Genomic DNA, 144,179 nt, shown 5'->3' on the forward strand with positions numbered 1-144,179 from the left:
ACTGGGGACATAGTCTATAGAACCACTCCACTCAACCCTCGGCAACCCTGGCATTGCCAATCTCACGGTCTGAGCGTGACAATCTAGAATAACATGACATGGAGAAAACCAATCCATACCCAATATCACATCAAAATCGACCATATTGAGCAGCAAAAGATCCATTCTGGTCTCCAGACCCCCAATGGTCACCACACATGACCGATATACGCGGTCTACAATAATAGTATCACCCACAGAAGTAGATACATGAACATATAAAACTAAATACTCACGGGGCATATCTAAAAAATGAGCAAAATACGAGGAAACATATGAATAAGTGGAACCAGGGTCAAATAATACCGAGGCATATCGGTGGCAAACCGAAACAATACATGTAATCACACCATCTGAAGCAATAACATCTGGTCTGGCTGGGAGGGCATAGAAATGGGCCTGGCCGCCCCCTGATCGGCCTCTCCCTCTCAGACGGCCCCTAGCTGACTGAGCTCCACCCCTAGCTGGCTGGGCGGGTGGTGGAGGAACTGGTGCTGAAGTCAAGGCTAACTCCTCTGCTGAGATGAACCTCCCGTCAGGCAGGGACAAAACCTCTTGATATGACCCAAATCCCCACACTCAAAGCAACCTCTACCGGCCACTAGGGACTGAAGGGAACCCCGAACACTGGAATAACCGCTAGAAGGTCCTGACACAGATGAACCCTGAGCTGATGGTGCATGCGAAAAAATCTGAGCTGGTAGCGCACCGAATGATGTCTGGCCCTGCTGATAACCATGGGGCCCATGACCGGATAATGCACCTCGGTGCACTGGGCGAGCCGTCTGAGCATGCCTGAAAGGACGACCTCTATCGTGCTGTAACTGACCCCCAGAAGGAGCACCACTAAATTCTCCCTGTCAACGAGGCCTCTTGACCTCCCTCTCAACCTTCTCCTGACTGCGAACCATCTCAATCTGACGAGCATTGTCGACAAGCTCATCAAAAGTAGCACCAGACACTCTCTCTCTGGTCATAAGCAATCACAGCTGATAAGTGAGGCCATCTATAAACCTCCTGATCCCCTCCCTGTCTATGGGAACCAACCAGATAGCATGACGGGCCAACTCCGAGAATCGCATCTCATATTGCGTCGCAGACACATCACCTTGACAAAGTTGCTCAAACTGTCTGCGCAACTCTTTTCTGCGGGACTGAGGCACGAACTTCTCTAGAAAGATAACGAAGAACTGCTGCCAGGTAAGGGGCGCTGCGCCGATCGGCCTACGCCTCTCGTAAGCCTCCCACCAACTGAATGCAGCCCCAGAGAACTGAAAGGTAGTGAACGAGACCCCACCGGTCTCCAGAATACCTACTGTACGGAGTATCCTCTGGCACCTGTCCAAGAAACCCTGTGCATCATCTCCCTCTGCACCACTGAAAGATGGAGGCTGGAGTCTCCCAAACCTCTTCAATCTACGCTACTTATCCTCATGCATAGCAGGAACCACATAGTCCTGAGCAGCTGCAACCAGCTGGGCTGGTGGTGCCCCCGATATTTGGAATCCCTGTACCACCTGCTCTGGTGTGCGGGCAGCGGGAGTCTGAGCACCTTCCCCGGCCTGAGAAGTGGCTGCTGCGGCCGGAATAGAGACCGCCTGAGCAAGACTGGTACACGCGGTCAGAATCTGAGCTAAGGCCTCCTGAAGGCCTGGAATCACAATAGGCACAGGTGGTGCCTGAGCTGGTGCATCAACAACTAGAATCTAGTCCTGATCTGGGGCAACTGGTGGATCTGCAGGTACTGCCCCAGCTGCTGTGCGGGCGGTACCTCTGCCCCTACCACAGCCTCTACCGCGCCCTCGGCCTCTCGCGGCCCTGGCTGGTGGTACTGGTGGCTGTCCATCCTGCCCGGTAGTACGAGTCCTCACAATCTGTGAGAGAATGAAGCAACATATGTTTAGTTACTAGAATCAACAGAGTCGCACGACAAGAATTCAAGAATGTGGAGTTTCCTAAGGATTCTGCAGCCTCTCGAAGATAAGTACAGACGTCTCCGTACCGATCCGCAAGACTCTACTAAACCCGCTCATGACTCGTGAGGCCTATGTAACCTAGGCTCTGATACCAACTTGTCACGACCCAAAATCAACCGTCGTGATGGCGCCTATCGTGCAACTAGGCCAGCCTCAACTCAACAACCCAGCACCAACAACAATAAGTTTGAAAACGTTAACGGAAGCATTTAACATTTAAGAAAAACTGTTTAAAATATATAAAAATCCCAAAGTGATACAATCCAGCCCAAAACCAGGGTGTCACTGAGTACATGAGCGTCTAGATCAGAAATACAGTCTACTACAGTGTCTAGAGATATAAACTGAAAGTACGACAAAGATAAAGAAGGAGAGTCAAGGCCCGCGAACGCAGTGCAACTACCTTGATAGTCTCCAAAACTCTAGGATCCTCAATCAGCAACCGCCGCTACGACCGGTATCGCCTGGATCTGCACACAAGGTGCAGGGAGTAACGTGAGTACACCAACCCAATAAGTAACAAGTCCAAACTTTGGACTGAAAGGTAGTGATGAATTCAACCTCAACAGGTATAACAGAAATAAATGTGCAAAAACGTAGGCATGCTTTCAAGTCAAATATACAGCTCAAACGGTAAAGGAAATACAGATCTGAACAGTGTAAGGTATACAACTCAGCTATCTCTACATGCCAATGCACAGACTGTATGAAATGCACCATTTGCTCAACTCTCAAGTATTCAACCACTCGGTACTGTATATGGCCATCCGGCCTAGGAAAATCCATCCCAGAACATATACAACACTGACTATAAGTCACCAGTACCGAGGAAAAAGGGCAATCCAACCCTGTGGAGAAATCCATCTCCATGTATAAAGTACTTCGGACAAATCCATGTCCAGGGAAATCCATCCCTCAATAATATCATCCGCGCTCACTGGGGGTGTGTTACAGACTCCGGAGGGGCTCCTACAACACAAACACTATCATAATCATCAATATAACCACTGCGGCGTACAGCCCGATCCCATAACTGTCACTCATAACCAGACACTCGGCCTCACCCAGTCATCAACCTCTCCAGTCTCACCAAGGGCTCACAATATCATAAAAACAACCCGGAACAATGATATGATGAATCAATAAATAATTGAGACCGAGATATGAAATAAAAATGCATGATCATGACTGAGTATGTAATAGTAAATGAAACTAGTGAGATGACAGCAAGAAACGACCGCTAAGGGTCCAACCAATACCGGCACAAAGCCAAACACATGATATCTAGCACGATCTACAACTCAACTACTTTATCACCTGATGAAAACATGGATATCAACAGGATAGAGTCACTAAACGGTGCCATGGAATCACCCAGGTCACAATTCTCACGGTGCACACCCGTCACTTGGCATGTGCGTCACCTCAATATCAATCACATAACATATAATTTGGGGTCTCGAACCCTCAGAACCAAGTTTGAAAATGTTACTTACCTCAAACCAAGCAAAGTCCTACTCCGGAATGCCTTTGCCTCTCAATTCGGCCTCCGAACATCCTGAATCTAGCCACAAGTAATACAATACGATCAATATAGGCTAAAGGAATCAATTCCACAAGAAAAATACCAAATTATAGCCAAAATCCGAAATCAACTCAAACCCGGCCCCCGGGCCCACGTCTCGGAATCCAACAAAAATTATAAAACCCGAAAGCCCATTCACTCACGAGTCTAGTCATACCAAATTTACCAAAATTCGACCTCAATTTCCCCTCCAAAACCCCAAAGTTCACTCTCCAATTACCAAGCCCTAAATCCCCAAATTTTCAATTCCAATCCCTAATTAAATAATGAACAAGGTCATAGATTCAAGGAAATTTGACCAATACGGGTTAGAATCACTTACCCCAACGTCCTCCTTGAAAACCTTCGAAAAAATTGCCTCTCTCCCGAGCTCCCCAAGTCCAAAATTGAAAATGGAAAACAAAGCCTCGAGCTGGGGTTTTCTACCCAGTGAAAACTGCACCTGCGGTCCTAGTTCCGCACCTGCGGAACCGCATTTGCGAACCGGGCTCCGCTTCTGTAGAAATTTATTAAAAGCCTGACTCCGCTCCTGCGATCACTTGACCGCATCTGCGGTCATCGCAGATGCGGGACCCAAGCCGTACCTGCGATCCATTTGCGCATCTGCGCTTCCCAAACCGCTTCTGCGACCACCGCCGATGCGGGATTTTCATCGCACCTGCGGTCTGAGCCCAGGTCTCCCTTAGCCGCACATGTGGCTCTTCCTTCGCTCCTGCGGCCTCGCACCTGCGGTTCCCACTCCGCAGGTGCGGAAAGCACCAGTAGCAGCAGCTTCAACTGCACTTCTCGAACTCCAAACCTTCCGTTAACCACCCGGAATCACCCCGAGGCTCTCGGGACCACAACCAAACATACCAACATATCCCATAACCTCATACAAACTTAGTCGAACCTTCGGATCACTCAAATCAACATCGAAACACCAAATTACCCCCAAATTCAAGCTTAAGAACTTCTAAACTTTCGAATTTCACAAACGATGCCGAAACCTACCAAACCATGTCCGGATGACCTCAAAATTTGCACACAAGTTAGAAATGATACCACGAACCTACTCCAACTTCCAGAAATTCTATCCGACCCCGATATCAAAATTTTCACTGACGGCCAAAATCGCCAAAATTTTAATTTTTGCCAATTCAAGCTTAATTTTACCACGGACCTCCAATTCACATTCCGAACATGCTCCTAAGTCCACAACTACCTAACGGAGCTAACAGAACCATTAAAATTCAAATCCGAGATCGTTTACACATAAGTCAACATCCGGTTGACTTTTCCAACTTAAGCTTCTAATAAATAGACTAAGTGTTTCAATTCACTCCGAAACTACTCCGGACCCGAACTAACTAACCCTGTATATCACAATATAGCTGAAGAACACAAAAAGAAGCAGAAATAGGGAAAACGGGGCTATAACTCTCGAAACGACTGGCCGGGTCGTTACACTCATCCAGTATAAAGTACTGGACAACAAAGCCTACATATGGCAGTCTTCCAGTATAATATACTAGGTCAAAGTAATTAGAAGCAATGAAACTCCAGAAACAAATACTGGGCTATAAAGAAGAAACATAATTAAAGAACATAATAAAAAAGAAAAAGAAAAATAATCATTCAGAAAAAGTAATCACAAATAAAATAAAACTCTAGTCTAAACAGAACTCATCCAGTATAACATACTGGACAATAAGCTTACAGACGACAGACTTACCGTAAAATATACTGGAATCAAACAAAACTTAAGTATATTATAATAATCATCCAGTATAACATACTGGAGGACAAATATTCAGATGACAGACTTCCTGTATAATATACTGGACAAAATTTATTACAAAACTTCATAAACAAAAAACATAATAAAAAACCATCTAGTATAAAATACTGGGCAACAAGCCTTCAGAAGACAAATTTTCCGTATAATATACTACACCAAATTTATTACAAAAATAAAACTCCATAAATAAATACTGGTCTAGAATTTAAAAAACACAATATACTGGAACTAAATTTATTACAAAAAACTCAAAATTTTAAATATGAAGTCTAGCACATTGTTCTGGATTTCAAGTTTTAACAAGAACTCGAGAAATCTATAATGCAATTGAAGCAAAAAAAATACTTGAAAATTAACCCTAATATACAGAGACTAGAAAAATATTTGAACAACTTATCAAAATAAATTACGCAACGATTACAGCATTACAACATAAAACTAATAACAGAGTGACAAAATTATTAGAAATAAGACGAACTACTGAACAGAGAAAAAATCGTAAATGTTAAAATATCACAAATATTTAAACGCTAACAGTACGTAAATCAAACTTAAAACTAACGAAACAACAATAACAACGAAAATTCAAACACATTATTGTAAAACAACACTCACCCAGACAATTTTGAAGAAAATTGGACCTAACCCAGACTAAATTCGAAGAAAGTGCTATCACGAAAGCGAAATCCGTACACTGCTATAAAAAGAAAGAGAAGAGCGATAAAAAATAAAAAATAACTAAATAGGATGTTAAAAAGTTCAAGGGCAATTATGTCATTTACTAATATATTTTAAGTTAAAATGGCTAGAAATCGATTATATTAGCGATGGTGGCTATTTTTGGATAGCCAACCGTAAAAATGGCTACGCCATGCCATTTTAACATATTATTATTTGCTTTGTCTAGTGACATATTGAAAAATTAATGGAAAAGGGCCAAAAATGCCCCTAAGGTATTGAAAATGGTTCAATTTTGCCCTCCTTCCACCTATTGGGTCATAAATGCCCTTAACGTTAGTTTTTGGGCTCAACCTTACCCCTATATCTAACAGAAGGGCCAACAATATCCCTAACGTATTGAAAATGGCTCAGAAATACCATCCGTTAACCTTTTGGTCCGCAAATGCCCCTAACATTTATTTTTGGGCTCAAACTTACCCCTATATATAACAGAACTAACCTGATCAATTTTTTGACTTTAACTTCACCATGTGACATTTTTTTAATTCGCCACGTGTATTATTTGGACGGACGGCTAAAAATAATTACATTCGCTAGTTAAATATATAAAAATAATTACATTCGCTAGTTACTGTATAATTTTTCCTAAAAATAATATCATGTAAAATATATATTAAAATATTAATGTATAATATACATATTTTTATATATAATCAATGTATATTTTTTTATATATATTTAACTAGCGAATGTAATTATTTTTAGCTGACCGTCCAAATATATAGTAGCGAGCCTAGGTCGTTGGATATTTTAAAAGATACATGTGAGTTTATTTAATACAAATAATACACGTGGCGGATTAAGAAAATGTCACATGACGAAATTAAAGTAAAAAATTGACCAAGTTAGTTCTGTTATATATAGGGGTAAGTTTAAGCCCAAAACAAACGTTAGGAGCATTTGCGGACCAAAAGGTTAACAAAGGGTATTTCTGAGCCATTTTCAATACGTTAGGGGTATTGTTGGCTCTTCTGTTAGATATAAGGGTAGGTTTGAGCCCAAATCTCACGATAAGGGCATTTATGGTCCAATAAATAAAAAGAGGGTAAAATTAAATTATTTTCAATACTTAGGGGTATTTTTGGTCCTTGACCTAATAGTCGACCCAAAACAATAGCTAGGCCAACCAATTTTCTAACTAAGCTAAACAAAAAGCTCGTCACAGGACAAATACTGATTTCGCGATTGGCGCGTCCTTGCCTTTCCTATTCCTTAATCCTTATAATAAAATCCATTACCAACCAATTAGGCCGGCGGCAACCGCCCGGCGATCGATCTGAAGTCTGAATTAGGAAAAAGGAGAGAAGTGAAGGCAAAACAGGAAGATGGAGAATGAGAATGCACTGGGATTGGGGAAAAGTAAAAAGCAGAAGAGCAATGGAAACGAGATTAAGAGTATGTTAGCGTTGAAATCCATATTCTTTTTCAGCGGAAAAATGCGTAACGGTGACACTGAAGGTGTTGATGATGTAGCCACCACTCCGCCTTATCAGCCTTTACCTTTTCTCTCTCCACTCGCAAACTCTGTTGTCTCTCGTTGTTGCAAGTAAACTCCTTTTCTTTCCATGTAGAAGCATACAAATGTATTAGTAGCTTATTGTCGCTGAAATGCGATTGAACATAAGGCACGAGGCTGCTACTACCAGTGTGCCCATGCTGAAGTTTAAATAATGCCTGTTGGGGTAGACGGTTTCAATAATCTACTTAATATTTATGTTAGCATGCTATTACAATGAGAATCAGCTCATTTTCAGAGGCGGATTGACACTAAACTTACCACTAGTCAAGGAGATTGAGTTAGGGGGTAAATTTGGTTGGTTTTCTTCGTCTAGAATTAATTCCATTCGGTTCGATCCATTTTGAATTAATTCGGTCACTTTACAAGATATTTGGTGCATAAATAATTACGTGATAAGTAAACTGAAAATGTTGGATCCTTTATTCGACATCAAGGAAAAGTTGACATTAAATAGATAAAAGAAAAAAATGAGTTAAATCAAATTCAAACAAAAATTCGAGATCTAGAAAAAGAATACAGAAGCAAATATGATTTTATAATTTAAATAAATAATAAAAATGGTATTGTACAAAGAGAAAGAAGAAAAGAAAATGGAGAAAGGAATAAGCAAGGCCAAGAGTAAAAGTAACATTAGCTTGCTAATGAGTAAAGCAAGTATCTATCTTGGGCATTGCACTTGGAAAAGTGGTACCTTGACCAAGGGACCTTGGGTCACTTTGTGACTTCGGTTGCCACTCTTCAAATATAGACGATCTCTTGGCGTGAAATTCTAGTGCATACATCAAAGTCTACCCAATCGACCGGATGGCATACCACCCCCATCCTCTCCATAGATCCGCCCCTGCTCATTTTACATCTGTATCATGGGCATTAGCAGGTATCGCATGAGAGAGAGAGAGAGCAGTGTAGTCAAAGGCTCATTTAAGGCCGCTAAAGCCCTGAAGCTTAGAAAAGCTCAAGGAGGGCGCTTCACGTCGCTTAAGTTGCGCTTCAGTGTAAGACAAGGCACTAAGGCTTGTGCCTCATTGACCATGAGTTCTCTCTTGAATCAAGCGGCACTAAACAACAAATATAATCGGAAATAAGTATATGAGCTTCTAAGGGAAACATTTTGAATGAGTTTGTTACTTTGTTCTTGAATTACATATAAATTTTTAATTTTTTCCTTGCGCCTTTTTTAACTAAAACCCACACTTTAAATGCGCTTTGCGCTAAAAGCCCAAATAGACCTAGAGCGCTTTTTAGAGCTTTTTGTCTTTGACAACACTGTGAGAGAGAGATGAGGGAGGGAGGAAACATTTTGGCTCCTCCAAAATGTCATAAGAAGTTGCGTTAGTATTTTGGGTACTACCTTGTGCATCAATGAACACAGTGAGAAAGCATGAAATTTGCATCTGCTTGTTGTACAGGCATTAGGCAAGTGTTCCTGTTATACCTTAGTCTTTCTACAGCCACCATGTATTGGTAGAAATTGTTGTTGATGAAAGAAAGCATACATGCCAGAAATGTCTCTTTGCATTTTGTCTTCTGTTTACGTTTAAAGACTGTTTGGAGTCTGTATGGAGGGATTTGACCCTAATCATTTGCACCTAGTTGGATATACCAAAGAGAGTTAGGATTCAACGTGCTTTGGATTAGTCATGCAAACTCAAATCACATTCAATATCAACCTTTATTTTGGGTTCGTTTCAACGACACTTGAATACATGTTATTTCCAATTTATTTGAGGTGAGCTGACACAGGATTGCAGTGCTTAAGTGCAAACAATTGGGATAGCTAAACTCAATATTTTAGGAAAACGAATGATAGATGATGTAACATATAGAATCAAAATATGATGATTGAACTAGACGAGTGCTATGAGAGTATTTTATGATACCATGATAGCCACCAAAGTGAAAGGCAAGTTGTATAGAATAATTATCCGACTAACCATATTATACGGGAGTGTTTGTTGAGCTTCTAAGGCCCAACATATCGACAAGATTAGTTCCATAGAAATACAAATATTATGATGGATGATTGACCTGTGGTTATACGAGGTTAGATAACATTAGAACTGATCAAATTTTACAGAAGGTGCGAGTAGCACACATTGAGGACAAAATGAAAGAAGATACTTGAGATAGTTTCATCATGTCTTACGTTTGTTGAAGATGTTAAATGAGACGAGCTAGATCTGTTTTTTTTTTGACTGGTAAGGTAGACATAAAATCACACGAAAGGAAGTTATCTTGAAGGACCTAAAATCTCTTGAGATGCATGCACACTTATGGAGAACCTCTCGTGTTAGAGATCACAAAATTACTGAGTAAATATATGAAATGGATCCAATAGGAAAATGGATTGTGAGAATTCATAAGCTGTCCCCAAAACCAAGTAGCTTGAATTGAGGTGTAGTCTTTTTTCCCCATTTCTAACATCTAAATGATGTACACAAATTCTCTGCTTCTTGATTGAGCTAGTTGTGCTTTTTGGTTGAAATGATCAACCATATTACAAGGACATCGATCACTAATGATGTTTGTTTGTAACAAGATTTCATTGTTATTTAAATTTGAAATCATCCTTAGTCTATATGATGCTAAAGAACAATGGGGCTCTTGCATTTCTCTCTTGATTGGTTAGAGTTTAGTGATTGTTCTTGGTTTCATGTCCTCTATGTAACTTTCTAGGGTCCTGATGTCCTTGAATAGTATCAACTCTACTGGAGAGCCGAGTTAAATGTTATGCATCAATACTTTTATCTATTTCTTTATCTCGAGAATTGATGTGGTAATATACTTTCTTCTTTAGTAGTAGGAAGTTCTTTTGATAAATCTTACAATTTAAATTAGTATTGTTTTAGACATTTACCATTTTATCCTTTCGTGAATATACAAATGTCATTTATCTTATTGTGAATTTACATATTATTTCTGCCAAGAAGTTGGGTGACAGTAGATCTTTAACATCAACACTCAACTCTAAACTGGAATGAAATTTTTTTCGAACAGCCAAGCGGTGGGAGAGAGATTCCGCTAGGAAATAGGAATCTTACTTCATTAAAAGCAAAACAAAGTCCGTCTTTTTCCTTTTCTTGGAGCTTAGGTTTTAATATAAAAGAGTCAAGCACACAAAGAATAGAGAATTTAAGCTGTAGCATTGCCTCCTTTTCTTAAAAGGGTTTTGGTTAAAAGATATAGAATTCATGTTAACTAATTTCAACGGAATTGTTCAATCATGATGAAGGTAAAGCTGGTCCATCTAACGTAAAAGCTCTAGCTCCTCTTTTGTTTTTCACTTTTTTTGGGAGAAAGCATGCTTAGTGCATGTTTTCTGTGGCACTCTTCTTATATCTGTGGCTGTCACTTTAAGTTTTAATAAAGGCAGAGATGTCTAGGATTTTTTTTCTTTTTAATCAGTTAGGAGAATAAATTTTCTACTAAACCATTGGTGTCACAAGATTTTATCTGATAAATCATTTGGTACAGAGCGACGTCATAATTCAATCAAGATGTGTGTCTATTCTTCTTGATTTTGTTCTGATAATTATTATATTGATAAATAGTTTTATTACTATACCAGCACTAAGCTAAGGCTTGCATAATTGCACCAGAGTCTAGACTGAAACCTTATACAATTGCAAGATAAGTCAATCATGTTCAATATATCATCTAACATGTTAACAGGATTCAACTAGCACCAAATAGAGATTTTGAAGACATTTCTATACAAGATATATGATCCTCTATTCCATCAAAACCTCTACTGTTCCTATCTATTTACACTGTCCACTAAATGCAAAGGGAAATTTCATAAAAAGAAAAAAAGAAAATGCAAAAGGAAATTTTTCTTCAAACTGGTCTCTGTATCTTCGTTATCCTCTGACCCTGCTGCATAATGCTTCTCTTGAGCTTCCTACCATAATACACTGCACGGCCAAACAAGTTCAGAAACATACTCTTATTATGCCAGGTCAGATAGCAATGTAGAAAAAGATGGTCCACATATTCTATGTAAGTGCACCTATTATATAAACTGAACCTCTTCTTTGTAAATTACCTTGCGTAGGCACGGATTCTATAATGCTGCCCATCCAAAGAATGCCGCTTTTGGTGGGGTTCTTGTTTTCTGTAGCATTTTCCAAGGCCGTTAGGCATCTTTCATAGAATTCAGATTTGTCAGCAACTTGTGACAAGATTTTACAGGGAACCTCCCATCTGTCTTGGCTGTCCATAGCAAAATATCGGTCCTGTCATCTTGGATACCACGATCCCCAGCTTCTCAGACAATAGATTAACTCTATCAATTTCCCAATAAAAAGTATCCTTCAGAATTTTCCTGACAATTATTATTTCTGGTTACTGCACGTTCTTTTATTCTGTTCATAATCCACAGACATACTAGACCACATTCTAAACGCATCCTTAAAGCCTTTCCGAGAAAGAAATCTGTGATAGAATTTTTTCCCTTTTCACTTTTTTCTGTAGAAATCGAACAAGAAGGTGACTTGGTGAAAATCTTGCCTCAGTGCCACTAGAGTTTTAAACTTTCCTGTAAGCTAAGATATTTGCTTATGAGATGTCTTAACTTATTGTCTATTCTGCCTCAACTGCAGGATTTTGCAGTTACATATTGAAGAGTTGCAACATCAGTTTGATTCAGATCTTCCTGATGATGTTAAACAACCCTTAGTGATATATGCAAGGAACTTTCTGGAATTTTGCTCCTTCCAAGCTCTTCAAGTGGCAACCACCCAGCCTAATTATCTGAGCGATAAGGACTTCCGTCGCTTGATGTTCGACATGATGCTAGCATGGGAGGCTCCTGGTGTTGGAAATCAAGTACTAAACTACATGAGATATCATTTAGTAGCTCTTTTTCAAGATTTCTTTCTTTTCTTAATTTTTAAATTCCAGTTGCTATGCTATAGGTTTGGCTGTCCATTTGTAAGTCTAATTGTCTGACGATACTGTCATGGGTTTGTCTTCACAGGAAACTGCTGCTTCTGATGACAGGGAGGTGGAGGATGAAGATAGCTGGTCATTGTTTTATTCGGATTCCACAAATATGGCTGTTCAGGTTGTAATTGACTTAACATTTTCCTTCATTTAGTATCTATTTTTGGAGTGGAAATTTGTAGGTTACTACTTTTATCTGTGACAGAAAATTGTATACCTCCACTATAGAAGGTTCTATACTGTTTGAAGGCATTAGAAATAAAAATTCGTTTATATCTAAAGAAAGAAAAGTATGTTCTTTCTTGGGGTTGCATTAACTGCAAATAATTTTCTCAGAATGGCATCATGTTTTTTCTTGAAGTTTCTGCTGCCATTTGTTTATCCATTTTATTTCTCGTCTCTTGCCAGGTTGATGATAAAAAGACGGTTGGTGCAGAGTCATTTTCACGAATAGCTCCTGCTTGTGCTATTGTTGCAGACATTATAACAGTTCACAATCTTTTCGATGTCCTAGCAAGTTCTTCAGGTCATCGGCTTCATTTCCTTATATACGACAAGTACCTTCGGAGTCTTGAAAAGTATGCTCCATTACTGAGCATTAGCTGTTGGACCCCACTTTACCTTTTTGTTCTTCGGGTACTTTACTTTCTCACAAAAATTGAAATCAAGCTGGTCACATATCTTTTGAGATTAGTTGGTTTCAAGTCCTCAACTAAGGACAATTTTCACTGAAGACTTAGAACTTTCATTACAAGATGGAGTTTACCTGATGCTCGAAGGATGGTAAAGCATTATTTAGATATAACTTGGAAAGCCGCTTAAAGATATTGTTAAATATGAAAATAATTCATACGCAGTGATACTGCATAAAGATGAGCTAGAAATCTCGGGTATGTCATTTCGAATTTCTTAAAAATTTTGTTGTTCAATCTGCTCGGGGACTATTATCATGCTTCTCCTAGCTTCATTTATTGAAACTATTTGCACATATCTCCCTAAGTCGTTGGTGTTTTGGAAGACATATTCATGCACTTGCTCCCACTTCTCCATCTCCTGCAAAGTTTGCCTGTTCATTTTGATGTTTGCTGTAGGACTAGACAAACATGGTTAAGCAGTGGGGAGTTTATTAGAATTCGACTGACAAAGTTGATCTTTCTTTTGACCCACTTGTACCAGCAATCTGTCTCAAATTTTGCATTCTGTGATCTCAGATGTCTTGTTTCCAGCAACAACAATTGGGGAGAAGGGGGAGTTTCTCACTCTAGCAAAGTATTGTTGAATTTTCTATTCTGAATTTGGTCCAAATTTTATAATTGTATTCTTTAAGGTAGAATACAATAGAGAGGGAATTATTACTCCCTTTGTTTAGTTATCTGATAGCTTATAAATATGTTAACAAAAGCATCAGATGTGAATTTTTCTGATTTTGGCCTTCTAATTTATGTTTTTTTTGTGGATAAAAGTAATAAATTTCATTTAAAAAGGGGCAAAAAACATACCCGTTTTGATGTACAAGGAGTATACCAAGAAATAGATAATCTCACAACAGTTCTAATTTATGTTCAGTGAGGGGACGCATGAGGCAGAAGTGGACGTGAAGCTTGATACACAAGTCATTCCCAAGAGAGAGAGTTTTAAGTACCTTGGGTCTGTTATCCAAGGTAACAAGGAGATTGACGAGGATGTTACACATCGTATTGGAGCGGGGTGGATGAAATGGAGGCTCGCATTTGGTATTTTGTGTGATAAGAATGTGCCACCAAGACTTAAGGGCAAGTTCTACAGAGCGGTAGTTAGACCGACTATGTTGTATGGTGCCGAGTGTTGGCCAGTCAAGAAATCCCATGTCCAGAAGATGAGAGTAGCCGAAATGAGGATGTTGAGGTGGATGTGTGGGCATATCAGGAAAGATAAGATTAGGAATGAAGTTATTAGGGATAAGGTGGGAGTGGCCCCTGTGGAAGACAAATTGCGGGCTGAGATGGTTCGGACACGTAATGAGGAGAGACATCGGTGCCCCAGTTAAGAGGTGTGAGAGGTTGACCATGGCGGGTCTGAGGAAGGGTAGAAGTAGGCCAAAGAAGTATTGGGGAGAGGTGATTAGGCAGGACATGTCATTGCTTCATCTTACCGAGGACATGACCCTCGATAGGAAGGTGTGGAGGTCGAAAATTAGGATTGTAGGTTGATAGGTAGTTGAGAGTTTCTCATACTCGTACCAATAGTATTAGTATTATTCTTACATTTTTGTGTTCCTTGACCTTTGTTATTCCATATTGTGTCATTCGTACCAGTATTGTTAGTAGTATTCTTGTATTTCTTATTTTTAGATCTTTGGTACACATAGTGTCTTTGTTTTTTTTCTTGTGTTGTTACTGTTGGTCGCTTCTTGTTTAGTGTTTCTTTAGCCGAGGGTCTATCGGAAACAACCTCTCTACCTTCACAAGGTAGGGGTAACGTCTACATACACACTACCCTCCCTGGACCCCACTTGTGGGATTACACTGGGTTTGTTGTTGTTGTTGTTGTAATATATGATTTAAGTTTTCCATCAGCAGGAAAACATCATAGATCTGTCTCTAGTTGAGTCTCTCTCTCTCTCTCTCTCTCTCTCTCTCTCTCTGTCTCTCCCCTGTGTTGATGACTCAGGCTTTGACATATTTTAGCAGAACCGTCATGGTAATATTTTGTTTTAGGAACTTTACGAATTGGATGCACTTGTAGACTTGCTTTGATATGAAGTCTTGGTATATCCAGACTAAGATCTGGCGCTTAGATGAATGATTACTTATCAGTTGTTTCCTCATTTCCTACTGCAGGGTGATAAAGGCAGTTCAGAATCTCAGTGGACCTCAAATGATGTCCAACCTTTCTCTTGCAGAGGAAGAGATAATTCTAGAGGTAGATGGTACGGTACCCACACAACCAGTTTTGAAACATATGGGAATATCTGCATGGCCTGGTAAGTCATAGTCTTTTTTCTCAAAAGATGATTCCAGGTTTGATGCGTGGAGTTCCATAACTCTACTAAAATCATCTAAAGATAATTTCACTCCTTTTTTGAAATATTAAACAAAAGAAGGTTCTGAAATGGTAGTTTTACACTTTCATTTTTTTGGAATGAAGGCTTTGCAAATTTTAGTTTTGGAGGTTTAAGGCAGTGACAAGTGGTTGCAAGGCTGACGGCATGTTAACTTTGTGTTTCTTCAAAATTCTATAAGAAGCACCAAATTTTACCATATTATACAATAAAAAGAATAAGTATCTGTTTCTGTCTGAAATATTTAATGTTATATATTCATGTAGATCTACGTCGCATTAAACAAGATGAGTCAAGAAGTACCTAATCCCCCCCCCCAAAAAAAAAGAGTAACGGAGTAAAGACAAGTGAAGGTTGAAACATCCTTTTTTTTTTTGGTTTTGATAAGGAAACTAAATATCCAGGTTGAGGTTCGACCCCCAACCTCAATGATGGACATGCTTGACCAGTGAACCAGGAAGCCCTCTTTTAAAGAGAAGTGAAACATCTGTAGGTGTAAGAAATGAAAAAAATTTGCACAAAGTTTCCCAGAATATGTTTAGTTTTCCTTGGGTCGCTTGGTTGAGACGACGAACACATTGCATTTTAGGCTCTGGATGTGATCAAGTACTCTGCAAAAATGGGGAAAAAGGTAATAACAAAAAAATAATTTGCAGGGTGTGCTCAAGCAAATCAGGCATCTGGTTTGCGCTATGAGGAAGAAAGAGGTTGAAAGAGAAAAAATGATGCAAAAGAGAAAAGTTCAAATGTCTATTTAAATATTCTTGCCAATGTTTACCTATTAACTAATTCATCAAATCTGGAAGATTAAGATAAGCCAAATAAACTTTGAAGTAAAAAAGAAGGGTGTGTTCGCTAGCAAATTCAGTTGGATAATGATGCATCTGTGTTTGGTAAGACTGGACTACTGAGTGTATGTCCCATCATTAATATAGTAGCATCTGGTTTACCAAGGATAACCTCTTATGAGGAATACCCATTATACAAAACATAGATGGCATTTCAATTAGAAAATACTCTGTTTTTTTTTCTCCAGGAGAATTGATTCTGTTTCTGTTTATCTGAAAACAATTGAGTGTTTGGACTGACTTTTGTGAAAGAGGTTTTGGAATTGTTTTAGATTTTCTGGGTTTGATTTTTAGAAAACATCACCTAAAGCCCTAAAACATACTTTTGAGATTTTATTATGGATGAAATTAATAGAATAAAATTCGATTGAACATCATTGAATGCTACTAAACATATTCAAATAAAAGAAATCTGTTGACGAAAAGAAAACTTACAAAGAAGACAAAAGAATTGGTGTACAAAATGCTAAAAAGAAAGTCGGATAAGTCTCCTTCCACCCGTGGGGTTCAACTTGTCACTAACAGCTTGTTTGGATGGTTGTTACCTATTGTATTGTATCGTATTGTTACTTTAAATACAATGTTTGTTTTGATTGTTACTTTAATTTTATTGTATCGTATCGTTAAATCTATCGTTATTAGGAGTGGCAAAAGTAGCCCAAGCCCATGTAACCCGCCCAACCCGCCCAACATTTAATGGGTTGGGCATGAAACATTTTTTCTGATGGGCTGGTTTGGGCATAACCCATCTAGACCCATGAAAAAAGCTAGCCCAAACTCAACCCATGAAGAAGCCCAAAGTTAACCCGCCACTGCCCAAACACGCAGGGACAATAATTTGAATACGAAATGAAGATTTTAATGGGATTAGTGTTTCTGTTACAAGGTAACTTTTTGGCCAATCAACAATATTTCTAATACCTCATGTAACTTGGAATTTTCTTAAATTAGTCATTTCTTTCGGTGGTTGAAACTTGAACCAATTAAGACAAAAAAAAGTTTTAAATGTATTATAGACAACAAATGATTCAATAAGAATCAATCATTAGAAAAGTTGTACCATCGAAAACTATATCTTAAAATATTATAGCAGTTACAAAATTCATAATTTTCACATTTTTCAGTAATATTTTAATTCTTCTTTAGTGTTTGTAACTAGATTTTTGTTAATCATTTTCGTGATTGGCATGGATTCAAGAATTGTGGCAATAGAAAAAGTTTGTGATGAAATAATGACATGAATCAGTAATATGCAAAGATAGATATTATATTTAATTTGCTAAAAATTAGTATTTCAAAAATTTGTTACTGTAATAAACTTACAACTTTTTGTTATATGTACTAATATTTATGAAGACTTGTTTATAGATATTTGGTTGAGAATGTTTATTGATTTCTTCAAAAGGAAAGAAAAAAAGTAGCGTCAAGTTGGACGGGTTGGGCTATGACCCATTATTTATCCCATCTTAACCCAACTCATCTTGAATCAAGTGAACTTTGGGCTGGGTTGGGCATTGATCCATTTATTAGTTCATCCCATCTTAACCAGCCCAAACTCAGCCCAAATAGCCCATTTGCCACCCCTAATCGTTATGTAACGACGAAAATTGCCACTTTATGAAACGACGGATTTGGTGTGGTGGCGTTGTTTCTTTGCTTTTTTTCATTCATCTTGCCCTTCTTTATTACTCCCTCCGTTTCAAATTAGATGAGGTACTTTCCTTTTTAGCGTGTTCCAAAATAAATGACACATTTTTAAATTTGGAAATAATTCAACTTTAAACTCTTCATTTTACCCATTTTACCCTTAATGAGAAGCTTTTATAACCACACAAATGTCATGGCCCCACAAAGCTTTTACCCCTCAAGCTTTAAAGACCACAAGTTTCAAAAGTCTTTTTTTTTCTTGAACTCCGTGCCGAGTCAAACTACCTCATCTAAATTGAAACGGAGGGAGTATTAAATAATCATATTTTATTCTTTATCCTACTTTTTTATATAATAATTCTACTCCGTATCCTATTTTTTCTTAGTAATGTTGCAAGTTTATCCTTCATATTGTTAGTGCGTGACATCATGAAACGACGGCAAACGATACAATCTATCCAAACATTGTATTCATCAAACAATACAATACAATACAATACAGTACAATACAATACGATACATTATGAAACGACATATAACAACAATCCAAACAAGCTGTAAAGTTTTTTAACAGAAGAAAAGGTTCTCTTTGTTTCGTGACACCTAGGCAATAAAATATTTCTCTATTCCAATTTATGTGACACCATCTAATTAGGCAGGAGGTTTAAGAAATTAATTTGATATTTTTATACGAGTAGTGGTGGAGGAAAAAAAATGTTCTCTTATTACTTATAAAAACAACAACAAACCCAATATAGTCCCACAAGTGGAGTTTGAGGAGGGTAGTGTATACGCATACCTTACCCATACCTTGAAGGTTGTGAGACTATTTTTGATAGACCCTCGGCTATTACTTATAAAATAGTATAAAAATAATTATTGAAAAGTTTGTTTGGTATAGTAAACATCACATCAGGTAGTATACATATGCTTCACAACGAAAAGTCATATAAATTAGGACCGATGTATGAACATGATTTCCAGCTTGATATCGGATCTCTAGATGTATCTCCACTATCATTCTAATGCTTATTATCCATAAACTTCAGCCAAGCACCATAACCCCAAAAAAAAGAAAAAAGAAAGAAAGAAAAGAAAAGAAGTGAAGCAACATCGCTAGACTAATTACAACAATTGCAACCCAAGGATATGGCCTACCGGTAAATAAAGTGAGATAAAAACCATGAGAGACCAGGGTTCAAATCTCAGTTTAGTCAAAAACACAAAAATGAATTCTCTCATCTGCCTAAGCCTTGGCAAGTAGAGTTACTCAGTACTTTTTTTTTGATTTGCTAAAAGTGGTCTATTGAAGATTAGCAGCAAGAAGATGCTGTCAAAAATATACATGATAGCTACCTCACAAATTGTGCAATGAGCCTAGGAAGTGAATGGCATCTATATCATTTGCAATCGCCATGTTGCACCAAAAAACAATTGACGATTGACATATGTACTTAATACTAATTACAGATTCCTTTTTGCTATAAAAGATTCTTGCATTCCTCTCCTTCCAGATAGTCCACCAGTCCACCATATTGCTGAGGGCAAAGACTTCCAGATCTTTAGTTTTGCCTTTCCAAATCCTTTGAAGTGCCAGCTTTGTATCATGTCCATTGTTGTCCTTGGCATTGCCCGTGTACTCCCGGAATGTTACAAATGAAGCTCCATATCTGTAATGTGGACGAACAGTGGAGGAAGAGGTGGCTGGCATCTTCGTTATGGTTTTCACAAAGCGGGCACCTGCTGCAAATGTTAATTCCCCTTTTCTGTAGGTTGTTGTGCGCGAGATATGCTTCCCCTACAGTGAAGCATTCCACCTTCAAAGTCTTTTTCCAAATACATTCCGAGGCCAGTAGTCCATGTTGGAGGGGTTTTAGTTTCTGGTACCATGACTTAACAGAGAACTTCCTTTTGGCATCCCATTTCCAGGATAGAGAACCAGGTCTTGGCATTAAGGATGGGGAGTTATGAAGTTGCATAGAAGTGAGCATAGATTGTCCATTTCCCAATCATGTATATTCCGTCAAAATATGATATTCCAACCCTGTTTTGATCTGTAACATGAAACTGAGGCTTCATAGTCTTGCCCCACAGTTCCTTCTCAAAACAATAGTCTTGCCCCACAGTGAAAAGTGTTGGATATTGATCGTTTAGAGGTGATTGGCCTAGCCATGGGTCTACCCAAATCTCGCTTTCATACCATTTCCAATTTCCACAGAAGTGTTGAGTTGAAAGAAACTCCATTGCACTATCACATGTTTCCAGATACCACAAAAGCTAGGGAGTCATTAATTGGTTATTCCGGGTTAAGAAGACCATTCTATGAACAACAACATTCCTCCACAAAGCCCCAACTTCCATGTTGAATCTCCAAAGCATTTGTTTTGCAAACTTAAAGATTGAGTCCTCAAGTCCTTGACTCCTATTCCCTCTGGCCCGTTTGTATGTAGTAAACACTCCCCCATTAACCAAGTTGAAGGTCATGTTCTCCTTGTTTCCTTCCACAGGAAATCCCTTCGCATTTTTTCAAATTTGTGAGCCACTGAAGCAGGCAGAGGGAATAAGGAGATGGTATGAGTAGGCAGCAAGCTTAACACACTGTAAATTAACCCTTCCACCAAGAGAGATACTTCCTTTTCCAGCATGACAACTCTTTTTCACATTTTGCCAAGATGTTATCCCAGATTGCAGTAGCTTTAGATTTAGCTCCCGACTGAAGGCCAAGATACTTGGTAGAAAACCCTATCTTGCATCCCAAAATTTCAGCAATCTATTGTTGGGTACCTCACCTCATTCATAGGATATAGAACACTCTGTGTAGTTTATGTGGAGGCCGGACACAGCTTCAAAGAATAAGAGAATCATTCAGAGATAAAGTATTTGGTCTCTATCAGATCGCAAAAAATAAGAGAATCATCCTCATAGAGAAGTCCCTTGATTTCTCAAAATAGCATTAAGACCTTTAATCCAGACGTGAACATCTGTTGTTGTCATCGTTATACTGAAGCCCTCCACAACCAGTGTAAAAAGAGAAGCAGAGTGGTTTCCTGCCTTAAACCCTTTTGTGTTTCAAAGATACCTTTCAGGGAACCATTTATAATAACTGATAACTTCATTGTTGAGAAGCAAAAATGGATTCACTTTATCCATTTATCGCTAAAGCCCATGAATTTCAATATATCAATCAGGAATGTCCAGGAGAGGAGAAGCAAAAATGGATTCACTTTATCCATTTATCGCCAAAGCCCATGAATTTCAACATATCAATAAGGAATGTCCAGGAGAGGAGCTATATGCTGACAACGCAAAAGGAGGCTTGGCCAAGAGATGAAATCAAGATAATCGATGATAAACATTTTGGGCTGTAAAGTAGAAAATTTTCCCACTGTTTATTTGGGATTGCCTTTGGGTGCAAAAAGGAAAAAAAAAAAAGCATTTGGCAAGGGGTCATTGATAGGTGCAACGGTAAGCTGACTCCATGGAAAAAGCAATACTTGTCAATGGGGGGCAAGTTGACTTTAATAAATAGTGTTTTGGATGGGATACCTACTTACACTATGTCCTTGTTCAGGATGCCTGCATCAATTGAGAAGAAATTAGATTCCATAAGAAAGCAGTTTTTATGGGATGGGAACTCAGACAAAAAGAAGATACATTTGGTCAAGTGGCAAGTAGTCATTGAAGACAAAAAAAAAGGAGGATTGGGAGTGAGAAATTTGAAATTGCATAATAGAAGTTTTCTTTTTAAATGGCTATGGAGATACACTTCAGGAAAATTTGGCAGAGAATTATAGATGCTATTTATGGAGATAAGATGGGATGGAAACAAAATTCTTCCCAGTTGAAAAATTGTGGGAGAATCTAGAAAGAAATAAGTGATTGGTGGGATGAATTTTTGCAGTATACCAGATTGGAGGTAGGAAATGGTGGTAGAATTAAATTTTGGCTGGACACATGGTGTGGAGATGAGAGTTTTAAAAGCAGGTATTCAGAGTTATTTAACTGTGCTTTAAATAAAGAAGGTTATATTGCTGATTTCAATTCAAATTCTGGATGGAATATTACTTTCAGAAGAAACCTAAACGATTGGGAATTGGATAGCTTTTGTCAACTACTTCAGCAATTAAATACTTGCTCAGTAGATCAGAACAATGCTGATAGGCTGATTTGGATCAATAGCAAGGATAAGTTATTTTCAGCGAATAATTGCTACAAGATGTTGCTGCAGAAAAATAGTCAAGGAATCTCTAATTGGCATTGGGAAGTGATCTGGAAAACAAAAGCACCGGTGAAAGCAACCTGTTTTGGATGGATAGCAGCTAGGGGTGCTTGTCTAACTCAGAATAAGTTGCAGAGAAGAGGCTTTTCATTATGCAGCAGATGTTACTTCTGTAATTCAGAGTAGGAAACTGTTGAGCATTTGTTCTTGCACTGTAGATTCTCAAGGCAATGTTGGGAATTGTTTCTTAACATCATTGGCATAACCCTGGTGTTACCACATAAGATCAGTGACATGTTGATAATGTGGCAGTCTCAAAGAGTCAAAAGGAATTTACAGCAAATCTGGAAAACCATCCCTAATTGCATTCTATGGACTTTATGGCTAGATAGAAACAAGGCATGCTTCGAAGGGAAGAGATTGCTAATATCTAGAGTAGAAAACAAATGTATTAAGAACTTTTATTTGTGCTGTTATAGTAATATCCTAGATAGAAGGGATCAATATCTGGATTTTTTGTACTTACTAGGGGGGAATATGTAACTATGTTGGTGAAAAAGTTATACTGATGCCTTGTACTTTGTTTTCTGTACCAGCTTGGTACTAGTTGAATAATAAAACCTTTGCCCCCAAGTTCCTCGTAAATCCGCACATCGTCAAAAACCTTCTCTATATCTAATTTGCACATGATTCCGGCTTTCCTTTGTCTTAGTCGGGAGTCAAGACACTCATTTGCAATGATTGATGTGCGTAATCTGTCTTCCACTTACAAAAGTCATCTATGGGGATGAAACCAACTGTCCCATTAGTCTTGAGCCTATTTGCAAGAAGTTAGGACAGTACCTTGAAAGGCTTCCCATTAAACTAATCAGCCTATAAATCCTTCAACTCTTTCGTGCCTTTTTTTTGTTGGAATAAGAGCAATATATGACGCATTTAGACTTCGCACAAAACTGTCATCAGACTGGAAGTGGTTTGTTGCATTGGAAAGGTCCTTCTTGATGGTGCCCCAACATCTTTTGTAGAATTCCATGGTAATCCATCTGGGCGGGGTGCTTTATCCACATTGCATTCCTTGATTACACCTAAAATTTCCTCATGTTTGAATGGTCTTTGCATCCACTGTTTTCCTCATCCAAAATTGAAGGCAGATTTTTGACGTTCCAAGGTCTTCACTGTTCACGCGCAAAGGTCATAATCATATCAACCAAAAAGACCACAGAATGGTCATAATCATATCAACCGGATGGACCACATAAGGGCCGTAATCACATAAACTGTACGGAATGTCCCATCGTGCCATAATCAGCTCAACCACGGGGAATATCCTATCGTGCCATAACCTCAGTCCATATAAGAGAACCATATGCAGAGATGTATGCATATGTACAAGAGATAAGTATATATGATGCATATGGACAAGAGAGAGAAACGTGTGGAATGTACGCGCGTGTATAATGTAGGATTATGGCTAAAGAGGCAGTTCTGACTCTGGATAATTTGATCAAGAGAGGATATCAGTTATGCTCTAGACGTTACCTCTGTGGAGAGGAGGCAGAGACAATCAATCATCTCTTTTTGCATTTTAGGTTGACCGTGCAATTATGGAGGATCTTCATGAGCTTAAGGGGAATTTTGTGGGTTAATGCCGAGAAGAGTACCTGAAGTTCTAGCATGCTGGAACAAAGAAGGCAATCTTTCTAGTTAAGAGAGACGAAGGATTGTCCCAGCTTGCATCTGGTGGACAATTTGGGAAGAGAGGAATCTGAGATGCTTTGAAGAAAAATACAGTAATATCCAAAAGTTGAAGATGAAGTGTCTAGTTCTTTTCTATTTTTGGTGTAAAGGACAGTATTTAGAAGTTCATGAATCTATTTTTGATGTTTTAGGCTCCTTGTAGATGACAAAGGAGTAGGAATGTTTTTTTGTCACATTTCTCCTTGTAATTAGAGGGGGACTCCACAACTTTTGTGCAGTCTATATATAAATATACATTATATTACCTTCTCAAAAAAATAATAGTGTATGATTACGACTATAATATGTAATCCAATATACAAATAGCCCATCATTATCCAAATAAGCTATCAAGAGCCTAGACATGATCTCTAACGTGAATAAGAAAGCTCAAGTAGTCAGACAAATAAGCATATCACCAGGAGAACATGTATCAAAACAAAGCATTAAAAGGTCTAAATTCTACCCAAGCATGGAAAGCCTTGGTATACGCATTTATGCTCGTCAACTGGTGTATACGTCACCCCAAAACACATTACACATAACATATAGCACAAAAGTCCATTTAGGCAAAATTTCCTAAGTCGAGATTAGGCGGGACACTTACCTTCTCCAAAATAAGCTTCAACCTTCAAGAATACCTTTTCCTTTTTCTATAGCCTCCAAAAGTCTACAATCTAGTCAAATAATACTCAACAAGGTCAAATAATGCTATTGGAATCAATCCCACGTGAAAAAGATTCATTCTTTACCAAAATCTCAAAAGTCAACAAAAAGTCAACTCGGACCCACATGGTCAAAACTCGATACATAGATCAAATCCCGGTGGCCCATAACCTGCCGAGTCCAAATATGTAATTTGTTTTCAAATTCGAGTCCAAATTGGTATTCAAAACCTCAAATTTTACTTTCTTAAGTTTTAATTCAAAATCCCTTTTTCCCTCTTTAAAATCCTTGATTCTAAGGCAAAATCGAAGATAGATTCATGTAATAATCACAGATTCAAGTTAGAATTACCTACCCAATATAGTATATGAAAATCCCCCAAAAACTCCCCTTAATCCGAGCTTCCTAGCTCCTAAAATGGTGAAATGAACTCAAAGTTTGAAATCATGCTATTTATGCAAGTGCTGAAAAGTGGCTGAAATTGCAGAAAATGATTGGCATGGCTGCTGCTGCAATTTTATTACTGATTTTGTTGGTTTTTGCCTTAAAAACCTTCCCCGAACACCTCGAAACTCACCCGAGCCACCCGTGGCCCCTCCAAACCATCCCAACAACATACACTATATGGATTTATCCAAAGGCTCAGAACACAAAGGGAAACGCTACAACTCGAAATCAAGGTCCAAGTCAAGCTTATGAACTCTTAAGTTTCTAACTTCCATGCAATAGCGCTGAATCGCACCCGAGCCACTTGGGTCCTAATTCGAACATATGTACAAGTTAAATATCATCATCCGAACCTTATTGGTACCTTCAAAGCATGAATCTAAGCTCGTTTACTCATATTGTTGACTTTGGTTAACTCTATGCTCTTTAAGATTTCTAGTTAACAAGTAGGCATACCAATACGCTCTCGGGCTCTTTAGGACCCGAACCACCCGTACCCGCAAGACACGATCACCAAATGAACCTGTGTGAAGTAGGAAGTCTCATAAGGGAAAGATATGCTAGAACTCAAAACGATCGGTTGGATAGTTACACACTTTTCCATCCCGAATGATGACCACCCCTACCTAAGTCCATTAGCTTCTAGAGCAGCATTAGCAACCCTTTGTCCCAAACTTGCCTTATTGTTGATAATCTCCAGAAAAAAAGGTTGTCTTTATGTAGCAGGTGCTACTTATATGGCAGTCAAACAGAAACCTCAATCACTTTTTTTGCACTGTTTTATTACTGATTAGCTATTCTTGACTTCGTCGGAATCAAATGGTCCATGCCTGGGAATACACATGATCTTTTGTATTGCTAGTATAGGTGGCAGGGGCTGGACAAAGCAAGAAATAGCAGGCGGAGTACTATTCCAGCCTGAATTTGGGGGTGATTTGGAGAGAAAGAAACACAAAATATTTTAGAGAGAAGCACAAAACAGTCTGGTGGATTAAGTTAGATTCTATCATGTTATTTCATTTTTGGTGTAAAACGGAATACGTAAATGAGGCATAAACTCTACTAGAACCCATAGAGGCCCTCTAGGATTACATGAGGGCCATACTTTTGGTGTTTTGCACTGTACAGAAACTCTAGGACTAACTTTGTGTTGTTTACAAATACAACTAGTTAAATTGGCCACGCTTTGCGCGGTTGTTTCCTAAAAAAATACCAATTTATGAAATAGCTTTTATCGGTTAAATTTTATCGAGATAGAAGAAGAACCATGAGAAATAGTTAATTGCATTCTCATCTATAAAAATCATGTCTATGGATATCATACTAACAATAATTTAGGCAAGTAAAGCACTACAAAACAAAAAAACCAAAAAGTTTATTGCCTACATTCGTTTTTGTATGAGCACTTAAATATTCAAATAAAACTCAGTTGCTTGTACAATATGTGTTGATGCATTGACACTTCTAAATTCTATCAAATGCTCTTGGGAGAGATTTGGTGAGTCCTAACACACATTTTCCTGAATAGATGGAAAAATAATGAAAATAGAAGAAAAGATATGTAACAAATAAACCACTGAAACCTCTAGTCCTAACTCCTAACTTCTTACAAGCCTCTATCTATTTACTGTACGCACCTAAGTTTCATTCTCTCATATAATAATCATTTCTAACTAAATATTTTTGTGTGGGTAAAGAAGAGTTAGATCTCATTTTTGCTATTCTATTAATAGTTTATTTTAGTTTCTTCTCGTTCAAGGAAAAGATAAGTTACAAAGAAAATTATTTTCTACTAATTTTAGAACTCCACTAAATGCTTTTAGAAACTTTAGACTTGATAATTTTTTTCCTATTATTCTACACATATTTTGTTATATTTCTCAAAGAGTACTTTCATTTTCTACAATTCTGTAAGTGTTTGAGTTAATGATATTTGGTGTGTATTTTGTATTTATTTAGTTTATTTTTTATAAGGTCAAATCAAGCAATATAAGATGTGTTTTTTGTATTTTATTCATTTATTATTGGGTTAGAACGTTATTTTCCAAAGTTTCCTTCTTTGTTTCCTTTCTCTTCCCCCTTCCCTTACATGATTCTTTTTTTTCCTTTTCCCTCTTCTTTTCCTTTTCATGTCTTCCGTTTCTTTGATTCTCTCCTCTCTTTTCTTCCAACCCATAGTTGTTATTTCACTTCAAATATTTAGAATTTGTTATCCCTTGTAAAATAATCAAATTTATTCTTCTTTTCCCTCCCACTAATTTTTCGTAAAATTTGAAAAATATATTTTTTCATCAAATAAATTTTATTACCAATTTAACACTCCCTTCATATATAGACATTTTTGCTCCAATCACTTTTCGCGTATAATCACCTCCCATATTTCCATCTTAGAACAACAAAATATTCTAAAATTAGATATTACTGACACAACAAAAATATTGTTAAATAAGTATACAAGTAGGTAACTTTTAGAAAATTATACTATGAATTACGACCATACATGGGATATAGCCTTAGGTCCGAAAATGCATGATAAACATAATTCAGATGCTTCACATACCAGTCTCCACCTGCTTTTAGTAACAAAAAGGAAAGAAACTTTTCTCTAAAAGATACAACGAAATTGACCAGAATTTATAGGAAGGAATTCTTCAAAAGTTTTTCTCTCGTAAACTACACTTTACTCAGAAATTTATTTTATAGCGATCGAAATGTCACCTACTATTTGAAAACCAAAAAAAAAAGATAAGGGGAAAGAAAAAAGAAAAATAAATAATTGAAGAAAGTATTTCTGTATTTGAATCCTTGTATATGTTGGTTTAGGTGTAAAGAAAATTACTAAAAATAAATGATAAAAACATAAAATTATTTTACCGTCGTTTCTTTTTCACATGAAATTAAATCTATTGGCACAAGCATTTTTCCTTTTGGACAAAAAGAAATAATGTGCACTATGCATCAATTGTCATCCATCATGATAAACTTTAAACGTCTCACAATTGCTTCAAGATATGCTAACTAAAAGACGACTCCACAATTTCTGAGGAAACAAAATATTCCAAATACTGCAACTACATACACCAATCACCCTGGAAAAAAAAGCACAAAGTCAAAATCAATGATACCAAAAATAAAGAGAATGAAAACATCAGAAATTAATCAAGAGAGGTTACCACTTGTGCTCTAGATGTTACTTATGTGGAGAGGAGGCAGAGACAATTAGTCATCTCTTTTTGCATTGCAAGTTCACTGTAGAAATATGGAGAATCTTCATCAGCTTAAGGAGAATTTTATGGGCAATGCCGGAAAGATTACTTGATGTTCTAGCTTGCTGGAATAAAGAGGGCAATCTTTCTAGTCATAAAGAGATGGAGAATTGTCCCAGCCTGCATATGGTGGACAATTTGGGAAGAGAGCAATCAGAGATGTTTTGAAGACAAGTCCAGTAACATTCAGAAGATGAAGATGAAATGTCTAGCTCTTTTTTTATTTTTGGTGTAAAGGAAAGTTTTTGGAGGATCATGAATCCGTTTTTGATGTGCTAGATTCCTTGTGAGAAGACCAAGGATTATAAGTGTTTTCTTTTTTTTGGGCACTCCCGTTTGTAATTATGGGTGATTTCACAATTTTAGTGAAGTCTATATACTAATATACAAATATGTTACCTTCTCAAAAAAAAAAAAACATCAGAAACTAACACGCTAAGCACAACAAATTCCAATTTTCTACACTTCAAGCAGAAAAAGGCTTAAAACACAGTTCAAAGTACAAACTTCCCAACTAAGATCAACAAAATTAGAAAAACTAAAAAAGCAGAAATGAATAATAACAATTAATAATAACTACAACCGTTTAAACTGACAACGCATCAAAAACTAAAAACCCATCAACATTCATATACAAAAATTCCTTACCATTGCAATGAGGAATTAGATTCGGTACATAATTGTTACATGTGATAAAATATTGCCATTGGGTTCTCTTGGGGAAAAACGATTGTTTATTCATTAATAATGACTTCTGCACTTATTTTTCATTGATTATCGCTCAAGGGACATGACTTTTGGACTTTAAAATAAATAAAATAAAACTATTGAATGGGGAAAATGTAAAAAATAGAGAAAAAAGATAAATAGATTTCTTGGCTTATGAGAGGTGCCAGGTCATCTTCTCTATTCCCTCAATTATATATATATAGATTATTACCTTTTCAAAAAAAAAAAAAAAGGGTAGACGAACGAACGAGACTTGCCATTTCAGGTGAACTGTAAATGCTCATTTTTAAAGTTTTTGAATTTTTGAAAAGGGAAAAATAAGAAAAAGGTAAAAAAGGAAGGAAAAAAGCACGTGTGGGTAATATGGAAGGGAAGAAGAGGAAGGAAATTGAAGGGCAAGAACCAACAAGGGTTGTGGTGGAGTGGCAAATACTCCTTCATCCTTAACCAGAGGTCTCGGGTTCGAGTCCCTGGGTATGGTGTCGCCTTTGTTAGGGAGTGCTTTACCCCCCCAATGTGGGACTTCCCGGCGCGAATCCGGATTTAGTCGGGCCCCAATGTGGATACCGGACACCGGGTGGGAAACCAAAAAAAAGAAAAAGAAATTGAAGGCAAGAAAATAAGAACATTGACGATGTGGAGGGAAGGGGGAGTGGTCGGAGGTGATGGGACAGTTGTGTAAGGGAAGGGAAAGATTATTAGCAGAAGGTGGGGTAGAAGACGATAACTTTGGGTAGGTATGAACAAGATAAATGAGGTAAACGGGAAGCAAACCAAACTAAAAGAACGTGGAGTCTGAAGGGAAATGGTGGCTGCTGCTTTTGGAGGGAGATGAAGAGGAGAAGAGGAATGAAGAAAAGGTTGACCCTCACCCTAATTTTAGGCGGGATGATAACAGTAATTTAAGATGTATTACATGTGGGATTCCTAAATTTGATACTAATATCAACCCGTCTAAACAAGATAACTAGGGAATTGAAGAATACTAAGTTTGATAATTGGCTAATTTGACTTTTAATACTATACCAAATATGGGAATTGGAGGATAAGGAGTCTGTTGGTTGACTATTTTGACTTTAATCCATATCAAACATCGGTTAAAAGAATTCCAGGGATCTTGAATTGTCAAATGCAAAATAATCAGATAAATCAATTCCAGAAAATAAATTGTGCTATTTATCATGTTTGATATACAGTCAAGCCACGCTTGTTCCGTTTTTTTTTTTGGTTATAGCGATTGGCTAATATACACCTATAACAACATTTGACATTTAAATCTTATTTGGCGGTCACAAAAATATATAAAATATCAGTTTGCTTTTCATAATGTTATAAAAGATAAAAAGATTATTTAAATTTAAAATCTCAAAAGATATTCATATTTCACTAATTAAAAGATGGTGAACTCTTACCCAATGGGATATAAATATGTTCATCTTTCAACGGAAAAATCCTTAATGATTGAAGTAAGTATTGATGTAATATTCTTTGTCAAAAATGGTGTATTAAAGTTCCAAAATATTTGTTCAAAATCTCTAGACCTTTTATTAGTAATCTAAGAGACTCTAGTTCAATATGTGGTTATGATAGCAAAGCCGCACTAGTGCTTTCTTTATCATGAAAATAAATGACTAGCAACAGAAGTGGAAAATAGTAAAATCACTCAATATTTGAGTAAGGTTGTCATAGAGGGGTAAGTTTACAAAAAGTGTACTGTTATATTGATGGTTGTTGCTATTATAGGTAGAAAGCTGTTGCAGAGAGGTAACATATAACATAAAGAATTGATTTTAAAGAAAAATTGGTTGTTATAGTGAAATTGTTATAGAAGGTGGATGTTATAGAGAGGTTTGACTGTATCTATTAACAAAGCTATCAAGCTTAATAATTTCTTGAACTAAGTGAAGGTTTAGGTGCTTTTTTTGTTGATTCTAATACTGCAAATACGGATTTCCAATAGAAATTTGATCTGTTCACTCATTTAGGAGACTTATCTATTTCTTAATCAAAGCTTACCAAGAACAATTTTGATCGTAAAGACTTCATGACAAATTGCTTTATTTTTACCGTTCCTTAAGCCGAGGGTCTATCGGAACCAACCTCTCTGCCTTTATAGGGTAGGGGTAAGGCTGCGTACACACTACCCTCCCCAGACCCCACGTATGGGATTAAGCTGGGTTTGTTGTTGTTGTTGTTGTAAAAACTTTGTGACAAACTTACCTTTTCTCGGAAAGAAAAAAAAGACTTCATGAAGAAGCATATTTTCAGAACTTTACTTCTGATGATAATTTGTATAGAGTTAGATATAGGCAAATATCATTAGCTATTATACATTTGGACCTTCACTTTTATATTGTTCCCCACCTACCAAGAACAACTTTGATCCGAAAAGACTTTATGAAGAAGCATATTTCTAGAACTTTCCGCCTGATGATGATGATTCATATAGGGTTTGATATAAGCAAATACCATAAACAATTACACCTTCACTTTACAAGGGAAGGTGATCACCTACGTTGGGCAAGTGAAAATATTTGTACTTATCAACTGCTAGTTAAGAACTATCTGTTTACTCATAGAGAAGAAGAAAAAGAAATCTATCTGTCTACTGATCGTTTGTTGTATATTTAGTCCTTTGCCTTTTTTCCCCCCCTTAGTTGCTAAGATGCTTTATTCTTCCATTTTCCCTTTCATCCAGGAAGGTTGACATTAACCAACTATGCTCTCTACTTTGAGTCTGGAATGGGCTTATATGATAAAGCAGTGCGATTTGATCTAGCATCTGACTTGAAACAGATCATTAAGCCTGAGCTAACTGGACCTTTAGGTGCTCGCCTCTTTGACAAAGCTGTTATGTACAAGTCGTCATCTATGTAAGTTTCATGTTTTCAGTTGAAGCTATGTATCCTAACTCACCAGGGACTACTAACGTTAAGTTTGTACAGGGTAGATCCTGCATATTTTGAATTTCCGGAATTTAAAGGAAGTTCAAGACGGGACTATTGGTTGGATATCTGTCTTGAAATCTTCCATGCTCACAAATTTACTCGGAAGTATAATATCAAAGAGGGTCAGCAGTTTGAAGCACTCGCTAGGGCTGTTCTTGGAATTTACCGATACAGGGCAGTAAGAGAGGCTTTTAAGGTATCTTCTTCCAACTATAAAACCCTACTGTGTTTTAACTTGGCAGAAAGTCTTCCTAGAGGAGATGCGATCTTGGAAACTTTATCAAGCCGCTTGACACTCATGAAATCTGTCGGCAATCATCGTGGATTATTGGGTTCTCCTAGTGCAAGGAGACAGGTGATACACCCAGTATCACGGGTGTCACTTTGTAGACTTGGTATTATCTCATGCAAGGAGGTTGACATAATTGGAGAAGCAACAAATTTGGTTGGAGATGTCTGTGTTGGTGAGGTAAATCCTCTGGAAAATGCTGTCAAGCAGTCAATGAAGAACATTGGAAGGGCTGAAGCTGCACAGGCAACAGTTGACCAAGTCAAAGTTGAAGGAATTGATACTAATTTAGCTGTAATGAAGGTGTGCAGTGAACTCCTTTGTCTTTCTCTTTTTGCTTAACGTATCGTTCCTGTGATCCTGGAGATTGCTGCTACTTGTTCTGTTCTTGATAGTTGATCCCTGCTAAGGACAGTTCCTCGAACAGGAATGCTGCCTTAAATTGTGAGTTACTTCAGTCGATCCTATGGTTAAAAATGGTGCAAATCTGAAAAGCTGCAGTTCTTTTTTTTCTAGGGAATTAAGAACGTAGCTTGATTGTTGTTCAGCAGTTCATATGTCTTTTGTTTTTAGAGTAGTTAGCAGCTCCACTAATTTGTGGCATCCTTTGGTTGGCTTTGCTTATTGTTGTAAAATTAGAACTGAGGAGTGCCTGCACCTCATCTTTGAAAGTATCACTTCATTAATGAGGATACTTCGTTGGCTTTGCTTCTTGTTCTTAAAATTTGAAACGAGTTCCTGCACCTCATCTTTGAAGAGTATCACTTCATAAATGGGATACTTGATTTGTGATGCATCATTGCTGTTTAGAAACTTACTAGTCGTAGAACTAATAGTACATAATGTTTCCTCATTCCTCAAGATCACCTTTTTTTTCTTCACAGGAGCTGCTTTTCCCTCTCTTCGAATCAATTAACCACCTTCAACAATTAGCTTCATGGAAAAATCCATGGAAGTCAATGTTATTTATGGTGCTTATAAGCTATGCTATAATCAGGTATCTAAGACTTATCTTTTCCTTTATCTTATGTGCGGGACAGAGTTCGTGTCCAAATTTCTCCTTATTGGATGTGCATTGCCATCTCTTCCCATTCCTCGTTACCTTCTCATAGAAATTAGTTGTGACTCTATAGAATTCCAAATAAATCACAATAAGGCTCCGTAATGGAGGAGGCAATGCTGTAAATTTACATAGTTCTTCTATTGTTTCAAATTTTAAAAAGAGTTACAACAAGCCTGTAAATTGATTTTTGCAACATGAGTGCTGTTACAAGAAGCCACATTGCTCTCCCTTTCTTTAAGAAGCCATATTGCTCTTATACGCCCATAAAGTCCCTTCCTTTCTCACCTTTTCATAAAGTCTAGTAATCTCTCATTATATGAGTCAGCCAGTTAGACCTACATCTACATATTTCAAAAGAAATGAGTGTTGAAGATGAAACATTCAATTGGCTACTGACTTATAAAAACAATCAGTTAGCTTGTGAATATCTAAAGTAGGAGGAAATACATCTTTGGGGGTACATAAAGCACCAGGGTCGTGTAGCCCATAATGGGATAGTCTGGATTAACTATCCCTCCTGACTGGACAGTGTTGAGGGGTTAATGAATGATCTCGCTACACTTGGATATGTGTTTGGTAAATAACACTACTCGTGTGATCCTTATATATATCTAGTCTACATCTCTTTCAACCTGAATAAAAAATTTAATTCACAAGTGTAGCCACTGAAGCAATTGTTCTGATGTGTAAAAAAATTGCCAAAAACTCATATTTTCACCAATAATATTTGCTCTAGAACAACAACAACAACAAACCCAGTATAATCCCACATAGCGGGGTCTGGGGAGGGTAGTGTGTACGAAGCCTTCCCCCTACCTTGTAATTCTCCAGAACAATAAAGCAAAAAGTAAAAGAGAGATAACGCAAGACCCAAAAAAGGAGGAAATTAAAAGAACATGATTGTGGCAAAAGAAGAAATTTTCAAGATAAAAAAGTAGAAAGGGAAAACCATAGAAGAAAACCCAACAAGAGAAATATAGATAATGCGACACTGAAAAACGGGAGAAGAGACTTAACGTTTGGGTGGCTGAAACGGAGGAGGCTTGGGGGGTAAGAGCAAAAGGGTAAGGGACTATGAGGGAGAAAGAAAATTGGAAGAGGAATTTTTGCCTTCTTGTCTTTTAAAACTGAGGGAAACATGTACTCTTTTATGTCTTATTCCGTTGGATTACTATTATGATCTCTTTTATGTGCTTCTTTATCAAGTGCAGACAAGTAATCAAGGCTGACATAATGCAATTGGTTCGTTCTCAGGATTTTATTGAAAAGAGTTTTAATACCATATGCGGCTCTAATTCCTAAAACTGAGGGAAACATGTACCCTTTTATGTCTTATTCCGTTGGATTAATATTATGATCTCTTTTATGGGCTTCTTTATCAAGTGCAGGCAAGTAATCAAGGCTGACATAATGCAACTGGTTTGTTCTCAGGATTTTTTTGAAAAGAGTTTTAATACCACATGTGGCTCTGATTCCTAAAAAGAGTGGAGCCAATGAATTAAGAGACTTAATGCCTATCAGTCTTATTGGAAGCATCGATAAGTTGATATCTAAGTTACTGGAAGGCTGAAAAAAGTGATGTACAAGTTGATAGACTCTCAGCAAATGGCCTTCATAAAAGGGAGACAAATCATAGATGCTGTCGTAATTGCTAATGAATGCTTAGACTTAAGGCTCAAGGAGAAGATGCCAGGAATTATGTGCAAGTTAGACATTGAGAAAGCATATGACTATGTGAACTAGGACTTAGTGTTGGGGATCCTTCATAAAATGGGCTTTGGAAGAAATGGATAAGTTGGATTAGATTCTGTATAGGTACAATCAAGATCTCCATATTAATTAATGGTTCGCCTGCAAGTTTTTTCCCCTCTCAAAGAGGATTAAGACTGGGTGACCCTCTATCATCTTTCCTTTTCATTTTAGCTATGGAAGGTCTGAACAATATGTTAAAAACTGCTAAGGGTAATGGATTGATCAGGGAGTTCAATGTGGCAAAACATCAGGCTTCTAGGCCGGAGGTAACTCACTTTCAATATGCAGATGACACACTAATCTTTTGTGATGCAGAAGAGAGCCAAGTTAAGTATCTTAGAGTCATCATGATTCTTTTTGAAGCCATCTCTCGGCTATATATCATCTGGAGGAAGAGCTAGATTTTTCCTGTAAATGAAGTACCAAATATTCAGCAGTTGACGTTTATATTGGGAGGGGAGATTGGAACTATTCCAACCATTTATTTGGGGATGTCTTTGGGAGCTAAAAGCAAACCCAAAGATATTTGGAGTAAAATCTTGGAAAGGTGTGAAAAAAGGTTAGCAAGATGGAAGTCAAATTATATCTCTTTGGGTGGAAGACTGATAGTTGTAAACTTTGTACTGGATGCTTTCCTACCTACATGATGTCCTTATTTCCCGTCCCTTCCAGTATAGAAATTCGATCTAGTAGTAGCTAACTCGTGCTTTTAGAAGAGGGAGGACCACTTGGTCACGTTCCGGAGTACGGTGGCCAAGACTTAAATTGCTTACCTTTTCTGCAAGAAGAGTGATAGAGGTTTATGCACTGATTGCAAGGTTATTCCGAGTGAGTGGCTATTGACATAACATAGGTTTTTTTGTGATGGACTTGGAGATCAGGAGAGAGAGGAAGAAGAGAGCGGTGCCTGGTAAGCCTAAGATCAAGTGGGGAGCCCTGACTAAGGATAAAACCTAAGAATTGAGGGACAAGTTGTTGGCTAGGGGGGGCCTAGAGGAGTAGTGGGGACGCGAGTAGTATGTGGACCACGATAGCGGATTGCATTAGGATTGCTGCTAAAGAGGTGTTAGGGGTCACGAAGGGTTACCCGGAGGGCCACAAAGGGGACTAGTGGTGGAACGGGGAGGTCAAAGGAATAGTGGAAGCCAAGAAAGCAGCATATGTGAAGCTAGTAGAGAGCGTCGACGAGGAGAAGAGAACCAATATGGAGTGTTATAAGAAGGCAAAGAAAGAGGCAAAGTTAGCGATCACGGCGGCTAAGACTGCATCGTTTGAACGTTTATATGAGGAACTCGGGTGCATGGGCGATGACAAGAAACTGTTCAGGTTAGCCAAGGTTAGAGAGAGGAAGGCCCGGGACCTAGACCAAGTGAGATGCATCAAAGACGAGGAAGGCAAGGTATTGGTGGATGAGGTGTGTATTAGGCGCAGATGGCAAACATACTTTCATAAACTTTTGAACGAGGGTGGGGACAGGAACATCGTGCTTGGTGTGTTGGAGAACTCAGAAAGCCAGTGTGATTTTGAGGTTTGTAGGCGTATTAGGGTTGAGGAGGTGATGCGGAAGATGAATAGGGGTAGGGCGACTGGGCCTGACGATGTGGAATTTTGGAAGGAAGCAGAACGGGCAGGATTGGAGTGGCTGACTGAATTGTTTAATGTCATTTTTAGGACAAAAAAGATGCCCGAAGAATGAAGGTGGAGTTTGATGGTCCCGTTGTACAAGAACAAGGGCGATATCTAGAATTGTAACAAACAACTATAGGGGCATCAAGTTGCTGAGTCATACTATGGAAGTTTGGAAGATGATGGTGGAGAGGAGGGTGAGGATGAGTATGTCTATTTTGGAGAATCAGTTCGGTTTCATATCGGGGCAATCAACTAAAGAAGCCATTCATCTTGTGAAGAGGTTGATGGATCAATATAGGAAAAAAGAAGAAGCACTTGCATGTGGTGTTCATTGACCTAGAAAAAGCCTACGACAAAGTCCCAAGGGAGGTGCTATGGAGATGTTTGGAGGTTAGTGGTGTGTCGGTACCGTACATCAGGGTGATTAAGGACATGTACGATGGAGCTAAGATTCGGGTGAAAACTATGAGAGGAGACTCAAATTATTTTATAGTGGTGATGGGGTTGCACCAGGGCTTAGCGCTTAGCCCTTTTTTATTTGCCCTGGCGATGGATGTACTGACGCGACATATGCAAGGGGAGGTGCCATGGTGTATGTTATTTGCAGATGACATAGTGTTGGTTGACGAGACGCGTAGCGGGGTTAACGCTAGGCTGGAGGTGTGGTAACAGATCGTGGAGTCTAAAGGTTTCAAGTTGAGTAGAACGAAAACAGAGTACTTAGAGTGCAAGTTCAATATTGGGGCATGAGAAACAGATGTGGACGTGAGGCTTGATACACAAGTCATTTCCAAGAGAGATAGTTTCAAGTATTTTGGGTCTGGAATTCAAGGTAATGGGGAGATTGACGAGGTTGTTACACATCGCATTGGGGCGGGAAGAATGAAATGGAGGCTCGCTTCTAGTGTTTTGTGTGATAGGAATATGCCACCAAGACTTAAGGGCAAGTTTTACAGAGCAGTAGTTAGACCGACTATGTTTTATGGAGCCGAGTGTTGGCCAAGAAATATTAGAGTAGCAGAGATGAGGATGTTGAGATGGATGTGTGGGCATACCAGGAAGGATATGATTAAGAATGAGGTGATTAGGGACAAGGTGGGTGTGGCTCCTGTGGAAGACAAGTTGTGGGAGTCGAGGTTGAGATGGTTCGGACATGTGAAGAGGAGAGACACCGGTGCCCCGGTTAGGAGGTGTGAGAGGTTGACCAAGGCGGGCCATAGGAGGGGTAAAAGGAGGCCTAAGAAGTACTGAGGGAGAGGTGATTAGGCAGGACATGGCACTACTTCAACTTACTGAGGACATGACCCTCGATAGGAAGGTGTGGAGGTCTGTGGGTTGACATGTAGTCGAGAGTTTCTTCTAGTTCTACCAGTAGTATTAGTACTAGTCTTGTATTATCCTAGTCCTAGCTCTTCCTTGTTATCACACGATGTGTCATTTCTACCTGTAGTATTGGTACTATTCTTGTACTTTCGCATTCCTAGATCAATGTTAATGCACACTAGGCCGTTTGCTTCCGTTGTCTTATTACTTTGCTGTTGCTATGATTGTTTATTGTTTCTTTTTCACTATTCTTGAGCCGAGGGTCTATTGGAAACATCCTCTCTACCTCCCTAAGGTAGGGGTAAGGTTTGCGTATACATTACCCTCTCTAGACCCCACTTGTGGGATTCCATTGGGTATGTTGTTGTTGTTGTTGTTGTTCTAGTATAGAAATAAGGTTGGACAGTCTAAGAAAAAATTTCCTTTGTCATGGAAATAAAGAGAAAAAAAGGATTCCATTTGGTTAAATGGAAAACTTTGACCATTGACAAACATAAAAGGGGGCTGGGGATTAGGAACCTGACAAAGCACAATAAGTATCTATTGATGAAGTGGTTGTGGAGGTTCACAAGGGAGGAGGAAGTACTATGGGGCATGGTGATAAAGGCAAAATATGAAAAAATAAAAAAGGATGTTGGATGACAAAACAGGTGAACAACCCTTATGTCACCAGTGTCTGGAGAACAATCAGGAACGTACGACTATCCCTTGCTGACAAGCTGAGGTTTAATATAAAGGATGGTAGGAAAACTTTATTTTCGGAGGATAACTGGTTGAGAATTGGGAGCCTTAAGCAACTCTTCCCTGATCTTGAGCTGAATCAACAAAAGGGAGCTACTTTGCAGGGGCTTTTGTCTCTACAGGATGGAACATTACATTCAGATGACCTTTACATGACGGGAAGCTGCCCAGAATAGCAGATTTCTTTAGAACTCTGGAGATATGCAACAAGAGGGGGAAGATACACTCAGTTGGGAGAAACATAGCATGGAAATCTACAGAGTCAGCTTAGCCTACAAAGATCTGAACCAGGATAGGTCAAGTCAACTTATGGCCATGGAAACATATTTGCAGAATAAAGATGCCATTTAAAGCGACATGCTTTACTTGGCTGGTTGTGAAAGAAGCTGTTCTAAGTCGGGGCAACCTAATGAAAAGGGGTACGGTAATTTGTTCAAGATGCTACCTATGTGGCCAAGAGGCAGAGACAGTCAGCCATATGTTCCTACATTGCAAAGGGACTTGTCAGTTGTGAGATTTGTTCATCAACCTTAGGGGTATTAGATGGACAATGCTAGGAAGAACACCTACTTTGCTGTCAAGCTGGAATGGAGGGGGAAAATTTACCACCAATAAAGACAGAGGGAAAATTGTCCCAGCAACTATTTGGTGGATTATTTGGAGGAGAAAAATGCAAGATGCTTTGAAGATACAACTAACAATATTTAGAAGATCAACATGAACTGCATTTCTTTATGTTTTTGGTGTAAAGTTGATTACATTGATGATTTAGATTCACTTTTAAAGGTTTTAGACTCCTTGTAAGAAGAGCAAGGGTTATGTGTTGACTTTTGTTGTAAATCATCTTTTTGGCTTCCAGGGAAGACTTCCCTTGTGTTGAAGATTTATTTAACATAATGGAACTTGTTACTTTGTTGGAAAAGCATAATGCGGTGATGACAAATGATGATACTTAAAAAGGTATAATGGGGATTAGTAGTCCAAAGTGTAATCAGTGGACTAGGAGTAAACAAGTTCAAAGCAGGTGCAATGTTTGGTGTAGGAAGTGAATCATCTAGGCCGGATGCGGAGGACGATGATATGTCAAGAGTTGTAGCCCTGTGGTTGGGGAAATAGGAGCAAAAGTAGAATCGCCAAAAAATAGTATAGGTATGACCTCTGATATTTAATGATGGTAAGAAGTAAAGTAAGATCGAGACTCAAACAATGTGTCATCGACGGACATAAGGTACTACGAAGATCAAGTGAGTAGTAACTATATCCCTTTTGAACCCGAGAATGACCAAGGAAGATACACTTGAAAGCATGAGGAACTAATTTATTTTTTCCAGGAGCTAAGTTATGAACGAAACATGTGCTCCCAAAAAGACGGTGGCTGAGGAAACTGTTAAGTAGTTAGTCATGTATAGTGTCCCACATCGGGAAGTAGATACCTATTATTATGTTATCACTGTATATAAAGGGCGTTGTACAACACTTTAGATAATCAATAATATTTTCTCCCGTGCTTTCTCACATGATATCAGAGCAATAGTAAGAAATTTATCGCTGTGCATCATTCCAACGACTTCTAGGAAGAAAGACCTCGTCGCCGTGCAATTTTCCGGCGACTTAGGAGGCTGTCAGCAACAAAATCATTTTTCCTTGGTGTTGTGTAAAATCCAACACCACCACAAGGTCCCTAAGACAGAGGCGACCAAACCCCAGAAAAAAATCTCCGGAAAAGGCCCCTCCACGCGCCCTCACGCGCCGGTCAGAGAAGGGTTTCTAGCGGCGCGTCTGTCTCACGCGCCGGTGCGTGTACCTGTTTTCGGCCATTTTTTGGTCGACCTTCTTCAGGACAGCCTGATCGCGAGGCTTTTCCGAGCCTACCCATCAAGGTTACATCAGATTCCGACGACTTTTTTATTTTCCGGCGAGCTACAGTGTTTTCCGGTGAACAGTAACAGTGAAATAGTGAAAAGTGAACAGTAGTTTCTCTTACACTTTGGGAGTTAGCTAGGCCTCACGGAGGTTGTTAGAATTTTGGTCGTAACAAAATGGGAACCGATACTTTGAATGGTTGGATGGTTTTTTTAGCGGATTATATTGAGTTCCTTCAGTACAAAGCATGTAAGCAGACATCTTCTGAGATATTCTGTTGTTCAAACAGGTAATAGCGTGACTTGTGTCTCCCAATCTTCACCCTCTGAGTCTTGGGTCATTGATTCAGGTGTATCGGATCATATTTCTGGTAACAAATCTCTTTTCACTACTATTTCGTATTCTCAATCTCTTTTAACAGTCACAATGGCCAATGGGTCTCCAACCATGGCAACTGCAATAAGCCAAGCAAGCCCACTTCCTTCCTTACCTTTAGATTCAGTTCTTTATGTTCCCAGTAGTCCTTTTAATCTCATAACTATTAGTCGCTTAGCCAAATAACTTAAATGCGCTGTTTTATTTCTTGATGACCTTGTTTTTATACAGGAACGCAGTACGGGGCGGATCATTGGTATGTGATGTGAATCAAATGGACTTTATTACGTTATCCTTGCTAAATCACATGGACTCACATCTTGTCTTCCTTCAACAACTTGTCCTGTTACTGATTCACCAGATTTATTACATAAACGGTTGGGATCTCCCAGTTTGTCAAAACTTCAGAAAATGGTACCTGGTTTATCTCACTTGTCCACTCTAGAGTGCGAGTCATGTCAGCTCGGTAAGCATATCCGCTCCCATTTCTCTCGGTGTCTTGATAATCGAGCAGAGTCACCTTTTACTTTAGTCCATTCAGATGTTGGGGTCCTAGTCGGGTTAGTTATACCTTGGGATTCCGCTACTTTGTCAGTTTCATTGATGATTATTCCAGGTGCGCTTGGATATTTTTGATGAAAAATCGATCTGAGTTGTTTTCTATTTTCCAGACCTTCCACGCTGGAATTTAAAATCAATTTGGGGTTTCTATCTGTACATTTCGTAGTGATAATGTCCTACAGTATTTGTCTTCCCCATTTCAGCAGTTTATGAACTCTCACGGGATTATTCATCAAACATCTTGTCCGTACACATCTCAACAAAATTGGGTAGCTGAAAGAAAGAATAGACATCTTATTGAAACTGCTCGTACCCTACTCATACAATCTCATGTTCCGTTGTGTTTTCGGGGGATGCAGTTCTTACATCTTGCTATCTTATTAATTGTATGCCATCTTCAGCTATCCAGATCAAGTTCCATTCTCTGTCCTGTTTTCCCACTTACCTTTGTTCTCTCTTCCACCCCGTGTCTTTGGAAGCACGTGTTTTGTTCATAATCTTACTATAGGAAAAGATAAGTTAGCTCCACGTGCTATTAAGTGCGTATTTCTGGGTTACTCGAGAATGCAAAAGAGGCATCGATGCTATTCTCCTGACCTCCAGCGATACCTTATGTCCGCTGATATTACCTTCTTTGAAACCCAATCATACTTCACAGGTTCAGGTAATCACTTAGATATTTCTGAGGTGCTATCAGTTTCATCTTTTAGAGATTCAGTCACTATCTCCCATTCATCTTCCTCTACAACTCTAGCTCCACCACCTACAGCTCCAGCTCCGGTTCTACCACCTATAGCTCTAGTTCCACCACCTATAGTTCCAGTTTCACCTCCTAGTCCAGTTCAACCCTCTGCAGCTCCACCACTCTTGACTTATCATCGTCGTCCACGTCCAGCATTAGGCCCATGTGATTCACGTCTTGCATCAGATTCTGCACCTACTGCGGACTTGTCTCCTCTTAGTCAACCAATTGCATTCCGCAAAGGTGTACTATCCACACTTAATCCTAATCCTCATTATGTCGTTTTAAGTTATCATCGTCTGTCATCACCTCATTATGCTTTTATATCAACTTTGTCCACTGTTTCTATCCCGAAGTCTACAGGCGAGGCACTATCTCATCCAGGATGACGACATGCTATGATTGACGAGATGTTTGCTTTACATGCGAGTGGCACTTGGGAGCTTGTTCCTCTTCCTTCAGGTAAGTCTACTGTTGGTTGTCGTTGGGTTTATGCAGTCAAAGTCGGCACGGATGGCCAGGTTGATCGGCTTAAGGCTCGTCTTGTTGCAAAAGGATACACTCAGATTTTTGGGCTTGATTATAGTGACATTTTCTCTCCCGTGGCTAAAGTAGCATCTGTTCGTCTCTTTTTGTCCATGGCTGCTGTACGTCATTGGCCTCTTTATCAGTTAGACATTAAGAATGCTTTTCTCCACAGTGATTTTGAGGAAGAAGTTTATATGGAGCAACCACCTGATTTTGTTGCTCATGGGGAGTCTAGTGGTCTTGTATGCCGATTGCACAAGTCGCTATATGGTTTGAAGCAATCTCCTCGAGCTTGGTTTGGTAAGTTCAACACAGTTATTTAGGAATTTGGCATGACTCAGAGTGAAGCTGATCACTCTGTGTTTTATTGGCATTCTGCTCTTAATCTTTGTATTTATCTGGTGGTTTATGTTGATGATATTATTATTACTGGCAATGATCAGGATGGTATTACTAATCTGAAGCAGCATCATTCAAACTATTGGGCGTTTGGATAGGCCTGATTTTAAAACTTACTCAAGGAGAAATAGAGCAAAAGAAGCCATCATGCAATCTACCGAAGTTCAACCTTCTTTTACCGGTGAGTTATCTCCATTTCCTAATGAGTTAGATGAACCTATTGCTCACAGAAAAGGAGTCAGATCTTGCACCACCAAACATCCTTTATCTAATTTTGTCTCCTATAATTCTATATCTCCCACCTATAGAGCCTTTGCCTTGTCTATTTCTTCTGTGTCTATTCCTCAGAATTGGAGGGAAGCTTTTGCAGATCCTAAATGGAAGCACGCTATGATTGAAGAAATGAAGGCCTTGTCAAAAAATGAGACTTGGGAACTTGTCACTTCACCATCAGACAAGAAGTTGGTTGGCTGCAAATGGGTCTTCATTATGAAACACAAAACTGATGGCTCAATTGAAAGATTCAAAGCAAGATTGATGGCTAAGGGATTCACTCAGACTTATAAGGTGTATCACGAGACATTTGCCCCGGTTGCTAAGATGAACAATATTAGAATTCTTTTGTCTTGTACAGCTAATCTTGATTGGGACTTGCAACAGTTTGATGTGAAGAATGCATTTCTTCATGGTGTATATGGAGATACCTCCTGGATTTAATACTGTGAGAATGCACGGGAGAAAAATCTATCTTTTAACAATGATACAATGAGCCCTACATATAATACATATTCTACTCCTACATATGGGATTAAGACATATTCTACTCCTACTACATATGAGACTAGGATTATTTACACATAACTATCTAACACTCCCCCTCAAGCTGGTGCATACAAATCATATGTACCGAGCTTGTTACATATGTAACTAATACGAGGACCAATGAGGAATTTGGTAAAAATATCTGCAAGCTGATCATTCGACTTCACTACGAGTCATACCAAACTCTTGGATAACTGTGCTGAACTTACTAAACCAGACTCGAGGAGACTGCTCTAGACCATAAAGTGACCGGCGCAAGCAACATACAAGGCCACTAGACCCCTCCTGAGCAATAAAATCAGGTGGTTGCTGATAAATAGGAGTTGGCCGAAAAGTCGCCAGAGAAATTTGAAAATAGTGAGATTAAGCCGAATCCACACTACAAAATAGGTTCTAAAACATCACCAGAAAATAGAAACTTTTCTGGAAATCAATGTTCACGCCGGAAAAAGTGCACTGTTCACGCCGGAATAAATAAAAGTCGTTAAAATTTGATGTAATTTATATGGGTAGGCTCGGAATCACTGGACGAGTAAGTTGTCCAGAAGAAGTTTTGTCCAAAAGTGGCCGGAATGGCTCACACGTGCCGGAAAAGTAACAGTCGCTCGCCGGAACCCTAGTTTTGGCGGCGTTTGGAGGTGCGTAAGGGACTTTCTGCTGATTTTTGCTGGAGCGACTGACTGGGGTTTTGGCCAATTTCTAGGTTTTTCTTCAAAATCCCAAATTTTCACAAATTTTCAAGTCTAAATCCATATATAATCCAAGTATTTAACTTGCAATGGGTGGGAATCACTTACCTTGACATAGATGACGAAAATCTCCCTTCCAAGAGCTCCAAAAATCGCCCAACCAAATAAAAAATGGAGGAAAATGACCAAATCTCGTCTTTTAAACTTCACTGCCCAGGTCCGCCCTTCTTCGCGATCGCGGAAAGACCATCGCGATCGCGAAGGCCAAAGAAACACTGCCTCCAATTTCCTCTTCGCTTTCGCGACACTCTGATCGCGTTCGCGAAGGCCGGCTGCCCAGACCCCTCGCGTTCGCGTTCGCGTCCGCTTCTACGCGTTCGTGTAGGCCAAATGGCCTTAGGCCCATCTCCCCCTTTTTTCTTCGCGCTCGCGTAGCCTTGTCCGCGTTTGCGAAGGCTTGCCCAGCCTCGACTAAGTTCGTATTGTATTTTGGGACATTTTGATATAATTGGTTAAGGTCCCGAGGGCCTCGGGTGGATTTTGGAATGTTAACAGAGCAATTTGGACTTGAAGGAAAGTGCTGGAAATTCTGCTATTTCTGGGCAGCACCTGTTGGGATCGCACCTGCGGAATTTGGGCGCAGGTGCGACCTCGCAGAAGCGAGCTGGGCAGAGCTGGAGGAAGGTCGCAGATGTGGACAGCCTTCCGCATCTGCGCAATCGCAGGTGCGATGTTTTCTACGCAGAAGCGACGAGGCAGCGCAGAATCGGAAATGCCGCGCACCTGCGATATGAGACGAGAATTTCTGCGGTTTGGTCGCACAAGGATTTCGGTTCTGATGGTGGTAATGGTATATGCACAGTACCACTGCTGAACCCTGGGAACAAGACGAAGTTGTCAGAAAATTGCACGGTGACGAGATCTTTCTTCGCGGATGTCGCTGAAATGACGCACAACGATAATTTTTTCACTAAAGCTCTGATACTATGTGAGAATGCACGGGAGGAAAATCTATCTTTTTAACAATGTTACAATGAGCCCTATATATAATACATATTCTACTCCTACTACATATGGGATTAGGACATATTCAACTCCTACTACACATGGGACTAGGATTATTTACTCATAACTAGCTAACAGATACTGCACAAAGTCAAGGAAAGATATGCAGATTGAAGAAAGCCTTGTACAGACTGAAGCAATTACCAGAGCTTGGTTTGACAGATTCTGCAAAGCAATAATATCCTTTGGTTACCAACAAAGCAATGCTGATCACACCCTCTTCATAAGACATCATACGGGTACACTTACTCTTCTCATAGTTTATGTTGATGACATAACAGGAGATGACAAAGAGAAGATGACCCAATTGAAGAAGTTGTTGGCACATGAATTTGAGATCAAGGATCTAGGAAAATTGCAGTAATTCTTGGGAATTGAGGTTGCTAGATCAAAGAAGAATCTTTATTTCTTAGAGGAAGTATATTCTGGATTTCCTGAAAGAAACTGGTATGACAGGTTGTAGACCCGCAGAATCGCTCGTTGAAAGCAATCACAAGTTAAAAAGCGGTATGGAGAGTCAGTTGATAATGAGAGATATCAGAGGTTGGTTGGAAGACTCATTTATCTCTCACACCAGTGTTATCAAAGGCGAAAAGTGCAAAAAAGCTCTAAGGTCTGTTGGGGCTTTAAGCGCAGAGTGTAAATAAAGCGTGGGCTTTAATGAAGAAAGGCGCAAATGGAGAAAAACGACAAATATGTATGTGTAGTCCAAGACTAATATCTATAAGCATGAATGTCAAATATATGGACAAAGAATTTGAAAAAAATTTATAATAAAGTGAAATATCAATTGTTTAGTGTCGCCTCTTCCGGATCACGCTCATTGGCTAGGAAAAGTATGCCTTAGAGCTTTGATGACAACACTGAAGCGCCCGCTAAGCGAGGCGAAGCGCTCAACATGTTTTGAGCCTCGCTTCAGGGCTTAACCGCGCCTTTGACAACACTGTCCCGCACTAGACCAGACATAGCTTTTTCAGTTAGCCTGGTGAGTCAGTTCATGCATGATCCCCGAGATCCTCATATGCAAGTTGTCTTTCACATTTTACGGTATCTGAAGTCTACTCCAGGGAAAGGTCTACTTTTCTTCAAACATGATTACCTCCAAATAGAAGCCTTTACAGACGCGGATTGAGCTGGATCTCTAGATGACAGAAGATCTACATCCGGTTAATGTACGCTCGTAGGAGGAAACTTGGTTACTTGGAGAAGCAAGAAACAAAGTATAGTTGCTAGATCAAGTGCGGAGGCAAAATATAGAGCTATGGCCCAAGGTGTTTGTGAACTGCTTTGGCTACAAAAGCTACTAGAGTAATTGAGACTCTGTGAAAAACGAAAACTTTCCTTGTACTGTGACAATAAGGCTGCCATCACTACAGCTCATAATCTAGTCCAGCATGACCGAACAAAGCATTTGGAAATTGATCAACACTTCATCAAAGAAAAATTACAACTAGTGTCTTGAGTTTGTTTCATGTGCCATCAAAAAAACAGTTAGCTGATGTGTTTACCAAGGGCCTCAACAAACAGACTTTTCATACACTGGTTTGCAAGTTGGGCATGTGCGAAATCTTTGCACCAACTTGAGGGGGAGTGTTGATTGGCTTTATTATTAGGAAAGATTTGATTATGATTGAGAAAGTCTGATTGAGATTTGATTTTATTCTGATTGATTGTAATTTATTTTCCTTCCTAAAATAGTCATAGTACCTAGTGTATAAATACCTTTGCTTGATGTAAGAAATACACATAAATACAAGAAACCTTTTCTCCTTCTAAAAAATCTACAAAGATTTCATTCTTGAAAATTCAGGAGAAGCTTCTCCATCTATTTGTTGATTGCAGTGTACTGACCTGGACTGGCAGTCATCATATATATGCAAGTATTCAAACTTCTCTTGATCCTTTTTGGTGGCAAAACTACTCCTGTATCTGGTTTAGATTCTATCATCCTTTCTTGTCTACATTATGTCTTTGGCATCTTTCCCGCTATACTTGTGTGAACCAGACACAACTGGATATGACCTTTAAACGTAGATTTGGACACAAGCTTTCTGCTGTAGGTTGGGACACAATATGCCAGACTTCATTTCTGTTTAATGTTTTCAACATTGGTTGTTATGCGTCTTGAACATCAGTAAGGGATCCAAATTTATCATGACCAAGGTGAAAATGTGGCTTTGAACTGATTCAGTGGTTGGTGTACCAGAAGACAATATGATTTATGTTGAGATGTGAAACAGAATTATGATTAATGGGATTTCCAACTTAGTAGACAAATAATCTGAATTCTTTTTGTCAATGAGACCTATTTGTGAAACTCATACATGGTCTAATTGCATTTGGGAAGTTGTGTTTTTGTGATGCTTAGAGTTAAATTTTCTAAATAATGTACTTGTGGAGTAGTGTTAACTGAAATTTTATTGATTAAGTTCTGAGCATTTATCTTTCTCCTATCTTGCCTTTTTTCTTTTTGACAATGTAGGAGATTTCATTAATGCTATTACCAAGATGTAGTGCAATTTTTTCCGAAAAGGTAATAAGGAGGTACTACAAATTACAGAAGGGGATCATCAGTTGCATAGTTACATCATTTCCCCATGTATTCCAGAGGAATCAAAAAGATAATCCAAATACTCTATGGAACTATTCTTACTCCAAAAGTATAAATTTTGTAACCATCTGTTTTTAACAAAAGAGATATTCAAGTATCAACGACTGCCTAGAAGTGCCCTAATCGCAACAGTGCCATCGCAACAGTGCCATCGCAACAGTGCCTTCGCAACAGTGCTTTCTATGGCCGAGCCTCTCCCATCTCTTCTTCTTCCTAATTTTCCACCACACCCATCAAGAGCCAAGCTCCCCGCGTCCAAACCCCAGTAATTTTCTCCGGCAACTGAGCCCTCACGCGCCCTCAAGCGCCGCCAACTCGCCTGTTTTTCCGGCGAGCTTTCAGCCACGCGCCGGCACATGTGGCCTTTTCCGGTGACTTTTCAATTTTTTTTCTTCAGACAACCTCTTCTCGAGGCATTTCCGAGCCATCCCGTGCCGGTTTCACTAAATTCCGACGACTTTTTCTTTTTCCGGCCTTTAAACCCCAGTTTCTGACGATTGTTTCCTTTGTTCAGTACGAGAAAACCTTCCTCCCTTCATATATACTGTTTTCACCCACTGTGAATACTGTTATCCCGACTATTGAGGCTTTTTCCGGCCAGTTTTTCCGGGACAGCCACATTTAGAATATGATGGATTGTACAGAGAGAAGCTCTTTTTTCTTTCTAGAATCTAGAAAACTGGAAAACATGTCTTTTATGAAAGCTGTCTCTTGGCCAGCCCTAGAACTTGGGGGGAAGATGCCATCGAAAGCTCGACGTAGGACAGGAGCCGCACTTCTCGCTGTCCGAGGAGCACACTCTCAGGCGCAAGGGTTTCTTGGAATCTAGTCTCATTGGGTCTTTCTCCAGATGGGTTGGTTCTCCGGAGGCTGTTAGGAACTGGGCAGCAGAGGCATGGAACGTCAAGGACGGGCTGGAAATATCGCAATTGGGGGACACTCAATATCTCTTTCGTTTTGTTGACAAGTCTCAAGCTTCGGAAATTCTTGTCAGAGGAAACAGGTGGTTCGATGGGAACTTTTTAAATCTAGACAGATGGGTGGAGCATGATGGGTGTCTTGACCCTCGCTTCACCTGGCGAAACATTGGTGGTCAACATGGTGGGTCTCCCGGTGCATCTTTGGTGTCTTGACCTATTCAAGAAGATAGGGGAAATCTGTGGGGGTTTTATTGATGTCACTTGCAGTTTACACGATCTCTCGCGAGTGAGGATTGTGGTGAGGAAAGGGGGCAGAATCCCTGTCTCCACTGTGGTGGAAGATGGCTACTTGAGTTATAGGGTTTGGTTGAGCCCTGAATTTCGCCCTATCTTTATGCCTGCGATAGCGACGGAAGAAAAGGGAAGGTCAGATATAAGGGAGGGGAGGGGAAATCAGTCTCTGAGGGGAGGGGAGGGTTCACCGGATCATTGGATTAAGCCGGAATCAAACGTTAGATCGAGAAGAGACGGGAGGTTTGAAATCGGGGGAGAAAGACAAAATTTTAACAGGAGGAGGAGACGTGAATGGGTCAGTGAGGCGGACTGGAAAGGCAGAATGGGACGGTCCTCTTCTACTTATCATAGGGCCGGGCATGTTTTCAGCAAGTATAGGCCTGAGCCTCCTCACATGGGCCCAGCAACTTTCCCCAATTCCATTAGAATTGATCCTAAGGGGCCTAGTTTATCTAAAGCTGCGCATGATAAGGCTCCTAAGCATATAGGAACAGTCGTTCCTCCTTCCTCTGGCCAAGGTGCTTCACACAGTGGCACTCCTTCACCGAGCTCTAGTGACATGTGCCCCTCTACGGTGGCCGCTGCTGCAGGGGCAGAACCGGCTAAGGATGATGCTGTTAATCCACGGCCCCCCGCCTCTGATGGACCCGGTTCCATCAACCCCTCACCAGCTCCTGGGCTTAGTTGTGCTGAGGCCACACTTAAAGCTTCTTCTTCTTCTAGGGAAGATTGTTGAGCATGCCCCTATTGATGTTAGTGTCGGACCAGTATTTTCAGTTAATATGCCGCCAAGGGTTCCGTGCTCTCTTCCGCCATGCTACCCTACTGATGGTTCTGGACATTCCTATAGCAGCGGGGTGTTAATTTCAGAGGTTGCTGACCCCCAAGGAAACGGTGAGACCCTTTCGGAGGTTAAAACTCCTAGTGCTAGCAATGATATGGTCTTGTATTCCTCTGGTGGTAGCAAGGAAAGGGCACATGTAGAAGAAGCCTGCCCAATTTCGTCAAGGATCGAAGGAGGGGATATGTCTTTTTGGATGGAGGAAAAACTATTAAACTTTGGGAAGTTTCTAGGTGTTTCTGTTGAAGGGAAGGAAGATAGGGTGTTAGAACTGTTGAGGGAGATTGAGCAACAATCTCTTTACGAAGGTACAGGGAGGGAGTTGGGTAAAGGTGTTAAGCAAAATAACTTAGGGGATGTAGTGGTGTATCAGAGAAGGGGGCGAGTGTGTGACAAAGAGAAAGGGACCTCGGCTAGGGGGGTGGGGAAATGGGGGCTATTGTTGCTTATGGAAGTTAAGATCCTTTCATGGAATGTGAGGGGGATGAATGACCCAAACAAAAGGGCCATCATCAAAGTGGGAGTTAGGGAGTGGGGTGCCAACCTAGTTTGTTTTCAGGAGACCAAAATGGAAGTTTTGTCGGATGCGATCGTGAGAAGTGTCTGGGGAGGTAGCTGGGTGAAATATGACTGGGTCCCAGCAGTGGGAAGTGCCGGGGGCATCCTACTTATGTGGGATGATAGAAGCTTGGAGGTAAAGGAGATTGGGAAAGGAGTTTTCTCTTTGGCAGCTCTCGTCAAAGACAGAGTGAGTGGGGTGGAGTGGGGATTTGGGGGAGTGTATGGGCCGGTAGGGGAAAGGGTCCAAGGTGTCTTTCTGGGAAGAACTGGCCAATATTATGGGGGGATGGGACATTCCATGGGTTCTAGGGGGAGACTTTAACACTATTAGATTCCCGGAGGAGAGATTAGGGGGTAGTGTGATTTCTAGAGCCATGGAGGAGTTTTCTGACTTCATCAATGATCACTTTCTCATTGACCTTCCTCTGTCAGGGGAAAGGTTTACTTGGGCCAGGGCGGAGGATTCCAACTCAAGGTCTAGAATTGATAGATTCCTGACATCTCCCTCATGGGATGAGCTGGTGCCGAATGTGCTGCAGATTCCTTTACCTAGGTTGACTTCAGATCATTTGCCTATTTTGCTAGATGGATGCAGAGGGAGGGGGTGCGTGCTCCCTTCCGATTCGAAAACATGTGGTTGAAAGTGCCAGGATTCTGTGACAAGGTGAAAGAATGGTGGACAAGCTATGGGGTATCAGGGACACCTTCATACCGTCTTTCGAAGAAACTCAAATTGCTCAAGGGAGATATTATTAGGTGGAATAAGGAGGTTTTTGGGAGGGTAGAGGTTAAAATGAGGGAGCTTATGCATGAATTGGGGGATTTAGAAAGAGGAGAAGGGGCGGGGGAGTTAGACGAATCTGAGAAAGAGATATTGGGGGAGGTTAAGAGGGAAATAGTCGAGTTAGTAATAGCTCAGGAGACTAGTTGGCGGCAAAAATTGAGGGCGCTCTGGCTAAAGGAGGAGAATTCGAATACCAAGTATTTCCATAGGGTGGCGGTCGCAAATCGAAGGAGAAACTTCATAGAGTCATTAGTTGTGGATGGGGTGAGGATTGAGGGAGAGGAGGTAAAAGGGGCGATAGCGGGGTTTTATGAGAACTTTTGGAGGCCGACTTTGGGGGGAATAGAGTTCAACCATATAGGGGAGGGAGACAGCGAGTGGCTAGAAAGGGTTTTCGAGGAGGAGGAGGTGCACGAGGCTGTGTCGTGTTGTGCTGGTGATAAGGCCCCCGGGCCTGATGGTTTCTCCTTGGCTTTCTTTCAGCTCTTTTGGGACACCATCAAGGGGGAGTTGATGGAAGCCATTGAATACTTCCATGCGAATGGTGTTTTCGAGAGAAGTATCAATGCTTCCTTTATTACTATTGTGCCTAAGAAAGAAGGTGCATCTTGTATCAGAGACTACAGGCCTATTAGTCTAGTGGGGAGCATTTACAAGATTATTTTTAAAGTGCTTTCCAACAGACTTAAGAAGGTTCTTGACATGACTGTTTCGTCCTCCCAGAATGTGTTTGTGGAAGGTAGGCAGATCCTGGATGCTGCCTTGGTGGCAAATGAACTTGTAGACTCCAGAAGGAAAAATAGAGAACCCGGCTTACTTTGCAAGTTAGATCTTGAGAAGGCTTTCGACTATGTCAATTGGAAGTTCCTGGACTTCATTATGATGCGGATGGGGTTTGGGGAAAGATGGAGGGGATGGATAAAGTTCTGCATTTCCTCAGTCAGATTCTCTGTCCTGGTTAATGGTAGCCCGTGTGGTTTCTTTGGCAGCTCCAGGGGTCTCAGGCAAGGTGACCCCTATCCCCCATGTTATTCATTCTAGTGATGGATGCTCTGAGCAAAATGATGGATCGTGTGGCGGGCGGAGGTTTCATGAGAGGATTCTCAGCTCCGATTGGGGTGCTCAGTGCCCGAAGAGTCTCACATTTGCTTTTTGCGGATGACACACTGGTTTTCTGTGATGCCGATATGGATCAGTTGACCTACCTGAACAGGTCCTGCAGTGGTTTCAGTTAGTATCAGGACTCAAAATCAACATCGGCAAGTGTGAGATTTTCCCGGTAGGTGAGGTTACTAATATTGATGCCTTGTCTGGTGTTCTCAGATGCAAGGTGGGCTCCCTTCCCACTACTTACCTGGGCCTCCCTTTGGGCGCTTCATATAAGGATACTACGGTTTGAAATCCAGTGATCGAGCGGGTTGAAAAAAGATTAGCAGGGTGGCAGAAACGGTATTTGTCAAAAGGAGGTAAGGAAGTGCTTATCAAAAGCACTTTATCGAGTATGCCCACCTATTACTTATCCCTGTTGCAAGCACCGGTGAGCATCACAGAAAAACTGGAGCGACTTCAAAGGAACTTTCTGTGGGATGCGGCGGATGGAACTAGAAAGTTTCATCTAGTGAATTGGCAGACAGTCACTTCCCCAAAGAAGTGGGGTGGACTTGGAGTGAAAGATCTTAGGGTATTTAACAGAGCTTTAATGGGAAAGTGGCTGTGGAGATTCGGGGTAGAAGAGCATTCTCTATGGAGGGAGGTCATAGTAGAAAAGTATGATTCAACGGGAGGGGTTGGAGGACCAAGGCGATCACAACACCTTTCGGGTGTGGCATGTGGAGGAGTATCATGAAAAATTGGGAAGCATTCAGTGGCAACATCACTTACAGGGTGGGAGATGGAAGGAGAGTCAGCTTTTGGAATCATAGGTGGTGTGGAGAGGATACTCTGAGGGTCTCCTTCCCCCACGTCTTCAGAGTTTCAAACCAGAAGGAACTGTTGGTCCAACAGATTCGCAAGGAGCATGAAGGGGGGGGGGGGTAGTATGGGACCTCTCATTCAGGAGGAACATGCAAGATTGGGAGATTGCGGAGCTTCAAGTCTTGTTGGCACTGCTATACGGGCAAGACATGCTCCAGCCATCCTGTGACTCTTGGAGATGGGGCTTGCGTGGCGATGGTTTGTTCACCGTAAAGTCCTTTTACCAGAGTATGTTGGTGAGAGAGGCGAACAATTTTCCATACTCGATCTGGATTCCTAGGGCGCCCACGAAGGTGTGCTTTTTTGCATGGCTAGCGGCAAGGGGAGTGATCTTGACTGCTGAAAATCTCCGAAAGAGGGGAATTACACTTGTTAGTAGGTGCTACATGTGTAAAAGCTCTGGGGAAGAAGTTGATCACCTTATGTTGCATTGCCCTGTGTCCTCTGCATTGTGGAGGTCAATCCTGAATCTTTTTGGTGTTCAATGGGTGATGCCAAGCACTGTAAAGGAAATGTTATATAGCTGGGGCGGTTTTCGTAAAAGAAGAAAGCAAAAGGCGTGTAAATTCGCCCCGTTAGCTCTCATGTGGGTAGTATGGGGGGAGAGAAATAGGAGAGCTTTTGAGGAGATTGAGTCTCCTTTTTCACGTCTTAAGAATAATCTTTTATCTTTGATCGCTTTTTGGTACACTCATTAGCCCCTGCTTGTATAGAAGATTTTGTAGAGAATCATGTTCTGATGTAAATTCTCTACGTCTTGGATATACTTCGTGTACACGGGAGTTCTCTCCCTTTTGATTAATACAATTTACCTTATAAAAAAAAACAGAAGAGATATGATGTTTGCTTCCTTCAAAGCATCTTTTATTCCTTTCCAACCAAAGAATCCACATGATGCACGTACGATATATACTAGATCTGACCATGATGCACGTACGATCTATACTAGATCTGACCATGATGCAAGATCTAGAAGGCCAACAATCCAAGAAATTCAAGAAGTTCAAGAATCCATCCAAGATTAGGATTTCTTTCCTTGAAGATTAGGATTTCTTATTTCTTGTTTCCTAGTAATTTAATTCTTATTTTAGTAGGATTATATTTGTAGTTTTAGTCAAACTAGGATTGTTAGTTGGTATCCCATCCTTACTAGAATTCTCTTTTCTATTTTAGTTAGGATAGGTTTTTCTTACCCTTATTCTTATTCTAGTTTAATTAGGATTTGTTTTCCTTAACCTCATCAATTTTACTCATTGTTAGGCCTAAATGGCTCAATATGCTGAAAATAATGATGGGTGATTAGTTTTTCTAAGCTCTTGCTTCAAAAACGTGATTTACTTTTTATTTCACTGTTCTTCCTTTATTCAACGCTTCTTGCAATCTTGTGAGTTTGAAGAACGCTTTCGCTAGTTTTCTGAAAAACTTTAGCGGGGTGCTTTTGTTTCTCTCTTCTTTGTACTTGAGAGGTGCAAAACCTTGAAAGTACATCGGACCAACTGCCCATCCTACCTCCTCTACGTTCTTGACAGCCCATCTTTGTCTCAGCAGAGTCTTTCAGTGGCACGTTTCGGTCCTCTTCCAACTGAGCAGTACTCTTTACATCCTGTGGCATTACCCCCTGAACACCGAAAATATTCAGAAGCAGTATCTAATCTCCTCTCTTCCAGAATGCAAATTGCTTGAAGATCACATGAACACAAACATAATTTGTATGCATATATTTCTCATTCTACTAGTTCCAGAACAAAAGTTCAGCGTGAAGTTTTGATGTAGTTCAGTAAAGATTGCAATAATATTTATTATCTTTAATTGTTATTTACCTTTATCTTTTAGTTAGAAATAGAGCAGTAATAACCTTATTTTTAGTTAGAGATATAGTTTTGTCCAATATCTATTAGTTAAGGATAATGTTTTCTCTATTCTTATGTCTTAGTTAAAGACTAGTAGTTTTAAGAGTTTTAACTTGTTCGACACTTATCCTTTAAATATGAACATCATATACCTCGCTTGGAATACTTGAATAGCACTTCACTTAATGAAATCTTTATTTGTTTGTTATTTTTCTTTTTATCTTTCCTAATTCTCTGTATTATTCCTCCTTTCCTATTTCAAATTTTTTTTTTGGTGCTACATCAATCTTGGTATTAGAGCTTAGTTTCCAATTCATTAGCCGGTACAATTTTAGCATCCTTAGTTATTATTGAACGCATAATTAAGAAAATAAAAGTATGCTTTCTCTAACAGCTTAAGCTTTTAGATAAGATGATCATATACTTCAATATGGTATCATAACAGGCAGAGTTTTTAGTTCGAGGATGCTTGATACTATCAACAAGGACGAGTTCCATTCAATACATCCGGGTCTTTTGAAGTTAGGCAACTTGCCTCATCGGTCGGAATTAAGCTTTCCTCGAGCAGTGAATAATTATGTTACTCAATATAGATAAAGTTTTTGAAATGGTCCAAATTCGACTTGAGCATCTAAATCTGGGTCAATACCAGAAAACATCTACGAACAAGGTTCTAGCATCATGCCAAATGTGTCCGAAGAAGAAGAGCAAAGCACACGAAGCATGCCAAAAAGTAAACCAACCCCTTGGACTGCTATGAGAACATCATCGGATTTCAAAGTAGCACGATCTAATTCAAAATTTTCACTCAATTGAGCAATAAATATTACTTTAATTTTATTTATCTTTATCTTTTAGTTAGGAATTGGTTTAAATGGAGCGACATAGGTAGTGAGGATTCGTATAGCCGACTCTGACTTGCTTGGAATTAAAGCATAGTAGTAGTTTTTTTTAGTTAGAAGTAGAATATAGATAACGTTATCTTTAGTTAGGAATGAGGTTTTGTTCGTTAATTACAGATTAAGCTTTACCTAATCTTATTTTCTTGGTTAGAGCTAATACTTTTACTCCCTCCGTTTCAATTTAGATGATGTAGTTTGACTTGACACAAAGTTGAAGAAAAAAAAGAAGACTTTTGAAACATGTGGTGCTAAAAGCTTAAGGGGCAAAAGCTTAGTGGGGCCATAATATTTGTGTGACTATAAAAACTTTTTATTAAGGGTAAAGTTGGTAGAATGAAAAGTTTAAAGTTAAATTGTTTCTAAATATAGAAATGTGTCATTCTTTTTGGAACAGACTAATAAGGAAAGTGTGTCATCTAAATTGAAACGGAGGGAGTAGTAGTTTTAGGAGTTATGGGACTATCATATACTTTGTTTCGAAGACTTGATGAGTAATACCAAATGAACAATCTCTCTCTCTTTCTCTCTCAATCTCTCTCTTATTCTTCCCTCTCATCTCTCCTACTTCTCTCTATTCTTTCCCCCTTTCTCCTTTTTTTCGCTTTTTTGCTACGTCAAGTTTAGCATACAGAAGTAATTTCCAGGTGTTATAATGTTGGAGTAAGATTCAGTTCACTATAATCATTTCTGTTAAAGGAGAATGGAAATTGATCAGCTTCCTTCTATTTGAGGTGGCTGGAAAATTGTTGTGCTTTCACCTGATAATTTCGATTTTCTGTCTTCCGTCAGAACACTGTTGATTCTATCTGTCTAAAATATACCATTTTCCTCTATCCTTTTTCCCTGTGATCCTTAGCTCTTCTGAAATGTTTCCTTTTTCATATGCAGGGGATGGATAAATTACGCATTGCCTGCGCTGTTAGTTGTGCTTGTAGTTATCATGCTCTGGCATAGGAATGTCGGAAAAGGGAGGCCATTAGAACCACTAAAAATCATAGCTCCTCCTCCAAAAAATGCTGTTGAGCAGCTTTTGTTATTGCAAGAAGCTATTAGTCAACTTGAGGCATTAATCCAAAGTGGCAACATTATTCTACTGAAAGTACGAGCTCTCATTTTTGCTGTCCTTCCTCAGGTATTATCATATATTCCTCGTATTGAACTCCTTAAAACCAATCCAATATTTGGGTTTTGATGTCATATCTTAATTCTTAGCATAATTGAAAGTTATGGGAGGGGATTACACTTTTATAGTATGAGATTTAATGCATACATGAAAGCGAGTGTGAAAACCTAGCAATAGTTGGGACTTTACAGAAGCGCTAGAAACTTGAAACAATTTGTTTTTCTTCCATTGATAATGTTGAAGAGTTAATATATGTCAGTACTATAGCTTCATGGTTTGAGATATTTAATGCATACATGGAAGTGATGGAAAACCTAGCAATAGCTGGACTTGAAGAAGCTCTAGAAATTGGATACTGCGCAGGTTTTTCTGTGATAATCAAAATGAAGGTCTAAACAACTTGAAGCTTAGAGTTAAGAAGTTATCTAGATACAAATTCTCTCTAAACTGAAATAATTGCACTCAGTATTTTTGGAATATATAAAGATCATTGTTAAGTCTACAATTTTCGCAAAGTATTTATTCTTGGTGATATGAATTTTATTTTCATCATGTTTAGGCAACCGACAGGACAGCTCTTGTACTGGTGATCATGGCCTTGGCTTTTGCTTTTGTGCCACTTAAACATTTGATTCTTTTTGCTTTCTTGGAGTCTTTCACAACGAACATGCCTCTGAGAAAGATCAGCAGCGAAAGAGATCTCCGACGGATTAGAGAGTGGTGGATCAGGATACCAGCAGCCCCTGTGCAGCTTATCAAACCTGATGACAAGAAGACAAGATGAGTAAAATGATTCATGACAATTATGTTTTAAAACAAATACTATAATTTTAAACTAGGAGTTTGTGTAAAGACTGGTGCCTTATTGGTGGTGTCTTTCAATCAAGATTGATGGCATACTATGCTCAAAAAAAAAAAAAAGATTGATAGCATACAGTCAATTAAAGACATTTTGAATTCGTAAAAGAGTTTCCCATTTTTACTACGTACTGCACATTACGAGCATACCTGGTGCCCCCCCCCCCCCCCCTTCTTTTTATTTTTGGATGATAACTTTTTAGTCTTCGTATTTTAGCATAATTTCTATTTTAGTCCTTGTGTTATTTAGCTAAGCACATTGGACCTTCAATTAAAACAAAATATGTTTTCTTTAAAAAATTACCCCCTTTATATCAAAATTGCCCATATTTTACTTTCTTACCCAGCTTGGCCCACTTTGTAAATAATTTTTTTTTTAAATTCTTTAGCCCAACATTAATATCATGCCCCGACCTAGGGAAGTGGGACCGGGCTCAACCGAGATATCCAGTCAAGCAACCCTACTTGGTGCCTACTATCTAACTTTGCCTATGAATGATTCAAGAATAAATAACAAGAGATAGTCAATCGAGAGAATAAAAATGTACAACACTGAGTTTCACTAATTAGGAAATTTTATTGTTAGATGGCAAAATAATACAAGTCCATCATTCATAAGTGAAGCAAATGACAAGAACAATATTTATAGCTTTCCCCCATTCAAAACATGGCCCATATTATGTCTACGGAGCCTCTAAATAGACATGAGAAAAGCAAGACTCTGGCTATACCTCAAAATAATGTACAAGGAGACAATACAACATATGGGTCCAGATATAGAGTAGGGCTCACCAAAATATGTTGAAGAGTTAAGCTCCTACTGAGAGTCCGTAACGCCTGCTGAGGTACCACCTATATCCAATAAAACTGCAGCGTCCTCGGCAAAAGGGATGTTAGTATATATGGAATATTACTAGTATGTAAAGCTAAGTACCCTAACATGGAATGAAATGCTAACATAAGCAGAGAGATACATGGAAGTAATAAGAAAAGTCAATAGTATTTTAAAATGCCAAGTTAAAAACATGATAAGGAGGTGTAATATAAGTAAAAACTTCAAATGAGCATTAGCGTTTAGGTTGGGAGATCATTAGTTACCGACATAATACCGACATAATAATATAATATATAACCACCATGTGCGTGGCATGGTGTCCGATCTCGGCCCGATCGGCTAAGCCGTCTCACCATAATGCCATGTGGATCGACGATTCTGTGCTAACAATACAATACATCATCCCAATATTGGGGCATAATTTCATAATGGTGCGAAATGGACTTGTCCAGATCGACTCCTACACCGTCACATGTAGTTTTTGGGTATAGGCCTTTCAACCTACTGTCACGACCCAAAATCCAACTAGCCGTGATGGCACCTAACCCAACCCGCTAGGTAAGCCAAATAACAATAAACTAGTTCAAATGAGATTGATTAAGAGAGGAAATGATAATACAATTGAACTATTATACAAAGAATTTCCCAAGGACTGGTAGTATAAATCATGAGTTTCAAAGATTTAGATTTTTACAAGACTAAACTCAAATAATTACAACACCTATTTGAAATGTAAATGAACAGAATTCGAATATTATGCTACCAAGGACAAGTGATAGCCATAACTGGAACGCAGGTACATCTTCAGATCCAGCTCCCGCCGTACGCAACAACATAAGCATCCAACATCTGCACGCAAGGTACAAAAGTGTAGTATGAGTAAAACCGACCCCATGTACTCAATAAGTAACAAACCTAACCTTAGGTTGAAAGTAGTGACGAGCTGGAACAAAAGTCGAAGTCCAAAACCAATAGCCAACAACAGTTCATAACAACATAATAAAAGTGCTAAAAGAAATAATTCAGAGATAAAATGTCAGCTCGTTCACAGTTCCGAAAAAATAGGCATGCTTCAAGTATATCAGTGAAAACCCAAATCTTTTATCGAAATCACCAAAAATATGAGTATGTTTGTAAAACTATAATTTTTCCCAAAGCTTTCAACAGGTAAATGTTTTATTTCCGAATGGCATTAGAAAAATACATCTCTATGCCTACATGTCAATGTGTATGTGAAGTCATGAGTGATGCAATATAGTACAACATGAGGAAAATGCATCTCTATGCCTGTATGTCAAGTGTGCATGTCGAATGCAATGCAATTCAGTGATGAAACCATATGCATACTCTCAGAGTATCAATTCACTCATTCCTCCCAGTCACTCAGTCCTCACAGTCACCCAGCACTCGCTCTCGGCACTCGCACTTAGTAGGTACATACGCTCACTGTGGATGTGCAGACTCCAGAGGAAAAATTCCAGCCCAAACGATATAATAAGCCAACATGGCATGAATCACATAAACATGCTGCGGCGTGCAACCTAATCCCATAAATATTCTCACAATCAGGCCCTCGACCTCACTCAGTTATCAATCTCTCCAGTCTCCCGGGCTCACAATGTCATAAAAATCAGCCCAAAAATAATGATGTGATGTATCATTAAATGGTAACAGAGACTGAGATATGATATGCAAATGAATGCTTATGACTGAGTATGTAGTTGTAATGTAAGCAATTAACTCAACTGCAGAAATGACCTTAGTGGGTCCCAATAGGATAAGCATGTAGCCTAAACATGGTTTCAAACATGGATCACAGCTCCATTACTCTAGCACGTAGAGATTTCATGGTTACAGATAAGATTAGGTAACTACACAGTACCACAGAAATAACTGAATCACAATTCACACGGAGCACGCCCACACGCCCGTCACCTAGCATGTGCGTCACCTCAATACCAAACACATATCACACATATTCAGGGGTTCATACCCTCAACACCAAGTTTAGAAGTGTTACTTATCTCGAACAAGCCAAATCCAATACCGAGCAAGCCAAACGATGCTCCAAAAATACCATCTCGCGCGTACCGACCTCCAAACGGCTCGAAACTAGCCAAAATCAACTCAAATATATCAAATAAACCCCAAGGAAACAATTCCAAATGATAAAGGTCAAATCTTTAATCAAAAGCCCAAAGTTAACCAAAAAGTCAAACCCGGGCACACGCCTCAGAAAGCGATGAAACTCACAAAATCAGACAATCCATTCAATTACGAGTCCAACCATGCTAGTTTCACTCAAATCCGACTCCGAATCAACGTTCAAAACTCAAAAATTCACTCAATTATGAAATTTTAGACAAAACCCCCCAATTTCTCTTTTGAAATCATCAACCAAATGCCAAAAACGAGGATAGATTCATGAAATATAATCAAAAGCGAGTCAAGAATGCTAACTCCAATTCACATGGTGAAATTCCTCTCCCAAGTCGCCCAAACCGAGCTCCAAAATTCGAAAAACGATGAAAAACCACCAACTCCCTGAAATATATGTTCTGCCCAGGCATGTTCGCATCTGTGAACAGATTTGCGCTTCTGCGGCGTCGCTTGTGCGACCAAATTTGCGCTTCTGCGGACAATCACTGGAATTCTCCCATCGCACCTGCGAAACAAATTCTGCTTCTGCGCACACGCAAGTGCGATCACTGCTTCCGCTTCTGCGATGAATCTCGCTTCTGTGACCTATCCCTCCGCTTCTGCGATGTCGCGGGTGCGGAACAATTCCCGCTTCTGCGGCCTTCACGCCCAGCTGCCTTTTGCTTCTGCGAAGGAAAACCCCGCATATGCGAAGTCGCTTCTATGACCAATTATCCGCAGATGCGGCCACACCAGAACCAGCAGCCTTAGCCAATTGCAACATGCGACGAAATGGTCTGAACCTTGTCCGAAACTCACCCGGGCCCCTCGGGACCCCATCCGAATATACTAACAAGTCCCATAACATAATACGAGCCTACTCGAGGCCTCAAATTCCACATAACAACATCGAAACGATGAATTGCACCTCAATTCAAACTTAAATGAACTTTGAACTTCCAACTTCCAAAACTCGCACCGAAATATATCAAATCAACCCGTAATGAACTCAAATTTTGCACACAAATCAAATGACATAACAAAGCTATTCCAACTTCTGGAACCACAATCCGAACCTGATATCATCAAAGTCAACTCCCGGTCAAACTTATGATCTTTCCAAACCTTCAAATTTCCAACTTTCGCCAATTAGCGCTGAATCCTTCTAGAAATATCCAAATGCAAATCCGGGCATACGTCCAAGTCCAAAATCACATCCTGGACCTAACGGAACCATCAAACTCTCTTCCGGGGTCAAATTCACAAAAGTAAAACTTGGTCAACTCTTCCAACTTAAAGCTTCAACAATGAAATTCATTCTTCCAAACTAATTCTGAATCACCCGAAAACCGAAACCGACAATACACACAAGTCGTAATACATCATACGGAGATGCTCATGTCCTCAAATCACCAAGCGAAGTGCAAATGCCCAAAACGACCGGTCAAGTCATTACATTCTCCCCCACTTAAACATACGTTCATCCTCAAACGTGCCAAGAGTCATTCTAAAGCCATCAAACCGCCGTGTAACCTTACCATGCATATATCCGAGGGTGATCCCGCGTCTCCCTATTTCATATAGGCCTGATAACACAACATGACTGAAGATCATTAATTCAAACTTAGCCCATAAACCTTAGAATCTAATTTCAAACTTCCGGAATTACCTATAAGACCCGAATCTCGTATCTACACACTGTATAAGTCTGAACAAGCTGTATCAAGCCATAACCATAACCCAAGGCATAATTACATGATATAATACATAACTCCAATACTCATATCAATAATTTTCGACAATAATAACTACTCGAAATAAACCCGGTACTGATAATAAACCTCATATCAAACAAATCCTCGTTCTAAAACCTTCGTACACTGTCGATGATGAAAGAAACACGCAAAAACTCATAACCACTTATCAGATCAACATGTCATGGAGCCCTCTCTCGTCCGATAAGAACCAAAGCCAAACCCTAAGCCAACTTCCGATATTATTCCCCCATCCATACTGTAATCAATTCTGATAGTACCCATTCTAGGTCCAATGACCCCATCTCATCAAACACAACCATTCTATTGACATGCCACACCAATACAACCCTAAGCCACAAACCGTGCAATCCGTGCACCAATAAGCAATAATTCAAATGTACTCAATCATGGAAAATGACTCAAATGAGAGAACCGTACCGCAACTCAACAAGTACCACCACAACATAATGCTAAGAACCATTACATCGTAGGACCTCAACACACGAATCTAACACAAAGGATCATATCCCGACATAACCCAGCTGTAATGCGTGACCCCATCCAAACACTGGTCCATATGAAATACCTTAAGCCACCATGCTCAAAATCAACAACCACACACAATTCGACATCAAGTAGCCAAGGTGCATGGTCATAACCACGGAGAAGCAAATAACACAATACCACAGACCCGAAAGGACCATAACCAAGGCGCAATCGACCATTCTACACCCCAATCACCAAATCACACGAAGTCCGCTATAAGGCCTAAACAGAAGTACACCAGGTGTGCATATAGCCAACAAATCACAACCTTTCATAGCATAGAAGAGTAACACATAGATAATATCAGATCACGAATAAGGTCAACTCTAACCGAACGACATACCCCTCAACACTAACAGTTCTGAGCCAATAAATCTGACTCGATGTAGGATACACATCCTCATTAGGCCTACCAATGGGTCCCCAAATCATCCCCGGTCATTCACAAGTAGATAAATAACCCTCCCAAAAGTCCACAATGATCTAACCATGACACGTACCACCCTCTAGCTAACTTTGGCCACACTTCCACTATTCGCAACCCCGAAGCAGTCTACTTCTGAGAACTCCCAATCTCCCATTTTATAGAACACCTGTATTACCATAGCCGATCCCAACTCCATTACTTGAATGACTAACACATCCCTTGTACATAATCATCCCTACGAGAAATTGTAACGACCCGACCGGTCATTTCGGGAGTTATAGCCTCGTTTCCCCCATTTCTGTTTCCTTTATGCTCTTAAGATATATTATGATATACCGAGTTAGTTGGTTCAGGCCCGGAATAGTTTCGGAGTGGAATGAGACACTTAGTCTCTTATTTAGAACCTTAAGTTGGAAAAGTCAACCGGATATTGACCTATGTGTAAACAATCTTGGATTTTAATTCTGATGGTTCCGTTAGCTCCGTTAGGTGATTTTGGACTTAGGAGTGCATGCAGAATGTGATTTGGAGGTCCGTGGTAGAATTAGGCTTGAATTGGCGAAATTGAAAATTTGGCGATTTTTGGTCGGTAGTGGAAAATTTGATATCGGGGCCGGAATGGAATTTCGGAAGTTGGAATGGGTTCGTAGCGTCATTTGTGACATGTGTGAAAAATTTGAGGTCATTCACACGTGGTTTTTGTTGGTTTCGGCATCGGTTGCCGAATTTGGAAATTTAGAAGTTCTTAGGCTTGAATCCGAGAGTAATTTGGTGATTTGATGTTGTTATGAGTGATTCAAAGGTTCGACTAAGATTGTATGTTGATAAATGACTTGTTGGTATTTTTGGTTGAGGTCCCGAGATCCTCGGGGTGATTCCGGGTGGTTAACAGATTTGTCGAAGTTGGAAAATGCAGCTGAAGCTGCTGCTACTGCTATTTCCGCACCTGCGGAAGGAGGAGTCGCAAGTGCGAGGTCGCTGGTGCGCAAGGGGAGTCCGCAGATACGGAAAAGAGGTCGCTGGGCAGGCGTCTCAGAAGCGGAAGGAAATGCGCAGGTGCGCTATCGCAGCCACGAGAATTTGAAGCGCAGATGCGAAAAATGGGAGGCCAAGGCTGGAGCGCAGGCGCGAAGGATTTGGATGCACCTGCGAGCCCGCAGGTGCGAGACCTGAGCGCAGGTGCGGAGGCTGAGAGTTTAAGTGATTCTCGCAGGTGCGAGGATTTTTGACCACAGGTGCGGTCTCGTAGGCGCGTGGAATAGGCCGCATGTGCGAAAATCTGGGCAGAATGTATAGATAGTACTTCGCGAATTTTGGTTCATTTCCACCATTTTCAAGTCGGTTTTTGGAGCTTTTGGAGTGATTTTCGAAAGGTGATTCAAGGGCTATCAGTGAGGTAAGTTTCTTGAGCCCTAATACTTGTATACTTGGTGATTTTCCGTTGTTTAATCATTGTAATTAGTGAAAATGAGGGGTTAGGGCTTGGAATTTTTAAGAGTTTAATTTAAGGATTTGAAGGACCAAACGATGTCGGATTTTGATGAATTTGGTATGGTTAGACTCGTGAGTGAATGAGCTTTCTAGTTTTATAAATTTTGTCGGATTTCGAGACGTGGGCCCAGGGGCCGGGTTTGAGCCAATTTCGGGTTTTGGTCTAATTTGATAGTTTTTCTTGTGGAATTCATTCCATTAGCGTATATTGATGGTATTGTGCTGATTGTAAATAGATTTGGAGCATTTGGAGGCCGAGTCCAGAGACAAGAGCATTGCGGGGTAGAGATTTGACCGGTTTGAGGTAGTAATGATTATAGATCTAGTCCTGAGGGTACAAAACCCCGGATTTTGTATCATTCTACTATTTTTAGTGACGCACATGCTAGGTGACGGGCTTGTGGGCATGCACTGTTGGGGATTGTGACTTGGTCCGACCTGTAGCAACTGTAAAGTTGGATACTTTATTGAAACTATATGATACTTATATGTTTTAGAAAAAGTTTCTGTAAATTGGGTTGAATGCCATGTTCTTGTGCTAGTGTTGTTTGGACCCTTACGAGCCTTTTCTTACTATCCTCTCACTGTTTTTGATTAAAAATCTATACTCAGTCATGTTTATACTTGTTTACCGCATAACTCACTTTTATGACTCTATTTTGATGCATATAAATATTTTGGGCCGAATGCCCTGTTTTACTGAAATGCCCGAGTGGCTTGAGAGGTTTATGACTGAGTGAGGCCGAGGGCCTGTTGTGAGAATATTTATGGGATCGGGCTGCACGCCGCAGTATGTTGCATATTTATGGGATCGGGCTGTACGCCGCAGCATGTTTGATATCGGCCGAGGGCCTGATTGTGAGGATGAGTGTGGATCGGGGCTGCCTACCTGCAACATACTTTATTATTATAGCACGTGAGTTGTCCGTGCAGCACGTGAGTTGTCCGTGCAGATTATAGCGCTTGGGCTGAAGGAGCCCTTCCGGAGTCTGTACACACCCCCAGTGAGCGCAGGTACCTATTGAGTGCGAGTGCCGAGTGCCAAGTGCTGAGTGACTGGGAGGCATGAGTGATTGTGAGGTATGCCCGAGTGGCAAGAGTGATTGTGAGGTATGCCCGAGTGGCAAGAGTGATTGTGAGGTATGCCCGAGTGGCACGAGTGACTGTGAGGTTTGTCCGAGGGGATGTATATGAGTGATGTTTTGCCCGAAGGGCTGTTTATGATTTCATCATTTTTGCTCACCTTTGCATTTTTTCTCTGTTAAAAACTGTTAAAAAATATCTTTAAATGATTTTTACTTGAATTGGGTTTAAACGAGATATTTTGATTCAAATCCTGATTTTTTAAAGCATGTGGTATTCTACTTAAATTTCCCGATATGAACGTTATATGCTCTATTGCTCGTCACTACTGCTCAGTATTTATTTATTATTGTTACTTACTGAGTTGGCGTACTCACGTTACTCCCTGCACCTTGTGTGTAGATCCAGGTGTAGCTGGACACGGTAGCGGTTGTTGATTATTTTGGTTGCAGATTTTTTCGGGGATAGTAAGGTAGCTGCTTGGCGACCGCATCCCCTGCTCTTCTCCCTCTTATCTTCCTCTAGTTGTATTTAGCTATTTTTCAGGCTGAGTTAGCCTTGATATTGTTAGACAAATTGTAGTAGATGCTCATGAGTAGTGACACCCCAATATCGGGCTTTTCTTTTTCTGCACTTTTCTTTTGATTTGAACTCCTTTGCGAAGGTTTTTATGTTAAATAACATTGAAATTATCTTTGAAATGAAAATATCGGTTTGTTTTGGAAATGAGTCGGCTTGCCTAGTTTCACGATAGGCGCCATCACGACAGTTGTTTGTTTGGGTCGTGACAGATTGGTATCAAAGCGTAGGTTACATAGGTCTCACGAGTCATGAGCGGGTTTAGTAGAATCTTGCGGATCGGTACGGAGATGTCTGTACTTATCTTCGAGAGGCTGCTAAACCCTTAGAAAAATTTTACTTTCTTGTATTCTATCGTGCGAAATTGATTCAGCTTGAAACATAACTCTTAGAATTCCTTCCACGCATTCGTATGCACACATGAGTGCTCGGTATCAGTTGTGCATCGCCGGCTTATGATTCTATAAACGAGGTTCGAGGTGTGTATTATGTGTTTTGGTGATGGGCTAGTTTGGAGGACTTGAGGCCAGGTTTAAACTGTAGTTTTGGCTCAGTAGCTTCAGTTGTAACCTGTACATTTGGACTCATATATCTGGTAATTCCCCTACGAGTGGAATTCGTGGCTCGATGAGCGGTGGAATGGCTTTGTGATGAGTATGATGTAGCTACGGGATGTGTTAAGACGATTTGAATGTGGCGAGAAGTGTTTCCTTGAAATGTAAAGGAAGGCCATTGGGTGCTTGATTTACGTTTTGATGTGACGTACGATCTCGAGTGTGAATGTTTGAAGGATCTTTCACGTTGTTAAATGTTAGGGCAAATTAAATTCTCATGTCTTGTAAATGAGTTTGGACTCAAGAAGAGTAAGTGATTGTGTAGTAATTGTGGTTGCGAATGGGTATTTGTGATGTTGATAGCTCGAGAAAGATGATCTTCGAAGAGACTTAGAGTCGGTAACATTTTATTGGTTCAGGTGCGACAGAGATACATTTCGATTTGATGCAGAAGTTGGGTAGCAAAGTATGAGGGAAGACATGACGAGAAGTGTTTCACGGTGGTTGAAGTTCTAGCAGGTCAAGTAGGAGAAGTAGAGGTTGAGAAGTTTCTTAAAGGAGATGATTTAACTGAAGTAAGAGTGGCAGATTAGCATATGAATTCACTAGCAAGGTAGTCATGCGCCTTGAGAAAGTGTAGAATGGTTTGGAATCATGTTAGTATGTGAATCGACCCACAGACTCTATTTGGAGTGATGGTTAGTGTACAAAGGTAAATTGAATATGGTAGAAAGGAGTGTGTTTGAAATGAATAGAGGCGTGAAGATCTGATTATCGTGTCAGGTGCAATATGACTTGAGTTCGGAATGTATTGTAGAAATACAGTTGATGTCAATAGGGATAGTGCACACTTATACAGATGGTGGGCGAGCATGAACTCAGGAGAATTTATGGATTTAGTGGTCGTTGCACTCAGTGCAGTGTCATTGGAAGATGTCGGTAAGGAATTCCCCATATGGGTTATCTCCTGTGTGCAGCTAGCGGTGGCGTGATGTTGATGAAGCATTTGCGAGGAATATTACTCGCTACCCGGTAGGAGTTCGTGTATGTGATTTTTGCTGGAGATTCAGAATGTTCATGAAAGGCTTAATAAAAGACTTCGAGAAGTCTGGCAGGTTAACGATGCGAGACCTTGGTAATTGAGAAGGAGAAATCTTTACGGGTTTTAATTTTATATAATTGTAGCTTAAGGCTAAGTGGGAGAGTTTGCTATCGACGAGTTGATTGCACGGTTATTGGTCGTATTAGTTTCGGTTCGGGATATACCGATGAATTAGTTATGACTTGCAGAGGTCGAGATCGAGGATGACTCGGGTAAAGGAATTTCTGGACACAAGTTGTATTACACTCTATGGTTATAGGAGGATCATAAAATAATTGAGTGGTTATTCACAGAGAATGTAGTGTACATGGAGCGGGAATTTGCTCGGTTGTATAGGAGTGCGGGTTACTCTTTATTCCCTTGGGTGTTGGTATGCTAATGGGGCACAGGTCGTTTCGGTCCGTTTGGTCGGTTAATTCGAGAATTGAGTAGAGTGGATGACTCTCGAGAATGGTTCCAATGGATTCAAGATTTATAAATATGGCTAGAAAACTGGGAGTTGCATTGAACGGTGTTGAGACTCGTGGCATCTTATATCATTGTGAAATATGCATTTCAGTATCAAGAAGGTGTAGTAAACAGTTTTAGGTTCCCATAAAGTCTCTTCGGAGTAAGCATTTTTGGTTGTGGAACCTTTGGGATACATAAAAAGGGAATTTGGCTGCTTATAAGCCTTAGGGCGGCGTGATTCTATGCTAGAGTTCGTGGGGTAAGTTTTAGTTAAGGATAGTAGTGTTCTAACAAGGAAAAAGTAGCAATTTGAAGGCAATTTAGAAAGAACTTGGAGAAATAGGACAACTTGGTAGTAGGTTAGGTTAGCACAGTAATGGGTATGATCAGTTCTTTGGGTACTTATGATGTGGCTAGTATCTACAGGTGTTTCGTGGCAATGCTCTCGAATTTGCCAACCTGTGTGGCTTGGTGGAGTTAGAGGAATTCAGTTCAGATAGCTTGGTTATGTGCAAATGGATTTCAAAGTATTCATGATAGGTTCTACCATGGTTTGAACCAGATATTTTCTACCGATGCACGAAACGTGTTGTGCGTTATGATTTTCTCCTAGAAAGAAGCAAGAAAGAGGTTTCTGACTAATAAGGTATGTAATTTGCTAGTGACTCAGAGTTGATAATGGAATTCTTATACTTATCACATGATGGAATAATAGATGTTGTGTGTTGTGCGGGAATAAGATTTACATGTACAAGGTCATAGTTCAGTTTTGAAGGGAAGGACATAAATTCTTAGGCAGCACGAACGGTTTTCGATGACTAGGTAAATGATATTACCATCTGGTATAGCTTGATGAGAGTGTACATTTCAGAAGGGGCAGTGTGTTTTGATTTATGGGTACTTTACTGGTATTGAGGCACTCTCCTGGTTGATCGACTGTTGATATTCAAATTTTTGCGAGGTGGCACTGAAGAATTTTTTTAAAAGTATTTTTCGTGGGATGATTATGTATGAGAGAGGTGTTAGGCATTCGATCGGTGGAGGTGGAATCAAATATGGTGATTCATATGTTCTATGGAATTGGAGATTGGGAGTTCTCAGGAGCAGATTGTTTCATGGTTGTGGACTGTGAAGTTGTGGCTGGAGCTAGCCAGATGATAGAGGGTATTATGATTCCGTCACTGTGGACTTTCAGAGGTTGTTTATCTATTGGTGGCTGACCATAGTTGATTTAGGGCCCATTGGAAGGCCCAATTAGGATGTGTATTCTACACCGAGCCGGATTGATTGGCTCCATACTGCTATTGTTGAAGGATGTGCCATTCGGTTGATGTGAAGGTTATTCGTGTTCTAAAATGATCTGTGAGTTACTCTTCTATGCTACGAGGAGTTGTGATTTGTTGGTTATATGCACATATGGTGCGGTTCTATTGTGGCCTTATAGCGGAATTTGAGCGAGAATAGTATTGGATATTGCTTGGTTGATGATGTATTGGTTATGTTCTTTTGGGTTTTATGTGGCATGGTGTCGTTTGCTTCTCCGTGTGTTATGGTTCTGTGGTGTGTGATGGGTTCTTAGCATTATGTCGGGGTGGTGCTCGTCGAGCTTGCGGAATGGTTCTCCTGTTTGGGTCATTGTTACAATTGGGTACATTTGGAATGTTGCTATCTAGTGCACGGATTGCACGAGTTGTGGCTTTTGATTGTATTGATGTGTCATGTCACTAGAGTGGTCGTGTTGGATGAGATGAGATCATTGGGCCTAGAATGGATGCTATCAGATTTGATTGTGGTATAATTGAGAGGATAATATCGGAAGTCAGCTTTGAAATTGGCTATAGTTCTTGTAGAAGGAACAAGAGCTCCATGACCTGTTAGTCTAATGAATGGTTATGAATTCAGTATGTTTCTTTCATCATCGGCAGTGTACGAAGGTTTTAGAACAAGGTTTTGTTTGATATGAAGTTTATTACCAGCACTGGTTGATTTGAGTCGATACTGTGATTTGAAATCATTTCTTCGAGCATTTGAGCTATGTGGTATTTGAATTTGAGTATTTGAGTTATGGTTATGGCTTTTGGTACAGCTTGTTCAGAATTATACGGTATGTAGATGCGAACTTCTAATCTTATAAGAAGTTTTGGATGTCGGAAATTTGATTCGAAGGCTTGTGGGCTAGGTTGAATTGAGGAATTTCAGTTATGCTATGCTATCAGACCTGTATGGGATAGGGTGATGTGGGATCACCCCCGGGTATGTGCATGGGAAAGTTACACAGCCATTTCTTGGCTTTTGAAACAACTCTCGGCACGTTTGAGGACGAACGTATGTTTAAGTGGGGGAGAATGTAACGACTCGGCCGGTCGTTTTGGGAGTTATAGCCCCGTTTCCCCCATTTATGTTTCCTTTATGCTCTTAAGCTATATTATGATATACCGGGTTAGTTGGTTCGGGCCCGGAGTGGTTTCGGAGTGGAATGAGACACTTAGTCTCTTATTTAGAACCTTAAGTTGGAAAAGTCAATCGGATGTTGACCTATGTGTAAACAATTTTGGATTTGAATTCTGATGGTTCCGTTAGCTTTGTTAGGTGATTTTGGACTTAGGAGTGCGTCCGGAATATGATTTGGAGGTCCATGGTAGAATTAGGCTTGAATTGGCGAAATTGGAAATTTGGCAATTTTTGGTCGGCAGTGGAAAATTTGATATCGGGGTCGGAATGGAATTTCGGAAGTTGGAATGGGTTCGTAGCGTCATTTTTGACGTGTGTGAAAAATTTGAGGAACGTGGTTTTTGTTGGTTTCGGCATCGGTTGCCGAATTTGTAAATTTAGAAGTTCTTAGGCTTGAATCCGAGGTTAATTTGGTGATTTGATGTTGTTTTGAGTGATTCGAAGGTTCGACTAAGTTTGTATGTTGATATATGACTTGTTGGTATTTTTGGTTGAGGTCCCGAGAGCCTCGGGGTGATTCCGGGTGGTTAACGGATTTGTCGAAGTTGGAAAATGCAGCTGAAGCTGCTGCTACTGCTATTTTCGCACCTGTGGAAGGAGGAGTCACAGGTGCGAGGTCACTAGTGCGCAAGGGGAGTCCGCAGATGCGGAAAGGAGGGCACTGGGCAGGCTTCGCAGAAGCGGAAGGAAATGCGCAGGTGCACCACCGCAGGCGCGAGAATTTGAAGCGCAGATGCGGAAAATGGGAGGCCAAGGCTGGAGCGCAGGCGCGGAGGATTTGGATGCACCTGCAAGCCCGCAGGTGCGAGACCTGAGCGTAGGTGCGGAGGCTGAGAGTTTAAGTGATTCTCGCAGGTGCGAGGATTTTTTACCGCAAGTGCTGTCCCGCAGGCGCGTGGAATAGGCCGCAGGTGCGAAAATCTGGGCAGAATGTATAGATAGCACTTCGCGAATTTTGGTTCATTTCCACTATTTTCAAGTCGGTTTTTGGAGCTTTTGTAGTGATTTTCGAAAGGTGATTCAAGGGCTATTAGTGAGGTAAGTTTCTTGAGCCCTAATACTTGTATACATGGTGATTTTCCGTTGTTTAATCATTGTAATTAGTGAAAATGAGGGGTTAGGACTTGGAATTTTTAAGAGTTTAATTTAAGGATTTGAAGGACCAAACGATGTCGGATTTTGATGAATTTGGTATGGTTAGACTCGTGAGTGAATGAGATTTCTAGTTTTGTAAATTTTGTCGGATTTCGAGACATGGGCCCGGGGGCCGGGTTTGAGCCAATTTTGGGTTTTGGTCTAATTTGATAGTTTTTCTTGTGAAATTCATTCCATTAGCGTATATTGATGGTATTGTACTGATTGTAAATAGATTTGGAGCATTTGGAGGCCGAGTCCAGAGACAAGAGCATTGCGGGGTAGAGATTTGACCGGTTTGAGGTAGTAATGATTGTAGATCTAGTCCTGAGGGTACAAAACCCCGGATTTTGTATCATTCTACTATTTTTAGTGACGCACATGCTAGGTGACGGGATTGTGGGCATGCACTGTTGGGGATTGTGACTTGGTCCGACCTGTAGCAACTGTAAAGTTGGTTACTTTGTTGAAACTATATGATACTTATAAGTTTTAGAAAGAGTTTCTGTAAACTGGGTTGAATGCCATGTTTGGGCTTTGTGCCAGTGTTGTTTGGACCCTTAGGGGCCTTTTCTTACTATCCTCTCATTGTTTTCGATTGAAAATCTATACTCAGTCATGTTTATACTTGTTTACCGCATAACTCACTTTTATGACTCTATTTTGATGCATATAAATGTTTTGGGCCGAATGCCCTGTTTTACTGAAATGCCCGAGTGGCTTGAGAGGTTTATGACTGAGTGAGGCCGAGGGCCTGTTGTGAGGATATTTATGGGATCGGGCTGCACGTCGCAGTATGTTGCATATTTATGGGATCGGGCTGCACGCCGCAGCATGTTTGATATCGGCCGAGGGCCTGATTGTGAGGATGAGTGTGGATCGGGGTTGCCTATCTGCAACATACTTTATTATTATAGCACGTGAGTTGTCCGTGCAGCACGTGAGTTGTCCGTGCAGATTATAGCGCTTGGGCTGAAGGAGCCCTTTCGGAGTCCGAGTGCCGAGTGCTGAGTGACTGGGAGGCAAGAGTGATTGTGAGGTATGCTCGAGTGGCAAGAGTAATTGTGAGGTATGCCCGAGTGGCAAGAGTGATTGTGAGGTATGCCCGAGTGGCACGAGTGACAGTGAGGTTTGTCCGAGGGGATGTATATGAGTGATGTTTTGCCCGAAGGGCTGTTTATGATTTCATCATTTTTGCTCACCTTTGCATTTTTCCTCTGTTGAAAACTGTTAAAAAATATCTTTAAATGATTTTTACTTGAATTGGGTTTAAACGAGATATTTTGATTCAAATCCTGATTTTTTAAAGCATGTGGTATTCTACTAAATTTCCCGATATGAACGTTATATGCTTTATTGCTCGTCACTACTGCTCAGTATTTATTTATTGTTGTTACTTACTGAGTTGGCGTACTCACGTTACTCCCTGCACCTTGTGTGCAGATCTAGGTGTAGCTGGACACGGTAGCGGTTGTTGATTATTTTGGTTGCAGATTTTTTCGGGGATAGTAAGGTAGCTGCTTGGCGACCGCATCCCCTGCTCTTCTCCCTCTTATCTTCCTCTAGTTGTATTTAGCTATTTTCCTGGCTGAGTTAGCCTTGATATTGTTAGACAGATTGTAGTATATGCTCATGACTAGTGACACCCCGATGTCGGGCTTTTCTTTTCCGCGTCGTGACAGAAATACTTCTATAATTCTTTCACGCCATATAGCAAAATCTGAATATCAGCAGTCGATCAATCAGGTGAGTACCGCAATACCAATGAAGCATCCGTAAGTCAGAACACAGTGCGCCTTCTAAAATACACACCCTTCTCAGGCAGTACCAAGTAGTAATAGTATTCATCTAGACATCTGAACCATCCATGTTGCCTAAGAATTCATGACCTTCCCTTCAAAACTGAACCGCCACCGTGCACATGAAAATCTCAATCCCACACAACATACCGCATCCATCATGCCATCATATGAAAAGTACGAGAATATCATAATCAACTTTGAGTCACACGCAGAATACATACTCGGTCAGTCGGAAACCCTCCATTTGATATCATCCAGGAGAAAATCACAATACACAACATGCTCCTCACGCCGGCGTGAAATATCCACCTCGAACTGTGGTAGAAATCATCAAGAACTTTTCGAAACCCATTTGCACATAACTTAGCCATCAGAACTGAATCTCTCTAACTCAACCAAGCCACACAGGTCGCCAAGCCCAAGAGTACTGCCACAAAAACACCTGTAGAAACTCACCACATCATAAGTACCCAAAGAATCGATCATACCCATTACCGTGCTGATCCAACCTACTACTAAACTGTCCTATTTCTCTGAATTCCTTCTGAATTACCCTCAAGTTGACACTCCTCCTTACCAGAACACCACAATTCTTACCCAAAGCTTACCACACGATATCCTAGCATAAAACCATACCGTCCTAAGGCCCATAAGCCGTTGTATTTCCTCTTAAGCACCCCAAAAGTACCACCACCGAGACTCCCACTCTAAAGAGACCTCCTGTGAATCTAAAGCCGTTAACTTCACCTTTCTGATACTAAAATGTATAATACATAATGATACAAAAATACTGTGAGTCTCGACACCATCCAATGTAAATCTCAGACTCTAACCATATACAAATCCTAAAAATTCCCAATTGTCCCATATAAATCTTGAATCTATTAGAACCCTTTTGCGAGTCATCTACGCTGCTCAAATCTCAATTGCACCTCCAAAACGGGCCGAACGGCCTGCGCCCTATTAGCACGACTACACCCAAAGAAGTAACCTCGCCTTAACGCAACCAAGCAAATCCCTACTCCATGCGCACTACATCCGTCATGAATAACAACTCAAATCATCCCATGATTTCCATGTACCTATAAAGTGTAATATAACCCGTATTTAGAAATTTCCTTGCTTAAGTCATCCTTAAAACCAGCTTCTGCAAGTCATAACCAGTCCACAAGTATGCCTCAGACCGAAACCGACACAACACATAACCGCGCAATCAAATTGTCGATTGTAGACTCCCCCACTTGGCTCAAAGGCATAGATCAAAATACTTGATAACTCACAATGCCCATACTCTTTTACTGCCATGATCCCATAGTGATATCTAACTAAATTCTCCATAAGCTCATGCAACACAAATCATATAATACCTCAAATCATCTACTAAGCTCGCATTCATCCTCGTGACGGTCAGGTCAACTTTCTCAACCAATCCAAACTCAAATCGCAACACATATAACCCACTAGTAGAAAGAAACTCTCTACACCACATCATAAGGATCACACATCCGTAAATTACCCCGCATGTGATAACCCACCCGCTTAGCCTCAAACTGACATCTCTCTATACTCTTTCACAGCCACAACTACTACGCAATCACTTAATTTTCCTGAGTCTGAACTCATCAACAAGACATGAGAATCTAATTCGTTCCACAGTTAAACCACATGGAAGATCCTTCAATACACTCATAACTCGAGACTATACGTCACATCCAAGACAAAATCAAGCACCCCAATAGTCCTTTTCACATCCCAAGCAAACTCTTCCTGTCACATCCAAACCATCTAAACATATCCCGCAATCACATCCTACTCGTCATATAGCTATCCAGCCACTCATCGAGCCACAAGTTCCACTCATAGGGACACTACAAGACATATAAGTCCAAAAGCATGTGCTCACACAACTGAAATCCCTGTGCTTAAGCTATAGTCAAAACCCAGCGTCAAGTCCTCCAGACTGGCCCATCATCAGCACACTAAAATCACATCTCGCACCTCATCCATGGAATCACAAGCCATCGATGCACAACTGACACCGAGCGCTCACATGCGCATACAAGTGCGTGGAAGGAATTCAAAGAGTTACGCTTCAAGCTGAAACAATGCCGCACGATAAGGAAAGAAAGATGGAAAGTTTATCATAAATGCCCTGTAGCCTTTCGAAGATAGGTATAGACGTCATCATATCGATCCGCAAGACGCTACTAGACACTTGCTCATGACTCGTAGAACCTATGAACCTAGAGCTCTGATACCAACTTGTCACGATCCAAAATCCAACTAGTCGTGATGGTACCTAACCCAACCCGCTAGGTATGCCAGTTAACAATAAACTAGTTCAAATGAGATTGATTAAGAGAGGAAATAATTTCACAACTGAACTATTATACAAAGAATTTTCCAAGGGCTGGTAGTACAAATCATGAACTTTTAAGATTTAGATTTTTAAAAGACTGAACTCAAATAATTACAACACCTATTTGAAATGTAAATGAACAGAATTCGAATCTAATGCTACCAAGGACAAGTGATAGCCATAACTGGAACGCAGGTACATCTTCAGATTCAGCTCCCGCCGTACGTAATAATATCAACATCCAACATATGCACGCAAGGTGCAGAAGTGTAGTATGAGTATAACCGACCCCATGTACTCAATAAGTAACAAACCTAACCTTAGGTTGAAAGTAGTGACGAGCTGGAATAAAAGTCGGAGTTCAAAACCAATAGCCAACAACATTTCATAACAACATAATAAAAGTGCTAAAAGAAATAAATCAGAGATAAAATGTCAGCTCGTTCACAGTTCTGAAAAAATAGGCATGCTTTTCAAGTATATCAGTGAAAACCCAAATCTTTTATCGAAATCACCAAAAATATGAGTAAGTTTGTAAAACTGTGATTTTTCCCAAAGCTTTCAACAAGTAAATATTTCATTTCCGAATGGCATGAGGAAAATACTTCTCTATGCCTACATGTCAATGTGTATGTGAAGTCATGAGTGACGCAATACCGTACATTATGAGAAAAATACATCTCTATACCTGTATGTCAAGTGTGCATGTCGAATGAAATGGAACTCAGTGATAAAACTATATGCATACTCTCAATGTATCAATTCACTCAGTCCTCCGAGTCATTCAGTCCTCACAGTCACTCTGTCCTCACAACCACTCAGTCCTCACAGTCACTCAGCACTCGCTCTCGGCACTCGCACTCAGTAGGTACATGCGCTCACAGTGGGTGTGCAGACTCCGGAGGGGCAATTCTAGCCCAAGGGCTATAATAAGCCAATCATGGCATGAATCAAATAAACATGCTGCGGCGTGCATCCCGATCCCATAAATATCCTCACAATCAGGCCCTCGACCTCACTCAGTCATCAATCTCTCCAGTATCTCGGGCTCACAATGTCATGAAAATCAGCCCAAAATAATGTTGTAATGTATCAATAAATGATAACAGAGACTGAGATTTAATATGCAAATAAATGCGTATGACTGAGTATGTAGTTGCAATGTAAGCAATTAACTCAACAATAGAAATGACCTCAGTGGGTCCCAACAGGATAAGCATGTAGCCTAAACATGGTTTCAAACATGGATCACAGCTCCATTACTCTTCACGTAGAGATTTAATGGTTACATATAAGATTAGGTAACTACACAGTACCACAAAAATAACTAAATCATAATTCACACAGTGCACGCCCACATGCCCGTTCCCTAGCATGTGCGTCACCTCAACACCAAACACATATCACATATATTCAAGGGTTCATACCCTCAGTACAAAGTTTAGAAGTGTTACTTACCTCGAACAAGCCAAATCCAATACCGAGCAAGCTAAACGATGCTCTAAAAATGCCATCTCGCGTGTACCGACATCTGAATAGCTCGAAACTAGCCAAAAGTAACTCAAATACATCAAATAAAGCCCAAGGAAAAAATTCCAAATGATAAAGGTCGAATCTTTAATCAAAAGCCCAAAGTCAACCAAAATGTCAAACCCGAGCCCATACCTCGAAAATCGATGAAACTCACAAAATATGACAATCCATTCAATTACGAGTCCAACTATACTAGTATCACTTAAATCTGACTCCGAATCGGCGTCCAAAACTCAAAAATTCACTCTATGAGACTTTAGGCAAAACCCCCAAATTTCTCTTTTGAAATCATCAACAAAATGCCAAAAACGAGGATAGATTTATGAAATATATTCAAAAGCGAGTCAAGAATGTTTTTCCCAATTCACATGGTGAAATGTCTCTCCCAAGTCGTCCAAACAGAGCTCCAAAATCCGAAAAATGATGAAAAACAACCAACTCCCTTAAATATATGTTCTGCCCAGGCATGTTCACATTTGCGAACATATTTGCGCTTATGCGGCGTCGCTTGTGTGACCAAATTTGCGCTTCTGCGGACAGTCATTGGAATTCGCCCATCGCACATACAGAACAAATTCCGCTTCTGCGCGCACGCAGGTGCGACCACTGCTTCCGCTTCTGCGACGAATCTCGCTTCTGCAACGAATCTCGCTTCTGCAACCTATCCCACCACTTCTGCGATGTAGCGGGTGCGGAACAATTCCCACTTCTGCAGCCTTCATGCTCATCTCTCCTTTAGCTTCTGCGAAGGAAAACCCCGCACATGCAAAGTCGCTTCTGCGACCAATTGTCCGCAGATGCGGCCACACCAGAACCGGCAGCCTTAGCCAATTGCAACATGCGACGAAATGGTCCGAACGTTGTCCGAAACTCACCTGGGCCCCTCGGGACCCCGGACGAATATACTAACAAGTCCTATAACATAATACAGACCTACTCGAGGTCTCAAATCCCACACAACAACATCGAAATGATGAATCACAGCTCAATTCAAACTTAAATGAACTTTGAACTTTCAACTTCCAAAACTCGCGCCGAAACATATTAAATCAACCCAGAATGAACTCAAATTTTGCACACAAGTCTAAAATGACATAACAAAAGTATTCCAATTCCTAGAACCATAATCCGAACCCGATATCATCAAAGTCTACTCCCGGTCAAACTTATGAACTTTTCAAACCTTCAAATTTCCAACTTTCGCCAATTAGCGTCGAATCCTTCTAGAAATATTCAAATGCAAATACGGGCATACGCCTAAGTCCAAAACTAACTTTCGGACCTAACGAAACCATCAAAACTCCGTTTCGGGGTCAAATTCTCAAAAAGTCGAACTTGGTCAACTCTTCCAAACTAAAGCTTCAACAATGAAATTCATTCTCTTTTCAAAATAATCTGATTTCCTCTCTAAAATAACCCCTTAGGCCTTTTTATTAAAATGGAGTTGGGTTATAAAATTTCCAAAAATAACCCTTCGTGCCGATCTGCGATCGCGGAATATACTGCAAAAAGGCTATGCGGTCCGTGAAATAAACCGCAAAATATCCTCCAAATTTGAGTTGGATCTGGACAGGTCTGCGGAAAATATGCAATCCGCATAATGGTTCTGCGGTCCGCACACTGGACCGCAAAATCTCATTAAAAAATTTCTCCTACCGATTCTATGACAGATATGCGGTCCGCACATTGGACCGTAAAATCTCATTAAAAAATTTTTCCTACCGATTCTACGACAGATATGCGGTCCGCGGAATGGTTATGTGGTCCGCATTACCCACCGCGAAATAACCCTCAGAATTTAGTTGCTCCTGCCTCCATCTGCGATAATTCTGCGGTCAGTGGAACCAATTCGCGGTCTGCATAACTGACTGCAGAATCGCTCTTTCGTTATTCTTCTACCCCCTTCACTTGTACTATCCACAAATCCATATCGCAACGAGCTTCTAAAATCTTCTGAACATAATAGTTTGACTTTGGCACTATAAAACCTTCAATCCCTGACAAACTTTACGGGGTCGTACAATTAAAGAGTGTCTCATGAATGGATGTTTCACTGAATGAGACCAAAATATGGGCAATACCAAGAACGAGCTCTCCATCCTTTAAAGTTAGTTTATCTTTTACATTCTCTTCGTTCTCATTGAAATAATTTTGAGCTCATCAGACTGCACTGTCTTGTTGAGGTAGTGTATTCAATTCTTGAATGAGCCAATTAGGTGAAAAGTTTTATATAGTTCAAATTGTAGAGATCACCATATCCTAGACTATGGAAGAAGAAATCCAAATCAAGATAAAGTGTTCTTGCTTTCATTCATGATTTACCTTGTTCAGTAATTCTATACCATATTTGATCTCTGTATGTGGTGGTAAAGTCGATATTCTCTTTATTGTGTTTTACTGAAACCTTGATTTATAGAAGTTTACCATTGAAGGCCATTCAAAGCTTCAATTTTGAAAATTGGGTTTTTCGAGTTTGTCAGTTATTAGGATTGAGTGTTGTTCCATTATTTCGAAACATCAAGAAGAGTTCAAAACTTAAGTTTAAAGTCATTTGGAGTAGATACGAGCTAGACTTGAGTTAAATTTCAGAAGATGCGTAAGGAAGAAGACGAAATCAGTTTTTATGTAATAGTGTACAATATTTTTTAATAGTGTATATGAGTTTATAAAAATCTCTTATAACTATTATACACTTTATACACCTATATACATAATGTACTTGCATTTTGTGTAAAAGTACAATTTTTGTTCAAAACCAGTTCAATTCTTCATTAAATGACTTTAAATTTTATAACAATCTCCTTAGATCCTTTCTAACAAGTCTAAACAATACCCACTCTAAATTTCTCACAAAATCAAATTCGAAATTTGAACCCACTTATTTAAGCTTGTTCAACTAAAATGATGGATTATATTAATAATTTAATTTTTACCACCCAAATGGATTTGGTTTGTTGAACTAACATTTGAGTCACAATTATTGAATCGGAGAATTAGTTAGAAGCTTGAGCTTTAAAAAAAATAAGAATATGGATTTCGAGAACCTATTTGGAGTTAGATGTTGAATCTTGGCCAATTATTTTTGGGCTACAACTTTGCAAAGTTATACATAGGTCACCTAGTTGCAATTTATGTACGTGGAATGGACATATGTGTAATTCTCATATTTTTTTAATCCAAATATTAATTGAAGCTTAACGGAGTTAACTTCAATTAAGGGCAATTTCAACTTTTTGCGATACATCCTCCTCATCTCCTCCTTTACCCGTGTATTCCACTTGCATTGATCAACTCATTCTTCACAAGCACGGGTGGTAAAGGGGCGGGTTGGGTCAGATATGGGCGGGATGAAAACGAGTAATGCAAAAAAGGATAAATTATTCGGCCCGATCTATATTTAATACAAATAGAAAATAGATTAACTGGCGGATAATATGGATATCTATATTATCCATGACTTCTTTAATATGATAATTTTTGGGAGAATTTCTAGCCTCCCAAACTTGAGAAACCCCCGATTTGAGTCTTTTGCAAATATAAAGTTAAACCCATTGGTTATTCATTTTTAAGTGCATAATATGATTCTTATCTATATTTGACCCATTTTTAAAAATTTCATTATCCAACCCATTATTATCTATTTTTTTTTTATCCATCTAACCAATTTTTTGTTAGATGGATTGAAAATCTTTTGTTCCGAAAACATATTTCTAGTGTTTTTCATTTTATTTTTTTCTTGTGTAGTTTCTTGTAGTGTACTGTAACACCCCCATAAGATTTCGTTAACATTTAATGCATCGTAATATTGAGTGGCTCCGTTTAAGCTTAAGAAAGAAATAGCCCTGAATATTTTTACATAATCCCATATTGTTTACCCGAAAAATGGATAGAGTTGAATTTATACGTAGTTCCAAGGATATATGGCGTAACTTAATACAAATTGTAGGGATAAATAGAAATATAAATATGGATTGCAAAGAATGCGAAATAGATAAGGTTTGCAAAGAAAATGAATCTTAGGACTCAACAAGTAGAATCAATTTAAGAAGCCTGAAAGAACGATTCTTTACTATGGGAGAATATAATATTTTTATTACAACGTAAGCCTGGAAAAACTTGCCTTTTCATAAATGATAACCATGCCCTTTATAGTAGAGGGACATTGCTCTAAGCATAATAAAGAATACTCAGTGGGAGACCCATGATAGATCAGCTTTTCCATAATTTCTACCAAGATTCTCGCTAGTGGGATTGCAACGGCTTTTCTTTGTGATTTCGATCTTGCCTTGAGCCCTCGATCTTGGTTTGAGCTCGATTCTGACTCGAGCTCTCGATCTTGGCTCTAGCTCGATTTTGACTCGAGCTCTCGAATTGTTCGGGGTCAATGTTGGTTGGTCTCTGGATCATAAGCATGATAGCTTTACTCTGCATCATAGTTTGATTTGGATTCGAGCTCGATAACGATGTCGAACTCGACATGGATCGGCCCCTCGGGTTCGAGGCTTGTTTGTTCCATCTTCGGAGTCTCAGTTTGATCGACCATTATTCGAACTCGATCGGACGTGCGAAGGCCGAAATCTATTTCGACCGTATACAGATAGTCCCCTAATTTTTCAGGAAGAAAGTGGTGATAAACGATATAATTTTTTAATGGTTCGATCGGATTATAACCTGACGTCCCCATCGGGCTCGATCATGACACATGTGATAGCTGTCCCGTTGGTTTAGTCTTTCAAGGCATTTAATGCATGTCAGACGGTGGTTAGCCACTGCTGATACTGAACTATCATCGCTTAAGCCTATAAATAACCCTTTCGTCTTATCATTTAACACTTTTACATCTTCAATCTTCCAAATTTCCCAAGTCCCTTTTCGTATTTTCTGATTTACCCGCAAATCTGTGATTTCCCAAAAGCCCTTCTTCAATTCTACCAAATCTTTGTCAATTTCTTCTATTCCTCACCTTTGAATTCGAAAATGGCGAAAACATCACAAACCATTCCTCAAAAAGAGAAGGCTTCATCTTCACAGTGTGCCGCGATGAGACACCGGCAGAACCACGGCCTGAGGAATGCATTCCCGGGGCGTGTGTTCTTACTTCTGATTTTAAGGTCGATAAAGGCTCATCAGTCCCTGGCCGGTGTGAGCCGGTATCGAGGTACATGTGTTCGATAACCGAGAAGAACCTCAAACAGCTAAAGAAGGATTGCAATTGGGGTGAAAAAGAAATAATAATTCCTACTCCTGACGAAGATATCACTTCTTACGTGAAAGGGTTTTTGAATGTGTATACTTACCCTTTCACTTTAGGTCCCCTCTATTCCGTTATTATTGACTTCTTTCGTCAATACCAAATAACCCTAGGCCAGATCCATCCTTCTTTTTGGCGGATCGTTATACTGATCCGATATTTTGTGAGCAAAATCAAGGGGATGCCGTTCACCCTCGACCATCTTATCCGATTGTACCGTTCTCGACTTTTTTGAGGAGGGTTAATAAAAATTCAGAGTCGGGCTACCAAGGCTCTGTTCTCGAGCATTGACGAGGATAGGGATCGGGGTTGGATGGGCAGGTTCGTTCGAGTGAGGACTTCGGACCTGATTCCGGCTGAAAAGATGCCCTTTCCCGAGGAGTGGAATATGAAACGTAAGTGTGATCCTGCTGTTACTTCTACTTTGTTCTTTAATTTCTTCTCTCGTCGACACTCCTCCTTTTGTGATGTAGCGGTTCCCTGGATGCCCGGAGCAGTTCCCGATCTCAAGAACTGGGTACGAGCTCTTGTTTCAACCTCCACATATACCGAGCTCTCATGGCGTGATTTGTCAAAGGGTTGGTGGGAGGCCAAAAATCATGGTAAGCCCCTTTCTCGTACTCTTTGATAATTCGAACGAGATGGTTTTCAAATATTTTATTAAGATTTTCCATATGCAGGTTTGGGTAAAGACGCGGTTTTGAGGCCCTTGTCCCACGAGGAAAGAAATCTTGGCCTCTGTCCCAAAGCCAGTGAAGGGAAATAAAAGGAAATGAGCCTCCGTTGCCGAAAATCCAAAACCGAAGAAGAGGACGGCTCGTAAGACGAACAAGAATGCCATTCCTTTGACCGTGGAATCAGTTCTGCATCTAAGGGATGAAGATGAAAATGAAGAAGAAGAAGAAAATGATGGGTCCGCATTGGCGGCCCGAACGAAGAGAAACACCGATGCCCCATCGGCAGCTGGATCGATGATGCTTCATGAGGCTCCGCCTCGAACTGAGGATATACCGGAGAAATATTTGGGTGGAGTCCCCGAATTATCAGAGATCGGAGACACATCTCATCGGAGCCAACGGATGGGAGATATGACTTAAGAGGCCTTCGAATCCCTTCGAACCAAAGAGAATGCTCCAGGTGATTCATTTGGGGCAGCAACGATCGAAGATTCGCCTACCTTTCCTGCTTTTTTTGCAGGGGTGATTCGGGAAGCCCAAGCTCTGGGGGCCCTCGATCTAGACATGCCTCACGATGGAGAGGATCCCTTTCGTGACCTGTTTATTGGTATCGAGGATGCTGCCGGTACTGGTGATGAATCAGATCTTTTTCACGGGGTGCGGCAGGCTTTGAATCAGGTAAGCTTTTAAAATTATTTTGTCGGTACTACCTTTATGTTTACTTTTCGTTAACTTTGTTTATTGTTTCTTTGTAGGCAGTGGTAGTTCATCGAGAAGCATGTTCTCGGTCCCAACACGAGCTGCGTCGATACGAGGCCGACCTTCAACGGGTTACTGATGAGAAGAACTCCCTAAGACTTCTCTTAGGGAAGAGAGAAGAGGAAATAAAAGACCTCTGAGCTGAGTTGGCTAAGGCTTACCGAGATCAGACCGATTTGTCTGAGCAGGTAATGATACTTTTGAAAGCCTATGGGCTTGATACCGGAACGATGGCTAACTTTTCATTTCTCACAGCTGCAGCAAAAAATCGAGATGATCGGGAAGCTTCGTGAGGAGGTCGATGTGATAAAAGCGGAGTCTTTGCAGTGGAAAAAAGGTATGGACCGTTTTGTTACAGAGAAAGAAACTGCTTGATCCTAGTTATCATCGGCTGAAACCCAACTTCAAAGAATGAAGGAAAAAGGCCTGGTTCAAACAAGAAGAATAGAGAAGCTTGAGGCTCGGTTGGCCTCTGTACTTGCCAAGGCCGAATCTGATGCCAAAAAGGCAAAGGCCAATGCGGATGCACTCGTGGCCGTATATCGGGCCGATGTTGAAGCTGCCCAGGTCTAAGTAAGAGAGGCAGCTGAGACCGTCGATACTCGAGCACATTGGGTCGCCAAACTTTCTAAGTGCCGATCCTGAAGGGAAACCCTCAAGGAGATCCATGCTGGTAGTTTCGATCTCGCTGAAGAGATAAAAAGGGATAAAGAGCTCGAAGCCAATGTTGAAGCTCTAGTTTCCGAAGACGATGATGAAGACGAAGATGATGATGATGTGAGTAAGAGCGGATCCGAGAACGGGGGGAGCCCGATAAAGAAGAGACCGCTCCTGAGGATGACCAAGAAGTTTAGTCCTTAGTTTTTACGTTGTAATAAACCATGTAGATAATTTTGTATATTGATAATTCTGCCGACTTGCTTCTATTTTGTGAAGACTTTATTCACACCTTTATGAATGTTTTCACAAGGATCTAAACAACTTAATCAAATTTGGATTTCGTAGCCTCAATAATCGATCGAGTGCTTTTTCAAACTTGAAGTGATGTAGCCCTTAGGCTTATTAGTTGAGTCAATGATTCGAACTCGAAGAAATATAGCCCGTAGGCGTAATGGTCGAGTGAGTGCTTGCTCGAACTCGAAATAAAAGTGGCCCGTAGGCTTATTAGTCGAGTGAGTGATTCGAACTCAAACTAATGCAGCCCGTAGGCGTAACGGTCGAGTGAGTGCTTCCTCGAACTCGAAATAAAAGTGGCCCGTAGGCTTAGTAGTCGAGTGAATGATTTGACCTCGAATTAATGTAGCCCGTAGGCCTAATGGTTGAGTGAGTGCTTGCTCGAACTCAAAATAAAAGTAGCCCGTAGGCTTAGTAGTGGAGTGAATGATTCAAATTCGAATTAATGTAGCCCGTAGGCATAATGGTCGAGTGAGTTCTTGCTCGAACTCGAAATAAAAGTCGCCCGTAGGCATAATGGTCGAGTGAGTGCTTGCTTGAACTCGAAATAAAAGTAGCCTGTAGGCTTAATAGTCGAGTGAATGATTCGAACTCGAATTAATGTAGCGCGTAGGCATAATGGTCGAGTGAGTGCTTGCTCGAACTCGAAATAAAAGTCACCCGTAGGCTTAGTAGTCGAGTGAATGATTCGAACTCGAATTAAGGTAGCCCTTAGGCATAATGGTCGAGTGAGTGCTTGCTAGAACTCGAAATAAAAGTATCCTATAGGCTTAGTAGTCGAGTGAATGATTCGAACTCGAAATAATGTAGTCCGTAGGCATAATGGTCGAGTGAGTGCTTGCTCGAACTCGAAATAAAAGTAGCTCGTAGGCTTAGTAGTCGAGTGAATGATTCGAACTCGAAGTAATGTAGCCCGTAGGCATAATGGTCGAGTGAGTGCTTGCTCGAACTCGAAATAAAAGTAGCCCGTAGGCTTAGTAGAGTTTATCTAAATTCTGTTTGCATAATAAATCTCCAAGCAGAGGAATATTTCTTGGATATAAGATGTTGGCAAAGAGAACTTTCTTTGCAAGTTACTATACATGTGTTTATGTTTCGCATCTTGGTTTGGGCCAACTATATGAGCATGGTTCATTTTGACCATTTGGCTCTTACAACTTTTCCTATTGAAAACCCGTTGTTGCGAAATAACTTTCTTGTGTCAGATCTTGATATATTTGAGGGGCTAATGCCCCCCAGTATTCGAGGTCGATTGTAAAGAGGCCTCGGATACTGTTGTAAGTGCAACACGATCATTGGTTGCCTCATTAAAAACCTTGCCAAAAAACCCATTTGGGATAAAACCGGTCTAGGGGAAAGAGAGTGCAATGCGTGCTTTCAGATCTTGAGGCTTCGTGTTGAAGGATCCATCTTAGCTCCTGATCGGACTTCTGCAGGGGTCAGTTTTGAAATGTTAATGAATATGGGAGGGCCGTACCTTAACAGTAGTATCATTTTAGATGTGACACATTCCAATTGTTTGATAATTGTTTGCCGTTTATAATACTGAGCCTGTATGATCCCTTTCTGATGTTCTCGAGAACCTGATATGGTCCTTCCCAATTCAGTTCTAGTTTTCCTTCATTCGGATTTCGGTTATTGAGGGTGACTTTCCTTAGCACCATGTCCCCGGGCTTGAAATGGCAGAGCTTGGTTCTTCGATTATAATATCTTTTGATTCGTTGCTTTTGGGCGGCCAATTGGACGAGAGCAGCTTCTCATCTTTTGTCTGATAATTCAAGGCTAGTGTTTATAGCCTCGTTATTTGACTCTTCCGTCGTGTATTGAAATCTAGCATTGGGTTCGCCGACTTCAACTGGTATCAATGCTTCGGACCCATATACTAAGGAGAACGGGGTCGCCCCCGTACTGGATTTTGACATCGTTTGATATGCCCAAAGGACTTCGGGCATGATTTCTCTCCACTTTCCTTTAGCGTTGTTCAGCCTCTTATTTAGGTTTTGAATGATAGTTTTTTTGTTGATTCAGCCTGTCCATTCCCACTGGGGTGGTACGGTGTTGATCATATCCTTCTTATTTTGTGATCTTCGAAGAATTTCGTCACTTTGCTGCCAATGAATTGTTTTCCATTGTCACATACTATTTCGGCGGGTATCCCGAATCGGCATACGATATGATCCCAGATAAAGTCTATAACTTCTCTCTCTCTTATTTTCTCAAGTGCCTGCGCTTCAACCCATTTATAGAAATAGTCAGTCATAAATAAAATAAATTTGGCTTTACCTGGGGTCGATGGCAGAGGGCCGACGATATCCATTCCCCATTTCATGAACGGCCATGGGGATACGAATGAGTGAAGTTGCTCTCCGAGTTGATGGATCATTGGCACAAACGTTTGACAATTGTCACATTTTCGAACAAATTCCTTTGCATCTTTGCCCATATCGATCCAATAATACCATGCTCTGATTATTTTTCGGACTAATGTATCGGCGTCGGAGTGATTCCCACAAGTGCCCTCGTGCACTTCACCTAGGATATAATCGGTATCTCCCGGACCCAAGCATAATACCAATGGTCCATCGAATGTCCTTTGATATAGCGTTCCATCTGAAGCCAACGTGAATCGAGAAGCTTTAGTCCGTAGGACCCTAGAATCTTTAGGGTCCGATGAGAGCTTTTTGCTCTTTAAGTAGTTAAAATACTTATTTCTCTAATCCCAGGTTAAGCTCGTAGAATTTATCTCGGCGTGACCTTCTTCGATCACGGATCTTGAGAGTTGATCGACAGTCCCCGAGCTTAAGTCACCTTCCTCGACCGACGATCCCAAATTCGCAAGTGTATCAGCCTCACTGTTTTGCTCTCGTGGAACATGCTATAAAGTCTATTGTTTGAAATGGTGCAAAGTGACATGTATTTTGTCCAAATACCGTTGCATTCTATCTTCTCGAACTTCAAAGGTTTTGTTTACTTGACTTACCACCATCAAAGAGTCACAATTGGCTTCAATGACTTCTGCTCCCAAGTTTTTAGCTAGCTCGAGACCTGCAATCATGGCCTCATACTCGGCCTCGTTGTTAGTCAACCTGGTAGTTTTAATAGATTGCCTAATAGTGTTACCTGTGGGTGGCTTTAAAACTATGCCCAACCCGGACCCTTTTACGTTCGAGGCCCCGTCGGTAAAAAGGGTCCATACCCTCGAGGACGTACTCGATTTTAGCAGGAATTCTTTTTCAACTTCGGAAATGAGAGCTGGCGTGAAATCGACCACGAAGTCTGCTAAAATTTGAGACTTGATAGCCGTACGGGGTTGATATTCGATATCGTACCCACTGAGTTCGACGGCCCATTTGGCCAATCAGCCTGATAGTTCGGGCTTGTGCAAAATATTACAAAGCGAGTAAGTTGTTAATACGCATATGGGGTGACATTAAAAGTATGGTCGTAACTTTCTAGAGGCGCTTATCAGTGCAAGTGCCAATTTTTCTAGGTGTGGATATCTAGCTTCTTCTTCTCTTAAGGTTCGACTTATGTAATAAATGGGAAATTACGTACCTTGCCCTTCCCGAACTAGGACACCGCTTACTGTGACTTCTGATACTGCCAAGTATAAGCAAAGTTTTTCGTCTGCTTTTGGAGTGTGAAGTAGTGGTGGGCTTGACAGCTATTGTTTCAGTTCCTTCAATGCCTGTTGGCATTTCGGGGTCCAAGAGAAATCGTTCTTTTTTTTTGAGTAGGGAGAAAAATTTGTGACTTTGATCTGATGATCTCGAAATTAATCGGCCTAGGGCCGCGATTCGTCCCGTTAGCCGTTGTACAGCTTTTACGCTATCCACGATGGTGATGTCTTCGATGGCCTTGATTTTATTGGGGTTAATCTTGATTCCCCGATTTGACACCATGAAGACGAGGAACTTGCCCGAATCGACCCCGAAAGCATATTTTTCGGGGTTGAGCTTCATGTTGTATTTCCTCAAAATCTCGAACGTTTCCTGCAAATGGGTCAGATGGTCCTCTGTGCGCAGGGACTTAACTAGCATGTCATCAATATAAACTTCCATTGATTTACATATTTGTTATTCGAATATTTTATTTACTAGGCGTTGGTAAGTAGACCCTGCATTTTTAGCCCGAAGGGCATCACATTATAACAATATGTTCCATATTTGGTGATAAATGAAGTTTTTTCCTGGTCCTCCGGGCTCATCTGGATTTGATTATGCCCGGAATAGGCATCGAGAAAAGTGAGGATCTCGTGGCCGGCCGTGGCATCGATCATGCGATCGATGTTGGGCAGCGTAAAAGAATCTTTGGGGCATGATTTGTTTAAATCCTTATAGTCCACACACATTCTAAGTTTGTTTCCTTTTTAGGCACTACAACTATATTGGCTAACCATTCGGGATATTTCACCTCCCGAATGGACCCTATCTTGAGAAGTTTGGTTATCTCATCTTTTATGAATGTGTGTTTTACCTCAGATTGGGGTCTTCTCTTTTGTTTCACTGGTCTGAACTTAGGGTCCAAGCTTAGCCGATGCGTCGTTATGTCCAGTGAAATCCCTATTATATCTAAATGGGACCAGACAAAACAATCAATGTTATCGATAAGAAATTGGACAAGTTTCTTACTGAGTTTGGGGCTCAACCCCGTTCCCAAGTATACCTTTCGCTCGGGCCAGTGCTCGATTAGTGTGACTTGCTCTAGTTCCTCAATTGTTGATTTGGTGGCATCAGAGTCATCGGGAATCATGAAGGATCGAGGGACCCTTTGATCATCATCTTCTTCGATCTTCTGGTTATCTGGTTAGGTCGAAGCCGACGTCTGTGATTGCTATTTGGTGTCTCGTTCTCCTTCTGAGCACGATCCCTTTATTGGCGAAGGCGAGGATATTGGTTTCTCTTCCTCGACGGTGAACATTTCTTTTGTGGCTGGTTGTTCTCCGTACACTATTTTGACACCTCTCGATGTTGGGAATTTGAGGACCTGGTGTAGGGTCGAAGGTACAGCTCTCATGTTGTGGATCCATGGCCTTCCGAAAAGGGCATTGTATCTCATGTTGCCTTCGATCACGTGAAACTTCGTTTCCTGGATGGTTCCGGCCACGTTTATTGGTAGGATTATCTCGCCTTTAGTGGTTTCACATGCCATATTGAATCCGTTTAGAACCAGAGTTGCGGGTATGATCTGGTCCTGTAGGCCGAGCTGTTCTATGACCTTCAATCTGATGATGTTAGCCGAGCTACCTGGATCGATCAACACACGCTTAACTTTAGTTTTATTCATGAGTACATATATTACCAGTGCATCGTTATGAGGTTGAATGTCTCCTTCTGCATCTTCATCATTGAAGGACAAAGTCCCTATGGGTGTATAATCTTGAGTTCGAGATTGCGTTTCTCTCACAATCGATGTTTTAGTGCATTTAAGCACTGGTCCCTGATGGGTATCGGCACCGCTGATGATCATGTAAATGACGTGCTGCGGTTCTTCTTGTTCATTTTGCTTGCTGAAATCCCTGTTTTTAAAATGGTTCTTCGCCCTATCGCTCAGAAATTCCTGAAGTTTCCCTTTGTTAAATAACCGGGCTACTTCCTCTCTTAGTTGCCAGCAATCTTCCGTTCTGTGGCTATGGGTGCCATGATATTCGCACGTTTGATTGGGATTCCTCTGGGCAGGATCGGTATGCATAGGTTGAGGCCATTTAGTGTCTTTGATGTGTCCGATAGCCGATATGATGGCGGATTCATCGACGCTGAAGTTATATTCCGATAACCGAGGTGCTTCCTTAGATCCGGCAGACCTATCGAAACTGCTTCTGTTTATTAGCCCTCGAGAGCCATGACTTCGATCGCTTTTTTTGTTATTTTGCCTGAGGTTATGTCTCGATTTACTGACTCTGTGGCTTCTATTGTATGGTTGGTATCGATCCCCAATTGGACCTCATTCCCGATTAGTAACCCTTCGAATAGCTGGTTCAGACCCCAATTGATCATCTTCGACCCTAATTTTCGATTGGTACCGATTGTGCACGTCGGCCCATGTGATGGCTGGGTATTCGATCAGGTTATGCTTTAATCACCGTGAAGCCGTCGAACTTCGCTCGTTCAAACCTTGAGTGAAAGCCTGAATGACCTAGTCGTCTGTTACTGGTGGCAGGTCCATTCGTTCCATTTGAAAACGAGATACGAATTCCCTCAGCATCTCGTTATCCTTTTGTCTTACCTTGAAGAGGTCCGACTTCCTTGTTGTGACTTTTATGGCACCGGCATGTGCTTTCACAAAAGAATCTGCTAACATGGCGAACGAGTCGATGGAGTTTGGCGGTAGGTTGTGATACCAAATCATTGTCCCCTTTGAGAGGGTCTCTCCGAATATTTTTAGCAACACAGATTCGATTTCATCGTCTTCTAAATCATTGCCTTTGATGGCACATGTGTAAGAAGTGACATGCTCGTTCGGATCGGTCGTTCCGTTATATTTGGGAATTTCTGGCATACGGAATGTTTTGGGGATTGGTTTCGGGGCTGCGCTCGAGGAAAAGGATTTTTGCACGAAGTTTTTCGAATCCAACCCTTTTATCATTGGTGGAGCACCCGGGATCTGATCGACCCTAGAGTTATAAGTTTCTACTTTTTTATCGTTGTCTTCGACTCGCTTTGTGAGTTCCTCGAGCAATTTAGCAATTTCGGGAGTAGTCCACGATTCTTGTTCATTTGACTTCACTATGGCTGGTTCCGTTCTATGGGTGATTTCTCGGGGTGGATTGGGCTTCGGCCTAATTTGTAGCTGGGTTTGGCTCTGCAACTGAGCTATTGCTGCCTGTTGGGCTTGCAACATTTCGAAAATCATACGCAAGCTAACACCATTTTCCTCGACATTATGAGTATCTTGAGCCGCAGACCGAGTGCCACCATGGATGCTATTCTTTGGTTCTGCATGTAGGTTCGCCTCAATGGCTACATGCGAATTGATATCAATTGGCGCTCCGATTTGAGCTCCAACGGTGTTCACAATTGGTCTTTCAGTACTTGGTGTCAAGTTGTTGTTTTCGTCTTGAAGACCGGCCCCGTTATCGATCGGTGAAGCCATTTGATTGATGGTTATTTGTAGTTGATCCGAAATTCAAGATATTTTCGGAAATAAGCGCAAAACACAATGGCGTATTTTTTTAGATTCGTATCAAATAACCACTGTTATCCTTGGCCCCACGGTGGGCGCCAAACTATTTACTCGAAAAATGGATAGAGTTGAATTTATACGTAGTTCCAAGGATATATGGTGTAACTTAATACAAATTGTAGGGATAAATAGAAATATAAACATGGATTGCAAAGAATGCGAAATAGATAAGGTTGCAATGAAAATGAATCTTAGGACTCAACAAGTAGAATCAATTTAAAAAGCCTGAAAGAACGATTCTTTTCTATGGGAGAATATAGTATTTTTATTGCAACGTAAGCCTGGAAAAACTTGCCTTTTCATAAATGATAACCATGCCCTTTATAGTAGAAGGACATTGCTCTAAGCATAATAAAAAATACTCAGTGGGAGACCCATGATAAATCAGCTTTTCCACAATTTCTTCCAAGATTCTCGCTAGTGGGATTGCAACGGCTTTTGTCTGTGAGTTCGATCTTGCCTCGAGCCCTCGATCTTGGTTTGAGCTCGATTCTGACTCGAGCTCTCGATTTTGACTCGAGCTCTCGAATTGATTCGGGGTCAATGTTGGTTGGTCTCTGGATCATAAGCATGATAGCTTCACTCTGCATCATAGTTCGATTTGGATTCGAGCTCGATAACGATGTCGAACTCGACATGGATCGGCCCCTTGGGTTTGAGGCTTATTTGTTCCATCTTCGGAGTCTCAGTTCGATCGATCATCGTTCGAGCTCGATCGGTCGTGCGAAGGCCGAAATCTATTTCGACCGTATACACATATGTTAGGAACGAGGTTTTGAAAAGGGAGATAGAGGAATAACTCAACACTATCACTTATTTCAAAAGCTATGACAATGTATTGACTTAAGGGAAAGGGAACTTTTGACAATGTATTGACTTAAGGTAGATAGAGGAATAACTCAACTGATATGTGTATTCTAATAGTGTAAAGATATGGGCATAAACAAAGTGATACAGTGAGCAATGAAGCAAACTCATAATGCCATAAACAACGCGTGCCCTAAGAGTACTTAGATTTGATTTTACATAATAGAGACGCAAGACCCATCTCCTCATTTTGCTGGAAATACGTAGAAGCTTGTAGGAAAAATTAGGAAGAGTATATTTTTCTTATAGAATGCTCAAGTTGTATTAGGATACTTAAGGCCACTTGATGATTACAAGTTACAACCATTAAATACATCTCTAATTATACTACACAAAATACTATTCAAGAGTCTAGTTCCTATAAAGACTTCTTAAAGAATTAAGAGATAATATTGAAAAACTCAATACTCTTGAAATTATAAAAGACTCCTAGATAACACAAAAGTCAAGGATAATATCCATGAATTCATTAATTCTAACACTCCCCTTTAATACATTTGTTTGACAATTCTAATGCATTCTCGAAGGCAGCTAAGCTTGTCTTTAGGAAGTACTTTGGTGAAGATGTCTGCAAGTTGTTCTTCTGTCTTGCAATAATGCAACTGCATTTCACCATTCTCTTGTGCCTCTTGGATAAAATGATATAACAACAACAACAACCCAATAAAATTTCATTAATGCGGTATGGGGAGGGTAGTGTATACGCAGACCTTACCCCTACCCCGAAGGAGTAGAGAGACTTTTTCCGAAAGACCCTCGGCTAAAAAAAAAAACAAAAAGACAAAAGGACAAAAAGGAGACAATATTAGTATCACAACAGCAATCATAGGAAAAATAGAAACACTATAAAATCCAGAAAAAAGATGCAAAGCAAAGGGAGACAATATTAGTATCACCACAACAATCATAAGAAAAATAAGAACACCATGAAATCTAGAAGAAAGATGCAAAGAAAAAGCGATAGCTAGTAAATAGGACCTGCACTAAAAAGCGAAATAGTAAGACATAACATTGCCACTAGCTATCTTAGACAAAAACCCTACATGGCTAGTCCCACAATAGTACGAAGTAAGGCATGACTCAACTATCTCCTAACCTATAGCCCTAATACTCGACCTCCACAACTTCCTATCAAGTGTCATGTCCTCGAAAATCTGGAGCCTCGCCATATCCTGCCTGATCACCTCTCCCCAATACTTCTTAGGCCACCCTCTACCTCTTCTCATGCCCTCCACAACCAGCCACTCACACCTCCATACCGGAGCATCTGGGCTTCTCCTCTGAACATGTCCGAACCATCTAAGCCTCGCGACCCGCATCTTGTCATCAATGGGAGCCACGCGCACCTTCTCCCGAATATCATCATTCCTAATCTTATCTATCATAGTGTGCCCGCACATCCACCGCAACATCCTTATTTCTGCTACTTTCATCTTCTGGATATGTGAGTTTTTAACGGGCCAACACTCAGCCCCATACATCATGGCTGGTCTAACCACCACTTTATAGAACTTACCTTTGAGTATCGGCGACACTCTCTTGTCACACAGGACTCCAGATGCTAACCTCCACTTCATCCATCCTACCCCAATACGGTGGGTGACATCCTCGTCTATCTCCCCTCCCCCATGGATAACCGAACTAAGGTACTTGAAGCTGCCTCTACTCGGTATGACCTGCGAATCAAGCCTCACATCCACACCCACTTCCCCTGGCTCAGCGCTGAACTTACACTCCAGGTATTCCGTCTTCTCCTGCTCAGCTTGAAACCCTTAGACTCAAGAGCCTATCTCCAAACCTCCAGCCTCTCGTTAACACCGGCTTGTGACTCATCAATCAGAACTATGTCATCGGCGAATAGCATGCACTATGGCACATCCCTTTGAATATGGTGTGTTAACGCGTCCATCACCAGGGCGAATAAGAACGGACTGAGCGCAGAACCTTGGTATAACCCCATTACAACCGGAAAATGCTCAGAGTCACCTCCTACTATCCTAACCCGAGTCTTAGCCCCATCATACATGTCCTTAATTGCCATAATTTAGGGAACCGACACACCTTTTACCTCCAGACATCTCCAGGGAACTTCTCTAGGAACCTTGTCATACGCTTTCTCTAGGTCAATAAATACCATGTGCAGATCCTTCTTCCTCTCTCTGTACAGTTCCACCAACCTTCTAACAAGGTGTATAGCTTCTGTAGTCGAACGACCTGGAATGAACCCGAACTGGTTATCGGATACAGACACTGTCATGCTCACCCTCGCTTCAACCACCCTCTCTCATACTTTCATGGTATGACTCAGTAATTTGATACCCTTATAATTGTTACAACTCTGGATATCACCTTTGTTCTTATACAATGGAACCACCGTACTCCACCTCCACTCATCCGACATCCTCTTTGCCTTAAAAATAACATTAAACAACCTAGTCAACCACTCCAAACCTGCTCTCCCCACACACTTCCAAAATTACACTGGAATCTCATCTGGCCCGGTCGCTCTGCCCCTACTCATCTTACGCATAGCTCCCACGACCTCCTCAATGTCGATACACCTGCAGTACCCAAAGTCACGGTGACTCTCGGAATGCTCCAATTCGCCTAGCACAATATCCCGATCCCCTTCTTAATTCAGAAGTTTATGAAAGTAAGTCTTCCATCTCCTCTTAATCTGGGCATCTTCCATCAGTACTCTACCATCTTCGTCCTTGATGCATCTCACTTGGTCCAAATCCCGAGCCTTCCTCTCTCTTAACTTGGCCAGCCAAAATAACTTCTTCTCCCCACCTTTTTTTCCCAATTCCTCGTACATACGATCATAAGCAGCGATCTTAGCCTCCCTAACCGCCAGCTTAGCCTCCTTCCTAGGTGCCTTATACCTCTCCATGCATGCTCGCCTCTCCTCCTCACCTATGCTCCCCACTAACTTCAGGTACGCCGCCTTCTTTGCTTTCACTTTACCTTGGACCACTTCATTCCACCACCAGTCTCCTCTGTGCCCACCAGAGACACCCGTCGAGACTCCTAACACCTCTCTCGCAGTCTCCCCAATACAGTTTGTTGTTGCTGACCACATAGTGCTCGCGTCACCACTACTCCTCTAAGCTCCCATAACCGATAACTGTCCCTCCAACGCTTGGGCTTTATCCTTAGTTAAGGCTCCCCACCTGATTCTCGGTCTTCTTTGGGTAGACCTTTTCCTCCTCTTTAACATAATACAACCATCGGATAAAATGATACGTGATGGAAATATGCTTGGATCTTGTATGGTTGACTGGGTTCTTGGCAATGGCTGATTAGTCATCACAAAACAAAACAGTCCGTCCTTTTTGTTTTTCATTAATATTTTCAAGAATTCTCCTAAGCCAAATAGCTTGAGAAGTAGCCTTAGTTGCTGAGATGTATTCTGCTTCGGCAGTAGATTGAGCATTAATATTTTACTTTTTTAACAACCAAGAACAAATTCTTGAACCAAATAAAAAAGCATCACCAGAAATACTCTTCATGTCATCTATACTTCCAGCCCAGTCACTATAAGAATAACCAATTAAGTCCACATTCTTATCAAATTTGTACATTATTCCATGATCCATTATTCATTTCAAGTAGCATAAAACTCTCTTTGTAGCTCCAAAATGTACTTGGCTTGGTTCTTGAATGAATCTGGACAATAAATTTGCAGCAAACATAACGTCAGGTCTTGTTGAAGTAAGATATAGCAGGCTTCCAATGAAGCTCTTATAAAGTGAGCTATTAGCTTTCTTTGCTCCATCATATTTTCTCAACTTTTCATTTGCTGCTAATGGTGTGGCCACAGACCTGCAACCCATCATTTTAAATTTTTGAAGAATACTTTTAATATACTTCTTTTGAGAAAATAACAATCCCTTCTTTCACTTGAGAAACTTGAATATCCAAGAAATAGTGCAGCATTCAAGATCGCTCATTTCATAGTTCTGCATCATATATTTCTTGAATTTCAACATCATCTTCACATAATTTCCTATAAAAATCAGTTCATCTACATAAAGGCAAACAATGACAATGTTGCCATGTTCTTGCTTCACATACAAGGTAGCTTCACTTTTACTTCTTTGAAAATTATTTTTCAGGAAATATGTGTCAATTTCATTGTACCAGGCTCTTGGCGCTTGCTTTAGCCCGTGCACCTTTTTTTCTCCCCCTTCAACACAAAACCCTTGAGGTTGCTCAACATAAATTTCTTCTTCATGTTTTTCATTTAGAAATGCAGGCTTAACATTAAGTTGAAAAATCTTTCATTTCTTTTATGTAGCAACAACAATCAAGGTTCTTATTATCTCAAGTCTTGCAACTGGAGAAAACGTCTCATAGAAATCAATACCTGGCTTTTGCGTGAAACCTCTTGCAACCAACCTTGCCTTGTGCTTCTGAATATCTGCATCTTGATTGAGTTTGATTTTGTAAATCCATTTTAGACTACAATCTCTCTTTCTTGGGGTATATTGATAAGCTCTTAAGTGTTATTTTTCTCAATCATCCTGTTTTCTTTTTCCATGTCTTTCTTTCAAATATCATGTTTTATTGCCTCCTCATAATGTTTTGGCTCAATGCAAGTAAAATTGCATCTTTGATAGATGTCACTCAACATTCTTGTTCCTCTTGGAGGTGATTCTTCATCTTCTGAATATGAGATTTCTCTCTCCTTGAGGGACATCTTCCTCTTCCTCTTCTTGGCTTGGCACATCCAGAGAAATGATAGAAGTATGCTCCACCTGTTATCTTTCCAATTCCATGCAGTTTTTTCATAAATAATGACATCTTTACTCATAACTAGTTTGTTAGTTTTCACATTGAGAAGCTTATAGTTTTGTCACATTACTATAACCAAGAAATATGAATTTTTGGCTCTTTTCATCAAGTTCTGTTCTTTTTTTTTTTCGCAGGTATACGAGCATAACAAATACACCCAAAAATTTTAAAATGACTTACAGAATATTTTGTTTCACTCCAACCTTCAACTGGTGTCTTATCCTTTAATGCCTTTGTCAGACACCTATTGAGGATATACACTATTGAGGATATACACTGTTGTACGTACTGCCCTTTCTCATTCATCGGGAGGTGCATGGCGGCTATTTTCACTGATACGATGGAGAAATTTGTGGAAGTCTTCATGGATGATTTTTCAGTCTTTGGGTCTTCTTATGATGACTGTTTGAAGAATTTGAGCAAGGTGTTGGCCCGTTGTGAAGAAACAAATTTGGTGTTAAATTGAGAAACGTGCCATTTTATGGTACAAGAAGGCATCGTGTTGGGCCATAGAGTGTCAAAGAGTGGCATTGAAGTTGATAAGGCAAAGGTGGAGGAGGTTGAAAAATTACCTCCACCCATTTCTGTGAAGGGTGTTCGGAGTTTCTTGGGACACGCGGGGCTCTATAGATGCTTTATTAAGGATTTTTCAAAAATTGCTACTCCTTTTTAAAGGTTGCTTGAAAAGGATGTAACCTTCAATTGTAATGAAGCCTACCTGAAGCCATTTGAGGAGCTCAAAAAGAAGTTGGTGGCAACCCCCATTATTGCGGAACCAGATTGGTCCTTACCATTTGAACTTATGTGCGATGCAAGTGACCATGCTATTAGGGCAGTGCTAGGCCAGAGGAAGGACAAGATGTTTTACTCCATATACTATGCGAGTAAGACTCTTGATGATGCATAACTGAATTATACCACCACTGAAAAGGAGTTGTTGGCCGTTGTCTGGGCCTTTGAGAAATTTCGGTCATACTTGATGAGAACAAAAGTCATAGTCCATATCGATCATGCAACAATCAGATATCTTTTTACTAAAAAAGAATCCAAGGCTAGATTGATGCACTGGGTTTTGTTGTTACAGGAATTTGATGTAGAAATACGAGATCGGAAGGGCACACAAAACCAAGTAACAAACCATCTATCAAGGTTGAAAAATCATGAGCACGTGGAGGAAGGTGGATAAATTAAGGAGGCATTTCCTGATGAGAAACTTTTTGCTGTCACCCAAGACCCTCCCCCATTGTACGCGGATTATGTGAATTATATTGTGAGTGTTGTACTTCCTCCTAAAATAGAATCTGAAACTAGAAAGAGGTTTCTACATGATGTAAACTTTTATTACTGGGATGAGCCATTCTTGTACAAATAGTGTGATGATCAGTTGATGAGGAGGTGCATTCCAGAAAAAGGAGGTTCAATTAATGTTGTATGATTGCCATGCCTCGCCTTATGATGGACATCATGGAGGCTATAGGACAACTACAAATGTGCTACAATCTGGGTTCTTTTGGCCAACATTGTTCAAGAATTCTCATGCATTTGTTAAGAAGTGTGACTAGTGTCAAAGAACATGAACAATCACAAAGAGGCATGAGATGCCTTTGAATAACATCTTGGAGGTGGAGATTTCTTATGTGTGGGGGATAGACTTTATGGGACCATTCCCATTGTCTAGAGGGAACAAATATATCTTCCTAGCGGTTGACTACGTGTCAAAATAGGTAAAGACGATTGCATTTCCAACCATTGATGCCAATGTGGTAGTGATGAAGGGACACATTTTTGCGAAGAAAAATATATTCTTGAGGTTTGAGACTCCACATTCCTTGATTAGTGATGAAGGGACACATTTTTGCAATCGGTTATTGAATAACCTTCTATCCAAATATGGGGTCCGCCACAGAGTTGCCACGGCATATCATCTACCAATAAGTGGACAAGTTGAGGTGTCCAACAGAGAAATAAAACAAATATTAGAGAAGAAAGTGAGTGTGAATAGGAAGGATTGGGCTGCAAAGTTAGATGATGCCTTGTGGGCATATAGAACTGCATACAAAACACTAATTGGGGCGTCCCCGTATAAGCTTGTTTATGGAAAGGCATGTCACTTGCCTGTTGAACTTGAACACAAGGTGTACTGGGTAATTAAAAAGTTGAATATGGATTTTGAAGCTGCGGGCGAGAAGAGGCTCTTGCAGTTGAATGAGTTAGACGAGTTCAGGCTGCACTCTTATGTAAATTCTAAGCTTTAAAAAGAGAAAACAAAAAGATGGCATGACAAGCGTATCAAGCCACATCACTTTGAACCAGGCCAAAAAGTACTATTGTTCAATTCTAGGCTCAAGATATTTCCTGGGAAGTTAAAATCGAGATGGTCAGGTCCATTTGAGGTAGTGAGAGTCCGTCCTTATGGTGCAATTAAGTTGCGCGCTTTAAATGGTTAAAGAAAAATTTTAGTGAATGGGCAAAGAGTCAAGCACTATTGGGGAGGAATCATTGATCGTCAGAAGTCCAAGGTAGTACTCGCTGATGAGTGAGCGAGGCACTGCGTCGTGCCGTGACATTAAATCAGGCGCTTGTTGGGAGGTAACCCAATTTTTATTGCTTTCATAGCTTAGTTTTTCTAATTATTTTAGTAGAGTAGACTAGGGTTTTTGTTTTCTTTGTAGACATAGAAATTATAGGTAGAATGGTTTGAGGTATGTAAATTGGATATATAAAGTGCTCGGGCGAATCAGGGATATCATTCAAAAAAGGAATTGGAGAACAGCGCCCAACGCTACCTAGAGCGCAGAAAACAGTATAGTCCGTTCCCCCAGCACCAGGCCTAGCGGGACACGCTGGGCTTGGACGAGTGAGTTTCAATTTTGTTTTTGTTTTTATGTTTTATTGTTTTCTTATTAGCCCATACCCATAAAACCCGACTCAGATACCCATATACCCTCACATTGTAACCCATATCCATTAACCCAACCCATCCTCACCATAAATTAAAACAAACTTAAACCCCTCTATCTCTCTCACCCGTCTCTCTCCCTCTCATGCTCTGCCCGTGTCTATCTCTCTCTCTCTTTCTCTCAATTTCTCATGTTTTCTCTTGCTTTCATCTTAATTCCTCCAAATATGTTTCTCTTCTTCTTCTTCTTTTTCTTTTACTTTGTAGATTATAATGAACATCCCCCTCCCAAACGCCCAGTCCCCAAATTCCCTCAAAAGTTGTTTATTAGAAGTTGTTCTATGGTGGGTGGACCAAATGTGGAACAAAATTGGTTGATACAACTTGGTTGTTGTGTTGTATATGGAGTAGTAAACTATAATTCCCTCTAATTTATGAAATTTGGGAGGGCCACCATTTTCCACCATTGTTGAATTAAGTTGCAGACACATAATGCCCACCATGTGTTTGATAAAATGCTTGAAAAGCAAATTGTGCACCGGTGAAGTCTGAGTAGCCGAATGCAGTTTTATGTGATATCGGGCTAAGTGTGGGGTGTTTGGGGGTGGGTTTACATAACCTGAAGCCTGTCTTTAATGTTCACATGCTATAACCATGTCACCCACACCATGTATGGTGTATTTTATATGTTGTAGCATGTTGTTCGAATTGGCTAGAGTAGTGTATTAGTTGTCGAAATTAAGGACCATGTGCCACTTGCTTGCATTAAGGCTAAGTCACTTCGCCTTGTTCGACTATTTTATGTGTGTGGCATAGTTAGTGAATTACAATTGTGCGGCATGGGGAAGTCTTGAGTACCCATTGCCTTGTGGTGCAACACTTGTGCATTTTAAACCACGATTGTGAATATATTACATTGAGCATTCAGTTTTAATTATGGGGTCATCTTTGACTCTCACGATGCATTATTATTTGTGTTGTAGGTTGCTATGGCTTGTGATAGTGCGAACAAGGGCAAGGGAGTAGGGAAGTCCTCAACCACTGCTCCCGCTCCTAAAAAGTGCAAGCAATGGGAAGGATCATCTCGGCAAGCGAAAGGGAAACAAGTTGCCGACGAATCAGAGAAGGCACCATTGGGACCAAGGCCTAATTTGGATCTAGCTCGTGGTGATGCTATCCAATGGAATAATAATTTTGTGCCATATGGGCAGTACGTCTCCGAAATAGGAATTAATGTGAAAACTTTGGAAAAGAACTTCCTGGACGTGCTTGGCCAGTTGAGAGAAATGAAGATGGATAAGTTCCTAGAGTGGCCCGGCCATGCAAATTTGAGCATGGTGCAAGAACTTTATCCTAATTGGAATAGGGACTTGTTCAAGTCTTGGGTCCATGGAAAGGAGGTTGCAATGGATAGGCGGTCCTTATGTGAACTTTTGGGAGTTGATAGCCCTAACCTGCGGAGGCTACAAGAACTAAGGGTGATGCCCATCTTGAGATGATCCGCTTCGACTTCAACGAGATCGCCAAGGTGTGGAAAAATTTCGAGATTAATGCCAGTTGAGCACAACAGTGAATGCACTCGAGCTCGAGTGTGTGCGATATATTTTCTGATGACTGGGCAACCCATCAATGTGGGTGAGATCATGCTAGGGGAGATGGCCCGTACACGATTTGGGTGGAAAATCAAGAGATTCTTCTTTGGCAACTTGCTCACTGAGAACATGCTTTCCCGGGAGAGTGCTGGAATATCCCGGTTATGATGAGGTTGTGGAGGCTCCTAAGGGGTTGATGGACATCACATCTTTGTTAGAGTCTACGTCTAAGGTTAGCCAGGTGGCACGAAATAAGAGGGACGAGAACTTCAACAGGTATCTCTATAACTCCTTAAATGTGATCATGAGCAGGTTGGGTGTATCAGACGAGGAGCGTATGCATCTACATAATGATCTGTCCAGTTCTTTCAAAGAGATGTTGGGAATTACACCTGGCAGTCCCGTTCACCTGTCAGAGGATGAGAACACTCACAAAGGCTCCGACACTGAGGATGAGATTGGTGATGAAGTCACGGGGCCCATGTCTTTGGTGCCCCAGGGAACTGATGATGATGATGAGCCCGGAGCTGAGGCTGGTGAGAATTTTGAGGAGGTGGAATCTGACTAGTAGGAAGTTCTTCTTTCCACCTTACTTTACTTTAAATTCTTACATGCATCGGGGACTATGCATATGTTATATGTGGGGTGGGGGAACTACTTCTTGTGATGTAAATTATATAAATCTATTTATTTTTAATAGTTTTTTATTAGGAACCTGTAGTAGAATTATTCTAGTTTTAGAAAACAAAAAAGAAAAAAGTTTAATACAAAAATAGAAAAAGAAAAAAAATTAAGAAAAAACTCGAACTTTTCCCGATGATGGATCTTTTGGACAATTTTCTTGAGGGATTAAAGTCCGATTAAAAACACCAAAAAGATTCTTTTTTTAGGATAGTTAGGTAGTATCCCTTGGTTTTTCTTTGGGCGCCAGTTCTTTTCCAAGGGTGTAGCTCGAACTGGGTACTTTGTTTTTTTAGGAGTAGGTTAGGAAGAAACTGAGTTGCTCTGAGGTACCTATTGACGTGTTTGGTACTGGCACATTAGGCTATGGCATGTACTCTATCTTTCCGTACATTTGATTAAAACTGTGATGCCTGAGTAAAATAAACAGCCTACTCTGTGATACCTTTTCTCAATTGTTCAACTTGTATGCCACAAGTGCAATATTGCTTAAAATTTCTCAACTATATATGCTTGCTTGACTTGAGAGTTGAACAGAATCATCTTGATTGATTCATGTGCAATGTGTTTGTGAGGATTTGTGATCTTCTGCGCTATCCTGTGTAGTCTAGAACTCACCCCATCTGTTAATCGAAGCAAAATCATTAAGTTGTGCTGGTCTAGGAGATGACATAGGCGTTTCTTGCTTGATCATAGATGTGCTTGTCACTTAAAAATAAAATTTTTCGTTGCTAGCCCCTTTGAGCCTATTGACCTTGTCTTTGGCATCTACATTACAAGCCGTATCCCTATTTTGTTCTTAATTTGAGATTGTTGAACCTTTACCTCCTAAGACACTTGGACGCTAAAAGAATTAAGGTGAGAGATTGGGGAGTAGATTTTGAGTGGAACCATGGAAAGGCCTTAAGGTGCACTAAAGTTGTATAAAAAGGTCACTAACCGATGAACCTTAATACATGGAGTGTGTGTAGAAAAAAAAAAGAGAAAAATAAAAAAATTGCAAGAAAGAAAAAAAGAATAGTTCAAATAATGTAGAAAAACACACCTCCCAATCTTACTAATTCGTGCTAGTGGGAATATATAAGTTCTTAATTGAAAAATAGGCTATTTTGTATATGGGTTGTGGCGAGTGAATTGGTTGAGAAGAAGGTGTTCTCGATTTTTGAGTGTAGTGTATTAAAGTGCTTAGAAGGGTTAGTCACTATTCCTAAATGTATCCTACCCGTCCCTAGCCTACATTACATCCTTAAATTCCTAATTGATCCTAGATTTGGCTAGCTTAGATTAGTCGATATGTACACTACGGGCAAGCTTATCGTATGACCATGGGATGCACATGAAATTCTTTGTGAGAGGGCGAATTTTGTTCAATTGTGTGATGTCCTTAAATTATGTTCAAAGGCATACTTGAATGTGTGGACAATTCTATATTCACTCTGTTGTTTGTTGGTAAGGGAACATGATCTCATGAAAGATTGGTAACGTTGTAAACTTCTCTTGTTGAGTGAGTGCACGAGTTGAGAGTGCTTAGTGGTAACGAGTCGGCTCTTGAGGTAGGGTGGTTACGGATAGGTTGTTTGAATTGAAATGTTTATACTTGGGCATGTTTGAAACGGGAAGAATGTAAAATTTGTATGTTCATGCTTGATTGTCGGCATCAATCATAGTCAAGGGTAGAGTGTATGGTTAAAAATTGGAGTGTTCCTCTCTAGTTGAGAGGTGTACATTGTTGGGGTGTAGTTGATAATCCCATTGCTCGAGGGCGAGCTAGAGTTTAAGTGTGGGGTGTTGATATTTAGCTTAAAGTATATATATTTATATGTATATCGCCTCACATTTTACTCGTGTTTCATAGACTTCTGATGTGAAATGTAATGATTTGTGCTAATTCATGGTGTTTTAATGTGCAGGAATCATCCAGAGACAATATGGGGCGAAGGTGCGAGATTGGAGCCAAAAAGAAGCAAAATTGGAAAATGGCCACTTTGTAGCACCACAGGCAGTGTGTGGCGATACTTGTGGAGCAGAAGTCAGAATGCATTTTTTCCCAGTGACAGGGATAGTGCCCCACGCTACCCTGGGTGCTCGTGATGGAAAGTTTTTCCTAGTTTGCCCGGGACAAGGGTATTTCGGCCTAAGACCCCCCCCCCCAACGCATATAAAAGCAAGACTAAACCTACTTTGCGAAGGGAGGCACAACTTTGAAAAATAAATACACACGAGGAACATTCGGGAGCGAGGATATCTCAGTTTCTTTTATCTTTTCTTAGTATTCTCAATTATTCAACACTTGTGAATTTGTTTTGATATTATCATGAGTGGTTAAAACCCATAGTTCTGGGGTTGTAATTTAGCCATGAATATTGTCGTTTAAAGTTGACTTAACCTTGATTACAATTCACTAATATATGGTTGTTTCTTCAATTCTGTGATTAATTGCTTAATTGTATGGCCAACATTTAGGTTCTATTTACTATCTATATTATGCTTGGGAAATCTACGTCTAGATTAAAGAAGAATTGAAGAGAGCATGATCTTAACTACGAGTGGGGGGCGGATTTGTGATTAGGATAGGAATATACCTAGTCACCATGCTTAATTAAATATTGTACTCTTAATGTGTTCTTAATAGATTAATTCCATAGGAATATAGGCATCAATCTATTTTGAATAGGCAGGTAGTAATTCGGGAGAATTAATTAGCAACCGTGAGTGAATTGTATGAAAGGGAGAGTTAACTAGAACACAATAGGATTGGTCAATCGATCATAACTCTGGAATATTTGTCTCTACTGAATACAAAATAACTATTTTGCTGCTTGATAAATCAGTTACTTGTTAGAATTATTGCTTAGTATAATAACACTTTTGAACTCTGATTGACTCGAATGAATAATAATCTTGGTGAAACTAGTGGGTAGTTAACACAAGTCATTGTGGTTTCGACACTCGATTTATCACTTTATTACTTGTACGACCACGTATACTTGTGTGTGTGTTTGGGAGCAACACCTCTCCACTCTAACCATGATAAACCTGGCATAGCCAGCGTCACAGTCTTGGCGTGTCAATCTATAATAGCATGATAGGGCGACAAATAGTCCATGCCCAAGATAATATCAAAGGCTACCTATTACACCCCGCAGTATTACGTCAATGTTACGTTCCACGGTATTATATTACGATGATGTTATGTTCTGCAGTATTATATTAAGACGATGTTTCACCCTATAGTATTGTACGTTGAAATTGTCGTAAGATAATTGACATCAGCTCAAGGACAAGATTATTTGGAGATTATAAGTATTATTATATTTCAAACAAGTGATAAGTAAATTCGTGAAGGTGAGAGGGTAAGAAAATTAAAAAAAATGAGTTTCGTCGAAATTTGGCAATTTGGAATAAAATACGGTCCAAGCTATAATACCTCGTATTTATGGACTAGTGCCATACAAGGTATCATATGGCCATGATAGTAAGATGTATAAGGTGTGTTGAAAGTGAGTAGTATTTTAAGTAACTTGAGATAATTCTTAATTATGTGGATAATTGGGTAATTATGAATTTTTAAGTGGGATATTAACTTATAAATTGGATCTTTTTGGATAATTACTAAGGGGACAACCTTCACATCGGTTTATGAATCCTTGTCAGCAAATTAAAGTCAATTTAATGACTCTTATATGTATGTGAAAGGTGTCATTTTAAGAGATTATAGGTGGCTAAAGTAAGCCACATAAGTGGGGCCCACACCATTATAAAAAAGGGACCTTTCTAATTCATTTCATTCATTTAAGAAAGAATGTCATACGGATTTGCTTTGGCAAAGTAAATTGCTTCAACAAAATTCAAGCAAAGATTTCTTAGCATCTTAGCAACGTGGGATTTTATAATTTTAAGGGAGTATGGTGCAATCTTTCTCAAGAATATCATATGAATATTTTCCTACTTCGATCCGTTGTTACGCGTTGTCACAATCAACGGTGTTAAAGGGATTGTCAAGAGAATCGGTTCAGGTATGTTAAGGCTAAACCTTTCTTCATTTTGGCATGATCCAATAACTATATGTGATTGATAACGAGGCATAAAGAGAAGTTCATACTCCCGAATTTATATACATTATCCTAGTCTCATAAATTACAGTATTCTCCTTATCAGGACTTCAAATTTAATTGAGTATTGTCTTCTTCCAATCAAGAGAGCAAAGAGCCTATATATACAGTATTACAATATTTTCATTACCATCGAGCTATAGTCGATGGGCAGGCCCGTATTGGGCAACCTCTGATCAGATGGTAAGTTATATACCGAGCCTACTGTGGCCGAGCGCCTATGAGAGAGCCCAGTTGGCCGAGATACAGAGCCTAGTATGGCCGAGCACCTATGAGCGAGCCTACTACGGCAGAGCAGTTATATATATACCGAGCCTTATAAGGCCTGATATCTATTTTACTTACTATATTGAGAGAGTTGAGTCAGTATCAGCAGGTAAGCAGATCTTCAGATTATCTTTGACTCCCAGTTACTTACAGTTATTATATTATCAGTTCAGTTTCAGCTTTCAGTTATTCTGTTGCCTGACATACTCGGTACATTATTTTGTACTAACGTTCCTTTTGCCGGGGACGTTGCATTTCATGCATGCAAGTTCAGACAGATAAACGGATAGACCTCCTCAGTAGGTGTTGCCCTAGTTCAGTTTGATCGGTAAGCTCCACGTCTTTCGAAGTTGCCGGGTATAGAGTTATATGTACATATTGTGTATATATGTATATATATGTTATGGGTAGGTCGGGGCTCTGTTCCGATCACAGTACATCCATTAGTAGAGGCTTGTGGACATATCCTATCAGTTAGTGTAGTATTTTGGGCTTGTAGGCTTGTATGTATATTTTGATTGGTTTGCCAGCTGTAGTAGTTATGACGGCCTTATCGGCCCAGCTTTATATTGATGTTTAGTCAGTGTTTGCAAATTGCCTTGCAATGTGGCCCATGGCCAAAGTATGAGATTATATGTTCAGAGTCCCTTAGTCGCAAGTTGGTACGCAAGGATAGGTGAGGCACCTAGTGCTGGTCTCGCCCCCAGGTTCGGGGCGTAACAGAAGTGGTATCAGAGTAGTTCTATCCTAGGGAGTCTACAAGCCGTGTCTAGTAGAGTTGTTTATGGGTGTGTTGTGCACCACACTTATAAGCAGGAGGCTACAGGGCATTTAGGACTATCAGTCTTTTTTCTTACTCTAGATCTTGTGGTAGAACTCAGTTGTAAGAACTCAATTTCCTTAACTCTATCTTATTCATAATACGACGATGCCTACATCTAGAAAGACAATTGGTAAGAGATTGCATGTGGCTATGGAAGAGTTGAGTCAGAGGAACTCGATTTTTCATGATGTTTATGATGAGTAAATGTAAGGTCTCCAGTAGATCATGTGTGTACTAAGACATGTAAGCCTCTTGATAAGGAACCTTAAGGCAAGAATATCTATCTACCCTTATGGTGAAAGGCAATGAGAGATTCAGAAGATAGATACATGTTTCAACAAGTAAAAGAAACAAGATGAAGAAGGGTACAAGGCGCCCAGTTAATGAAGATTATCAGTATTTACAAATTCAGGCAGAGGCACATAAGCCTTTTGAGTTACCTTCAAAAATAACAGAGGTACATACAAATGGCGACACCCATCTCATTTATGTCCTATGGAAGTTAACAGAATTAGTATAAGAGAAGGACGAGATATCCGGATCCGGCTGGGGTTAGAGTAACCCAAAATGGTGAATGGATTATTTGCGTTAGTTGACATTTCCAAAGGATATTACAAAGGTGCTAATAAGATCTCCTTGTGAGACACTCAGATAGTGCACTCTAGAATGTTACAATTAGATGTGAATACTAGCGTGATCAAAAATTCAGAAGATAGGCACTAAAAGCCTGGAAGGGATAAATATTACCTTAGTATGGCTCCTGTCCCTAGTAGAGCGAGAACGTTGAGCAACCCAAAGAGCCACTGGATGGAGCAAAGGGGAGCTAAAAGCAAAAGAATGTCTTGTTGAAGTTTTCAGAATAAAGTGATAGACAAAAATGTTAGCAGGGAGAAAAGAGAAGAGAGTTAATGAAGCATTATGAGTAAGATGTGATACATGGATGACAACGGTAGAGTATTACAGAATCTATAGTCAAGCGAAGGAAGAGACAAGAGGTGACATGCCTTAAGACAACAAAAAGAGTATAGGCCTTACAGTTATATCCTCATTTCAAGAAATAAGTTCGTGACTCCAACGCGACTACCAGAAGGAAAAGTTAGACCTCGGAATAATAGAAATCAGTATGGGCTAGTGAACAAGATAAACTAAACATGAATTAGGGGCTGAGTGGTTTGATAGTGGTCGACATCATGAGAATTTTAGATTTAGTTCCGGCAATAACAGAATGGATAACAGAAGAAGATTCATGAGAAATTCAGAGAATGGTCATTCAGGAAGACACTTCCCTAAAGCAAGCAATGTGAACAAGGTTAAGCTTAAGAGACTGTATGTGCGAGTTATAGTAATTGTCACCCTCGCGAGTAAGGAATTTTATTATCCTTAGTACAAAAGGATTACCGCAAGGCGAGTAAGGGTCATCGATGATGTGAAAAGATGCCAAAAATGAAGAGGTAAAATATCTATAGGTAGATTGCCGTAGCTCCAACTCTTAGTACTCCCCTAAAGGGGGAATATGGAGTGACGTGATATTAAGTCAGAATTAAGTGGTTCTAGTACCTATGGAGTGGTAAACAAGGAATGCGATAAAAATGAGAAAGGGATGAAATTGCACTTATTCAAATCCTACAGATATGCTACGATTCCAGAACATTATGCAAGCACGACATCAAGGAAAGGAATTATGGGTTTTTGCCCGAGATGTTATTGATAGATAACGAGCCAGTGCGAGACGTAAGTTAAGACAGAGGAAATAACCCAAGAAAAATGACATGGAATATTGATATGAGAATGGGCCAATGAGTAGTTAGTAGTTGATTCAGAAAGAGCCTAGTTATGGCTAGATAACAGGATACAGACAAATCAATAAATCGTGCAAGATAAACACAGTGAACACCAATATGGGGAATTCAGTCTCGCAGATATGACATTGAAACCTTGAGAAATATTAAGATAGGGGATGGTGTAGTTAAATATACTGTATGAGTGTTACAGAGATAAAAGAGAGTTCCACTGGGAAGACAATCAAAATATTAGCTCAGAAGCAACCCTATGAGCACAAGGGCATGAAGGTAAGTAAGTAAGGATAATTACAAGTAAGAAAGAACATCAAATATTCCGTCGGGTAAACGATGTAATAAGCTCGCAGCCTTGCAAGAATCATAGGGTCCTCCCTAAGTACTAAAACGAAAGACTAGCTAAGGAAAATAAGGAAGAAGGCTTCAACCTAAGCTCAGTGACCTAAAGAGGAAATGGTCTTATAACCATAGTTTCACAACAACATTGTAGGCACTCCATAAGAAAGTGGCACCTACCGTGGCTAATGAATGGGAAGTAAAATCAAAAGTAATATTCGAGATCATATGAGTTGCACAAAAATTCTGGCATGCGTGGGAACTAAGATAAGCTAAGTATGCACGCAATAAGGGGCAGAAAGACCAGGAAAAGTAATAGCTCACATTTAAAGAAAGCTGAGATGGAACGAAAAGAATTATTCAATCAATAATCCAGAATAATTACGTTATGAATGCACTTAAGATTTCAGAATATTATCCATGCAGCATATATACTGACATTCATACAGCCGTAGAAGACTCCGGTATAAGCCAAAAGAAAGAATTGAGCCCAGGGTGTAGACAAAGGATTGAATTGTTAGAAGATTGTATCATGGATATTTTATTGCGCCCATGAAAGGCTAAAGTAATAACTAATACCAGGAGCCGCAGATCGGAAGATAGCTTAAGCCTACATGAAGGCTGATTAGAAGGAAGAGGAAACTGAAAGAGTTTAATCAACTAAGTAAATCAGAAGTCTGATTATTAGACCCAGAAAATTATAGGAATCGTGATTGAGAACATAGCAGAATCACTCTTAATATCAAAGGTACAAGAGGGATAGTACAAAAACCATATTCTATAACGGCTCTACGATAAAGCCAGTTAGAAGAGTACCAGCCTCATAAGAAGTCAGTATGAAGCTCCCACCGGATTGTGTATGCGCTAGAGGTGCGAGTATTATAATAGAGCTTCAAGTTATGGATGTAAATTATACCTATGTGGAAGGAAGGTCATGAGAGCGATAGAAGACATGATGCAAGATTTTAAGGTAAATAAGGTAGAGATGAATAACGTACGAGATACTCAAGTGCAGAAGGTTGTGAATAATCCATATATCAGATAGAGGGCTAGAAACATTGGGATTCAGTATCCAGGAATAATAGCAGTGTCATTAGTGGCATACCTTCCATCCGATGGTTTCTAGGGATCGACAGATCTAGCCAAGATATTAAAGAAGAGTTAGAGATGATGTGATGTCTTGCTTGATGTTCCAGAATAACATAAGGAAATCTATGGTGCAATCAAGTTGAAGGGAGGTTGCGAGTAGTATAAATAGATATGTATAAGTTGCAAGCTAAAGTATAGTAAAGCGACAAGGTTTTATGACAGGAGTAAGGATAAGAAAGGGGCGAGTGAGAAGGTGACGATAAATGGATAAGTCCTCAGGATTAAGCCCATGAAAACAAGAGAGCTAATGGTTTCTCTAAGTTATAGAAAGCTCAACATAGCCTGAACGAACCTAAAGGAGTCTAATACTAATAGCAATTGGTAGAGATGGAATGCTGCCCTGGTAGTAGAATGAGGGTGTAATTGTGATAGATAAAGGATGATATTTGGGCCTTTGATTGAGTAATAATTTCATGAATTGTACAGGGTTAAAATACCCACGTAAGTTAAACCATATTGGGATGCTATGAAAAATGGTTATGGAAGTATAGTATCGTATCACCCCAGGTGGATCAGGAAAATCACTTCAAATGTTCCACCATGCAACATAGGCCCTAGTGGCAATGTATTACGTAAGAAGTTTCAAGTTATCAATGGAAGATCGTAGATCAACATTGAGGTAAAGCGACAATGGATGGATAAAAGATACAAAGTACGAGATGAGATTAGGCCATTAGTCTTAGAATGAGCAGAAATGAAGAAGCGTTAACGGGCTTAGCTTTATGCATATAGGATAAGCAACAAGAGTAACCTAGAGTTTGGTCGCAGACCTCAGTAACGATAAATCAAAGTAAGAGTTATGGTATAGTATGACCTACCTAGATGCAACAAAGTCATATGGATGGATAAACAGATCTATGAAATAAGGTATAACAATATTCGTAAGTTCGACAAAGTACCGAGCAAAGAACTTCAATATACCTACAGATGCCTAGAGGGACATTTTATCAAGCTCTATATATATTTGCAAAGTGAGGCCTAGAGATTGGCTAGAAATTGGAGCAAAAAAAAGAGAAGAGTCACAAAGGCACACTTACAAGGTCAGTGTCGTACATACTGCATGATAGAAGGTAGCAACAATTACAAGATCGGAAGTCGGGGGGGAATGCCTTGGCCTTTGAATTTATTCACATAGCAGTTACCTAGATGAAAAGGACAGTATTAAAACTATTCGTAAGAGTTATCCGATTATGAGACCGATAAATGCATTAGTCAACATTCGGGGATGAATATTCCAAAGGGGGGAATGATGTCACGCCCCACAGTATTACGTCAATATTACGTCCCGCGGTATTATATTACGATGATGTTACGCTCCGCAGTATTATATTATGACGATGTTGCATCCTGTAGTATTGTACGTTGAAATTATCGTAAGATAATTGACATCAGTTGAAGGACAAGATTATTTAGAAATTATAAGTATTATGATATTTCAAATAAGTGATAAGTAAATTCGTGAAGGTAAGAGGGTAAAAAAATTGAAGAAAATAGTTTCGTAGAAATTTGGCAATTTGGGATAAAATACGGTCCAAGCTATAATACCCCGTATTTATGGACTAGTGCCATACAAGGTACCACATGACCATGCTAGTAAGATATATAAGGTGTATTGAAAGTGAGTAGTATTTTAAGTAACTTGAGATAATTCCTAATTATGTGAATAATTGAATAATTATGAATTTTTAAATGGGATATTAACTTGCAAATTGGATCTTTTTGGATAATTACTAAGGGGACAACCTTCACATGGGTTTATGAATACTTGGCAACAAATTAAAGTCAATTTAATGACTCTTATATGTATGTGAAAGGTGGTATTTTAAGAGATTATAGGTGGCTAAAGTAAGCCTTATAAGTGGGGCCCACACCATTATAAAAAGGGGACCTTTCTAATTCATTTCATTCATTTAAGAAAGAATGTCATACGGATTTGCTTTGACAAAGTAAATTGCTTCAATAAAATTCAAGCAAAGATTTCATAGCATCTAAGCAACGTGGGATTTTGCAATTTTAAGGGAGTACGGTGTAATCTTTCTCAAGAATATCATACGAATTTTCCCTACTTCGATCTGTCATTACATGTTGTCGCAATCAACGGTGTTAAAGGGATTATCAAGAGAATCGGTTCAAGTATGTTAAGGCTAAACCTTTCTTTATTTTGGCATGATCCTATAACTACATGTGATTGATAACGAGGCATAAAGAGAAGTTCATACTCCCGAATTTATATACATTATCCTAGTCTCATAAATTACAGTATTCTTCTTATCGGGATATCATATTTAATTGTATATTGTCTTCTTCCAGTCAAGAGAGCAGAGAGCCTATATATACAGTATTACAATATTTTCATTACCATTGAGTTATAATCAATGGGCAGTCCCCTATTGAACAACCTCTGATCAGATGGTAAGTTATATATCAAGCCTACTCTGGCCGAACGCCTATGAGCGAGCCCAGTTGGTCAAAATACAGAGCTTAGTATGGTCAGACGCCTATGAGCGAGCCTACTACGACAAAGAAGTTATATGTATACCGAGCCTTATAAGGCTGGACATCTATTTTACTTACTATATTGAGAGAGTTGAGTCATATCACGCCCCAAACCTGGGGAGGCGTGGCTGGCACCCGGTGCCGTACTGGCCCGTGCGAACTACTCTGTAACTCATTTTTTTTCTTCTATCACGGGCCAACATGGCCACAACTCGTAATGTATGACTATTAGTGGGTAAATGTTGTATCAATGAACCAACGTTCTTAAAATATAAATACATATAGGCCGTCAAGGCCTCTGACATACTGTACAAAATGAACCTCTATCTACAAAGCCTCTAAGATTATTTGACATCAAATGGGATAGGGTACCAGCCTACCCATAAGTCTGTAGAAAAACTCTGACACGATGACTCATAGACTCGGCTGCACTCCGAATGAGGTGGAGTCTTACTGATCCTTCGCTGAATGCTAACCTCGTCTACTATGAGGGCTCGTCAAACTGATTATCTGTACCTGCAGGCATGAAGGCATCGTCCCCAACAAAAGGACGTCAGTACAAATAATGTACCGAGTATGTAAGGCGGAACTGAAACATAACAATAAGCCAACAATTATTAAAGACATATAAGAATCAACCTGAATCTCTGAAGTGCCACCGTATTTGCATACTTATTATACTTATATTTATAATGCTTCTCTTTGAGACTCTTATCCATATCGTATGATGCATGACTGCCCAACTGATCAGTGGTAACTGCCCGACAGGCCGTAGCGCGGTGGTAAATGCATGACTACCCGGCCGATCGTAGTTCGGTGATAAATGTATAACTGCACAACCGGCCATAGCTCGATGGTAAAGGCATGACTGCCCGACCGGCCGTAGCTCGGTGGTAAATGAATATGCATGTCTTCCCAACCAGCGGTAAATAATGATACATAACTGCCCAACAGGTGGTAACTGCCTAACCGGTCGTAGCACGGTGGTAAATGCATAAAGATGCATGTATCACTATATTAAAAATATTAACATCTCTATCATAATACCTCAATAGGAAACTAGATCCATACTTAGACATGCTTGAATATAAATTTACCGGAATAAATAACATAAATATCCTTAACTGCTAAGAGTAGAACCACTTATGGAATAACATTACGTTTACGTATCGTTACTTGAATAATGCCAAAAGAAAAGGAGTGATAGCCTTAACATACCTCAATTCCATCTTTTGATGACTACGACTAGTAAATCCTTTTGATAACATCTAACCTTGAATGCTCATACGAACCTGTTGAAGGTCATAGACGTTGGATCAAACTTGGGTTGCATTCTTGATAACTTCACGTTAATTTACATCACAATGAAGTAATACCCAATTCACTTTAAAACTTATGAACAATATCACTAGTTAGGAATGGGATGTTGCTTACTATAAGAAAGAGAGATCCCTAAAATGCCGTACAATTTGTCTTCTTAATAGCATCCTTTAACAAAATGATATAAAGGTGTAAATGTCTTTAAACATTGCCACCACCTTCTTAGCACATGAGTAGTTGGCAATTTGTTGCCAAATTCCTATCATCCCACGTGGATGTTGCCCTTTAACCATTATCCAAAAATCTCACTTAAACAATTATCCACAAATTTCAAATTAATTGACTTGTTAATCTCTCACTAATCAATAATTAATCAATTACTCATATAATTAAGAATTATCTCAAATTACCTGAAATACTATTCACTTTTAACACATTTTATGTACCCTACTATCACGGTCATGTTGTACCTTGTATGGCACTAGCCCATAAATACAGGGTATTATAGCTTGGACCGTATTTTATCTCAAATTGTCAAACTTCGGCGATACTCAATTTCTTCGATTCGTTTACCCTATGACCTTTATAACACTTACTTATCACTTGCTTGACATATCATAAATACTTATAACCTCGAAAATAGTCTTGTCCTCATCCTAAAGTACTACTATTAAAATATTAAAATATTAATAAATCATGGTACCATATAAAATCAATGCATACACTATTATTTCATTAAAACATCTATGTAAAAATACATATATTTTCTCAACTTTTAATTTTCCTAATATCATATAAAGAGTACAAATTTTCGTACGCTTAATTCTTAAAATGGTAAAAAAAAATAAACTTCTTTTTTTGTGAAAAAAAAATAATTTCTATCTTTACAATAAAGAAAATCTCATAAACTTTCTCATATTATGTGTATAATTTAAAGCATATTCGAAAGTAGCAATATTAATAGCTATATAAAATCATATTTTTCAAACTTTTTACAAATATGTTCCACTCAAAATAACATATCAAATGTATATAACAGTATCAATATTGTTAAATTTACGGGGTCTTACAATAACATAGTCATAAATTCTTTATAACCTTATGAATGTTCTTAATCCGTTCAAGCTCATATGGATTACTACGACTCATACTAATATTAAAGTACGGGATATAACATCCTTCCCCCCTTTAAAATATTTGTCCTCGAATGTTAACTCTTAGAGATTTACAAAATTTTTACTAGGGTCTCCTCTCTAAACTAAACTAAAACCCAAACTATATCTGAAGTCTCAACTATTCACAACCTTTTGTACTTGAGTATCTTGTATCTTCTTCACCTTTACCTTACTTACTTTTCAATCTCATATTGTATCTTCTGTTTCTTTCATAACCTCCCTTCAACATAGGTAGAAATTATGCCTAAAGCTCTTCTGTGATACTTGCACATCTGGTGCATAGAAAATCTGTCGAAAGCTTCATACTAACTTCTTACTACTCAGCTCTATGGCACAATTTGGAAACAAAAGAAGGGTAATATTTCCTAAATTTCCTATAGCCTCTCAGTTATAAATGTGGCGCGCAACACACCCATAAGTAAGACTCTACTAGGCATGACTTTGTAGACTCCCTAGGACACGACTTGCTCTGATACCACTTTGTCATGCCCCAAATCTGGTGAGGCGTGGCTGGCACCCGGTGCCATGCTAGCTCAAGCGAACCACTCTGTAACTCATTTTTTTCTTCTATCACGGGCCAAGATGGCCACAACTCGTAATGTATGATTATAAGTGGGTAAATATTGTATCAATGAACCAACGTTCTTAAAATATGAATACATATGGGCTGTCAAGGCCTCTGACATACTGTACAAAATGAATCTCTGTCTACAAAGCCTCTAAGATTATTTGAAATCAAATAGGATAGGGTACTGGCCTACCCATAAGTCTGTAGCAAAACTCTGACATGAGGACTCATAGACTCGGCTGCACTCCGAATGAGGTGGAGTCTTACCGATCCTTCGCTGAATGCTAATCTCGTCTACTATGAGGGCTCGTCAAACTGATTATCTATACCTGTAGGCATGAAGGCATCGTCCCCAACAAAAGGATGCCAGTACGAATAATGTACCGAGTATGTAAGGCGGAACTGAAATATAACATTAAGCCAATATTTATTAAAGACATATAAGAATCAACCTGAATCTCTGAAGTGCCACTGTATATGCATACTTATTATACTTACATATATATAATACTTCTCTTTAATATATATATATATAGGCAGTCATGCATCATACTATTATCCATATCGTATGATGCATGACTGCCCAACTGATTAGTGGTAACTACCCGACCGGCCGTAGTTCGATGGTAAATGTATAACTGCCCAACCGGCCGTAGCTCGGTGGTAAATGCATGACTGCCCGACCGGCCGTAGCTCGGTGGTAAATGAATATGTATGTCTGCCCGACCGGCCGTAGCTCGGTGGTAAATGAATAATGATACATAACTGTCCAACCGGTGGTAACTACCCAACCGGTGGTAAATAATGGTAAATGCATGAAGATGCATGTATCACTATATTAAAAACATTAACATCTCTATCATAATACCTCAATAGAAAATTAGATACATACTTAGATATGCTTGAATATAACTTTACCGGAATGAATAACATAGATATCCTTAACTGCTAAGAGTGGAACCACTTATGGAATAACATTACGTTTACGTATTGTTACTTGGATCATGCCAAAAGAAAAGGAGTGATAGCCTTAACATACCTCAATTCCATCTTTTGATGACTACGACTAATAAATCCTTTTGATAACATCTAACCTCGAATGCTCATACGAACTCGTTGAAGGTCATAGGCGTTGGATCAAACTTGGGTTGCATTCTTGATAGCTTCACGTTAATTTACAATCACAATGAAGTAATACCCAATTCACTTTAAAACTTATGAAAAATATCACTAGTTAGGAATGGGATGTTGCTTACTATAAGAAAGAGAGATCCCAAAAGTGTCGTACAATTTGTCTTCTTAATAGCATCCTTTAACAAAATGATATAAAGGTGTAAATGTCTTTAAACATTGCCACCACCTTCTTAGCACATGAGTAGTTGGCAATTTGTTGCCAAATTCCTATCATCCCACGTGGATGTTGCCCTTTAACCATTATCCAAAAATCTCACTTAAACAATTATCCACAAATTTCAAATTAATTGACTTGTTAATCTTTCACTAATCAAGAATTAATTAATTACCCACATAATTAAAAATTATCTCAAATTATCTAAAATACTATTCACTTTTAACACATTTTATGTACCCTACTATCACGGTCATGTGGTACCTTGTATGGCACTAGTCCATAAATACGGGGTATTATAGCTTGGACTGCATTTTATCCCAAATTGTCAAACTTCGGCGATACTCAATTTCTTCGATTCATTTACCCTATGACCTTTATAACACTTACTTATCACTTGTTTGACACATCATAAATACTTATAACCTCGAAAATAGTCTTGTCCTCATTCTAAAGTACTTTTATTAAAATATTAATAAATTATGGTACCATATAAAATCAATGCATACACTATTATTTCATTAAAACATCCATGTAAAAATATATATATTTTCTCAAATTCTAATTTTCCTAATCTCATAAAAAGAGTACAAATTTTCGTACGCTTAATTCTTAAAATGGTAAAAAAAATAACATTCTTTTCTTGTGAAAAAAATAATTTCTATCTTTACAATAAAGAAAATCTCATAAACTTTCTCTTATTATGTGTATAATTTAAAGCATATTCGAAAGTAGTAATATTAATAACTATATAAAATCATATATTTCAAAGTTTTTACAAAAGTTTTCCACTCAAAATAACATATAAAATGTATATAACGGTATCAATGTTGTTAAACTTATGGGGTCTTAAAATAACATCGTCACAAATCCTCTAGAACCTTATGAATGTTCTTATACTGTTCAAGCTCATATGGATTACTACGACTCATCCTAATATTAAAGTACGGGATATAACAATTCAGTATTAGCAGGTAAGCATATCTTCAGATTATCTTTGACTCCCAGTTACTTACAGTTATTATATTATCAGTTCAGTTTTAGCTTTCAGTTATTCTGTTGCCTGACATACTCGGTACATTATTTCGTATTGACGTCCCTTTCGCTGGGGACGCTGCATTTCATGCGTGCAGGTTCTTACAGAAAAACGGATAGACCTCCTCAGTAGGTGTTGCCCGAGTTCAGCTTGATCGGTAAGTTCAATATCCTTCGAAGTTGCCGGGTCTAGAGTTTTATGTACATATTGTGTATATATGTATATATATATTATGGGTAGGTTGGGACTCTGTTCCGATCATAGTACATCCATCAGTAGAGGCTTGTAGACATATCCTATCAGCTAGTGTAGTATGTTGGGCTTGTAGGCCTTATATGTATATTTTTATTGGTTTGCCAGCTGTAGTAGTTATGGCGGCCTTGTCGGCCCAGCTTTATATTGATGTTTAGTCAGCGTTCGCAAATTGTCTTGCAATGTGGCCCATGGCCAAAGTATGATATTATATGTTCAGAGTCTCTTAGTCGCAAGTTGGTACACAAGGATAGGTGAGGCACAGAGTGCCGGTCTCGCCCCCAGGTTCGGGGCGTGACACTACCATACTAAGTAAAAATAGATCAACTCTAGACTCAAAACCACCAATAATAACTAAACACGACCGATACAAAAGGTCCACAATAATATAATCTCCCATAGGCGTGGACACATAAACAAGAGAACTCAAAGAATCACGAGATATATCCAAATACGGAGCAAAGTAAGATGACACATATGAATAAGTGGATCCCATATAAAATAAGACGGATGCATCTCTATGCCAAACCAGAACCATACCTGTAATGACTGAGTCTGAAGCAACTGCTTCTGTCCTACTCGAAAAAACATATAATCTGGCCTGGCCTCCCCCTCTAGGGCAACCTCTACCCGCCCGTCCCCACCTCCAAGCTGGTTGTGTGGGTGGAGCGGCAACTGGGGCAGCAAGCATGGCCTGAGAAGTCTGTGGACCTGACTGAATCTGTGGAGCTTGACTAGCCTGTGGAGGTGCACCCCTCCTAAGTCTGGGCAATCTCTAACTATGTGGCGGGTATCACCACACACAAAGAAAGCTCTCGGTGGGTGTGGATGCTGGCACTTGCTCGGGCCTGTCGGCTGGACTGATCGTTGAAGGCACCCCGTATAGGAGTGTACTAGAAAGTGGCTGAGCAAAGTGTGCAACTTAAGATCTCGGAATAATCGGAGCACCACTAGAAGCTGGAAGTGCTGAATGAACTGAACGGCTCACATAGCCTCTTCCATGATGGGTTGTAGCTGCAGCATGACCACCACTAAATCCTTTTGTACCACGAGGCCTCTTGGCCTCCCTATTCTCTCTCTCACAACCCCGCATACCCTCCAACCTCCGTGAAATCTCTACCACCTGCTGATATAGGGTATTTGTCTCCACTCTCGAGCCATGCTGAATCTAATACCATAGTTGAGCCCCTCGATAAATGGACGGACTCGCTCTCTGACTGTAGAAACCAAGGCAGGTTCATGTCAGGACAAATCACTAAATCGGATAGCATACTCCGACACTATCATAGTACCCAGGCGCAGCTACTTAAACTCTGCGCACCATGCATCCCGAAGGGTCTGTGGAATAAACTACCTCAAGAATAACTTTGAAAATCGAGTCCATGTAAGTGAAGTTGTTGTAACACCCCGAAAGTCAATTGTGCGACCCGCATACCCATTATGCGGTCCATTATACGACCGCAGACCTGATTTCGGAGGGTTAATTTTTCTATTTTCATAACCCGACCCCATTTTGATAAATAGGCTTTGGGGCTTATTTTGGGGCAATTGTCTGAGGTTTTTTAGAGAGAAGTAAGAGTGTTCTAGAGAGAGGAAGTAGATGAAGTGTTTTGTTCATCAAGATCTTACCCAAGCTTTGAAATCCAACAAGAAAATCTCATAAAATCTTCATCTAAGAGGTAAGATTCAAACCCCTAGTCTTTAATTTCGAGTTTGGGGTTGAAGATGGTTGATTAGAAATATGATTCTTGGGTATGAGAGTATTATTTATACATGCATGTACCAATAAGGTTTGTGGGAAGATTGTTGAGCTTAAATAAGTAAAGATTGGGTTGTAGAATGAAGGAAATCTTATAGAAGAACCTTGTAGCTAAATTTACACAACTAGTATTTGATAAAATGCTCAAATGAGCTGAAATTATGAATACCTTCCTAATTTGTATTCAATTTTGTTATGTCTCAAAATAGATTGGGATTGCTAGAATTTTCGAAACGTTGTAGTAATTAAAGGAAAGCTCAAAGCGAGGTATGTTGGCTAAACTTCTTTCTTAGAATTGAATCCCATGATGTTCTTGTAAGTCCCGAGTTATTCTTTATAAATCAACTATTCTGAATAAGCTTTGTGTTGAAAGGTATACCTTCAAAATGTGTTCCGGATTCTCTTATCATATGATGTTATCCTTCGAGAATATGTTCAAGAATGATATGTGTATTAAAATGTCATGGCTTTGAGTCGTGTTCCAAATGAAAGCTAGTATACCAAATTATGTGAGAAAAACTCGACATGCTTAAGACACTAAATTGCTCATATGTGTTGTGTACCTATAGTCATGATTTGAAATACCTTGTTGTTGATAATATATAAAGATGCTCGAAAAAGAAAGAAGAGAGTAGTGATATGAAGTGTGGCCACCGTGCCAAGAATGAAAGTTATACTTGTGGCCAATGGTGCCAAAGAAATGAAATGACATGAAAAAGGTTAATAAATGAGCTTTCATTCAACTGTTCCAAAATGACTTCAAAATTAGAATTCCCTAAAAGCTTATGTACTCAAGTCGTGCCCATATGTGGTTGTTTTAACTAATGTTATGCTTTGTGAGTATTTTTAATATGTTTTGCGTTCTTACATATTCGTGAGTGGAAATTGTGTATTGCCCTTTTTGGGAAAGGTATTTTAAGAGTATTCTATATGATGACGTTGTAATGACCCGACCGGTCGTTTTGAGAGTTGTAGCCCCGTTCCCCCTTTCTGTTACTTTTTGTACTTCACTGTTGCTTTATGACTTGTCGGGTTAGTTGGTTCGGTCCGGAGAGAATTCAGAATGAATTGTGACACTTAGTCTCTTAATTGAAAGCTTAAGTTGAAAAAGTCGATCGGATGTCGACTTATGTGCAAACGACCTCGGATTGAAATTTTGATGGTTCCATTAGCTCCGTTGGGTAATTTTGGACTTAGGAGCGTATCCGGATAGTGATTTGGAGGTCAGGAGTGGAATTAGGCTTGAAATAGCGAAAGTTGGAATTTTGGAAAGTTTGACCGGTAGTGGACTTTTTGATATCGAGGTCGGATTCCGATTCCGGAAGTTGCAGTAGGTTCGTGGGGTCATTTGTGACTTGTGTGCAAGATTTGAGGCCAATTGGACGTGATTTGATAGGTTTCGGCGTCGTTTGTAGAATTTCAAAATTTCAAAGTTCATTAAGCTTGAATCCGTGTATAATTCGTATTTTTGATATTGTTTGAGGGTGTTTGATAATACGACTAAGTCTGTATTGGGATATACGACTTGTTGGTATGTTTGGTTGAGGTCCCGGGAGGGCTCGGGTTGATTTCGGGTGGCTAACGGATCAAGTTTTGAAGTTGTAAGCTTGCTGAAGATTTTCCACTACTGGTGTAATCGCACCTACGGAGTGGGAACCGCAGGTGCGTGCCCACAAAAGTGGGAGGTAAGCCGCAGAAGCGGCCAAGGGAGTGAAGCAGCTGAAGGTCACAGGTGCGATGGTGTTCCCGCATCTGCACGACCGCAGATGCAGTAGAAAGGCCCGTAAAAGTGGATTTGGACTTGAAGCTTGACTCCGTAGAAGTGGAGATTTGTCTCGCAGAAGCGAGTGCACTAGTGCGAAAATATAGGGCGCAGGGCGGAGTTTGGTGTAGAAGCGGTCTGTGTGGGCGCACCTACGAGACCGCAGAAGCGGCCAAGTTGCCGCAGGTGCGAAAAGCCTGGGCAGAGTCTATAAATGCGAGACTTCGCGATTTTGGCTTCATTTCATCATTTGGAGCTCGGATTTTGAAGATTGTGAGAGGGATTTTCAAGTAGAATTCTTAAGGTAAGATCCTTGTGTCCATTTTTCATCAATAATTATGTTTCCCCACTGATTTTCTACCTAGATGGTGTGTTTTTGAGGTGTAATTTGGGGGTTTGAGGCTAGGGATTTAGAGAATGAACTTTGGGGATTTGAATGACCATTTGGTGTCGGATTTTGGTAAATTTTATATGGTTAGACTAGTGAGTGAATGGGATTTCGGTTTTTATGACTTTTGTGGGATTTCGAGATGTGGTCCCGGGGGCCGGTTTAGGCCGATTTCAGATTTTTGCTATAATTTCGTATTTTTCTTATGGAATTGATTCCTTTAGCCTATATTGATTGTATTGTACTACTTGTGGCTAGATTCGGGACGTTTGGAGATCGATTTGAGGGGGAAGGGCATTTCGGAGTAGAGTTTAGCTCGGATTGAGGTAAGTAACACTTTCAAACTTGGTTCTGAGGGTTCGAAACCCCGAATTATGCGTTATATGATTGGTATGGAGGTGACGCACATGCCAAGTGATGGGCGTGTGAGCGAGCAACATGAGAATTATGACCTGGATGATTCCATAGCACCATATAGTGATTCTATATTGATGAGATCCGTATTTTCATCATGTGATAAAGTAATTGAGTTGTCAATCATGCTAGATATCATGTTTAGGATTTGTGCCGGTGATGTTGGGACCCATAGTGGTCGTTTCTTCTAGCGGGTACTCTGGTGCAGGGCTCCCTCCAATCCCCACCGCCATTCGTAGGGAGGGCTTGTTTCGAGTGTGAAGATATGGGTCATATCAAGAGGTATTGGCCCCGCCTTATGGGAGGTCCAGTTGAGCAGAGGAGTCAGCCTACGACTTCAGCACCCGTTACTTCACCACTCGCTCAGCCAGTTTGGGGTGGAGCTCAGTCAGTTAGGGGTCACCCGAGAGGGGGAGGCCGATCAGGTGGTGGTCAGGCCCGATTCTACACTATTCCTGCCAGACCAGATGTTGTTGCTTCACACGCCGTGATCACAGGTATTATCTTAGTTTTCCATAGGGAGGCCTCTGTGCTATTTGACCCGTGTTCCACTTATTCATATGTATCATCGTATTTCGCTCATCATTTAGTTATGCCCCATGAGTCCTTAGTCTCATTTGTTCATATCTCTATGCCAGTGGGCGATACTACCATTGTAGACCGTGTATATCGGTCGTGTGTAGTGACTTTGGGAGTCTGGATACTAGAGTTGATCTATTATTTCTTAGCATGGTTGATTTTGACGTGATCTTGTGTATGGATTGGTTGTCTCCATGTCATGTTGTTCTAGATTGTCAAGCTAAGACTGTGACGTTGGCGATGCCGGAATTGCCGAGGATTGAGTGGAGAGGTTCTCTAGACTATGTTCCCAGTAGAGTGATTTCGTATTTGAAGGCCCAGCGGATGGTTGGGAAGGGTTGTTTATCTTATTTGTCCTTTGTGAGGGATGTTAGTGCTGATGCTCCTACCATTGATTTTGTTCCGGTGGTGCGGAAATTTTCGGATGTGTTTCTTGCAGACTTGCCAGGCATGCCGCCCGACATGGATATTGACTTCGGTATTAACTTGGTGCCGGGCACTCAGACCATTTCTCTTCCACCATATCGCATGGCACCAGCTGAGTTGAAGGAATTGATGGAGCAGCTTCAGGAACTCTTTGATAAGCGGTTTATTAGGCCTAGTTTGTCACCTTGGGGTGCATCGGTGTTATTTGTGAAGAAGAAGCATGGTACTATGAGAATGCACATTGATTACAGGCAGTTGAATAAAGTTACAATCAAGAACAAGTATCCTTTTCCGCGTATGGATGATCTGTTTGACCAGGTTCAGGGAGCGAGGGTATTCTCCAAGATTGATTTGAGGTCTGGGTGTCACCAATTAAAGATTCGGGACTCGGATATTCTAAAGACAGCATTCAGGGCCGGTTATGGTCATTATGAGTTCCTTGTGATGTCTTTTGGGTTGACCAAAGCCCCAGCAACGTTCATGCATTTGATGAACAGTGTGTTTCAGCCTTATCTCGACTCGTTTGTTATTGTATTCATTGATAATATCATGGTGTACTCTCGTAGCCAGGAGGATCATGCCCAGCATCTGCGGATTGTGTTGCAGCGGTTGAGGGAGGAGAAGCTTCATGCCAATTTCTCCAAGTGTGAGTTTTGGCTCAGTTCAGTGGCATTCTTGGGGCACGTGGTGTCTAGTGAGGGTATACAGGTGGATCCAAAGAAGATAGAGGAGGTTCAGAGTTGGCCCAGGCCGTCCTCAACTACAGAGATTCGGAGCTTTTTTGGCTTGACAGGTTATTATCGTTGCTTTGTGGAGGGCTTCTCGTCTATCGCGTCGCCCTTGACCAAATTGACCCAAAAGGGTGCTCTTTTTAGGTGGTCGGATGAGTGTGAGAAGAGTTTTCAGAAGCTCAAGACTGCCTTGACCACAGCTCCAGTTCTAGTTTTGCCATCAACTTCAAGCTCTTATACAATGTATTGTGATGCTTCTCAGATTGACATTGGATGTGTGTTGATGCATGAGGGTAGAGTGATTGCTTATGTTTCACGCCAGTCGAAGCCTCATGAGAAGAACTACCTTGTTCATAATTTGGAGTTAGCTTCCATCATTCATGCATTGAAGATTTGGAGGCATTATCTCTATGGTATGTCTTGTCAGGTGTTTACGGATCATCAGAGTCTCCAGCACTTATTCAAACAAAAGGATATAAATTTGAAGCAGCGGAGATGGTTGGAGCTGCTAAAAGACTACGATATCACCATTTTGTATCATCCCGGGAAGGCCAATGTGGTGGGCGATGCCTTGAGTAGAAAGGCGATGAGTATGGGTAGTCTTGTATCCACTCCCATTGAGGAGATACCTCTTGCAATTGATGTTCAGGCTTTGGCCAACCATTTTTTGAGGTTGGATATTTCGGAGCCCAGTCGTGTTCTCGCTTGTGTGGTTTTTCGGTCTTCCTTATTTGATCACATCAGAGAGCGCCAGTATGATGATCCATATTTTCTTGTCCTTAAGGACATGGTTCAGCATGGTGATGCCAGAGATGTGACTATTGGGGATGATGGGGTATTGAGGATGCAAGGTTGGATTTGTGTGCCCAATGTGGATGGGTTACGTGAGTTGATTCTTGAGGAGGCCCACAGTTCACGGTATTCCATTCATCCGGGTGCCATAAAGATGTATCATGACTTGAGGTAGCACTATTGGTGGAGGAGAATGAAGAAGGATGTAGTGGGGTTTGTAGCTCAGAGCCTTAACTGTCAGCAGGTGAAGTATGAGCCTCAGAGACCGGGTGGATTGCTTTAGAGGTTAGAGATTCCAGAGTGGAAGTGGGAGCGGATCACCATGGATTTTGTAGTTAGACTCCCACAGACTTCGAGGAAGTTCGATGCTATTTGGGTGATTGTGGATCGGCTGATCAAGTCCGCGCACTTCATTCCAGTTGGTACTACCTATTCTTCGGAGCGGTTGGCTAAGATTTACATCCGGGAGATTGTTCGCCTTCACGGTGTACCAATTTCCATCATTTCAAATAGAGGCACACAGTTTACATCGCAGTTTTGGAGAGCCATGCAGCAAGAGTTGAGCACCCAGGTTGAGTTGAGCACAACATTTCACCCTCAGACGGACAGACAGTCCGAGCGCACTATTCAGATATTGGAGGACATGCTACACGTTTGTGTTATTGATTTTGGTGGTTCTTAGGATCAGTTTCTCCCACTCGCGGAATTTGCCTACCACAACAACTACCAGTCGAGCATTCAGATGGCTCCGTATGAGGCTTTGTATGGGAGACGTTGTAGATCTTCGGTGGGTTGGTTTGAGCCGGGGGAGGTTAGACTACTGGGTACTGCCTTGGTTCAGGATTCTTTGGACAAGGTTAAATTCATTCAGGAGCGGATTCGCACGGCATAGTCCAGACAGAAGATCTATGACGACAGGAAGGTCTGTGATGTGTCATACATGGTTGGGGAGAAGGTTCTGCTGAAGGTTTCACCCATGAAGGGTGTTATAAGGTTCGGAAAGAACGGCAAGTTGAGCCCTCGGTTCATTGGGTCTTTTGAGGTACTTCAGAGGATTGGGGAGGTGGCTTACAAGCTTTCCTTGCCACCTAGCTTGTCGAGTGTGCATCCAGTATTTTATGTATCTATGCTCCGAAAGTATATCTACGATCTGTCTCATATTTTGGATTTCAGCACGGTTCAGTTGGATGGTGATTTGACCTATGATGTGGAGCCGGTGGCCATTTTGGATCAGCAGGTTTGAAAGTTGAGGTCAAAGAATATAGCTTTTGTGAGGGTGCAGTAGAGGGGTCAGCCCGTGGAGGAGGCTACTTGGGAGACTGAGTGGGAGATGCAGAGCAGATATCCATGCCTATTTGAGACTCTAGCTATGTTTCTAGACCCGTTCGAGGACTAACGTTTGTTTAAGAGGGGGAGGATGTAACGACCCAGCCGGTCGTTTCGAGAGTTGTAGCCCTATTCCTCCTTTTCTGTTCATTTTTGTACTTCACTGCTGCTTTATGACTTGTCGGGTTAGTTGGTTCGGGTCCGGAGAGAATTCAGAGTGAATTGAGACACTTAGTCTCTTAATTGAAAGCTTAAGTTAGAAAATTCGACCGGATGTCGACTTATGTGTAAACGACCTCAGATTGGAATTTTGATGGTTCCGTTAGCTCCGTTGGGTGATTCTGGACATAGGAGCGTGTCCGGATTGTGATTTGGAATGTTTGACTGGAAGTGGACTTTTTGATATCGGGGTTGGATTCCGATTCCGGAAGTTGCAATAGGTTTGTGGGGTCATTTGTGACTTGTGTGCAAAATTTGAAGCCAATCGGACGTGATTTGATAGGTTTCAGCGTCGTTTGTAGAATTTGGAAATTGCGAAGTTCATTAGGCTTGAATCCGTGTGTAATTCATATTTTTGATATTGTTTCAGGTGGTTTGAGAATTCGACTAAGTCCGTATTGGGATATAAGACTTGTTGGTATATTTGGTTGAGGTCCCGGGGGGCCTCGGGTTGATTTCGGGTAGCTAATGGATCAAGTTTTGAAGTTGTAGGCTTGCTGACGGTTTTCCACTGCTGGTGTAATCGCACTTGCGGAGTGGGAAATGTAGGTGCGTGCCCGCAGAAGTGGGAGTTAAGCCACAGAAGCGGCTAAGGGAGTGAAGCAGCAGAAGGTCGCATGTACGATGGCATTCCCGCATCTGCGCGACCACAGATGCGGCAGAAGGGCCGCAGAAGCGGATTTGGCCTTGAAGCTTGACTCTGCAGAAGCGGAGATTTGTCTTGCAGAAGCGAGTGTGCTGGTGCGGAAATATGGGGCGCAGGTGCGGTGTTTGGTGCATAAGCGGGCTATGGGGGCGCACCAACGAGACAGCAGAAGTGGCCAAGTTGCCGCAGGTGCGGAAGGCCTGGGTAGAGTCTATAAATGCGAGACTTCGCAATTTTGGCTTCATTTCATCATTTTGAGCTCGAAGTTTAGAGATTTTGAGAGGGATTTTCAAGTGGAATTCTTGAGGTAAGATCCTTGTGTCCATTTTTCTTCAATAATTATGTTTCCCCACTGATTTTCCACCTAGATGGTATGTTTTTGAGGCATAATTTGGGGGTTTGAGGCTAGAAATTTAGAGAATGAACTTTGGGGGATTTGAATGACCATTTGGTGTTAGATTTTGGTAAATTTAGTATGGTTAGACTTGTGAGTGAATGGGCTTTCAGATTTTATGACTTTTGTCAGATTTCGAGACGTGGGCCCGGGGGCCGGTTTGGGCCGATTTCGGATTTTGGCTATAATTTCGTATTTTGCTTGTGGAATTGATTCCTTTAGCCTATATTGATTGTAATGTATTGCTTGTGGCTAGATTCGGGACGTTTGGAGACCGATTTGAGTGGCAAGGGCATTTTGGAGTAGAGTTTAGCCCTGATTGAGGTAAGTAACACTTTCAAACTTGGTTCTGAGGGTTCAAAACCCTGAATTATGCGTATATGATTGGTATGGAGGTGACGCACATGCCAAGTGACGGGCGTGCGGGCGTGCAACGTGAGAATTCTGACCTGGATGATTCCATTGCGCCGTATAGTGATTCTATATTGATGAGATCCGTGTTTTCATCATGTGATAAAGTAATTGAGCTGTCAATCATGCTAGATATCATGTTTAGGATTTGTGCCGGTACTGTTAGGACCCATAGTGGTCGTTTCTTGCTGTCACCTTACTGACTTCATTGATATTACGTACTCAGTCATATTCATTCATTTCATCTCATATCTCAGTCCCAGTTGTTATTTATTGATACATCATATTATTGTTTCGGGCTAGATTTCATGACATTGTGAGCCCGTGAGTGAGACTGGAGAGGTTGATGACTGAGTGAGGCCGAGAGACTGATTATGAGTGACAGTTATGGGATCGGGTTGCACGTCGTAGTGGTTATACTGATTTATGATAGCACTTGGGCTAAAGGAGCCCCTCCGAAGTTTGCACATACCCCAGTAAGCGCGATTGATATTATTGAGGGATGGATCTTTCCTGGACATGGATCTTGTCCGAAGCATTTTATGCCTGGAGATAGATCTTCTCCACGGGCTGGATTTGCCTTACTCGGTACTGGGTGACTGATGGTCAGTGATGTATATATTCCGAGATGGATCTTCCCTGGGCCGTTTGGGACATATATAGTACCGAGTGATTGAGCATTGAGAGTGTGAGCACATGAGGTTGTCAGCATGGTGCATCACATACAACATGTGCATTGGCATGGTAGAAGTAGAGGAGTTATATTTTTCATATCATTCAGATTTGATCCATTTTGCTGTTTTAAGATATCTATCGACTTGAAAGCATGTCTACATTTCTGTACTGTTATTTTCTGTATTGAACTGTGCCGGTTGAGTTCGTCACTACTTTCAGCCCACGGTTTGGGTTTGTTACTTACTGAGTTGGTTGTACTCACGCTACACCCTGCACCTCGTGTGCAGATCCATGTACTTCTGGTTACGGCGGGTGCTGAGTGAGGAATCGAGATCTCAGAGATTATCGAGGTAGGTGCATGGCGTTCGTGTGCCTTGACTCTCCTTCAGTTTCTTTATCTTTATTTCAATTCTGTTTCCTCAGACATTGTAGTAGACTGTATCCTTGTATAGATGCTCATGTACTCGGTGATACCCCGATTGTTGGGAGAGATTTGTATTGTGTTGTGGTTTATTTCGGTTTTTAAATGATTTCTTAAATATTAACGACTTCCGTTTTATTTTTCAAACTTTTTACTTGGTGATCTGGTTTAGTAGTTGGCTTGCCTAGTCCTACGATAGGTGCCATCATGATGGTTGGTTTTGAGATCGTGACAGATATTCATGATCCAAGGGAGCCAATGAAATAATGATGTTGTAAGTAGTTGAAGGTAATTGTGAAGTGATATATGGTGTGAAAGGTTATGAGATGAACATATTTGTACTTTTGTTTCCAATGTGTTATAAGCCCCTACGTTCTTGCGAGTAAAGGCTATGATGTTCCAATGTTCTAAATGCTCTTAATGTTCTATGATCACCCATGGCAAGTACAAGTAAGTGATAGTATGAACATGAAATGTGGTCGTTGCCTAGATGAGAATTATGAAGTGTTGTATGTCCAAATGGTTTCAACTATAGTTGTATGCTTCTGAAATAATGTATGTAAATGACTTCGATTGTTAAGTCCCCAAGTGTGTGAATAATGAGATGAAAGGGAGATGTCCTATGCTAAATGAGGATGAACCTTAAGGAAAGAAATTGGGCTCATGTACCAATGAAATCGACTTATTGATTTACCATGCATGTGCTAATGTAATGAGTTGTGTTTCTCCATGATGAGCATAAACATGAAGTATTCCAATGATATGGGAAATTACGACCTTAAATGTAATGACAAACTATGTCTCTTTGAGTTTATATATGGTATTGTGATTGGAATTACACCTCCACCCGTATATATTGGGGTGAGGCGGCAGGACCGCTTTATGTAGGGATTGTGGTATTGTGATACAGCTCCACCCGCATATATTGGGGTGAGGTGGTAGAGCCGCTTTGTGTAGGGATTGTGGTATTGTGATACACCTCCACCCGCATATATTGGGGTGAGGCGGTAGGGCCGCTTTGTGTAGGGATTGTGGTATTGTGATACACCTCCACCCGTATATATTGGGGTGAGGCGGTAGGGCCACTTTGTGTAGGGATTGTGGTATTGTGATACACCTCCACCCGCATATATTGGGGTGAGGTGGTAGGGCCGCTTTGTGTAGGGATTGTGGTATTGTGATTCACCTCCAACCTCATATATTGGGGTGAGGCGGTAGGGCCGCTTTGTGTAGGGATTGTGGTATTGTGATACACCTCCACCGACATATATTAAGGTAAGGCGGTAGGGCCACTTTGTGTAGGGATTGTGGTATTGTGATACACCTCCATCCGTATATGTTGGGGTAAGGCAGCAGGGCCGCTTTGTGTGAAGGTGGTTATAGAGGATCCCCGACTGAATATCTATAAATGTTAATGGAAGCTCTAAATAAATTTGCTTGACGTTAACGACTATCTAAGCCCTTTATTGTTGCTATGATTCATCATATTCATGTTGCATTTCCAAGCCCTTGAATAGGTGTATTTGTATTGTATAAGTGAACACTATGAACGGTCTATGAAACGCACATGTGTATTGTATAGGTGATACTGTGAACGGTCTATGAGACACATATGTGTATAATATGATATGTGAACACTAAGGACGGTCTATGAAATGTATATGTGTAAAATAAGGGAGGAAGGTGCCACTTTCATTGGCCTTGTTTGTACATGTTTTACAATTACATTATATTATGTATTCCACATAAAAGAAGTTTAGAATTATGCAAGTATAATAAGACTTGAAATGTGAATGTATGGGATATTTCGTAGTTCTTGATGTACTTCATATGACTCTTATTTGAATTACCATGATTTCATATGTTGTTCTGTTTGCCTTACATGCGAGTACTATTCCACATGTACTCACGTCCCTTTTGTCGGGGGCGCTGCATCTTTTAATGGATGCAGGTATACTTCTACAGGATGATATGGATCTTTGGTAGGGATCTTCTGCGCATCAGATTATGGTGAGCCCGCTACAATTCCAGTGGGCATTCGAGTCTAGTTGGTTTTATGTACTTAGGTATCTATTGTCATAGAAACTCCATGTACACTGTGGGTCATGTACTTAAGTTTTGAGTTTTGTCAGGTATTTATGTTCACAGCTATTTATGAAGCTATGTACCCATCACGAGAGAAAAAGAAAAAAACTACAATTTATGGGCCATTGAGCCCAATGTATTTAAATATGAAAGTCATGATCTAATTATGTTTTGATAAATCATGCATGAGTTATGATGAGAGGTTGATGTAATGTAGGCTTGCTCGACTGGGTTCACTCGGTTGAGCGTCGGTCATGCCCCCCATGTTCGGGGCGTGACAGTTGCATCGGTTGGGCTACCCTCCTCATACACTCGCCACCATGGATATGCTACTCATAACAGCTGAAAAATAGTGAAAGCAACCCCGCTTGTCTCCATGATACCTATGGTGCGGAGAATACGGTTGCACTCCTCAAGAAAATCATGTGCATCCTCTGAAGCCAAACCACTGAAAGTAGGAGGGTGATACTTCTTGAACCTCTCAAGTCTAAGCTGCTCTTCCTCGGATGTTGCTGCCCTAACCACAGGCTGAACCGGAGCAACATGTTGTACCGATATAACCTCTGGGACATGATCAACCTGAACTCGATGCTCAGGGGTATGGGCCGCTGGAGTCTGAGCTCCTTCCCCAGCCTGAGAAGTGGTTGGTGCAAGTGGAATAAACCCCGCCTGAGCTATGGTACCGAACATGCTCAAGAACTGTGTGAGGGTCTCCTGAAGTGCTGGGGTGGCAACAGGCACCTCGGGTGCCTGTCCCCCAATTGAGCTACCGGTGGCTCCTCTATCGCAGATCGGGCAGGTGCTCTGGCTGTACCACGTGCCCCTCCTCGGCCTCTGCCCCGACCGCTATCTCTCGCGGTTCTAACATGGGGCACTGGTGTCTGATCGTCTGATCTAGCAGTGCGTGTTGGCACCTAGTCTCTACGACTAGGTAAGCCTAATATTTGATAATAACTTGATAGATATAATTAACAAAATACTAAAAACAAGTCTGATAAACCGATCTCTTGCGGTTCTAGCAGGGGGCGTGGGTATCTGATCGTCAGATCCAGTAGTGCGTGTTAGCACATAGTCTCTACGACTAGGTAAGCCTAACATTTGATAACAACTTGACATATATAATTAACAAAATACTAAAAACAAGTATGATAATCCGATATAATCTTCAGAAATAGAATCTCAATAATAAACTCCCCAAGGCCGGTGGAACTGAGTCATAAGCTCTACAGAGTAACTAAAAGGTCTACTACATCACTGTCTGAATGAAAATACAACCGGAAGTAAAAGTAAAGAAAGGTGACTCCAAGTCTTGCGGCCGTGGAGCAGGTATACCTTAAAGTTTCCAAAGCATCAACTCAAATCAACTCTAGCGTCCGGCACGGGCAGACATACCTGGATCTGCACAAAAATTATACAAAAGCGTAGTATGAGACACCATAATGATACCCAATAAGTATCAAGCCTAACCTCGGTAGAGTAGTACGAGGCCAGGTCAAGACACCTACTGGATATAAATAAACAGAATGAAACCATAAGAGTAAATAATAGTGGAAAGCGGAGAAATATCTTATACGAAATAAGATAATAACATGAACTAATACCGGAAATTAAACATGGAAATAACATAAAAGAAGTAACTGAAGAGAACCAAAATGATCATATACGGACAACAATAGCTAGAAAAAGGAAGAACAAAACAACAAGAAATGTTCCCGCCAAAGCTCTTTGCAACATGAAATAAACAACAAAAAAACACAACGAAGTATCGCCTCGTGTACAATAAGAATCACCACCGAGGTACCGCCTCGTATAAATCAAGAATCACAATCGAGGTACCGTCTCGTATAAATCAAGAATCACAACTGAGGTACCGCCTAGTATAAATCAAGAATTACAACTGAGGTACCGCCTCATATTCACATATCTCAATTTCAATTACAATCTTTCCTTATACCGCCAGGTGAGCCTTACATTTGAAATAGGTTTTGAAAACAGTTTTTCCGAAATAGATACACGCACTTTATCCCACCTTATGACGCCGCGTGGCTTCATGTACTCCCACTACAAGCAACACACACATAAGTTCCACCTTATACCACCGCATGCACAATAATTCCAAGCCTTATACCGCCGCATACACGTCAATATCATATCACAAACACAACTCGCGCCACAAGTGCCCATATATCACAACTTGCCAACAATCAACATTATCAGTGCTTCCACAACAATAGCCCACAACTCCATCACGTGTACAAGAATATCAACAACAACAATGAATGTAAAATGCTCAACAAGAAAGATGTTTCAACAATAACAACTTCGCCTCAATGTGATAATGACTTTCACAACTTCAACATCAATAACTCAACAATGAGAGATAATGTATGACCACGTTATTTAATAAGAATAACTCACAAGGGAAGAGATAGCGTGTAACAATGACTTTAAATAATAGAAATCAACAAGGAAAGAGATAACATGAACAATAACTTTAAGTAATGACAATCAATAATGGAAGAGATAACCCGGACAATAACTTCAAATAATGATAATGAACAATGAAAGAGATAACATGTAACAATAATAGAGGCAACAAGTTCAACTAAAGCATGAGAGCAATTTATCAAATAGGAGGTAGAACAAGTATTAACAAAATTATTTAAGGCATGTAAGGATAGACTAACTCAAGTAGGAATAGATTGACTATGAGAATTTAGAACATGATACTACAATTCAATTAAAACTGGAAAGAGTCTAAGTAGCCTAAACCGATCAAATACCACGTACAACCCGTGTACCCACTCGTCAACTTGCGTACACGGTTTTCACATAGAACAAATGAATCAATCAATGCCAATCCTAAGGGGTAGTTTTTCCGCACAAAGTTAGTCAAGATACTTATTTCAATTAGGCTAATTCAACACTCGGAAATAGCTTTTCCCTTAAAATTTACCTCGACACGGCTCAAATCTAGCCAAAATCGACTTAATATCATCAAACAATGCTAGGGAAATTAATTGCAATAGATAAAGCTAAGATCTTTACACTTTTTCCAAAGAGTTAACAAAATCAAACCGGAGCCCGCTGGGTCAAAACCTGGGTCCAATGGTAGATTCTGACTACCCATGACCCCACGAGTTCATATATGTGATAAGTTTCAAAAATTCGAGTCCAAATCGACTCTCAAAACACAAATTCATTTTTTCAAAAACTTGACAAAGTTTCACAAATTTTTACTTTGATTGACATGATTTTGATGTTGAAATCTAAGATATGCTAATGGAATATGATTAGAAATAGATTAAAATTACTTACTCAAAGTTTGTAGATAAAAATCTCCTCTCCAAATCGCCTCTTACCGAGTCTAGGGGTAAAAAATGAGAGAATGAGAGATGAAACCCTGACTTTCAGCCCTTATGTTCAGCTGCAGTTATCGCAATTGCGAACCTTCACAATTGTGATAAAAATCTTGCAATTGCGGCACTGATAGATCTGGGAAGCTCTTCGCAAATGCGAAGATGGGTTCGCAATTGCGAACCCTGCTGCCCTCGCAAAAGCGATGAAGACCATCGCAAATGCAAACTAGCCCAGCTCAAGACCTCTTCGAAAATGCGACCTAGGCATCACAATTACGATACCCGTGGTTCCCTTGCTAAGGTCGCAAATTTGACCATGGTGTTCGCAATTGTTACACTAGACACCAGAATTTTGCAATTTCAGTCCAAACCACTCCGGAACATGTCTGAAACTTATCCGAGCCCTCGAGGCTCCAAACCGAACCTCCACACAAGTCTAAAAATATCATACAAAGTCGCTCGCGATCAAAACACAAAAATAACATCTATACCTCCGAATTAAACACTAAAACGCATGAATTTCGAAGTAAAATTCAAGAATTTCTAAAATTACAACTAAACGCCCGAACCCTATCAAATCAACTCCAAACGGTATCAAATTTTGTAGACAATTTTTAAGTATCATAACGGACCTATTCCTAGTCCCAAAATAAAATTCCGAGCCTGATAGCTAAAAGTCAATCTACGGTCAAACATTTCAACTTCAAATTGCCAAATTTTGGCAAATCAACATAAATCAACCTACGGACTTCCAAAACACAGTTCTGAGGTTAATTTACAAAAGTCAAAGTTTGATTAACATTTTCTAATTTAAACTTCTAAGTCAAGAATCAAGGGTCCAAATCAACCCGAAAGCTTCCCGGAACGAAACTAACCGACCCCGCAAGTCATAAAATTATAAGCACACATGTATGAAGCATAAAAAAGGGGTAATGGAAAGCAATTACATAAAACGATCGGTCGGGTCATTACACTTTACTTCACCAATGACTTGATTTGGCTCATTTTTTCATCAATTTTACGAAGATCATTCCTAAATAAAAGAGAATGACTATTTTTTATGAGTTGGTCAATACTAAGAAAATTTTCTTCCAAGCCTGGAACATAAAGAACATCATGAATTTGCTTACTGCTTATTTTTGTGTTGATTGAAATGAAGCTATTACCTAAGTTGCGCTCTATTTCCCATTCTCACTTTAGAAGTGACGTTGTGATTAATTGAGATGAAAGTCTTTTTGTCTCCACACATGTGACTGGTACAAGAGCTGTCAACATACCATTCATTAATTGTTTTGAAGCATCAGGTTGAGAAGCATAGAAAACCTTCTCTTCGTTTTCTTCTACTTTTTGTTTTCATAAAAGTTGGCTTGCTCTTGTTTCTTATGCTTACAAACTTTCTCAATGTGGCCAAACTTTTTACAAAAGTTAAATTGGGGCTTGCCTTCGTGCCAATATTTTTTTGCATTATGATTAGTTTTTTTGAAAATTTTACAAAAAAGACTAGTATTCTTCTCACCTTTTTCGGTATCCTTCTTGGTAAAGTCATCACGATCCTGCTTCTTTTGTGGATTATACTCCTTTTTTTGTTGATTCTTTGAGAATTTCTGAAAATTCTCATTGGTCTTGGACTGGAAAGCTATCTCTTCTGGTTGATTCCCATGAAAAACTCTTCGCTTCTCATGTGCACGAGCTCTTTGACGGAAAGCTTAGAAAGATGTTTCGTCTCTTCAGTGATAGCCATAAAGTACTCATATTTTTCTATAACACTAATTGAAATTTTTTTCATAACTTGTTGGCCAGAAATTTCATTATCATGCTTTCTCATTTCATTGACAACATTCATGACTCTTGTGCAATATTCATCTATTTTTTCAGATTTTATCATCTTCAAATTTTTGGAGCTCTCTTCTTAGAGTTTGAAGATTGATAGCTGTACCTTTTCATCACCATATATCTCAGCTTTCAGAGACTCCCAAGCATTCTTTGAAGTATCACATGTAGCAATTTTTGTAAAAAATGAAGATACTCCCATTTGAACTTTGCTTAAGCTTTTGCATCTTGACAACGCTTAGCCTCAAGGTTTTGCATCTCTACAATTGAAAGGTCATCTTCGTCTTACGGCTCTTCATAACCATTTGCAACAATTGTCCACAAGCCTTTAAGTTCTCATTCTAATCTTTCAATATTCAAAGTCATTTTCATAAAAAAAAATAGAGTAAGAATAACTGAAGAATCATTACCTTCTCTTGTGTTTGATGTCATGATTATTTTTCTTCAGTTAACCCCAGATTAAACTGTTCTGATAACTTAGAGAGTGATAAAGTTGTTTAGGCTACTTAAATTCACTTGATGATTATAATCACCAAATATATCTCTATTTATACTACTCAAATTACGATTCAAGGGTCTTGCACAACTAACAAGGAACATGCATTACAAGTTCCTATAAAGATGTCTTAAAAAATTAAGAGATAATATTGAAAAACTAAATACTCTTGAAATAATAAAACACTCCTAGATAACTCAAAAGTCAAATATAATATCCATGAATGCATTAATTCTAGCATAGCTATCCTAGCTATTCCAAGTTACAGTAGCGGCATGCAAGAAAAGGTATTTGGAGAACAGGAAGGGAATCGCTCCACATACAGTCACGGAAATCACGACACTCATTTGGCTCTACTCAAGGTAATTTTTTAGCAAATGGACCGCTAAGCAGATTGCTTAGTGGCTAATTATATACATAAAATCAAACCAAATAAGTCTTATAATATGTACAGAAATAAGCTTTGTAAGAACTAAAACTAATGTCAACTTAGAGAAAACTTATCCTAAGTTGACTGTAATAATGAAATCCAATACATATAAAATAAAGCAAATTGACAAGCCAACAAGATGATTACTGCTGAAGTCCCAATTGCCTCAGTTTGGTGCCATCTCCAACACCTGGAAAGCTCTCACCATGTGTTATGATACCAAAACCAAAAGAAAAATCCTTCAAGGCGAAATTGAAATGTGCATTATGTCTTTTGACTGTGTCCAATCTCCAATGAATTTCCTCCCATGAAATGTGACTAATCAGTAAGTACTTGGCCCATTTGTGAAGCAACTGGGTGATAACCATACCACCTATTAAGATTTAACATTATATAATATTAATACATTGAAGGGAATCAATGCATAATTATTAAACCGAATACTTATCCCCCTATCAATGTAATGAGATCTTACAAAGTGCAAAGGCCAGAAACAACTTGCATAATAATGTACAAGACAATAACCTTTCCCAGCAAGTGTATGTGCTCATCAAAGCATGCCGGTTAGATTAATTCTCTAAGTATCTTCTTTGTCCAGATGATCATTTGAGTCTTGTCTTTCAACCTGGATCCCTTATTTTGATTGGTCTAAACCGCATGTTAGGAGCTTGTGCCTTCTCAATATTAAGTATCTTCTTTGTTGCAGTAGTAAGTGCATGAAATGTGTCAAAGTGTATGGTACCCGAAAAATCAAAATCTAAGTTAGTAACATAATATGCCAGTGCCTTGACTTTTCCTCACCACATGAGCAAACTGCACTTATCCCCTTCTTCTCAATTGATTGATCCCATTAACCTCCATCACAATGCTCCACGACACCTCCTAAATACTATCCAACACCTTCTTTATTGTCAATGAGCCAGTCTCAACAATTAACACCAGTAAGTTAGAAACATAGAAATCCAAACCTTCTTATATAGCATCGTCTCTGTAGTCATGTTGTTAGTATCCACCAATCTCCTTACCATAGCATACACAAGGTCACCATCACTGTTTCTAACATAATAGGCAACAAAACTTGACCCTAGATTGCCCCTTGAAGCTCCATCAGTGTTACATTTTTACTAATCTACCAGAGGACATGACCATTTTACCAACTTGCACCCCATCAAGGGCATATACCCTTCAAAAATGCTGAATCATTTGCGGCCAAAGAAAAAAAATATTATGTAGAATATCTCACCTTGGCCAACTGATATAGGTTGTTATTAATCTCATGACCCACTCTCTTAAAAGAGATTTTCCCATCATAAATTACCATGTTCCTCCTCTTACAAAGTTGCCAACATCTCATCGTGTGGACAACTTGAAATAATAGCTTAAGTTTACTTGGATTGACTGCATTCCACCACTAGAAAACAGCTTGGTGAAGCTATACAAAAGGTCCATGAATACCTACAACAGTCACAAAATAGTTCCATATCCTAAAAGCAAAAGAGCCAGTGAGAAATAAGTGAGAAATTATTTCCTGTTGCGGATTGAGGCAACACCAACACCTAGAGGATATAGAATACCCAAATATTGTAACCACATCATCAGTTGGCACCTTAAATTTTCACAATCTCCAATGAAAGAATAATATTTTGAAAGGAACCCCTTCACATGTTCTTAAAGTATGGAGAAATATGAGCCCTATGTCTAAGAAGAACCCATGCACTACTCACAGTGAATTCACCTGAGCTAGTTAACATTCACCAAGGTATATCCCATTGCTCAGAACCCTCTAAAGCATCCTACTCATGCCTAATATTCTCAACAATTTTATCGAAAAATATAATTTTTGTACTTTCTAGTTTCCATTCTCCATAAGTTCCTCCACATCCTAGATATATCATCAGTAGGAAAATCAGCAGGGAAAACATGGCATAAAGCATCTAAGTTATCAAACTAAACATTGGAGGAACTGCATTTAGGTTCTTACCAAATTTTTTGTTCAATAAAATCTCTAGCCTCCAACAATCTCTCCAAGGTACATTAAACATTGAAACATGGACACGTGGAACACCGGAGGCAAGAAGGACAATTCTGGAGGCAAGTCTAGTCTATAGGTTACTTGACCATTCCTCTCAAAAATTTGTAAGGTCTAATGTACCTTGGACTAAATTTTCTTTTTTTCCTATATCACATTACGCCTTTCATGAGGGGAAACCTTTAGAAATACCCATTCATTTTTCTTGAACTCCAAATCTCTATGCCAAACACTCGAATAGGATTTTTGGCGACTTTGAGCCATCTTCAACTGTTCCTTCATGATCTTGACTTTCTCCATAGCTTTGTGAACAAGATCTGGCACCACCTACTCTGCTTTACCAATTTCCATTTGTAATAACCTGACCGGTTGTTTTAAGTATTTGCATACAGTTCGGTGGTTTGATGTCTTGAGTAGCTTCATATGATATATTATGACTTGTGTGCATCGTCGGTTTTGGTTTTCGAGTGGTTCGGAATCCATTTGGAAGAATGGTTCTCAATTAGGAAGTTTTAAGTTATAAGAGTTGACCAAATTTGACTTTTGTGTGCTTGACTTCGGAGTGAAGTTTTGATGGTTCCGTTAGGCCTGGATGATGATTTTGGACTTGGGAATATGCCCGAATTTGTATTTGATTGTTTCTGGAAGGTTTTGACATTATTTGGCGAAAGTTGGCAATTTGAAGGTTTGAAAAATTTATAGGTTTGATCGGGAGTTGACTTCAATGTTATCATGTTCGTATTGTCTTTCTGGGAGTTGGAATAGGTTCGTTATGTCATTTGGAACTTGTGTGTAAAATTTGAGGCGATTCCGAGTTATTTAGACGTGTTCGTCGTAAGTTTAGAATTTGGAAATTTAAAATAGTTCAATAAGCTTGTTTTGAGGTGCGATTCGTGATTTTAATGTTGTTATGTGTGATTTTAGGTCTCGAGTAGGTCCGCATTATGTTTTGAAACTTGTTGGTATGTATGAATAGGGACCCGAGGGGCCGAGGAGAGTTTTGGGGTGGTTCCGGACCATTTCGTCTCTATTTTGGCATTGCTGGTTTTCTGCTGGTTCCAGTGCTTCAGGTCTTCTTCGCAATCGCGAAGGCGAGGAAGCGATGGCTTAGTGTTTTGGGAGCTGTTTATTATTTATTAATCATGTTCGTAACTCGTAAGAGGAAGAGCGCATTCGCGAAGGGTTGAGCCGTTTGTTCTTCGCATTCGTAGGAGATGGTTCATGATCGTGGTTTAGCGGGGAGCTGGGGACTTTTGTCTTTGTGTTCACAAGATCGTGGGGCACATTTGCGTAGTTATGGTACCTGTGTTCATCGCGTTTGCACGGGTAGTGTCACGAACGAGAAGCATATTTTTGGCTGAGTTCATCTTTGTTCTTCTCGATCGCGAAGGGTTTACCTGGGCAGTGCTTATTAGTACTCTATTTCATACCTTGGGCTCATTTTATCACATTTTGAGTTATAGAGCTCGGATTTGGGAGATTTTGGAGGAGATTTTCACCGCATAGATTGGGGTAAGAATTTTTTACTTGGTTTTGATTATATTACACGATTCTATCTTCGATTTTGGCATTTGATTGATAATTCTAAAAGTGAAATTAGAGGTTTATGTCTAAACTTTTCTAAAGTGAATAATTGGGTTTTGAACATCGACTCAATGTCAAATTTGAGTGAAATTAGTATGGTTGGACTCGTATTCGAATAGGTTGTCAGAATTTATGAGTTTTGCCAGGTTTCGGG

The 144,179-nt window shown here is 40.1% G+C and overlaps 2 protein-coding genes across 3 annotated transcripts; both read left to right on the forward strand.

Annotated features, from left to right (window-relative positions):
• The first annotated feature begins 7,250 nt into the window (after window positions 1–7,250).
• LOC107772939 (uncharacterized) lies at window positions 7,251–58,798 on the forward strand. 2 transcript variants are annotated; one of them, XM_016592394.2, is made up of 10 exons: window positions 7,251–7,667; window positions 12,242–12,467; window positions 12,619–12,705; window positions 12,993–13,162; window positions 15,404–15,546; window positions 31,882–32,056; window positions 32,129–32,723; window positions 33,305–33,417; window positions 57,598–57,841; window positions 58,392–58,798. In XM_016592394.2, exons 1-10 carry the CDS (start codon window positions 7,447–7,449, stop codon window positions 58,614–58,616), a joined length of 2,199 nt encoding a protein of 732 aa, XP_016447880.1. In that variant the 5' UTR covers window positions 7,251–7,446; the 3' UTR covers window positions 58,617–58,798. The 2 variants fall into 2 exon arrangements, with proteins under 2 accessions (XP_016447880.1, XP_016447881.1); XM_016592395.2 differs by having other exon boundaries at window positions 7,254–7,516.
• LOC107772940 (uncharacterized) lies at window positions 33,431–51,521 on the forward strand. The gene is made up of 3 exons (XM_016592396.2): window positions 33,431–43,297; window positions 43,441–43,577; window positions 43,767–51,521. The coding sequence occupies exon 3, from the start codon at window positions 50,406–50,408 to the stop codon at window positions 51,519–51,521; it is 1,116 nt and encodes a 371-aa protein (XP_016447882.2). The 5' UTR covers window positions 33,431–43,297; window positions 43,441–43,577; window positions 43,767–50,405.
• Window positions 58,799–144,179: the final 85,381 nt, after the last annotated feature.

This window comes from Nicotiana tabacum, chromosome 12, assembly GCF_000715075.1.
Source record: "Nicotiana tabacum cultivar K326 chromosome 12, ASM71507v2, whole genome shotgun sequence".
NCBI classification, from domain to species: Eukaryota; Viridiplantae; Streptophyta; class Magnoliopsida; order Solanales; family Solanaceae; genus Nicotiana; species Nicotiana tabacum.

Bases quoted from the DNA above. Each gene is read 5' to 3' on its own strand.
- LOC107772939 (XM_016592394.2), top strand. From the start codon at position 7,447: ATGGAGAATGAGAATGCACTGGGATTGGGGAAAAGTAAAAAGCAGAAG. The intron at 7,668-12,241 runs GTAAACTCCTTT...CCTCAACTGCAG, and splicing joins GTTGTCTCTCGTTGTTGCAA to GATTTTGCAGTTACATATTG. The intron at 12,706-12,992 runs GTTGTAATTGAC...GTCTCTTGCCAG, and splicing joins CCACAAATATGGCTGTTCAG to GTTGATGATAAAAAGACGGT.
- LOC107772940 (XM_016592396.2), top strand. From the start codon at position 50,406: ATGATGCTGTTAATCCACGGCCCCCCGCCTCTGATGGACCCGGTTCCA.